Source organism: Narcine bancroftii, chromosome 7 (genome assembly GCF_036971445.1).
Source record: "Narcine bancroftii isolate sNarBan1 chromosome 7, sNarBan1.hap1, whole genome shotgun sequence".
NCBI classification, from domain to species: domain Eukaryota; kingdom Metazoa; phylum Chordata; class Chondrichthyes; order Torpediniformes; family Narcinidae; genus Narcine; species Narcine bancroftii.
This window is the reverse complement of record NC_091475.1, coordinates 200,479,767-200,623,945: the sequence shown is the minus strand read 5'-3', so window position 1 is coordinate 200,623,945 and position 144,179 is coordinate 200,479,767. Positions and strand designations below refer to the sequence as shown.

Genomic DNA, 144,179 nt, shown 5'->3' with positions numbered 1-144,179 from the left:
AAGTTAGGAATGAAATAATGTGGAAGGAACAACCAGAAAGAGATAAAAGGTTTGGTAACCCACCAATTTCTGTTGAGATAACCGGGGATTTCCACTGTCAATATTATCTTCATAGAATCAGAATGCTGCATCTTAACTATTTACCAGTTGTAAATGCTGACATTACCCCTGATGCTGGTTGGCCTCCTTTTATTTAAATTAGGATTTTATTCTTTGGCCATTACTGCCAAGGTCAGCAAAATTATTGTCTCTTCGTACAGGGGTAGTGCAATAGACAAACAGGCTGGAGAAACTCAGCAGGTCACACAACATCCACAGGAAGAAAGGGGTATCCAATGTTTCAGGCTCGGGCCCCTCATCATGTACAAGCCCAAACAAGCAGGCACCTGAACAAAAGGGTGGAAGGAGGGGGGAGGAGGAAATAAGAGGAGCGAGAAAGTGGCAGGTGGAAGAGCACAGGCGAACAGATAAATCAGTCATTTTCGTAAATGTCCTCTGGTCTCTCTCCAATGCCAGCACATCCTTCCCTTAGGTTTAGGGTCCAAAACTGTTTTTAACACTCCAGATATGATCCAAACAGTACCTTGTAAAGCCTCAGCATTACATCTTAGCCTTTGTATCCACTCAAAAAGAGTGCTAACATCACATTTACCTTCCTTACTACTGGCTTAACTACAAGTTAATATTTAGGGAATCCTGACCTTCACTTTCTGAATTATCTCCCTATTCATAAAACAGTCTACTTTATTCCTTCTACCAACGTGCATGACCATATACTTCCACACACTTGCATTCCATCTGCCTTTTGTTTGCCCATTCTCCCAACCTGTCCAAATCCCTCTGCAGACTCTCTCCTTCCTCAACACTACCCGCACCTTCACTTATTTTCATATTATCTGCAAACTAGTCCACAAGGCCGTCAATTCTGCCATCTAATTCATTTGCAAGCAGTGAATCCAATACCAGTTACCAGCAGCCAGCCAGAAAGGGTCCCTTTTATTCCCCTACTTTGCCTTCTGCCAGTCAGCCAATCTTTCTATTCAGGCAAGCACCTTTTCCTGTCAGACCATGGGCTCCAATTTCCAAGCCTCATGTGTGGCGTGAAGCAAGATTCAGTGGTAAAGATGCAGGACCTAGCTTAGAAGCAGCAGGAGAGTGTGACATCCGAGAAAGTAGTCAAAGCAGCTACGGAGCCTGCTCAGACTAGGTCTGTGACCGAGCCAGATCCCCATCAGGTAGCTTTGGATATTTTTATATATTTTAACTTTAAATGTTAAATGAGATTTGCCTGTTATGTTAACATTAAATGTGACAATTGTTGTGATTGATGGAATGAAACCGAGCTGAGCAAAATAATCTTATTGCACCATAAATCAAACCCTTCCCAGTCTCACACCCATAACCCTCTTTCCTGTCTAAGAATCTTTTGAAGGTAACTATGTGTCAGCCTTCACCACCACTCCCGGCAATGCTTTCTAGCCACCCACCACTCTCTGTGATGCCGTGATGTCTCTCCTAAACCTTCCTCGACTCACCTTCAACAGATGTTTTCTGGTTTTGGCTATTTCCACCCGAGGTAAAAGGAGCTGGTTGTCCAGCCTATCTTTGCCCCACATAATCTTGTGGGTTTTTTTGTTTGTAAATCCCAAATGGCACTGAAGCCTAGTGACTTTTTGGGGGTTGTTTCCATGTTTTTCACTGTATCAATGAACAATTTAATTCTTGAATTGGGTTACAAGCTAGGAAGGGTTTTGTGTGTGTGTGTTTTAGGTGTATATTGGCGGGCACAACTTTGAGGGTCAAAGGGCCTGTACTGTGTTCTCTTATTCTATGTTCTAGTTCATCTTGGGATGGATTATAATTAGAGATACAAAGGGTTGGGAGCAACAAGAATTGTTTCAAACACCTCCAAAGAAAATGTAACTGTGGCACCTTTAGAGAATTGAATTCTTCGAGGCTCCGAGCCGCACAGCACGGGCGTGGGATAATGAGCAGTTAAATGTTGACTGAGAGATAAATGTTGGTTGGCATGCATCTGATTTCTCATCTAGTATTAGAAATTGCTCTTGCGAGATTAATTTGTATGCACCTGAGAGACGAGATGCATAAAATTAAAATCTCACCCAGAAGATGGGTGCATTGAGGCACTTCACCAAGATGGTTGCCATGTTGCCTGTACTATGAGTGCGAGAGTTTATTGTCACGTACAATGTACCAATTGCATCAAAATGAACATCTGTAGAAAGTTAAGAAAAGAAAGTTCAGGGGATACATCAGGAATAAGTTTTTATTTTACCCGGAGAGAATGTACCTGGAATACATTGCCAAGGGAGGAGGTGGAGGGTGAAACATTAGGAGCATTTAAGAGACTCTTGGACGGGGCATATGGATGAAAGAAAAATAGAGGGTTATGAGGTAGGGAGGGTTCAGTTTTTTTTTGGTATGTGTATATAGGTCGCCACAGCATCATGGACTGAAGGATCTTCTATGTAATAGTCTATGTTCTATGTTACATCGAAACAGACCAGGCTTCTCTACCTCCTGCCTGAGAAGAACCAGGGTGGTGGGGATCCTTTTTGATGTAGGCACCTTCTTGAAGCACCACCTCTCACTGATGTCTTCAATGGATGGGAGTTTGGTGTCCATAATGGACTTGGCAGGGTTTTCTGCATCTTTCTGCATTCCTGAGCCCTTGACTGACCAAACCAGGCCTTTCCACAACCAGTCAGCATACATTCTACAGCTCACCCACACAAGTTCGACAGAGTATTTGGCAACATGCCAAATCTCTTCATGTTACTTTGAAAGATGAGGAATTTTTAGTTTATTTATATTTTTTAAATGTAGCCATACAGCGAAGTAACAGGCCCTTCTGCCCCACGAGCCCATGCCATCCAAATACTCCAATTAATCTATAAACCCCATGCATTATGGAGGGTGGGAGGAAACCGGAGTGTCTGGAGAAAACCCATGCGGACATACAATCTACAATCTACTTTTAGAGTGTAAAGCCCTCCAAAAGATAGTTGACACAGCCCAGGAATTACAGGTAACTAATAAGCTGCTAATGGCCACTAACGCTGACTTTGAAGAACAGCAGCAATCATCAAAGACCCTCACCACCCAGCACATGCTCTGATCTCGCTACTGCCATCAGGAAAGATGTAGATGCCACAAGATTCGCACCACGAATTTCAGGAACAGCTGCTACCCCTCCACTATCAGACTCCTCAATGACAAACTCAATCAGAGACTAATTTAAAGACTCTTACTTCTGCCCTTTACTGATTTTCTTTGTGTTCTCTCTGTATTGCAGACAATTTGTTATCTGTTTACAGTTCTTTGCTTACGTTTTACGCTGTGTACAGTTTATTTTTTGCACTATGAATTGGTGGTGATTCTGCCACGCCCGCAGGAAAAAGGAATCGTAGGGTTGGACGTGGACTCTGACAATAAATGTGAAATTTGAACTCCTTACAGAAAGCGTAAGATTCGAACGCAGGTCGCTGCCGTTGAAATAGTGTTGGGCTAACCATGCCATTGTTCTGCCTTCTTCACAGGTACCTTGATATATTGGCTCCAGGAGAGGTCTTCTGATATGTTGACTGTGATAGTACAGATCTATCACCAACGTACATAGTGTATATAGTTACTGTATCTAGACTGTGCTTACAGCGATTGGCTGAGAGCTAAGCCACGCCTACTGTCTGGGCCTTAAAGGGTTGTGTCCCTAGCCAGGTCGGATCATTCCGGACTGGTCGGCCACCTGTGAAGAGCTCCTGTCTTTTGCTAATAAAAGCCTTGGTTTGGATCAACAAGTCTTTGATTCTTTCGACGAGCTCTACAATTTTATTAGCAAAAAGAATTTTTTTTGAAAGGGATGGAGCGTTTAACTCGGCCAGAAAAACTTGATATCGACCCACAGTCAGCTAGAGCCTTCAAAGCCTTTAAGTTCTGGCTGCTGAACTTTGAAAACTTCCTGAGATTCATTGAGGTGGAGGAGGATAACCAGCGTCTAACAGCATTGATGTCTATGGTGTCCTTGAGAGTCTACGAGAACATCCAGGATGAGACCACTTACACCGCAGCCATAAAGGTACTGAAAGAACTGTATAATCAACCGGTGAACAGAGTACATGCCCGGCTCCTGCTTGCTTCGAGGAAGCAACAGCCCGGCGAGTCCAGCAGGGCATATTTACAAGTATTAAAGGCATGGGCAAGGACTGTAACTGTGTGGACAAAACTGCTGCCGAGATCACAAATGATCTCGTCCGGGATGCCTATGTGGCCGGGCTCTGATCGAACGAAGTGAGGCTGCGCTTGTCGAGCAAGGGGTAGAAAAACTAGAGGACGTGGCCCGGATTGCAATCACAATGGAGGATGCAGCCTTCAAGTCAAACGAGTTCTCTAGGGACTGGACCCCACGTTCTGATGTGAGTAGAGTGCCCTTCTACCCTACCACTGATGGCCTGTCGGCTGCTGCTACCCTGCCCCCTGCGAACTCAAAATGTTATTTCTGCAGGAGGGACAAGCACAGCAGGTCCCAGTGCCCAGCAAGAAAAGCCAGGTGCTAGAAGTGCCTTAAAAAGGGCCACTTTGCTGCAGTTTGTAGGTCTAAAATGACTGCCAGCAAAACACAGTGCCTCGTGTGAAGCCCAACCGCCACTATCCCATTCAAACTCTTTATTCCCCAGGCCCCGTGCCACAACAGAAGGACCAACAACACCCCAACGACCCGGGCCACCCTGCCGACAACACGACTGGGGAATTGAGTGACGGAGCAGTCGCACCCGACGAGCCCACTGGCGACACCACTCCAGCGACCCCAATCCCGGCACCCCGGCGGTCACACCGGTTGGTCAGACCCCCGACTGCTACAGTCCTTGACCTACCCCTTCCTTTCATTCTCTCCCTCGTTTTTGTTTTTTTTCCAGGGTCAGTTCTCCAAGAAGGGGTGAATGTGATAGTACAGATCTATCACCAATGTACATAGTGTATATAGTTACTGTATCTAGACTGTGCTTACAGCGATTGGCTGAGAGCTAAGCCACACCTATTGTCTGGGCCTTAAAGGGTTGTGTCCCTAGCCAGGTCGGATCATTCCGGACTGGTTGGCCACCTGTGAAGAGCTCCTGTCTTTTGCTAATAAAAGCCTTGGTTTGGATCAACAAGTCTTTGATTCTTTCGACGAGCTCTATATTGACCAAGTAAATTACACTTCAAAAGTGCTTCATGGGCTTTTCATCTCCCGGATGACATTAAAGCCAACATAAAAATGCATGATTTTCTTCAATATCACACGTCTGGAAATATGAAAGGTGAATGAAAATCAATGAACCTTTGCATAGATTAGTTGGAATGGTCTCTAAACATGGTTCTGACATCTCCAGGAATGGATCAACTCATTCGATGAAAGGAACAGAATACTTTGAGGCTCTGAAAATCTTGCATTATATTGCTCAATGAAAATTGGTATATGGCCTATTAATAGAAATGTATTAAGAGAAGTGATACTTTGTTATTGCAATAAAACCACAAAATATGTGTTCAATCCTTTATAAAGACTGAACACAATACAAGGGTTTTATGAAATTTTGCTATTTTTAAATCAAGTAAACTCCTAACAGGATTTGAACTTTGAAGCGTGCAATGGATATTATTGAAGGATATTCAAGCAATGTGCTGTTCAGAAAATGCAACACAGCGATCATGTTCAGGTACGTCATGAACTGTATGAATGGAGCAGCACTCTGGGATCGATGTGTTTGCACATCATCTGCACACCATGCTACATAATCAACAGGCAACAACAAATCTTCAGGAAGCAAGTTATTAGGAAATAAGGTCATCACTTGGTTTGAGGATTTTTTTTCAAACCGGTATCAGGTTGTTGAGCCTCTGCTACCTACCTCAATCTCGTCCAGGACCTCTAAAATATCGGGCTGCATCACTGAAACATCCTTTTTATTATACCAACTGCAACAGAGAATACTTATTTATGTCTGCATTTATATTTTATTATCTCTTTCTCTATGGCACGTTGTGGTAATTTAATTTGTACTATTGTTGTTGAGGCATATTATGCATTCATTAATATTTAAGGAAAGATTGGTTAGGTATATGGACGGGAGAGGTGTGGAGGGTTATGGGCCAAATGTAGGTCAGTGGGACTAGATTGGAGAAGATGTTTGGCATGGACTAGAAGGGCCAAACTGGCCTGTTTCTGTGCTGGTTATATGGTTATATATGGTTTATGGCTGCATCTATATGTACTTTTTAAAAATTATGTTATTTAATTTTTAAGAAAAAAATATATATACAAGAAGAAAGGCCCAATGAATGTATATACGAAATACAAAAACATTATATCCTTAAAATGCACTAATAACTTAGAAATAACCGCCCTGTACCATAGGAGAAAGGAAAAGAAACAGTGGACAGAGGGGAAGAAGAAGAAAAAAGAAAAGAGGAAAGAGCTCGTATCAACATTTAATACAATCAAAAAGGAAATAAAAATAAAAATATTAAGTTGCTAATAGGGGATGAACATCAAATATAAAATATTTAATAAATAGACTAAACTAACCAGGCATTTAAATAATTCAAATAAGGCTGCCAAGTATCTATGAACATGTTATATTCATTTCTAAGATTATAAGTCATTTTCTCCGGCAGTAGACAACTTTGCAGTTCCATATTCCAACGATCAAAATGTAAGAGGGGATCAGACTTCCATGTTACTGCTATATATTTCCTAGCTATGGCCAAAGCAATTTTTAGTGAATTTGGATTTACTTTTGGGGAAGTTAATATTCATGAGAGCCAAATTCCCAAAAAGGAACAAATGCAAATCAAGAGGGAAGTCCACTCCCATAGGCAGTGGGATAGAATGGCATCTGTACATTGTACTTGTTCAAGAATGTACATGTACAATCAAAGAAAACAGGTTTACTCTGGACCACTGTGCAGACACATAAATAATATGCAGCACATAACCATATCAGACCTTAAAGATATAATATGAAATAAAGATCTATAATTATTTTGGAATAATTTACTTGTTTCATTTATCAGAGACTCACAATTAAAGGATACCATTCATCAATCTCATAGCCTGTGGGAAGAAGCCCTTTCCCAGCCTGGTCATCCTGATTTTAATTCTCCTCCTTCCTGATGGTAATGGGTCAAAGATACTGTGTGATTAATGGAAAGGGTCATCTATAATTCTTTGAGCCATATTTAAGCAACGCTCCTGGAGAATGAGAGGAAGGAGATACCCCAGTAATCTTCTCGACTGTTTTTTTTAATCTTTCTCTGTAACAACTTCTGATCTGATACTTTGCATCTACCATAATGATGCAGTCAGACAGAAAACTCTCAATAGATGGAGACATTGATGTGTAGTGGAGAGAGGTTGACCATCGTCCTCCTGAAGTCCACAGCTATCTCCTTTGTCTTGTCCATATTGAGACTCAGGTTGCTATTCTCTCACCCTTTGACAAGCTTCCCAGCCTCCTCTCTGCAAATCAATACATCATGGTTGCCAATGGAGCCACCTGCTGTTGTATCAGCTGTAAACATGACGATTCTGTTCGAACTGAATCTGGCAGTATAATTGGGCAGCCTGTACACTAGAATAAACAATTGTTTCCATATTTACTATGAACTAAAACCTCAAGGGGTTCAAAATACTCAGCAGGTCAGATAGTATACATAAAGAGGCTACACTTGGTTGTAGAGGTTAATTCTCTTGGTATCTTATCAAAGCCAAGAAGGGAATTAGAAGCCAGTGAAGGAGAACAAAGTGCTTACTGACCCATATTCAACTGCCTTTGGAATTGTACTAGTTGTGAAGAGCCAACCCCGACTTTGTTATTAAGCTCCTGAACTTAAGTTTGAAAAACTTAACCCCACCTTGCAGAGGTTGAAATCCAGCTCCTTGTTATGTAGACCTTAACCCATTCACAACCTTGATGACTGGGAATCGCTGACCCATTTTCCCCCGGAATTTCGCTGACCAACCATTAACTTCATCGTACCTCCCATCTTCAACTTTTGCGCATCTTGCTTCTGTCTCCCTGAGATCTAATCCACAATCAGGCTCAGATTCGGCCAATTCTTCACCCAGAGAACATACTTCTTCCTATTCTTTCTCTTTCCTGCAAAAGGACATTGTTCCGAAGTGCAAACTGTTTCCTGCCCCACTGTCGCTGTTTGACATGCTAAATATTTAAGTTTTTATTTTAGATTTGTGGCATTTGCAGTATTCTGATTTTCTGTCCCACCAAGTGGTGGTTGGAAGAAAGTTCTTCATCATGGCAAATCATGATTGAATTACTGTCCACTGCTGGAGTATACATAGATATAGCAGGCCATTGGCACACAGAAAGATCTTCCAATAAAGTAAAATGGCCTACAAACATGCTGGAGATTAAAAATGGGATAAAATGCAAAGATCCCCCAGCATTACACTGTTAATTACATTGCACAACAAAAAAATCACTTCCTGAACACTTTTGGTGTATTTTATGGATTTTCTACTGCTTTATCATGAAAATCACATTAAAATAATTTATCATGTAGTTTTTTTTTCTTCGATATAATCTACTTTTGTGATTTCCTGTCATATTTCAAGTCTACTTCAAGCAGACAAAACTATGATGTGAAACATGTCATTGAACATTCATTTTCTGCATTCACACTCGGATTTCTTTCCGGCTGCTCTTGGTGAAGTCAAGGATGAACATGGTGAAAGGTTTCAACAGGACATGGCGACCATGCAAAAGCGGTTCCAAGGCAATTGGAATCCAACACTGGACACAAGAGGCATCAGATGCTGAGTACAAATGAAAATCAGCGGCAAAGCATTTTTAGGCCGGTTGAACTAATGCAATGTTTCAGCATCATGATGCGATTAAACATGGTAAATTCAATAAAAGTTAATTTAATGTCTCTCCAACTTTCTACATGATACAGCAAATCTGAAATTATCTTCGTGTTCAGCTTGAAATTGTATTTCATACTCCCCAATATATATTTTTAAATAAATCTTATCCCAGATCTAACACTGGACACAAATGTCCAGCATTGAGTCACAGAAGAGGCCAATTCAGCCCATTGTCTCCCAACAGAGTCATCCACTCTTGTCCTTTCTGCATGACACAATCAGTTGTTTATATTTCTTTCTTTATTTACATGTGTATATTGTGTACAGTTTTTGCTAACATCTGAACTCATTGGTCCCACCTTTTCCTGTTTCTGTGTAGCTTTAATCTCATGTTCTCATTGATATCTCTTTGATTCCTTTTTCCTGAACTGTGGAGTAAGTTACAGTTGCTAAATAACCTATCAGCCATTTATGGGATGTGGAAGGAAACCTGAGCACCATTGGAGACCCTGGCATCCACCAAAACGTCCACACAGGGAGCATCAGAGATCTGAATCAAGCCCAGGTCCATTGGGATGGGAATCCACTTTAATTTAAAACTTTGAGATGCAACACAGTAACAGACCCTTCTGGCCTTCAAGCCCACACCACCCAAATGCATGCATGTGTCCAATTAATCTATCAACCCTGTACATTTTGGAGGGTGGGAGGAAACCGGAGTACCCGGAGAAAGCCAAGAAGTCATGGGGGGATGTAGAAACTCCTTACAGACAGAGACAGATTTCGACCCAGTGTTATAATAACCTTTCGCTAACCATTACGTTAATTCTGCTGCCCTCTATTAGTTGTGTTAGCTTATAAACTGCCCATTCTGACCTCCCCTTGCCAAAGATCTGCTTGGGGAGTTCCAAGAAACATGATTATCTTTAATTTGACTATCCAGTGGAGAAGCACTGAGCTATTTTTGTGAACACATTTGTTACTGGGAATTAACACCTGAATGTACACCAATAACACCAATAGTCCTGAGAGTGAAGCCTGCAAAATTTAGTGGATGTAGCCCAGGCAAACCCTTCTCACTATCGTGAACATCTATGGGGAAAGTTGCCGTCAGAAACTAGTGGCAAACATCAAGCATCTACATCACCCAACACACACTCTGTTCTCGCTGCTACGATCTGGCAAGTGATATAGGTGCCACAAGACTCAGGTTCAGGAACAGAAGCTACCTCGTTTAAGGACTCTTAACTTTTGCACTTCATTGATTTTTTTTTTCCTTTCTCCGTATTGCACACTTAGTTTACATTTCTTTATTTGTTTGCATGTGTAGGTTGAGTACATTTATATTTTGGACAACTTATAAGTGGTAATTCTACCTTGCCCTCAGGAAAAAGAATCTCAGGGTTGTATGTGATATCACACATGTACTCTGACAATAAATCTGAAGTCTGCAGTAGCTTACTGGCAAAGTAATCAACAAGCAAGGTTCTAAACCACTGATCCAGAGATGTGAAATTGAATCCCATCATGGACGCTGACGAATGCAGTTTCAAGTAGTTAAATAAATCTGGAAATATAAAATGGAAAGCCAGTCTCAGCTGCATGAAACACAAAAATCTGCAGGTGCTGAGATTGCAGTAAAACGCAGAAATGCTGGAGGGGACTCAGCTCTCTCACAGCGTCCAAAGGAGGTAAAGGTAATATAACTAAAGATTCGGTCCTGGGCTCTTTGTCAAGGTAACGCCATTTTGAAACAAAAAACTTTTCATTTTAATTGATAATTCCAAGAAATAACACATAAAATAGGTGGGAAAGACCGAGGATGATAGAATTCTTGTCGAGATGCTTCCAAAGCAATGACCTGGTTCAGACGACCGGCAATCTAAACTCGCCTTTTCGTTTTCTAGGGGACATAAAGTGAGTGATTTTCACAAATCTTCTAATACCCTTTCATAGGTCAGCCAAAATAGTGACCTTCCCTTTTTGATCACAGTGTGGCACACTAATTCCCCCTTCAAAAGTGACCATTCCATTGGCTACGGTGGGGTACACTCATTCTCTTTACAGAGAGAAATCAGACAAATCGTCTATTACCACACGAGGCCACTTCAGCACAGTATCCCTTCAAAGAGCTGCTACTCCTGTATTGCTTTCTTAAAATGGCCCCTGATCAAACAGTGCATTTTGTCTTTAACATGTTGGTCACATGTTCTCTGCACCTGTGTCCCAGCACTTTCCTCTCTCTTCAGAAATCACGAATTTGAGTATACACTGTCCCCAACCTGTCAGCCCACAGTCACCAAAGTTTGCGGCTTGATTTATTCTCTTAAAGTGACACTCCCAGTCAACTGAGAATTGACCGGGTGCATAATTGACCGGGAGCACATAATACCAACAAACATCATCTTTCAGGACTGACATTTTCATCTATTTTGATTTCAGAATGACACACATGATACTACAGTGGTTAATCATCAGTATGAGGACAGTCTCCTTTAGTACCACACATCCACCTCCCCCCAACCTATATTTCCCTAATTCAGGCCCATGCCTGTTTTCTACCCATACTTTGAAGAAGGACTCAGGCCTAAAATGTTGGCTATATATCTTTATCTCCTATAGACACTTGAGACTTGCTGAGTTCCTCCAGTAATTTTGTGTTTTTACATTGACTCCTCATGCCCTTTCCACCATCTCTCACTGTGATTTTCTTTTGTATGCACAACCCTTCCCACCCATGTCTCCGTGCCCACCAGGACTTTCCCCTGTAGCTTCATGAGGTAAAACACCTCCTCCCTCACCACCATCCCAGAGCTCAAACAGCCCTTCCAGCCAGGTGAGACAAAGATTCATGTGCAACTCAACTAACCTCACCTCCTGCGCTCGGGGCTCCGGATTTGGTCTTCTCTATATCAGAGAGATCAAATGCAGACTTGGGGTTAACTTTGCAGGGGGTATCTACTCTCTGCCCTGAGCGCCTGGTTCCCTGCTTCCCATTTCCACCCTGATTTCTCTGTCCTGGGCCTCCCCACTACCAGAGTGGGGCACAGTGTAAACTAAAGGAAAAAATACCTTATATTCTGAAGGAGAAAGAAACAAGTAGTTGCAATGGGGCCAGAGAAATAAGGGAGAGCAGTGGGGCGACTACCAGAAATTGAAGAATTTGATCTCACTGCTTATATTTGTCTGTGATTCAATTTTTCTCTTCCACCACCCTTTTCTGGTATAATCTGCCAACATTTACACTCATCGGTGCTGACTGATTTTGGGAGATCATATAGCCATGCAATATAAAGACCAGTGACAATATTCATTGTCTCTAAGGAATTTTGTGAGATCCCTAGGCTGCATAAGGCACATCCATTGCTGCTATCCATTAGGATATGGATGCAGAAGCACTGTCTCCTGCAGATCACTCACTGTTTTGACCTGCTTTCCGTTATTCCTTCACCAAATTCCTTACATTGTATCCAAACAACTGAACAGCAAGACCAAGTGATGGTTCGCAGAGGTGGATCTCCAACCCCATTAATGAGCTCTCAGTGCCATCCATGCCAGCGATGGCCATGTCTCAAGAACCAGTACAATGGGGTGGCATGGTTAGTGTAGTTGTTAGTACAATGCTCTTAGAGTGCCAAACACTCTAGGTTCAAATCCAGCACTGTCTGTTAGGAGTTTGCACATTCTCCATGTGTGAGCGTGGGTTTCCTTCAGGGTGAAGCTGTTTTCTCCCACATTCTAAAGATAGAGGGGTTCATTGATCACATGGGGGTGGGGTGAGGAAAAAGGGCCTGTTACCATGCTATATCTCTAACTTAGTTTTAAAGTACAGGAAGGGTACAAGTCATGGTAATTGAATCCAAATTACTGGCTGCTTTCGTCTAAATGAAACCCAAAGACATCACGCCATTAGGCAGGAGAAAACAGTTGCACAAAATGAAATAAGGAAACCTGCCCGCAGTTACGTCTTTGAATTAATTAGCTACTTCGTGGAAAATGATTTCCACAGATATTAAGATCAAAATTTGTTAGCATTGTGGAAGTAAGGTTTCAATCTGCTCAATCTGAATTTTGTATCTCCTTTGAGTCATACAATCCAAAATAATAAATGGGTACTTAGAAATTTCCAAGCTGAAGAGGAATGCAAATTGCGTTATTGTTCTAGCTGTCAAAACCTTGTTCAAACTCCACTGGCTCTGATTCTGCAGTGCTCCCCGTGGATCTCTTAAGAGATCTTAACAGCGCGTTCAGTTTTGTGACATTCAGACAACAAATGTGCACATCACTTTGGGAGAGTTTTCCTAATTGCAGCAAACAAACCCATTTAACTTGAGTGAAATAAATGTTTAAATACCAAGCAGGCCAGGAGTTTGTGAAATGCTGTTGAAAACTCAAAAATGTAGGTTTGCATAATTACTGTACAAGTAGGGGGAAAAAAAATAATGCTTTGATCCAATGATCAAAACCATGAGAAATTACATCTGCCACTGGAAACTGACAGAGCACCGAAAGAGAAACATTGATGTTGAAACCTAAGCACGGAAAGATCTCTCGACAATCCCTTGCATTCTGACTGAGATAGCCCAGTGTCAGAAGGCAGGCTAGGTTTAAAGCTCCCTTCTATAAACCTACCTAAACGCAGGATTACCTCAAATGAACCTCTTCACACCATGAAAAGGTTCCATTCTTTTCACGTAATACTACATTTTAGAATGTGACCTGCATGAAATTCTTTAACTTTGTCTACTGTAAGGAAGACGGAGACTCACCACTTTGTCCAACACCCCTCACAGAAATGAGGCCAATGAGCCCGCGACCCCCGGTTTACAAGACCAGCGGTCTGACCACTGAGCTATCAGAGCCTCCTGTAAGGATTCTATTCCTTTCTCTCAATTTCATCAGTCTCAGTCATATCTCTTATTTACTTTAATCTTCTAAACCCCTACTAACTCGCAGGGTTACCTCAACTACACTACTTCACACCCATCTCCTGCAAGAATTCTATTTCTTTCTCTCAATTCCTCCATCTCTCTCGCGACTTTAAAACAATTTTTTGAGGTATTTGACCTAGGCATCTGCAGACTCCCTTGACCACCTTCCAGAACAGAAGTAGGAAAAGGCCATTCAAACCTGCTTTCCCTTTCAAGAACATAATGTCTGCTTCAATCTTGATTTCATCACTCCTTTCTCATTCTTTCTTCTTACCCATTAACTACTTTAAATGTTTGCTCATCTGTACCTTGAACACATTGAATGATGCTGCTTTCATAGTTCACTGAGGTGAATAATTCTAAAAATTTGCTTCCCTCTTAGAGATCAAATTCCTTCTCACTGTTGTCTGAAGTGGGCAACAGTCGTTGGAGTTTGGAAGGGTGAGGGGGAATCTGATTGAGTCACATAAAATTATAAAAGGAGTGGATACGGGAAGTTGTTTCCACTGGTAGGCAAGAGGAGAACTGAGGGATGTAGCCTCAAAATTCAAGTAATGGATTTAAGACAGAGTTGAGGAGGAATTGCTTTTCCCAGAGGGATGTGAGTCCGTGCAATTCTTTGACCGAGAAACCAGTAGAGCTTACTTCAATGGATGCATTTAAGATGGAGTGAGATAGATTTTTGCTTATGTAGCACCATCAATCAACTACATTAGACAGAGAGTTGTGATTAATAGGCTTTAAGACATCAACACATCTCACTTGTTGCTGGCCTGGTTCCAAGGCAGGTACTGAGGGAGGAGTAACAGCCTTTATAGAGATTTCCAGGAGGGAGGAGTCACAGGTTAAGGGGGGTGGGCCAGCTCATACAGTACAAACAATACCACGGCACAGTAGGGGAATTAAAGGTTAATTAAGGGAGTTAAGGGACAAAGGAGGGTAGGTGGAGCAGTTCAGCCTGATCAGGTAATTAAATAGTGGAGCAGGCTCAATGGGCCAAATGATCTCTTCCTACGATGTTATCTATGATGTTCTTATTTTTTATCCTGAAGTTATGGCCCCAAGTTCAATCTGGGAACAATCCATTCTCCATATGAACCATCAATCCGCCTTAGAGGCCCATATATTTCAATAAAACATCTTCTTCTAAATTCCAAGCTGTCCCATCTTTGATCACATGCCAAATCCTTTCATTCTCGGCACCAAGAAGAGAATTTACCCTGCATTTCATTTGTATTTGTTAATCAAAATTAGACTTTATTCAACATAAGTTATTTATAAAAAGAAAACCGTTCAAAGTCTATTCGAATATTATTGTATGATGATTTTTTTTTAAAAATTGGAGCATAATAGCTATATTTATATGAACAGATACAAATAAAAGAAAACAAACGGACAAACAAAATGTTTCCCCACCACCCCGAGATGATGGAAATTTCTCGCACATTCACAAATGAAAAATAGCAAAAAAAATCAATCAAGTAAGGTGTGAGTTCTTAATGTTTATATTAATAAGGTATGTATTACTACACTAAGCAGATAATAGGAGAAAGGGAGAACAGTATCCCTACTAATTCAGTACCCAAGGAGGTGCAAGGATGGTAATAAGGCCAAAAAAAAGCCCCATATTTTTTCATATGTTGCTTGTTTCATCCTCATACTATACAAGATTTTTTTTTTCAGGTGTACTCTAGGACATTAACTCATTTATAACCATTGCTTCTGTGAAGGAGGTAATTCAGGTTTCCAATTTTGCAGGATACATTTTCTTTTCCCAGCTGTGCCCGCAAGCAATATAAAGATTTTTTTTTTAATTTTGGTTCACATTAAGACCTTGTAGATCTCCCAAAATCCAGACCCTAGGGCGAAATGAAATTTCTGTTTTTAGAAGATCTGAGGTTATTCAAACAATGTATTTCCAAAAGTCTTCCAGCTGAGAGCAATTCTAAAGCATATGAAGTAAATCTCCATCACAAGTTTTACATCTCTGACAATTGGGCGAGAGAGGTCATGGGATATTTTGTGTAGTTTATGTGGAGTGCAGTAGGTCCTATTATAGATATTAAATTGTATTTGTCTATGATTAGTTGAGATTTATACAGTTTGAGACATTTGAAGGATATTCCACCAATCAGCAAAATTGGAACAGAATTCAAGACCTGATTCCCATTTATTTTTAATATCACACTTAGTGCAGGTCGGCAAGCTACTGTTTAAAATAGTATATATAGATGATGTCAGACTCATTGTAGTGTTCAGTGTGCTTCACTAAGCACACACTTTTCAAACAGGAATTCGTTAGAAGTCTGTCTAATCTGAAAATATTTGAATAAATCATGATTTGGTACATTGAATTTACCAGACAATTGTTGAAAATTGGCAAAGTTATCTTGGCTATATAAATCTTCAACTGTTTTTATTCCATTATTAACCTCATTTTTTTTTAATTCATTCTGCATTCAGCTGGGGGATATTGGGGTTATTCAACAGAGGTGCTTTCCAAAATAATGAGGTTTTTGTACCAAGAGCTTCTTGCCATACTGCAGAAGAATTTAGAACTATAGGGTTCTTAGTAATATTTAAGGGTGCTTTCTTAGATGTTAAAAAAGGAAGAACTTTTACGCCATCTCACTTCATTGTGCTCAGAATGCAACCAACAACTTCAAGGACAGATCTGAGCAGCAAGTAGTGCCAATTAAAATTAGGAAGATTTAATCCTCGCTTGGTGTAAGGGGCCCTGAAGGGTTAAGAATTTGACTCTGGGGACTTTCAATAAGATGATGGACGTTGATTTATTTAATTCATTAAATAGGCTTTTTGGGAATTTTAATTGGGACACATTGAAATAAATATAGAAATTTGGGGAGCACATTCATTTTAATCAAGTTCACTTTACCAATTATAGAAAATGGCATTTCCCTCCATTTCATTAGGTCTAATTTAAGCTGATTCAATAATTTGATGTAATTATCTTTGAGGATTTTATCTGGTGATTTCCTAATTTCTATGCCTAAATATTGAAATCCATTTGGACACCATTGCAAGGGTTTGACTAGGTTATTATCCTGTATATTAAAAGGCATGACTTCAATTTTTAAAAGTTTGTATATCCAGAAGCGCCACTGTATTGTTTTAATGTTGTAAAAGGGAGAGTAATGATATTTGTTATGTCCAGAGGACCCCAAAACCCAGCAGTGATAGAAATTCACCAAGACAGATGGTTACTTAAACAAAAGTTGCTTTTAATTATCTTTAAACTTAAAAACAGGGTCAAACTTTAACTTATTGCCATTAACTTAACCTAACTTAACCCCCTTCTAATTCTAAGCTTATATAATGTGCATATGTTCAGGAAAGTTCTTTGATTCACAGTCCAATCTCATTTCTCACTCCTCCATTTCTTATACTGTGCACAGGATTTAACATTTATGAATATTCACCAGACTCTGGTGAAAAGGTAAATGGTTACCACTCAGGAAGGTTGTAGTTGGTTTCAGAGAGAGAATTGTTGCTTGTTCTACACACACAAAGTGAATACTGAATTCCCACGATCAGTACTTCAGTGTCTTGATGACGAAACTTGCTCCATCATGGATAACCTCTTCTTCCAGGTCACCAGAGAGTTCCTCTTGTTTCCCTTATTTCAGGAGATACATTCCAGCCAGCCATTTCCTCTTGTATGGATCACAAGGGTTTTTCAACAGGTTGAACTCAAAACTCACAACCCATCTTCAAAATGAGGCTCTCAAGCTCCCAGCTTGTCACATTTCAGCCACTTAAAAGCCACTGCAGAACTCTCTTTCTCTCTAAAAGAGAAATCCCGTTTGGTCTTTTCTCTCTCTCTGCTTGTCAAAACCAGGACTTCTTGCAGGGCTAACCCAATCCTTGAAAGATTTTATCAGCCTGGGCTAAGATTCATTTGCACCTGCTTCTTGAAATACCGTTTAAAACAACTCATTATCTTTGAAAAGTCACTGGTGCCTCAATGTCTCACTTTCAGCAAAGCTCTTGCATTTTAAATGAGATGTCTTTTATGAAGTGTTACTTTGTTTGTGAAGTGACCTACACACTAAACCCCCACAATCTATCTCTTTTAAAGAGGTATATTTATCATATACAATATAATATAACCTGTCACATTTTGTTGGATCAGATAGGAAAACTTTAAAAATTATCAGCATAAAGGACTGATTTGTATTCGTTTGAGCGAAATTTAATGCCACCAGTAATAATAGGATTAGAACGAATAGCAATAACCAATGGCTGAATAGCTATTGAGAACAGCAGCGGAGCACTTGGGCAACCTTGGTGGATGTCTCTGGATTGCAGGAAGGCATCCAACAGGATTCCATTAGTTAGAACTTGAATTGTATATTGTTACATCATTGGTACCTTGTTGTTATTCCCTTCTCCATTTTTGCAATGCACCAAATTAAAGTCTATCATTCTTTATAAGGGGGACACCAACATACTCCAAGAGCAATCTCAACAGTCCTCGAGAAAGTTACAACAAAGCTTCCCTACTTTTTTACTCTATATTTGAAGGTGATGGTGATGAAGTATATATCATATATCTAAGCGCATTGTACATATCCTAACTTGCTGTATGGTTAGCGTAGTAGCTAGGAAAATGTTGTTTCAGTGCCAGGATTTGGGACTGGGGTTTGAATCCCACACTGTCTGTAAGGAGTTTGTACGGTCTCCCCATAGCTGCATGTGTTTCTTCTGCCACCCTTCTAAATGTACTGGGGGTTGGAGGTCTTCCTAGTGACAAATGGCGTCAAACAAGGCTGTGTTCTTGCCCCGACTCTGTTTAGTATAGTATTCTCTGCCATGCTGACAGATGCCTTCCATAACTACGAAGAAGGAATCCACGTCAGGTACAGGACTGACGGCAGGTTGTTCAACCTCGGGTGCCTGCAGGCAGTTACAAAGGTGCAGGAGACGGTCATCAGAGACATCTTGTTTGCTGATGCCTGCGAACTCAACACCAGCAAAGAGTCGAAGATGTAACATGAAATGGACTGCGTCTCACAATCCTGCGACAACTTCGGTCTCACCATCAGCACCAAAAAGACTGAAGTTATGTACCAGACTGCTCCAGGAAAGCTATACCAGGAGCCACACATCACGGTGAAGGGCCAGAACCTCCAGGCAGTTGACAACTTCACCTACCTGGGCAGTATTCTCTCTCATGCAGTGAACATAGACACTGAGGTCAACAACAGGTTTGCCAAAGCCAGTGTCGTCTTTGAGAGACTCCATGAGAACATCTGAGAGTGGAGAGGACTCAGCCTTACCACCAAGCTGAAGGTCTACTATGTAGTGGTCCTTACCACCCTCCTTTATGCCAGTGAGACCTGGACTGTCTACAGCAGACACACCAAACAGCTCAACCACTTTCACATGAGCTGTCTCCACAGGCTCCTCTGCATCAGATGGCAGGACAAAGTCCCCAATATGGAAATCTTGGAATGAGCTGGGCTCTGCAGCATGTACACCCTCCTCCTGAAAACCCAAGCCAGGAGGGCTGGACATGTGCTCAGAACGCCAGACAGCTGATTGTCTAAGAAACTGCTTTACGGAGAACTGTGTCAGGGAAAGTGCTCAGTCAGGGGGCAGAAGAAACTTTACAAAGATTGCCTCAAAGCATCCTTCAAAGGCCTGAGTGTGAACATCAGCATGTGCGAGATGCTTGCCCTCGACCGTCCAGCCTGGTGCAGCAAGCCCCACCACAGGAGCCCATGCAGCTAAAGTCAGGCACATCACTGAGGCGCAATGAATGTGTGCTGTGCACAAGGCCTAAGCAGCATCCTCTGCCATGACAGCACCCACCCACTTGTGTCCCACATGTGGGCAAGTCTTCAGGGCTCAGATTTGTCTCACCAGTCACTTCCAGACCCACAGCCACCAATCTCCCATTTGATTTTGAAGTCATGGTCATCTTCAACTATGAAGGATGAACATTCACTGGGGGTTGTAGGTCAATTGGATGTAATTGGGCACACTTGTGGGCCAAAAAGGCCTGCTACTGTGCAGAATGTCTAAACTAAAATTAAATTTTTAAAAATTAAAAATTAAAATGACCACAGTGTGCCAAGACAGAAAAAGAGATGAAGGGATATACTGTATATACTCGTATAAAAATTCATTCCATGTAAAAATCAACTCCCTATTCTTGGCCCAAAATACTGATATTTTCCTCATATCTTGTGTAAAAGTCGACCCTAGTTTTTCATCTTGGCACTGGCTGCTTGCTCACGAACTCAGGCCTTGTCCCTGGCCACCTGCCCATTGGAACTCCCATCGCCTGTTTAAATTTAAGTAGCCATTGTCTTGGTGAATTTCTGTGACCTGCTGGTTTTTGAGTCCTTAGGGCTCATAACAATTTATTAATAAATAAATCACCAAAACTCCAAAAGTTTACGATCACAAAACTCCAACTGTTTTAGTTATCAAACTCCAAATATTTCAAATCATAATGGATGAGCCCTCACTTGTTACGAACCCAACACGAAGACTATGGTTACTTAAACAAAATTGGTTTTATTTTCTTAACACAGAATAATAAGATCAATATTTAACTTATCGCTATTAAGTTACTAAACTTAACCCCATCTTAATTTTAAGTGCACACTCTCACACACACACACACACACACACACACACACACACACACACACACAAACACACACACACACACACACACACACACAAACACACACACACACACACACACTCACACACACACACACACACACACACACACACACACACACAAACACACACACACACACACACACACACAAACACACACACACACACACACACACTCACACACACACACACACACACTCACACACTGTCATTTATTGTTCATTTGTCCAAGTTCACTGGTATCAGGCTGTTTTCAGTATTGTGCATGGAATTAAACAGTCATTTCATTCAACAGGCTCTGGTGCCTTAAGTTGTTACCAGTCAGGAACATCTTTGGTGGGTGTAAAGAGTTGTTCTTTGTTCATTGGACTCGCACACTGATTTCCTTCAATCAGCAACCAAAGTGTCTTTCCAAACAAATGTGACTTCTTCCCCAGGTGACCACAAAGAGTTCTTCCCTTCCCCTATTTAAAGAGAAACACAACTACAGAGATTTTGAATAGGCTGAACCCGGAACTCAAAACCCTTCTTGAAATGGGGTCTTTAGCAGGCTTTTCACTCTGCAGCCTTTTGGTCGGTGTGGACAGGTTGGCCTGGACCGAAGGGCCCATTTCCACGCTCTATGACTCCATGACTAACAGAAGAAATCCTTTCAGTTCTTAGAGATGCAGATGCAAGTAGGAGGAATTGGGGACTGAGGAGAAATTAGAAGTGAATGAAATGCCAAATTATGTTACAGACAGCTTGTTTGACAATCACAGCATCCTCTCGCCTCTGTCTGAGATATGAACAGAGTCACAGAATACCGAAGTAGGGCCTTTGGCCTATCATGTCCGTACTGACCACCAAATATCCGCCAATACTAATCTTATTAAACAGCCCTCGGTCCATCTCTTCTATTTCTTGATGATCTACAACTCAGGGCTGACCAACCTTTATATTTTTAATTATACATTTGGACATACAGCATGATCACAGGCCATTTTGGCCCACAAGTCTGTACCGGGGTGTAGGTTAATGGGGCGGCACAGACTTGTGGGTCGAAATGGCCTGTGACCATGCTGCATGTCTAAATTAAAAATTAAAAAGTTGGCCACCCTGATCTGTGTGCTCTTATATAACCATATAACAATTACAGCATGGAAACAGGGCAATGTGGCCCTTCGAGTCCAGACTGATCCAAGTACCCTCCTCTAATCCCACTTACCAGCACTCTGCCCATATCCTTCCATCCCCCTCCCATCCATATACTTATCCAACTCTTTCTTAAATGACAAAATTGACCCTGCCTCCACCACCTTTCCCAGAAGCCAATTCCACACAGTAACCACTCTCTGAGTAAAATTCCCCCTCATTTGACTCCTAAACTTTTGCGCATCAACTCTCAACCCATGACCTCTTGCAGACACTTTTTAATTGTTCTGAGAGTACTGGCTTCAACACCTTCTCAGGTTGAGCATTCCATATCTAAACTATCTTTTGTGTGTTTTATTTCCCTTAGATCCATTCTCATCCTCTCACTCCTTGTCTTATAATCTATGTCCTCTAGTTTTAGCTGCCTCCATTATGAGGAACGGTTTCTCACTATGTCTCTCCTCATGTTGTGTACCTCTCTCAGGAACCCTCTCAACCTGAAATGCAACTGGTCTTTTCAGCATCCATCGGAGGCAAAGTGATTTTGCCAACATTTCAGGCCTGAGCCCTTCTTCACAAGGAAAAAGCAGAATTAGACAGAAGAAGGAGATCTCAGAAAGGCTCAGAATTCAAACAACAGGGGAGAAATCCTGAACAACAATGGTTGTTATTTGGATATGGTAAGAAACAAGGTAAGAATTTATTGTGTTAGTGCAAAAGGAGATGGGATGGAGAGATTGAGATAGGGAAATTTGATGGGGGAAGAGGAGGGGTGGTTTAATGGAAGCCAGCAAATTTGATATTAATGCCATCAGGTTGGAGGGAGCCAAGTCAAACGTTGAGATGTTGTTCCTACAAATTACGGGTGGTCTCACTCCAGCAGTGCATGAGACCACGGACAGACATGTCAGCAAGGGCATTGGATGGAGAAGTGAAATGGGTGGTCACTGGGAGATCCACGTTATTGCGGCAGACAGAGCTGAGGTGCTCAGAAAAGCAATCTCCCAGTCTTTATCCAGTCCCTCTGAAGTAGAGGAGACCACAACAGGAGTACAGAATGCAGCAGATGACCCCTGCAGATTCACAAGTGAAATGTTGCTTCACTTGGAAGGATTGTTTGGGGCCTTGAAAGGTGGTGAGAGAGGAGGTGTGGTTGCAAGTAGAATATCTTCTGTGGTCATAGGGATAGGTGCCAAGGGAATGATTGATGGGGACAGTGGAGTGGACGAAGGAGGAGTGGTCCCTGCGGAGGCCGAGAGGGGAATATGTGTCTAGTTGTGGTGGAAATGAAGGAGGAAGATGTGTTGGATGGGGAGAGTGATGGGGAGGTAGATGAGGACAAGAGGAATCCTGTCCTTGTTGCACGTGGGGGTGAAGGGGGCCAGGGCAGATGTGCAGGTAATGGAGGATATGTAGGTGAGTGCGAAGTTGCTGGTGGTAGAGGGAAAGTCACTTTGTTTGAAGAAGGAGAAAACTCTGATGATCTGACATGTAAATACTCATCCGGGATGCAGATGCGACAGAGATGAACGAATTGCAAGAATGGTATGGAATCCTTACAGGACGCGGGGTGAGAAGAGGTGTAGTCAAGGTAGCTGTGGGAGCTGGTGGGTTTATAGAAGATGTCTGTTGTCAGTTTGTCTCCTGAGATGGAAACAGCGAGATCGAGGAAAGGGAGAGTGTTGCTAAAGATGGTCCAAGTAAATTTGAGATTAGGGTAGAAGTTGGCAGGAAAGTGAATTAAGTCAGTGAGCTCATCATGGGTACATGAGGCAGCATCAAAGTAGCGTTGAGGATCCTTGCCTGTGTAGACTTGTAACATGGATTGCTCCATGTAACCAACAAAGTGGCAGGCATAGATGAGGCCCATGTAGGTACCCATGGCTACCCCTTTAACCTGGATAAAGTGGGATGAGTCAAAGGAAAAATTAATGAGGGCAAGGATCAGTTATGCCAGCTGGAGGAGGGTGGTGGTGGAGGGGGACTGGTTGCTTCTATTGTCCAGAAAGAAATTAAGGCTTTGAGGCCTTCAATATGGGGGATGGAGGTATATAGAGATTGGATATCCATGGTAAACATGAGGCGAATGAGTTCAGAGAACTGGAAGTTGTTGAAGTGATGGAGGGCATGAAGTGTCCCAGATGTTGCTGGGGCGGGGGGGGGGGGGGGGTTCGAGGTAAGTGGAGGCCATCTACCATGACTCCTGGCAAAGTATCCCAGGCCTCTGTGTAAAACATTTACTGCTGATGTCTCCCCTATAATTCCCTTCCTTAATCTTATACATGTGTCTTCTCGTGGTTGTTATTCCCACCCTAGAAAACAGGTATTGGCTGTCCAACCTATCTATACCTCTCATAATTTTGTAGACTTTAATCAAGTCCCGTTTCATCCTTCTACACTCCAAAGAGAAAAGTCCCAGCTTTGCCTCATAAGATTTGCCCTCCAATTCAGACAACATCCTTTTTCAAATAGCACTCTACAAAAGCTCCTGCAAAAATTCTGTGTTTTAAAGTGTTTGTGTGTGACACGTTCTAACAAACCTTTCCCAATTGATCTCCTCTGCACCACATAGTCACTACATCCGTCCTATAAAGAGGTGACCAGAACTGGACACAATACTCCAAATGAAGTCTCACAAGGGATTTAGAAATCTGAAACATGACTTCTCTACTCTTATACACAATCCCCTTATTAATAAAGCCCAGAATCCCATGGGCATTTTTTTAACTATCCTATCAATCTGAGCAACTACCTTGAGGGATGTATGGGCATGAACCTCAAGATCCCTCTGTTCATCCACACTCTTAATTAACCAACAGTTAACCCTGTACTCAACTTTTCAATTTGTCCTGCCAAAATGCATCACCTCACACTTGTCCGGATTGAACTCCATTTGCCATTTTTCTGCCCAAAACTGCATCCTGCATCCTCTTGTAACCTCTGATAACCTTCAGCTCCATCTACAATTCCCTCAACCTTCTGTATCATCTAGATCATTTATAAAAATCGCAATGGCTCCCTGTGGCAGTCCACTAGTCACTGCCCTCACCTCCTCTCCCTTCCACACTACTCTCCATCTTCCTCTTGCATGGGATGCTGCCCACCTCTTGCTAATAAAAGCCTTCAATTCCAATAACTTTAGTCTTTACGTAAATGATCGTGCATCAATATTATTAGCAAGACTTTGTTTCTTTGGAACATGTACAAATACTTGAAGCTGGACAACCTAGAGATCGACCCACGAGAACCTGGACCAGCTGACAAATTCGCTCTCTGGTGCCGCTGCTTCAATAGATTTGTCACAGCCTCTGCAGCTGTGATCCAGGACAACGAAGACGAGCTCCACCTGTTATTTTCGTACATCGTGCACTGAGTCTACTGGATGGTACGGGACTGCCAGACCTACGGAGAACCCATGGACACATTAAAAGAGCAGTGCAAGGTACAGGTGAATGAAGTCTCTGCACGGCACATACTTCACTCGCACAGCAGTGACCCGGGGCAAGATTCAATGACTTTATCAGGGCCCTACAGGAGTTTGCAAGGGACTGCAATTGCCAGGCTGTGAGTGCTGAACAGCACACCCAGTTGTTGATCAGAGATACCTGTGTAGCAGGCATCCGCTACGATTACGTGTGGCAGAGGCTACTCAAGCAGAAAAGTCTGAGCCTACCTCAAACAATCGAATTGGCAAACACTCTGTAAGTAGCCATCCACAACGCAGAATCATTCCCCAGTGAACATGCAGTTGCCTCATGGGGGACACGTGGGCCATCATCTTGGGAGACAGGATCGCAATTCCCCTCCCGACTTGAGCTGACCCCCATAGGAGTTAGTGACCACCTGAAGTGCTACTTCTGTGGGCAGGGCAAGCCTCTGAAGAAATGCTGCCCTGCCAGGATGCCGTCTGTTCCACGTGTGGCAAGAACGGATACTTTGCAAAAATCTATAAGTCAAAGCAAGCCTCCTAGCCCAGCAGAACTGCATGCAAATGGGGACCACCATCTTTAATGCAGTTCCTTCCACCACCATTTCCACGGACCTTAAATGCCATCACATGTGTGCTATGGAGATCACTGACCATGATGATGTCACTTCCATCTTCCCTATTTTCTCTTCCAGCAAATGATGACTGGGGTGCGTGTGTGCCATGGGGGCCGCCATCTCATCAGGACCACTGGAAACCAACAGAACTCCTCAGACAACGAGCTGACGCTGGCATTGGTAACCCTGGATCAACGCAGACCACACCTGCTTTCCAGCGCCATGATGGACGTCTAGGTAAATAGCCACCTCACTGCCTGCCTATTCAACAGTGGGGACACTGTGAGCTTCATTCATCCGAACACTGTTCAGCACTACTCCCTTGGGGTGCAGTCCGAGAGGGAAAGTGTCTCCCTAGCATCCCAATCCAAATTGGCCAAAGTTCGTGGCAGCTGTACTGTGATACTGACTGTCCGAGGCACGGTATACCGTGACGTCAAGCTCCTAGTACTGCCCCAGCTCTGCACACCCATCTTATTGGGGTTAGACTTTCAGTGCAACTTAAAGAGTATCACCATGGAGTACGATGGGCCCCACCCTCCCCTCATGATCTGTAACAAACAGTTTGTGGATCACCTGCCCCTCCCTCAACATGTGGCTGACCAACAGCCCCAAACCCAATCACCACAGCCTATATGTGGCCTCTCCAAGCTCCGGATCTGCTAACCTCACCCCGGACTGTAGGCCCATCACTACTAAAAGTTGACGATATAGTGCCAGAGACATGGCATTTATTAAGTCCGAGGTGAGATGCCTCCTCATCACTGGAGAGCACAAGTCATGGTCGTGAAAAGTGGGGAGAAACATCGGATGGTCATAGACTACTCTCAGACCATCAACAGTTCATCCACCTCGACACATAATGCCTAACCCGCATTTCTGACATGGTGAATCAGATTACCCATTAAAGGGTGTTCTTGACCATTGACCTTAAGTCTGCCTATCACCAGCTCCCCATTCACCCCAAGGACCGAAGGTACTCTGCTTTTGAGATGAATGGTCAACTGTACCACTTTCTGAGAGTCCCTTTTGGAGTCATGAATGGGGTTTCTGTTTTCCAAAGGGAGATGGATTGCCTGGCTATATTAGGCTGCATAATAAATGCCCTGACCCGGCACTGAACCACTTACTTTTTGTGGCAATGGGTTTACAGTCATGGATGAGGTTAGTGAATAGCAGTGGAGGGGTAAGAGTCCACACCATGCGCCATGCACCAGGGGCAATCTTCAGGTTGCTGGCTGGAAACAGTGGGGAAAGAGGCTGGGGAGCACAGTGGGTGAGTTAAGAACTGCTGGTTAAAGGCAGCATTTTTATGGTGGCATTGGAAGTCCAGTCCCAGTAACATGGCAGCGCATACCTGTGACATCACCAGGAGTTTAAAGTCTTTGTTGTCTGTGCCCCATATTGTCAGGGTCACTATGCAGAAGCTGAGGACATCAGCTGTATGGAATTTCAAGGCTAAGGAGACTTGTGACTCACTGGCCTAACAGCAAGGGAGTAGCACTACACCGTGCGAGGGTGGATGAAGCTCTCCATGTTCCTGCTATTGAACAGACAGCTCATCACATGGCCATTTAGCTGGATGTCCATCATCAATCTGGCAAGTTGGTGAGAATTACTTTGATCCAGCGTGATAAAGCCTAGTGTCGGGTCACTGTTTGTAGCTGCAGTGAAGAGTATGTGTGTTCAGTGGCAAGATGGCAGCATCCAAAATGGTGGACCCCATGACTCGCACGCAGCACTGCTGGATGTCCAAGATGGCAATGTCCAAGATGGCAGTTTCCCATGCCCTCCACATGGCGCTGCTGGGTTAGGGTGACTTGGACTTGCATTTTTTTCACATAATGTCCTTTCTTCCCGCAGTTGGAGCAAACTGCGTCTTTCACCAGGCAACGTTTCCTTGGGTGCTTGTTCAGGCCATAGAATTAGCACTTTGGGTGCTCACAGAGTACAGCAGCCATAGGTGGATTGCTGGTGGGACGTGGTGGTGGCAGTGCATCCCAAAATGGCGATGCCCAGGGCAACCATGAGGTGGCAGCGTTGTCCATTGAGTTGACTTCCATATTTTGGAGGACCACCTCTGGCATGCCTGGCAGTTCATCCACCCTCTGCAAGTTGAGCTCACCCTGCTCCAACAGTCTCTGACGGATGTAGATGGAGCTGATGCCCGTGACATATGCATCTCTAATCAGGTCCTCCGTGTTCTCCGCGGCTGTCACAGCCTTGTAGATGCAGAACCTCTGAGAGTTTCCATGGCCTGGAGATACGCAGCGCTCAATTCCCCAGGTTGCAGTCTTTGGAGCCAGGAGGTGTCTCGTGTAGATCTCTTTTTATCTTCCTCAGGTTAGGTACTGGCCTTTCAGTATATCCATCATTTTCGGGAATGACACGGCATCCCTAATCATCAGGGACTCAACTCAGAAGTGTAGTACCTGCAGCTTTTCATTCTCTGATCGAGCGATGGCAGATGATGCCTGTTAGAAAGCTTCAAAACAAGGCAGCCAGCATTTGAGGTTGTTGGAGGCTTCAGGTGACTGAGGGTCGATTTCCAACTTCTCCGGCTTCAGGATCTGCTGCATTGTCAAAAAAGTATTGTGAATAAAATTGATGCACCACCAATAACTCCAAAAGAGTGGAAGTTCTGTAGAAGTGAGAGGCTTTTATTCACCATAGAATGGAAGTGCGTCCTTGCTGGTCAACTGTCCTGAAATGGGGAGGTGGTTCTGGAACAGTCACCTTTATTCAGGAGTTTTTGGGAGAAGCCACAGGTACAATCGGCCAATGGACATACCCTGACAGTTAAATATACAGACTGTGGGTTACCTCACAGCTTCTATCCTCAAGAACCCTCACCACCCAGGACACACCCTCTTCTCACTGCTACTATGAGGAAAGAGGGACAGGAGCCTGAAGATGAACACTCAATAGTACAGTAATTGCTGTTTCCTGTCTGTCATTAGGTTTGTGAATGGACAATGAACCACAACCACGAGCCCCCTTTCTCTTCTTTTGTACCAAATCATTTATTTATTTTAAAAATGCAATTTTGGACCTGTAATGCTGGCATAGAACAATACATTTCATGACGTGTTCTTGACAATAAATCTGATTCTGATCTATTCTAATTCTTGTCCAAATTAATTTTGCACGTTGCAATTGTTTTTGTCTCCACTATCTCTTGTGGGCCAGAATTATACATGATACGACATATTGTATGTTGTCCAGCCAATGTTTTGTACAGCTGTTACACCATGTGCCAACTCTTACACTCTGTGTCTCAGCCTATGAAGGTGCCAACTATTTTCTTCACCGTCCTATCCACTTGAATTACCAATTACTGGGAACTCGCACCAGAAGGTGACACTGTACATCTACCTACTTGACATGCATGCCACTTATTCAAAATGTCCCACCAGTACGAAGATCAAATGCATCACTCTTGTCTAGATTAAATCCCATCTGCCACTTCTCCGCTCAGTTTCCAATTGATCTACACCCCTGCACATCCTTATTCATTTGTTAAAACTCCAGTAACTTTTTTTGTATTGCCAGCATATTTACATATCAGACCGTTTAAATTTTCAACAAAATGATTTCTAAGCATTTCAATCAATTAAAGTCCAGCTTTTTACAGACTTCCAGTCAGAAGGATCAAAACCATCTGCTTCTTCTCATCAAGCTAACTTTTGAATCCCACGCACTTCAACCTTCTGGATCAATTTTCCACGTGGAACCTTGTCAAAAGCCTTACTAGTCCATATATACCTCCTGCGTTCATCAACTTTCTGTGTTACCTCCTCAAAAACTTCAATTAGATTTGTGAAGCAAGATTTTCCCTGCATAAAGGTCCCTGCACTTTCCTACTGCAATTGTGAATTTGTCAACCTCCAGTCTCCTGAAACATTACTCAAGACAAGTGAGATTGCATAAAAGTATTTTAGAACTCCAGCAATCCTGTTCCTTGCTTCCCATTGTACCTTGAAATGAATCCTGGCTATTTATCATTTCCTCCTTCCTGAAATATATGTTCAAGAATATCACTCTATGCCGCCTCCAGTTCTCCATCTCTGCATATTATTCACTGGCAAAACATATGAGCAGCATTCACTTTGGACACTGCTCAGGTCCATTGGCTTCAAGTATAGAACTCACTTGGATTTCTAATCCTGCTTGCCTAGGTAATTTTGTGTCCTCCAGAATCTTTCCTGAACTCTCCAAAAAATCCTCTATAAACTTAAAAGGACTGATTTGACGCACGTTGCCGTTATATGCTTCCACATTTTTACTGTTCAAATCTTCAGTTTCCTTTATAAACACAATTGCCCAACCTTATCAATTTTGCTTCTTATCATTATCAAGATATGCCTACTCTGAATTCCTACTTCTTCTTTCTTCTTCTTTGGCTTGGCTTCGCGGACGAAGATTTAGGGAGGGGGTAAAAGTCCACGTCAGCTGCAGGCTCGATTGTGGCTGACAAGTCCGATGCGGGACAGGCAGACGCTCATTGGCAATCCCCACCTCTATCTCCTCCCACTGTTTCCATTTCTACTTTACCCACTTCTGTTCTTGTTTTTTTCTTAAATGTAGCCAGTAACTTCACCAACCTGGGATCGCTCCCTCTGCCTGCCTCACGATTATTCCCAATATCTGTCCAATAAAGGTCAAATTTCCATTATTGTCATATAGTAACTATATTTAGAAGGTAACATACATGAAAGTCTTTAACTTTTGTCTACCATAAGGCAGACAGAGAGTCACCACAAAAACCTCACAAAAACCTACAGTACCTGTTGTTCCAAGGCAGTCCCCCCTCCAAGTATTGACCAAGCCTGTGCTTGCTTAGCTTCCGAGATCAGACAATCCCAGGAGTATACTGTGGTGATACGACCACCAGCCTACTGCAGGGGGCAATTTCTACACCTGTAGGAAGACCACCTAAGGGGCTGACTCCACCTGGCCGGTGTTAGGTCTGCTTTGTTCATGAATGAGTGAGACAAACACCAGACTGAGTCGAAATCAGGGTTCTTTGTTCTTTATTACCGGATTGTAACACTTGCGACTAACCATGTTAGTCGGAGAATGCATTCTGCCGTTATCAGCAAAATGGTGATTTTTTATACCCTTGGATACGTGCTTAGAACATCATCATATCATTACTTGTCCAATGACTAAAACTGTTGCTATCCTTTCCCTGCTAGCTTCCTGCCTCTCAATCCATCAATGTCTCTCTTATCTTGTAAGTACAAGGATGCATTCACATCTTGTTACAGCCCTGTACAGGGTAACTCCTTACACATTCCCATCTCATGATGTTTTACCTTACACCGGCTGTCACTCAGCCCTGACCCGACCTGATCTGGTCCCTCCTGAGCCAGTCACATGGGAAGCCACGAAGGCATGAACTGGTGTTCAGACTTTTACTGGAATAAAGCCTGTTCAGTCTTTCGAGTTTTGTGCTTGCTTACTGCTTCCTCCGTGCACCACGTATACTGGCTACATTTAAGAGAAAAGTAAGATCACAAGTAGGGACAGAGATGAAAATAGTGGAAGCGTTTAGAGTTGGTGGCACCAATAAGTGGGAAGATGCTGATAATGTGGAAGGTTACACCAAAATAAAGTCAGGGTGCGGAGTTGGGCGGAAAAGTGGCAGATGGATTTAAATCTAGAGGAGTGTGAGGGAATGCATTTTGGAAGGTCAAGCTCAAAGGCAGAGAATATGGCAGTGTGAATGGACAGAGAGACCTTGGCATCTAAATCCATTCATCTGTCAAGGATGCTGCTCATTATGTTAGGGTGGTAAAGAAGGCAGATGATATGTTGACCATCAGTAGTCAGGAATTGAGTTTAAGCGTCATGAGGTAATGTTGCAGCTCTCTAAAACTCTGATAAGACCACTTTGGGAATATTGTTCACCTCATTACAGGAAGGATGTGGAAGCTATGGAGAGGGTGCAGAGGAGATTCACCAGGATGTTGCCTGGATTGGAGAATGTGTCTTATGAGATGAGATTAACAAACCTAGGGCTTTTCTCTTTGGATGAAAACAGACGAGAAGTGACAATGGAGGTCGACAAGATGATGAGAGGCATAGGGTACAGTGAACAGTACACTTTCCCTGAGGTGAGAGTTGCAAACATCAGAGGACATCTGACAAAGTGAAGGGAGGAATGATTAGAGAAGATATCAGAGTTTAATTCTTCACATAGAGAGATGTGTGTGTGTCTGGAATGCATTGCCAGGGGTGGTGGTGGAGGCTGCTTCTATAGGGACATTTAAAAGTCTCTTAGAAATGCACTTGGATGCAAGAACAATAGATGGTTATGGGAATGAGGTAGGGAAGGTTTAGTTTGTTGATTTGGTCTATATAGGTCATCACAACATTGTGGGCCAAAGGGCATGTAATGTTCTATGTTCTATCTTCTAACCCCATGACAGGCTTATTTTTTCATGAGTACTTTCAAAATTGACTGGATTAGTGTTCCCAAAGTGACAGAAACTTTCCTCAATTTGATCAAAAGCAAAGAGTAAATTGAAGTGGTCTCTTGGGTATAAACTATGATTAAAAATATTTTTATAAGGAACAAGAACCAGGAGGAGACTGGGAGGTCATTTTGTTGAGCACCTCAGCTCTGTCTGCCGCAATAGTGTGGGATCTTCCAGAGGCCACTGATTTCAACTACCCATCCCATTCCCTTCCTGATATGTCTGTCCACGTTCTCATGCACTGCCAGACCTCATGCAAATTGGAGGAACAACATCTCACCTTGCCTCTGGGCACCCTCCCACTGGATGGCATTAACATCAACCTCTGGTTTCCGTCAGTCACACTGCCCACCACCCCCCCCCATTTGCTCTGTCTTCTTTCCTACTTGAATGGTATGTTGGCCTTCATATCAAGAGGGTTTGAGTATAGGAACAAGGATACCTGTGTCTGTCTGTCTCTCTCCCATTTCCTCTGTCTCCTTTCACAGAGCCAAAATCAATTCTCACCTTTCCTCTTATCACATCCCATTAACACATTTTGGCTGTTGGTCTGAACTCTTTCCCTTTAACACTCCAGTCTTTATTCAGATGCCACCATATTTTTTTTGTTTATGATGTGCCTTGATGAATGGCTCAAGCTGGAAATGTCACTTGACCTCCTATTGACACTGCAAGACCAGCTGAGTTTCTCTGACACTTCAGTGTGTTTTTAAGCTTGAAATACCAATTCAGTGAGCATAAAACAAATAGATTCACTGCTGTGCAGCTTCATGGATTCGATGGTCACCCATGGTGCTGCTGGTGTGGAGTTTCCATGTACTTCCTAAAACTGCCTGGCTCTCTGGTTTCCTTTCAAATCTCAAAGGTGAGTTGGTTTGTAACTGGTTACTATAATTTACCCTAATGCAAGTGGGTGGCAGGAGCATCAAGGTGGTGCTGATCAGGAACTAGATCAATAAGACTGAAAGAGTGCGGAGAAGCTTTATTAGGATGTTGTGGGACCGCAGGAAATGAGTTGCAGGGAAAGGTTAAACAGATTATTCCCTGGAGCATAGAAGAATGAGGGGAGATTTGATGGCGGTATACAAAGTTATGAAGGGTGTAGATAGAGTAAATGCAACAAGACCTTTTCCCCACTGAGGTATGGTGAGATACAAACCAGACAACAGAGGTTAAGGAGAAAGGGGAAAGGTTTAGGGGAACACTAGGGGGAAATTTCTTCACACAGAGAATAGTGGGAGCATGAAACGAGCTGCCAGCTGAAGTGATGAATACATGCTCAATTTTCACAGTTCAGAACAATTTGAACAGGACCCTGAATGGCAGCTGTGTGGAGGGCTTTGGATTAGATGCAGACCAGTGGGACTAGGCAGAATGATAATTTAGCACCAACTAAATGGGTCTGTTTTCTGTCCTGTAATGTTCTATGTGAGAGGGCTGGATTACTGGAATATAATTTAGGGAATATATGTGATGGGGTTGCTCTGACAGCTGAAGTGGTCCAATATCCCTTGATTCCCTTACAGCAAGATAGAAACATAGAAACATAGAAGATAGGAGCAGGAGTAGGTCATTCGACCCTTCGAGCCTGCTCCGCCATTCAACGAGATCATGGCTGATCTTAAAGTTCAGTACCCCGTCCCCTCCTTCTCTCCGTAACCTTTAATACCCTTATACTGAAGAAATAGATCTAATTCCCTCTTAAATAGATTTAATGAACCTGCCTCTACTGCCCTCTGTGGCAATTAATTCCACAGATTCAACACCCTCTGGGTCAAGAAATTCCTCCTCATCTCGGTCCTAAATGGTTTGCCTATTATCCTCAAACCATGGCCCCGGGTTCTGGATTTTCCCATCCTTGGAAACATCCCATCTGCATCCATTCTGTCCAGTCCTGCCAGAATTTTATATGTCTCTATGAGATCCCCTCTCAATCTTCTAAACTCCAGCGAGTACAATCCCAACTTGCGCAATCTTTCCTCCTAAGTCATTCCTGCCATTCCAGGTATCAGCCTGGTGAATCGCCTCTGCACTCCCTCCATTGCAAGAACATCCTTCCTTAGATAAGGTGACCAAAACTGCACACAATACTCCAGGTGGGGTCTCACCAAGGCCCTGTACAGCTGCAGTAAGGTATCCTTGTTCCTATACTCAAACTCTCTTGATATGAAGGCCAACATACCATTTGCCTTTTTAACCACCTGCTGTACCTGCATGCTCGCCTTCAGAGACTGGTGTACAAGTACCCCTAGGTCTCTCTGCACTTCCCCATCTCTTAATCTATTGCCATTCAAATAGTAATCTGCCCTCCGGTTTGTATTACCCAAGTGGATAACCTCACATTTATCCACATTGTAGTGCATTTGCCATGTATCTGCCCAGTCCCTCAATTGATCCAAATCACACTGGAGCTTCCTGACCCCCTCTTCCGTGCACACAACCCCTCCTAGCTTAGTGTCATCTGCAAATTTGGAGATATTACATCCAATCCCCTCATCCAGATCATTCATGTAAATTGTGAACAGCTGGGGTCCCAGTACAGATCCCTGTGGCACCCCACTGGTCACCGCCTGCCACTCAGAAAACGAGCCATTAATCCCAATTCTCTGTCTTCTACCTGCCAGCCAGTTCTCAATCCACATCAATATCTTGCCCCCAATCCCATGAGCCTTGATTTTGGAAGCCAGTCGTTTATGCGGGACCTTATCGAAGGCCTTTTGGAAGTCCAGGTACACCACATCCACTGGCTCTCCCCCATCTATTTTACCTGTCACCATCTCGGAGAATTCCAATAGATTTGTCAAGCACGATTTACCTTTTGTAAATCCATGTTGACTCCGTCCGATCCCTTCTATGCTAGTCATATGCTCCGCTATTACATCCTTAATAATGGATTCCATCATTTTGCCCACTACTGATGTAAGGCTCACCGGCCTATAATTCCCCACTTCTCTACCCCCCTTTTTAAATAGTGGGGTAACATTAGCTACCCTCCAATCCATGGGTACTGATCCTGAGTCTATCGAGTTCTGGAAAATAATTCTTAAAGCATCTGCTATCTGAATGGCCACTTCCTGAAGTACCCTAGGATGTAGATTATCAGGCCCTTGGGATTTATCTGCCTTCAATCCCATCAATTTCCCCAAGACCATGTCCTTAGAGATACTGATTTCTTTCAGTTGCTCCCTTGCATTAGTCTCTATGTTTCCCAACATCCTTGGGAGGTTATTTGTATCCTCTCTTGTAAAAACAGAACTAAAATAAGAATTTAATTGGTCTGCCATTTCCTTATTCCCCATTATATATTCCCCTGATTCCGACTGCAAGGGACCTACTCTGGATTTCACCAATCTTTTCCTCTTGACATATTTATAAAAGCTTTTGCAGTCGCTTTTTATATTTGCCGCAAGCTTACTTTCGTAATTTATTTTTGCTCTCTTGATTAATCCCTTTGTCCTCCTTTGGTGCATCTTGAACTGCTCCCAGTCTTCGGTTGTGGTACTGTTTTTGGCCAATTGATATGCTCTCTCTTTGGACCTAATGCTGTCTCTAATTTCCCTTGTTATCCACGGTTGAGTCACCTTTTTTGGTTTATTTTTATGCCAAACCGGTATAAACGATTTTTTCAATCTCTCCATTAGATCTGTGAATGCTTTCCATTGTCTATCCACAGTCAACTCCCCCATAAACACCACCCAATCAATCTTACTCAACTCCCGTCTCATACCATCATAATTCCCTTTATTTAAATTCAATTTCATCATTCTCCATGTCGAGTGAGAATTCGATCATATTGTGATCACTCCTACCCAAAGGGCCTCGTACAACAAGATATTTGATTAGCCCCTTATCATTGCATAATACCCAATCTAAAATGGCCTACTCCCGAGTTGGTTCCTCGACATATTGGTCTAGATAACCGTCCCGTAAACGTTCAAGGAATTTCTCCTCCTCTGTATTTTTACCAATTTGACTAGTCCAATCTATATGCAAATTAAAGTCTCCCATGATGACGGCTGTTCCCTTATTGCACGCTTTTCTAGTTTCTCTTTTAATGCCTTCCCTCACCTCTACACTACTATTTGGAGGCCTATATACCACCCCCACTAACGTTTTCCACCCCTTGGTATTCCTCAGTTCTACCCATATAGATTCTGCATCTTCCGAGTTGATATCCTTTCTGTCAATCGTGTCGGTCCCTTCTCTCACCATCAATACTACCCCACCCCCTTTGCTTTCTTGCCGATCCCTCCTAAATATCGTATACTCCAGGATGTTAAGTTCCCAGGCTTGCCCACCCTGCAGCCATGTTTCTGTAATCCCAATCAAATCATATCACTTAATATCATCTGATTGTACATATACAACCAGAGGAAACAGTGTTTCTCCAGATAATGGATGATAGCACCCCATCTTATCCACATATTACCTCCTGCCTGTGGGTCTGTGCTTCTCCTCCTAACCCTCCCTCCCACCATTTATTCAGACGTCTGCCTACATTTTGTCCATACCTCAAGCCTGAAACTTTGGTGATGTATCTTTATCTTGACTCTTTGACCTGCTGAGTTTCTCCAGCATTGTGTTTTGATTATTGGCACCTAAATGATGATGCCTTGAATACCCAGAGTAACGTAGCTACTGAAGACCTCTAATGTAGGGAATTCCAAAAGTATACAAACTTCTGAATGTTCAGGTGGGGGCAGGATGTATGGTTAGTGTAGCAGTTAACACAAGACTTAGACAGTCCCAGTGACCTGGGTTCGAATCCAGTGCTGTCTGTAAGGTGCTTGTACATTCCCTCCTTGCCTATGTGGTTTCCTCCGGGTGTTCTGGTTTCCTCGTTGAACAAGGTTGGACACATGGGTGCATTTGGGCAGCTCTTGTTTCCGTGCTGTTAAAAAAAAGCAAGATGTAAGTTTCCAAAGGGAAAAACAAATCAATGGACAGATCGGCAGCATGGTTGGCATTGCAGTCAGTGCAACTTCTTTACAGCATCAGCGATCGGGACCTGGGTTCGAATCCCGTGCTGTCTGTAAGGAGTTTGTATGTTCTCCCCATGTCTGCGTGGGTTTTCCCCTGGGGCTCCGGTTTCCACCCACCCTTCAAAAACGTACAAGGGTGTAGGTTTGTATGTGTTTGGTGTTCAGTGAGGACGCAGGAGTCCAGAGCTACTAAATAACAGTAAACACAGTAAATTGCAAGTCCTGGGGACGGGAAACAGCTACTCCTCCCGAGCTCCACTCTCATTTCGGGTTTTATCAGTTGCCCTCTCGCACATGCTCACAGCGTCTGTCTTTAACAGTGTGCCATACATGTAGTGCGAGGCAGTCTGCAAGCAGTTGCCTACAGGATAATGGAGAGTAAATTGGGCGGCATGGACTCCTAGGGCCGAATTGGCCTGTTACTGAGTTGTATGCCTAAATTTAATAAAACTTTGCAGCAAAGCCTAAACATCAGTGGAGAAGAAAAGGGAAGGCAGAAGTAGCCAGGAGCTTGGAGAAAGAAGGTTAGGATGCAAACCAAAGGCAAGAAATTGAGGAATGCTGAAAGACAATTGCAGTGGAGACCCTAACCATTCATGGTAGTTATCACTGTGTTAAATATATTGTGAAAATGTATCTCTTGTAGTTATTAATTGGACTTATTAAAGGTCAGTGCAAAGGTTTACACGAACAATGTTCTACATACAGGTGGTATTAAGAAAATGATGATGATCAGAACACAAGTGAAACAATATGTTTACAGTTAGGGAGGTAATTTTGTTAATAATGCAATTACAGGGCCATGATACCAGACCCAATGTGCAAGAGGCCGACAGAAAGAGGAGGTCAAAATCATTGAATAGAACTCAGAATGTTTTGCAGTCAAGAAAATTAAAAGACCAATTAAGTTTATGTGATTTTAAATTAATAAGTAAGTAATTAGATAATTGTATAATTTAATTTATCTACATAATTAACATAAGGTAGTTTTGTGTGGGTAGATGGTCAATAGTTTGTCTGAGTTTATTATTTTTAAGTGCTTATAAGTGCACATGAAACTTTAAGAATCGTACACCTCATGGTATCATAAGATCACAAAATATAGCAGCAGAAGTAGGCCAATCAGCCCAGCGAGTCTGCTTTGCCATTCTATCATGAGCTGATCCATCGTCGCATTCAACCCCACTCCCTGGCCTTTTCCCTGTAACCCTTGATGCCTTGACTAATGAAATACCTCTCAAAATCTCTGCCTTAAATACTCCCAACGACCTCGCTTCCACAACCGCCTGTGACAGCACGTTACGCAGCCTCGCAACCCTCTGATGAAAGAACTTTATCCGTGTCTCTGTTTTAAATTGATGTCTTTTTATCCTGAGGTTGTGCCCTCTTTTCCTAGAGTTCCCCACCATGGGAAACAACCTTGCCACATCTTGATATGTCAGTTTTCATTTTTGAAGTGCCTGCCTTTGGTAAATAATATTCCATAAATAAGTTTAAATCTGACACAATTGTGGTAGGGCAGATCTCCAATAATGACAAGATAGTATAATGAAGGAGATGGAGAATATTTTGGGAAGGGTTCAGGACAAAGATCTTTCTCTCTCAATGTCAGCAAGTGAAGGAACTGGCCATCGCCTTTAGGAAGCAGGATGACCCTATTTGTGATAGATGCATCGTTTGAGCTCAGGCCATCACAGAAATGATCATCCCTCCATCGACTCGATCTTCACCTCCTGCTGCCTCGGAAAGCAGCCAACATATTAAAGGACCCTTCCCACACTGATTACACTCCCTTCTTCCCCATCTCTGCTTGAAAATACCCATATCCAGATTCGAAGACGCTGTTATCAGATGCAGGAAGACATAAGCAAAAGATAATTCCCTTGAACTGTTTTTACCTGTAGTTTTTTTTTCTGCAATGATTTGGCTTTGTAAAATAATGGTGTATTATTTATTTGATTGTTTGATCATGTGCTATTTTTGTACCACCTGCTGAATGAGTTGATTTGACTGGATTGAATGCAGAACAAAGCTTTTTACTATATCTTAAGACATGTTACAACAAACAATTCAATTCAAACCAATTTAAGTGTAGACATACCAATGCCTTGTGTATTTTTATCATGAAGTCCCAATTTTTACATTCAGTAGCCCTCTCTGTGATGCGCTATCAAGCAGAAAAGCAGACACAAAACATAAAATTTGTTTAACAGGCTTTATTCCACATAAACTTCCACAGAGCTGGCTGTGAGAGCAGCTGTGCTGGCTCTGAGACTGACCTCGAGGGGCCGGATCTAGCTTATATTCCGGACGGTGATTAGCAGCCGACCGGGTTGGGCTTGGTCCATTCAGGTCGGCTGATTGACAGCCGGCCAGGTGTTGTCTTGTCCTCCAGTGCTCTTCTGCAGGTACACAGGTTGCCCTCTGCAGTAGGCTAGTGGTGTATCTCCACCCTCTACATGAAGATAAATGTGCCAAACACCTTCTTAACCACTCTGTCCCACAGTTTCAGGTAACAAGACACCTCTACCCTTTGGTCTCTGTATTTGTCCAGACTTTTGTCCTCGATACGAGCTCAATGTAAGCAAGCATGCCCCATGTTACCACTCCATTAGACTGTTAGAACCAAAATCTTGAACACAGTGGATTCATTGAGTTTTATTGTGCTTGGAATTAAAAAAGGCAGAACGGCTATGATCTAGTTAAAAAAATAATGTCCTTCATATGGTATCTCCCATGCCCTTTTAGAATATCCTCAAGTATATTGTAATCACCCAGTCTGTGAAATACTTCGAAGTAAAATTATTGTTGTAATGCAGTTTGCATTTAGAGATTCCCCATTCGGCATTGTGATATTTACCAATGAATCTGCTGTTGAAGATCTTGGTTGAGAACTAAATATTGGCTGTAACACCAAAGGCAACTCCATTGATAAATAGCATCACAGGATCTCCTACGCCCACACCCCCTTCCCTTCAGAGAATAGACAAAATATTGGTTCAAAGTCTCATTCCAAGTACAGCACAGCTCACAGAAGTCTAAGCTCAGATATTTACACTGACAGCTCCATATTGGACCCAGAGGCAAGGATACCACCAAGTGAGCTACACCTGATACTTAGCTGAGTGGAAGAATGGTTTGAAGTCCTTCACGTTTGACACACTTCATCCTAAGTGCGTGCCTCTGACAGTTTGCATTAAAATCTTCACGAGATCAAGCTGATCTTTATTCTTGGGCACAAGTGTCTGAGCACATCGAGCCCAAGGCTAAGGATTTAATCTTTATCAAGATAGATCTTGCCATCTTAGTTGCTTGTGGAACATGAACAGAGAGTTGACTGTTCAGTTGCACTGAAAACATCTATCTAATATAGCATTAAACAAGGGTTTAAATGGCTATATAAATACAGATTATAATACAAATATGTTAAATGATGTAAAATTGCAGTAATTCATCAAATGATTTACCTCCCGGGGCAACTTAAATTAAAGTCATGATGGAATTATTTCCTTACAATGGTTTCGATATTGTGTTCCAGATGTTCCCTGTTACCATAAAAGCATTCAGTTGAATTCTCCAGTAATGACGACTGGAGGTGATTTAGGTCTGATCATTTGCTTGGCTGTTTGTTCCCAAGACATTGGTTGCGTTTATATAAAGTGCACAATAAGAAATGTCCGGGAGAAATTTGCAAAGCGAAGGCTGTAATGCAATCAAGGTTTGGAGGTGATGTCCCAGGCTGACAGATCTGAGGCTTTGGTGATTTATTGGGACTGTCTGAGCCCTGAGATTGAACTGCGACCTTTAACTTGTTCCGAAGGTAGCTGCTATTTTACAAAGAGACACGCATATATTTTAATACATTACGTGCCAACACTTGGAGTCAGATGGCGAGTGGGGAGAGAGAACAGAAAGTTAAGATCATTGTTAGAATGAAGGTGTTTGGGAATCAGAGTCAGATCTTCAGCAAACAAAATCGAATTCTTGTTACACCCATTCTGTAATCTTTATTTCCCCATTTAGCAAGAGAAAAATTGACCTTTCTTGATTTATTCAGTCATAGGTAGCAATTTCTTATAAAACTGTATTCTTAATTCACATTGCTAATGCATGAATCATCCCCTCCATCAACTCCACTTACATCTCCCACTGCCTAGAAAACCAGCCAACATACTGAAGGATTCATCACACCCAGGGCAAATTCTCTTCCCCCTCCTTCCTGCAGAATGAAATTTTTTGGAGTGTAAGTGGGAGATGGAGTGGCGTATTAAAAGCATTGGTGCAGGTCCACAGCTCCCTGAAAGTAATTGAGAGGGTGGTACAGAAGTCATGCGGCATGCTTGCCTTCATCTGTTGGGCATTAAGCGTAAATGTTTGCAAGCCATTTAGCCAACCTGTAAAATATTGATTGGACCAGATCTGGATTGTTGTGTGCAGTTCTGGATGTCACACAACAGGAAGATTGTGAAGGCTTTGGAGAGGATGCAAAAAGATTATTCGCCAGGACATGCCCGGATTTAAGAGGCTGGACAAACTTGGTTGGTTTTTATCCCCTGAGCATCATTGACTGAGAGGAGGGGTGCAGTGCTGCTAGAGCCCACCGGAACACCACTCTACCACCTCATGGGGCGGCTCTGACACCACCTGGTCACCATTTTTGGCGAGCTCAGGCACCTAAAAAGTTAGCACTGTACCCCTGCTGAGGAGTGACCTCGGAGAAGTAGAGAGAAGGCGGAGCTTTTATTGCAGGGTGGAAATGTCAAATACTAAAGGGAACAGTTTTAAGTTGAGAGGGGAAAGTTTGATGAGATGTGTGAGGCAACATTTTACATGGAGAGGTGGGGGCCTGAAATGTGCTTCTGAGGATGATAGTAGAAGCAGGCACAACAACAATGTTTAAGAATCATTTAGACTCAGAACAGGATGGGAAAAGAAGAATACAGATAGACCCTGACTTACGATAGTCCAACTTATGAATTTTCGAAGTAACAATGTCAGAATTCGTACTTTGGATTTTGACTTCTGAAGTTTATCCCCACTCGGGATGTGTTGCACACTCCTCTTGCTTGACTTTGGGCGATGGCAGCATCACATAAGAATAATGTACAGCATATTCTCTCTCACGATAATGACTCATCCACGCTACTTTCACGCTCCTCTCCCCAGCCGCCTGTACATCCAACATTTAATTACAAAGAATGGTAATGTAAGGTGGGGTGGGGGGGGGAGGAGGGGGGTTGACTTGCGATATTTTCGACTTACGATGGGAGTCCCGAACCAAGTCCCATTGTAAGTCGAGATCTATCAGTACAAAAATTGAAATATAAATAATAGATTCAGGAGGCACCTATTGGTCGATGAAATTCACCAGGTGCCTTTGATGCACAGCCTCGAGTCATCTGAGATAAAGAATATTTAAAGGTGAAAGCATCAAACCCAGGATGAAGTTTGCGGTCTACTAGCCCTCTGTACAATGACAGATTATCAAACACTGGAGGGGCCATGCTTACAAAACCCTCCAAATCCAGGGCAAGTAAACCAAAAACAGTTTCCCATCCCAGATCAGCCTCCCCAGTATTGTGGTCTTAAAAAGATTTAGTCAGCTCCAATGGGGAGTCTCACAACAGACTCCAGAAACAGTCATTTTTCAGTCATCTCTGTCACAGCAGGAACGTACCAGGAAGACAAAGGAAATAATCCATGATCTTCTTAAAGTTTCCTTGGAAAGTTGTAAAAGTTCACAACACATGGAGAAGGAGGATTTGGATTGCCATTGAAAGCCTCAAAACGTTTCAGAGATGACCCATGGAAGCAGATGGGTGACATGATCTCCCAGATCACCCCCCCAGGGAGTCGTGTTGGCTTAGTGTTACAGGGTGCTGGATGAAATCTAACTCTGGTGGAGCCAAGGGTCTGTTTCTGGGCAGTATCACCCAGAATGGGTGCAGGTCACATGTTGGCCTCATCAGCTGCCTCAAAGAACTTGAGTGGAAAATTTACATTTAGAATTTTTAGATATATAGCAGAGTAAGGAGGCCATTTCACCCCACAAGTCCGTGCTGCCCAATTTACATCAAATTAATCTACACCCCCCCAGTAAGTTTCAAATGGTGGGAGGAAACTCGAGCCTCCAGGGAAAACGCACACAGACACAGGGAGAATGGAGAAACCTCTTACAGACAGCATGAGATTCGAACCCCTGCCTGATCCCTGGTGTTGTAAAGACATTGCGCTAACCACAATGCGCACCATGTCGCCACAAGCAAGACATCCATGATCCAAAAAAAGAGAGAATGAAGATCATTAATCTAACCATCATTAGGGCGGTATAGTGAGCATAGCGGTTAGTGCAATGGTGTTACAGCGTCAATGACTGCTGTTCGAATCCAGCGCTGTCTGTTCTCCCCATGTCTGTGTGGGTTTCCTCTGGGTGGTCCGGTTTCCTCCCACTCTTCAAAACCTACTCAGGTTATGGTCAACTGGGCGACATGGGCTCATGGGCTGAAAGGGCCAGTTATTGTGCTGTATGTCTAAAAAAAATTCCATTGTTGCAGTGAAACCATATAACCATATAACCACTTACAGCACAGAACAGGCCAGTTCGGCCCTACTAGTCCATGCCATAACAAATCCCCACCCTCCTAGACCCACTGACCAGCACCCGGTCCATACCCCTCTAGTCCCCTCCTATCCATGTAACGATCCAGTCTTTCCTTAAATGTAACCAATGATCCCGCCTCGACCACGTCTGCCGGAAGCTCATTCCACATCCCCACCACCCTCTGCGTAAAGAAATTTCCCCTCATGTTCCCCTTATAATTTTCCCCCTTCAATCTTAAACCATGTCCTCTAGTTTAAATCTCCCCCTTTCTTAATTGAAAAAGCCTATCCACATTTACCCTGTCTGTCCCTTTTAAAATCTTAAACACCTCTATCAAGTCCCCTCTCAATCTTCTACGCTCCAGAGAAAAAAACCCCAGTCTGCACAACCTTTCCCTGTAACTCAGACCCTGAAATCCTGTCAACATTCTCATGAACCTTCTCAAAAATATTCTCACCTGAACAGATCTAAAGATAGGATTTTTTTTTTAATGGAAGACGTGACACAAAACCCTGGTTAAGAAATATAAGAGACAAGCATGCTGAGTGAAAAAATGACTTTTGCTAATACAATGCATATTGAAAATTCTTACTTTGCAATAATTCTGATGGACCTGATAAGATGAGCACCTGACTGGTAAATGCTGTCTTTTCTCAGCTTATCTCCTTCTACTGTGCACTTCTTGGAAAGTAATCTGAAGTAAATCTCCAAAACTGGTTGAAATTATATCTTTCAAATGTGACGTTACCCAACTGGCAAACCTGGGTGCAATATCTGTAAAAAATATAAGGACTCAAGATATAAAATGAGAAATGGAAGCCTCTCAGACCTGCTTCATGAAGATCGTGGCTGATCCAGAATGCAAAGTCCACCTTCCTGTCTGTTCACTGATCTGAATAATAAACTATTAACCAGTTCATCAAGACATTGTCTGGATAACAAACTAGTTCAATCGAGACATTGCTTGCTCTGGAGCGTTTCAGTTAAGAGGACAGATTGGAGAGGCAGGGTCTGTTTTCTCGGGAGTGGAGGAGGATGAGAAAGGGACATGATCAAGGTATATAAGAGTTGCCAGAGTACATACACGACATCACATACAATCATGAGATTCCTTTTTTCCTGCGGGGATGGCAGAATTGCTACTAATTAGCTGAGCAAAAACTAAACTGCACACAGTGTGAACATGTAAACAAACAAACAGATAACAAACTGACTTCAATACAGGGAGAGCAAAGAAAATCAATAAAGTGCTCAAGTAAGAGACCTTAAATTAATCTCCGATTGAGTTTGTTGTTGAGGGGCCTGATGGTAGAGGGGTAGCAGCATTTCCTGAATCTGATGGTGTGAGTCTTTTTACACCTACAACCACTTTCCTTTTTTTAATTTTTAAAAAAGATTTTCACACTGTGAACCAAATTAATCAAAATGCACACAAACATTTCCCTCTTGAATATACACAGTGGTATTTTCTCCCCCTTCCCCCCTCCCTTCCCTCCCCCCTTCCCAACCCCCTCCAAACCCATTAAACGTTCAACATATACAATACAATAAACCCATTAAACAATGTCATCACACAATGAAAATAAACAAGAAAATTGTGTCATCTACTTTTACACACTGGGTCAGTTCATTTCATCTTCTCGTTCTATCATTTTAGGGGGTGGAGGTCCACGGTAGGCCCTCTCTGTTGTGTTCCATGTAGGGTTCCCAAATTTGTTTAAGTAATGTGACTTTATTTTTTAAATTATATGTTATTTTTTCCAATGGAATATATTTATTCATTTCCATGTACCATTGCTGTACTCTCAGGCTCTCTTCTGATTTCCAAGTTGACATTATACATTTTTTTGCTACTGCTAAGGCTATCATAATTAATCTTTTTTGCACTTCATCCAGTTTGAGGCCTAATTCTTTACTTCTTATATTACTAAGAAGAAAGATCTCTGGATTTTTTGGTATGTTGCTTTTTGTGATTTTATTTAATACCTGATTGAGATCTTCCCAAAACTTTTTCACTTTCTCACATGCCCAAATTGCATGTACTGTTGTTCCCGTTTCCTTCTTACAGCGAAAACATCTGTCTGATACTGTTGGATCCCATTTATTTAACTTCTGGGGCGTGATATATAGCCTGTGTAACCAATTATATTGTATCATACGTAACCTCATGTTTATTGTATTTCTCATAGTTCCGGAGCATAGCTTTTCCCATGTTTCATTCTTTATCTTTATGTATAGATCTTGTTCCCACTTTTGTTTGGGTTTACAGCTTATTTCCTCGTTCTACTTTTCTTGCAGTTTGATGTACATGTTTGTTATAAATCTTTTAATTATCATTGTGTCTGTAATCACATATTCAAAGCTGCTTCCTTCTGGTAATCTCAGTCTGCTTCCCAATTTATCCTTTCAGTAGGTTTTCAGTTGGTGGTATGCAAACATTGTACCGTGAGTTATTCCATATTTGTACTTCATTTGTTCAAATGTTAATAAATTATTTCCCAAAAAACAATTTTCTATTCTTTTAATTCCTTTTCTCTCCCAAAATATAATAATTGGATTAAAGCATTATATAAGGGCAAAAGTAAATGGATTTACTTCAAACCAATTTAAATTAAGCAGGTCAACTAGAAGGGATGTCCATTATCTCCCTCACTGTTTGCTTGAGCAATAGAACCATTGGCAGAACTGATAAGAACAGAAAAGAAAATAAAAGGGATAAATATAAAAGAGAAGGAATATAAAATCAATCTATTTGCAGATGATGTCATAGTATACTTAGCAGAACCAGAATTATCAATAAAAGAATTACATAAGAAATTGAAGAAATATGGAGAAATATCAAGGTACAAGATCAACGCAAATAAAAGTGAAGCAATGCCAATAAATAATGCGGATTTCAGAAAGTTTAGAAAAGAATCACCATTTAAATGGCAAACACAAGCAATCCGATACCTAGGTATTAGACTAGATAATAATCTAGGCCATCTATACAAATTAAATTATCAGCCATTAATGAAGAAATTACAAGATGACTTAGAACATTGGAAAGATTTACCACTAACATTGATAGGGAGGGTAAATTGCATTAAAATGATTATCTTCCCAAGGATACAATACCTATTTCAATCGTTACCAATTCCCTTAACAGAGAAATTCTTCAATGAACTAAAGAGAATAATAAGGAAATTCTTATGGAAAGGGGGGAAACTGAGGATAGCGCTAGATAAATTAACAGAATGGTACAAACAAGGTGGTTTCCAGTTACCAAACTAAAAATTATTATAGAGCAGCACAATTAAGATATTTATCAGATTTTTATCAAACAAGGGAAAAACCCAGATTGGACCAAGATAGAGCTAGATAAAATAGGGGAGAAGGTACCAGAACATATACTTTATAAGTGGGATGAAAAACTGGTGCAATATAGAAGTTCACCAGTACTGCACCATCTGCTCAACACTTGGAAGAAGATTCACATTGAAAGGAAAAAAAAAACAAATGACCAACTACCAAAATTATTATTGAAGCAAAATCAACTAATCCGTTTCACAATAGATAACCTACACCACTTTCCTGATGGCAGCAGTGAGAACAGAGCCTTTGCTGGGTGGTGTGGGTCTTTGATTGCTGCTGCCCTCTGATGGCAGTGTTCCCTGCAGATAATAGTGGAGAGGATTTTACCTGTGATGGCTGAGGAGTCAATGGTTATATTTAAAGTAGAGGTTAGTAGGTTCTGATACAGGAGTATCAGAGCTAGCGCCACCAGGTTAAGAAACAGCTTCTTCCTACGGGCATTAAGAACTCTAAACGACCAAAGGAAATGTTCAATCTAATCATCCAAGACTTTCAAATTTACAAAACTATATTTATGAATACTAGTCTGGATTATGTATTGTTTGCTGTATGTGTGTTACGTCTGGTTGTGTGTCTGAGTGTTTTGCACTGAGGACCAGAGAACGCTGTTTTGTTGGGTTGTACTTGTGCAATCAAATGTCAATAAACTTCACTTGACTTCTTGATTTGTTAGGGCATCAAACGTGATGGGGAGAAGGGAGTTGAAAGAAAAAATACATTAGCTACAATTTGAATGGTGGAACAGGCTCAGTGGGCCAAATGGCCTAATTCTGCTCCAACAACATAGTTGCATTATTCTTCTCACCTCCAATGTAAGCCCAGCCTTTATCACTATTACTTTGTTAATTTTAATCCTCATAAAAATAACATTTCATATTTTAGATCAGAGGTCAACTACAAAAGCGATTGATGGTAGAATTTATTTCTATGAAAGACTTGGAAAAAAAAAGACAAATTGGCTTTATGCTTTCTAAAGCATTGTAGGGTTTTTTTAATGACAGAAACTGCAGCTAATAAATAAATAAAAACGGGTGGTGAGATGATAAAGAAACAGTTTCTTACAGCAGGAAGCACATTCAGGAAACAATGATTTGCATCACTTTATAAAGGCTCACTGGCATCAGATGGGTTTAGTGTCAAAGCCACAAGAGAAAGCAAATCAATGAGTCAAACAAATAGGTAAAGGGGAAGTGGGAAGCACTGAGTTCATGAAGCATCCTGATTGACAGAAATGGACTTAATACTTGCTTGCAATGTGATCACCATTGTCATTGTGCAGCACGTTGGCAGTTCTCCCACCAGGGAAGGTGAGTATGAGAAGAATAAGATAAGAATGGAGTGGCACAGTTGGTGAGGCGGTTACCGCAATGCTGTGACAGCGATCGGGACTGGGGTTTGTACGTTCTACCCATGTCTGTGTGGGTTTTCTTTAAGGGTCACCAAACAAAATGTACTGGCGGTTATAGGTCATTGGGGTGAAATTGGGCAGGCATGGGCTTGTGGGCCAAAAGGGCTTGTTACCATGTTGTATGTCTACATTTTATCTAAATAAAATAATTTAAATGAAGTTAAGACTATTGGTTTTAGTTCCATTGGTTAGGGTTTGATATCAATGGGAGATTGACTGGCCAATAGCCCTATGATTGGTCAATTAAGCGTTCTCCCAACAGAGGACAGGGCAGCACTCTCTCCATACTTCATTGTTGGTGAAGGGACACAAGTCTCTTCAGACTAAATTGGCAGCAATTGCATTGTGACAACGGATGTTATAGGGTTCAAGTCTCATTTCTGGCATGACAACTATGGCCTGGAATTTAGTGAACAAGTTCTGCGCCTGCTGCAGGTGCCGACTTTTGGAAGAGACGACTTCGAATTCTCATGCCAATTATTTTGGTTATCTCTGAGAACACACCCACTATTTACACCTCAATTACACAGGGTATCCAGTCGTTTTCATATTGGTGGTTGCAGAAGCACAAATTCAGAAAGATATTTAAATGATGGTTACATTAAAATACTTTCATAATATATACTGGAGAGCTCATCGTTCCCTTTGCTCATAATATCAGCTACTAATATCAGACTGGATATTATTCCATTAGGAATTGTGGTCTGTGGCCAACTGTTCTTGAAATGTGTTTTGTTGAAGGGCCTAAATCTGGGTTCGTACTCAAAATATCTTCTGATTGTCTTTAAGTTCCATTGATTAATAAAAATAGTTTGCTTATTTTTGCTCACGAGATGCCAAGTCAAACTGTCTCTAGAAATGACATGGAGCAGTGGTCAAAAATGTCCTTCATGTAAGCTGGATCAGTTTACATGAGGTAAGTTTTAGTAATTGAGTGATGATGTTTCAGGATGTCATGTGATTATTGTGGTGGTATGAGGTATTACACCATTGTAATAACTGTATGTACTGGCCTGGACTGCCCCATCCTTCTCTCTGTCCCCTCCCAGGAGATTCCCTAATAAAGGTCCCGACCCAAGATCTTGACCCCAGATCACTTATTGCTCGGATCCAGGCTCGATGGTCTTTTTTAAAAAAACAATTATTTCTAACACTGTGAATCATATCAACCAAAATATGTAAAAACTTTTCTCATTAAGTATACACAGTGACATTTTTCCGCTTTTATGCCCCTTCCCTTCCTCCCCCCTTCCCACCCCTCCTCCAAAACCAATAATTATTCAACATATACAATACAATAAACCCATAAAACAACGTCTTCACACAAGGGAAAAACAAACAAGAAAAATGCATCACCTACTTTTACACACTAAATCTAATTGCTTTGTCTTCTTATCATTTTGGGGGATGGAGCTCTTTCTGTTATGTTCCATGTATGGTTCCCAATTTTTTTCAAACAATGTACCTTTATTTTTTCTAATGGAATATATTTATTCATTTCCATGTACAATTGCTGTATTCTCATGCTAACTTCCATTTTCCAAGTTGACATTATACATTGTTTTGCTACTGCTAAGGCTATTATAATTAATCTTTTTTGTGCTTTATCCACTTTGAGGCTTAATTCTTTACTTGTATGTTCCTTAAAAGAAAGATCTCTGGATTTTTTGGTATGTTGCTTTTTGTGATTTTATTTAACATCTGATTTAGTTCTTCCCAAAGCGTATTCACTTTCTCACATGCCCAAATTGCATGTACTCTTGTTCCCGTTTCCTTCTTACAGCGAAAACATCTATCTGATAATGTTGAATCCCATTCTTTTAATTTTTGAGGAGTGATACATACCCTGTGTAACCAATTATACTGTATCATACGTAACCTTGTGTTTATTGTATTCTTCACAGTTCCAGAACATAATTTTTCCCATGTTTCATTCTTTATATTTAAGTCTTTTTCCCACCTTTGTTTGGATTTATAGCTTATTTCATCATTTTCCTTACCTTGCAGCTTAATGTACATATTTGTTCTAAATCTTTTAATTATCATTGCATCTGTAATCACATATTCAAAGCTGTACCTTGTGAGCTCTTCCCCCAACTCATAATAATGTTGTTCAGATCACTTAACAAATGCTCAAACTGATAAGTTTGGCAATTTAAAGCTGAAGAGGCATCTCGGACTATTAATGCCATTAAAATGAATTCAACAATTACCTATAAGCCTCAAGAAATTAATGATCAGTTTTATTTATTCTATCAAAAATTATATACTTCTGAGGGGAAGCAGGATAATGGTTCTATTGAATCTTATTTATCTAAATTAAGGTTACCAGTATTAGATGAGAAAAATATTCAGGAATTGGAATCTCCATTTACAGATTTTGAAGTCAAGGAAGCTATACAGGAAATGCAAAATGGAAAGTCTCCAGGGGATGATGGGTTTACTGTGGAATTTTATAAATATTTTTGTGATGATTTATCTAATGTATTTGGAGATGTGTTAAAACAAGTTACTGACAAACAGAAGTTGCCAGAATCTTGTTCAATTGCTTTAATAACTTATTCCAAAAAAAGATAGCGATCCATTAAAAGTGTTTTCATATAGACCTATTTCTTTATAAATGTAGATTATAAAATTATAGCCAAAGTATTAGCTAATAGACTTGCTACATACTTACCTAAGTTGATACATATTGATCTAACAGGGTTTATTAAGAACAGAAATGTATCAAATAATATTCTTCAATTAATTACTTTGGTCAATGCATATCTAAAGCAGCCTAACCATTCTGCACTAGATGCAGAAAAGGCTTTTGATAGGGTTGAGTGGGATTTTTTTATTTAAGGTGTTAGAAAAGTTCAAATTCAGCCATTTTTTATTGGTTGGGTTAAAGCTCTATATATGAACCTGATTGCTAGGGTGGTGACAAATGGTCAGATTTCTTTACCATTTAGGGCAACCACAACTCTCCTTTCCATTTGGTTTGCAATCTTGCTCACAAGCATCAACTGATTTCGCAGTGATGGTTATTCTCTCCCCCCCAGCTCCCCCAAAAAACATTTTTTAAAATACATATAACAAAGCTCTCGCTTTTTCCCCATCTTCCTTCCTTCCCTTCCCTTCTATATAACAAAGCTCTCTCTTTTTTCCACTTCTTCCTTCCTTCCCTTCCCTTCTCTTTTCTATCTTCAGTTCTTTACATATACATTATTTTACTTTATATTATTACATCTTTATATATACTTTATTGCCAGTCTTCTTTCTTGTTACATCTCTTCATCTCTTCTTCTGTCCTGCAAATGTTCTGCGGATACTTGTGCTTTCTCCAGATTCAAGAACAGCCTGTTTTGTTCCCCAGGTATAAATACTTTAAGTACGGCTGGATATCTTAACATGAATTTGTAATGTTTCTTCCATAAAATCATTTTTGCTGTATTAAATTCCTTCCTCTTCTTTAAAAGTTCAAAACTTATGTCTGGGTAAAAAAATATTTTTTGTACCTTATATTCCAAAGGCTTATTATCTTCTCTTTATTCCTTGCCCACTCCTGTATACTTTCTCTTGTCGTATATCTTAAAAAATTTTACTAAGATGGATCTTGGTTTTTGATGTGTCTGTGGTTTTGGAGCTAATGCTCTGTGTGCCCTTTCTATTTCCATTTCTTCATGCAATTAATTCATTCCCAAAACCTTCGGGATCCATCCTTTTATAAATTCCTTCATGTCTGTGCCTTCTTCACCCTCCTTCAGGTCCACTATTTTTATGTTGTTTCGCCTACTATAATTTTCCAACAGATCAATTTTCTGAGATAACAACTCTTGAGTCTCTTTAACTTTTTTGTCACTTCCTTCCAATTTTTCTCTTAAATCATTTACTTCCATTTCTACAGCTATTTCCCATTCCTCCACACTCTCTACTCTTTTCCCTATTTCTGTCATGACCAGTTTTAAACTTTGCATTTTATCTTCCGCTCTTTTCATTTTTCTTTTAATTGCACTAATTTCTAATGATGACCATTCTTTTAATGCTCTCTGTTTTTCTTCAAAAATGGCTTTATCTATATTCTGTCCATCTGTTTGACCTATCTCTCTGTGAAGATCTTGGTCTTCTTCCTCCTCTTCTGTATCTGTATCTGTGTTTGTGTCTTCTGCTTCTCTTTTTTGTGTCTGTGTCTCTTCTGCTCTTTTTGATGAATTAATTCTATGTTTTGTTGGGCCTCCTCTTGCTGGTCCTCTTGCTGTTGGGTCTCTGGTCACAGTCCGTTTGTCTGTTGGGCCTTCTGCTGTTGATCACCTTGTCGTCAGTCACCTTGCTGCCGTTCTACCTTTTCCACCTCCTCGATCCTTTCCTTGGCGTAATTTTGTTCCTCCAGCTGAGCACCCCAATGCCGGCCATCCCTCAGCTGGTCACATTGTAGCTGTCTGCTCCTCGGCTGAGCCCCCCTCCCGCCGGTGTTCATTTTATCCTTTGATTGTGCACTGCACATGCACGACTCCTCATGCATGCACAGTTGTACACTTTTGTTTGGCTCCGAGAGCCATTTTTACAGTCCACCGTTCGGGAAGTCGCAACTTCGCAGGGCACTCACCAACCTCGGAGATTGGCTGCTCTTCCCCACCGTAGCTCCCTGCTCCTGCGTGCAGCTAAGGCCTTCTTCTTTCTTCTCTGGTGATTTTCCTCCTTTTTTTCCATTGTTCTGACTTTCTCTGTAACTTTATCTTCTATTTCTTGAGTTTTATATTTGTTGAGCTCTGTCTTTTCCAAACTTTTTTTCTTTTTCTGGAGAGGATTGCTTCAACCCGACCAGCCAGTACTCCATCACGTGACTCCTCGCTTGATGCTCTCTGAGCCCTGGATATAGTTTAAACTAATAAAAGCCTTTTGACTCCAATCTACTGCCTCATGGAGTCACTTGATGGCCCATCAATTATATTGTTGAAAGACTTTGGAAATGTAGTTACTAATAAAAGAAATATCTGCAAATTGTACACTTCTACAATTAGAACTAAATAAATGGATGCATGGCTGCTGTTCTTGAGGAGTGGGAAAGGAAAGATAGCTGCCAAAAAGAGAAGGGACAGACTCTAATTCAAGTAGTCATGGGACACAGATTCCCATGGGTCAGTGTGGATGTTCTACTTTTTCAAGGGGTCTTTAAGAATGTCCTTGTAGTGCCAACAGCAATGGATAGAATTTGAGGTGCAGTTCTTCATACAGAGTGGCCTATCCATTGGAGGCACTTGCTGTGATCAAAGAGTCAAATCTCAGGATGGTGGTCTGGGAGAGGGCATTGATATCAGTTCACTTTTCCTGCCCAATGGATTTAGAAGAATTTGCCAAAACAACACGGGTGATATCTCTTTTCTATTTGGAGATACCTACCAAACACAGCATGAGTACAATAATGACTGCTGCACTCCAATCCATAAGCTTAGGAGGCCTTTCCACATCTTGCTCAGTTGTCCGCAAGGCTGCCTGCACTGTGTCCCTAAATGTGATGCTGAATATTGAAATCAATATCTGGCTGACAGGTGGGTCCTGGGTGATTCACAATAAGTAAAGTCTAGGCATGAACTTTGATTATTATTGTGCAATGGAACAGAATTGTGGAGAAACCTTGTCTTGCAGATATTTGCTTTCAATAAGTAATCAAAAACTGGCTTAGCCTTACCTGTGCACATATGCAAACATTTTTTGTGTGCTGTAGTTTGAAGCGTAAAGTTGAAGCGGTCTTGTTTTTAGAGTGGAATCACTAAACATTAAACAGTTTAACATTCCACTGGAAAGACATTTTTGAACTGAGTTGCAATACTATACTTTGGAATATTGAGAATGGTGTTTGCACAACCTTGTTTCATCTCATTCTGCAATGGGATGGAAAATGGCATGGACCCATTGGGTAGGATCACAGAGTGAGGGGACCTCATTGGGTAGGATCACAGAGAGAGGGGACCCCATTTAATAGAATCACAGAGTGATATGATCCTATTGGGTAGGATCACACTGAGGTGGACCCTTTGGGGAGGATTGCATTGAGATGGATCCACTGGGAGAGCAGAAGGCATGTAATCAGATAGCAACCACGGAGTGGTCATGGATTTCTGAGACCATGTGAATTCAAGAAGGTTTCTCCATACACTTTCTCAGTTGTTGGAGTTGAAGGCTTCCTTGCTACAGCAATTGCCAGATACAGCGTTTGGTGCTATTGTCTAGTTTTTGTATCCTCTTAAATCTCTTTCCATAACATAGCTCAGAGTAGAATACCAGTTTTGCGAGTCGTTAGCCTTGAGGCCAATGTAGCTGCTTTTCTATTCTGTGGTCCTGGCAGAGCATGCTCGATTCTGGCATATTCTCCAGTGGCAGAGGGGTCCATCCGCTGAATTGTTGATCTAGTGGCATGCGTTCAAATCTCATAGTGGTAACTGGAAAATTCTAACTTTATTAATTGAAAAACTTTGGAATAAAGTACAATGAATTGTCAAAAAGCACAAAGGTTCCTGATAGAATAGGGCATCGACCATTGTTATCTGTTCTATCTATGATTCAGGACCACCACCAACTGAAAGAACATTCAGTTTTCTCCATATGTCTCACTGCATATATATGTATAGGTTGCTTTAATTAGTCATGTAACCTGAACAAAACTGGGGAGTTGATAACAGAATGACATTATTTCTTAATCATTGATGTTCAGATACAATAGAAGTGTTTAAGACTGACACTTGATGACACAGAGGATAGGCAGGTGTGTATCATGTACATGCAATGTTCAGTGTCAACAGCGTAGGCTGAATGACCTGTTACTCCTGTGTTCTCTGTTCTTAATGAACCTCTCCCAACAAGAATGATCATATCAAATCACACCGATGAAATTTACTTTGCTCTCTAAAATGATCCTTTCTGTTAAGAAGGAAACAATGTTTTTTTTAAAAATATATCAGACAATGACATTCCCACCCTTCAAAACATACTGGGGATTGTCGGTCAATAGTCTGAAATTGGGTGGTACAGGATCGCGGGCCAAAAGGGCCTGTCACTGTGCTGCATGTCTAAATTTAAAAAAATAAAAATGTAAAAATTTAAAATTTTAAACTCATGATTGAATTCAAACAAAATATATTTCGTGAAAGAAAGCCATATTTCAATAAGTTTCCAAGATGGAAACTTAAGGTAGAAACTTGGATAATGGTAAAAGTCCTGCAAAGATTTGATTGCAGGGGTAAAATGACAGGAAAAGTTAGTGCATAAAACAAATAAGTCGCTGACAAACACTGTGAGTTTCCACTCACAAAACAAACTACTTTCCCAGCCAACTTTAGATCTAATTTGTCAACTCATCTTGGATTCCATGGGTTCTTGCCTTTTAAACCAATCTCCCTGATGGAATCTTCCAAGGGACTTCACTTAAATCACTGCAGAAGACATCAACCACATTACCATCATGTCTATCCTAAGCTACCTCTTTGAAATAGTCTTTAAAAATTTGTCAGTGAGGAGCTTTCAATAGCAAAGCCCTACTGACTACTTTTGATAATCCCTGCCTTGACAAGAGAAGATCTAACCTCTCTCAGAAGATTTTCCATTCCTCTGGTGTTAGACTCACCTGTGTAAATTACCTGACCTATCTTTCATTATTCTTTCATTTTCATTAGGATGTTGGTACTGTGTGAACATGTCTGACCGTAATAATTGGTAGTTCTCTAATATCAAGATGATATACCTAAATCTCCCTACTTAATTATGTGCGTGGGAGGGAGTGGGAGGGTGTAGATTTTTCAGGCTTCTGAAGCTAGGAAAGAAGTGGGTGGTACGATTATCGTAGGTGGGCGGCAAAGCTAGTGTCGCCGTTAGCACAACGCTAGCAACCTGGGTTCCAATCTGACGCTGTCCGCAAGGAGTTTGTACATTCTCCCTGTGTCTGTGTGGGTTTCTTCCAGGTGCTCCAGTTTCCTCCCACCCTTCAAGACGTATCTGGGATTATTTGTCAATAGGCTGAAATTGGGTGGTATGGGATCGCAGGTCTATTCTCATGCTGAATATCTACATTTTTAAAAATAAAAATGTAAAAATTTTACATTTTAAAATTTTAAACTTAAAATAATTAAATTTTAAAATTAAAATAAGAAAAAAAAATTTAAATTTAATATTTAAAATTTAAAAATGTAAGAAAGAAATACCAGGACAAAAGAAGGTCTTTCTCTGTTCCTCAGCCTTTTGTCTGTTCTCTCTATCAAATTGCCTTCCTTTGTCATGCTTAATAACCCTGCCTAACAAAGTTGTTTTGAGGATTTTGGAGGATGCTTGCTGCAGCTATTTCCCATCATTTGAGTAAAGAAATACTAAAGAGTAGGTTGGCATTGAAGTCTCTGGTATTATAGTGGAACGCAACTACAATCAGTTGCATGTCTTTCTTTTAATATGAAACTGTCACATTCACAAAGTTTCGTGCAAGGCACCTTTCGAGAATGTTCACTTACTATGCTCCCAATCGTCAAGATACAAAGGCTTTGAGAGTATGAGCATGAAAGAATTTTCATTCTGTGCTTAACTCTTAGGAAATGTGTGGGGTGCAGAGATGTGATTGATGGCTTTATCAAACCAAATGCCTCTTATTCTTAGATAAGCTAAATCATTAAGGGGTCAAACGACATAGAATCAGACCAAATGTATCTACACAGTGTGACTACAGCTTAAACCTTTATCTTAATTTTGTGGCTTTGAGCCTCCATATGCAGCCTAAATTTGTCACCTAACGGAAATACAATCAAGAGAGTGACATTCATGCCTCTTTCTGCAGATAGCAGAAAAATGGATGGAGCTGTGGATCGTGAGGGACAATGCCAAAGATCACACAGCTAGATATAGATCAGTTGGGTATATGAGGTCAATGAAATTTAATCCATACAAATGTGAGGTGTTGCACTTTGGAAAGTTAAATGTAATAACAATCTTTTCTTTGGCTTGGCTTCGTGGATGAAGATTTATGGAGGGGGTAAATGTCCACGTCAGCTGCAGGCTCGATTGTGGCTGAAAAGTCCGATGCGGGACAGGCAGACACGGTTGCAGCGGTTGCAGGGGAAAATTGGTTGGTTGGGGTTGGGTGTTGGGTTTTTCCTCCTTTGTCTTTTGTCAGTGAGGTGGGCTCTGCGGTCTTCTTCAAAGGATTGACAGTAAGACCCCCTGGTATCCAGCATCTCTGGGGATTGATAGATGAAGGTATAAGTGAATTTTTCGGTTGCTTGAGATTTCATGTTGTGTAGTTGGCGAACTAAAGGCAATTTTAAACTTTTGTATTTTTTACCTATTTATTTTCCACAATTTTTTGCTGGTTGCGGTGATTTTACTGTCGTAAATTGCAGAACACTTTGTAGCAATCACGCGTCCACAGCTTTCTGAAAGTGGCAGCACCAGTCAATAAGGAAGTAAAGAATATGAACAGAAATGAGCCAGTATTCCCTCTATGCTGTTCTGTGTATGGTCACTGTTAATGTGGTACATCCTCTTGACTAGGTTTAAATGTTCATCTGCTTTATCACTGAGCAGTGAACAATGTCCATCTGGGACTACTGTGACCCTGAGGTGGTGCTCTTTAACTTTAACATTCACCTTGAGTTTACTTGTACCTTTTGCGTTGATGCCCTGTTCAGTGTATACTTAGAGCAGTACAGGAATTACATGAATGTATGGCTTTATCTTCATTGCCCAGATGTCACGTTCACAGATCAAATTGACCTTTGCCCCTGTGTATAACCTGAAAGGAATATTTATACCATTTGTATGCAGTGACACAGTCCATTTTTCTTATCTTGCTCAACACTGTTCACTTCTTGCACCACCATGCCCATGAAAAGTGTATCGCTGAGAGCAGTTTCTTCTATAATGTCTACGTTTCCTCCTATACTTTGACTTCTGTTTAGTTTCCTTTTGGAAAAACATTGTGTGTGTCTAGATACTGTCGCTATGACCATGCCTTCATTTTCACTGGCTTTTACACTATCACCTAATTTTTTGCATGCTTCAGAGCTAATTCACTGGTGTGCCATATCTTCATAGCTCCAGCTAAGTTAAGCTCTGTCTTTTTCAGTAACGTGTCTCTCTCTTTCTTATCAATAACCCTGAACACAATTTGATCACGGATCATTGAATCTTGCAGCATGTTCTTGCTTTTAGTTTTAACTCTGTTAAAAAAAAAGTATCAAAGCTCTCTGCCTGCAGCTGGACGACCAAGCAAAACATGTACCTCTTGAAGATTTCATTTTTCTTTGGTGAACAGTATTCATCAAACAAATCGATAACCTTGTCGAATTTTCTCTGGTCTTCAACGTCAGCAAAAACAAATGTGATGAAAACCTCTAGAGCTTGAGGTCCTGCCACGGTAAGTAAAAGTGCAATCATTTGTGTTACTGGTTTGCTATCGATTCCAATCGCTTGCAGGTAAAGCATAAACTGTTGTGTATAAGTCCACCCCGCTGTCCATTATGACACCCACATCATGATGTCATCCCTCCCTATATATCTGTATGTCAGTAGCCATGTTAGTCTGATGGTATTAAAGGATGAGAAAGCATCACGTCTCTGAGTCCTAATTGTGTAAGTGCAGACACAGCAGTGGCAATGAGGAACAAAATGAAACTTACGCATGCTCCATGCACCAAAGGGGGGAAGGAAGCAAAAGGATAAAGGTAAAAAGTGACTACCTAATGAGCTCTGCAAGTTCCCGCCAAAATATCAAAGTGAAAGCACGCCAAGATGGCAGAGGGAAAGTTCAGAGAATTAAACGAAGGAGATGAAAGTTGGGGTAATTACGTAAAATAGTTTAACCACTACTGCATAGCCCATAATATTAATGAAGCCCCAGTAAACCCAAAACTTGCCCTATTCTTCAATATAATGGTCAGCAAAGCATTCGATCTCCTTAAAACTTTGCTGTCCCCAGAGGAACCAGGGAAGAAAACCTACATTGAGTTATGCACAATACTGGGGAACCACTTGAGCCCCAGACTACCAGTTATGGCAGAAAGGCAACGATTCTATGAAAGGAAACAAATGCCAGGGAGGCAGTAAGTGAATACCTGGCAGCGTTGAGTAAACTGTCCAAGCACTGTCACTTTGATCAGTTTCTGAACCAAGCACATCGAGACAGATGGGTGATGGGATTGGCAGATTGCCAAGCAAAGTCTAAATGGTTATCCAGAATTTGAGCTCATACCAGAAGACCTGAAAGTTAATATCACACATCACTGCGAACAATCAGTTGAAGAAGGATGTTTACTTTGGGGTACCCGTACAATTATCCCACCCAAATGGCAAATCATCACATTGTCAGAGCTGCACCATAACTATCCAGGAACCGTATGAATGAAAGCACTGGCCTGGATACATGTTGGGTGGCCATCAATAGACAGAGACATTGAAACGACAATGAGGGAATGCAAAATATGTCAGTCAATGCAGCCAAAAATGTTGCAGGCCAAGGCCAACACTTGGAAATGGCCTTCCAGAACCTGGCATCACATTCACATAGACTTCACAGGACCATTCATGGGAGAGACTTTCCTTATAGCAGTGGACGCACATTCCACATGGCCAGTAGTTTCACATATGAAAAATAACAAAACCAATTCTACAATTGAACAGCTATGGGCCATGTTTGTCACATACAGATTATCTCATGAATGGGTCAGAGACAATGGACCCCAGTTTACATCAGAACCTTTCAAGAAATTTATATGCACCAACAATAACAGACATATTTGTCTGCACCCTATCACCCAAATACTAATGGTGGGGGGGGGGGGGGGGCAGGGGAAAGCGGGACAGAACATTCGAAAAGGTGATGAAAACCAAAAAAACTCCTAAACGCCTCCTGGACTCTCAGAATTTCAGATTTCCTATTGGGGTAAAGAAATACACTGCATTCTACCACAAAACGTACCCTGCAGAATTGATGTTAGGCAGCCACCTGTGGATGAGACTATCCACAGTTCATCCTGATCTAGACCTCCATTTAGAAAGATCCACATTGTCACAAACTTTACCTAGAACATTGGAGGTGGGCAAGAGAGTACTGGCACAAGATTACAGACAATACAAAGACCCATGGGTGGTAGGGGTGATCTTACAAATGCAGAGCCCCTGCTCATACTCTGTTTTAGTGGGAGACAGACTGTGGCAATGACACATTGACCAATTGCAGCCATTGTCTGACACTAAAGTCCATGAACTACCTCAAGGCCTGGAGGAGATAGAACCAGACCTGCCATGGCCAATTCCTTGGGCTTAGTGAAAGAGGGGTGGAGACAGATAGCCCAGTAACTGTGACAAGCAGCGCAGCATGTAGAACCCTGGAGGCCAAAGAAGGCCAGCAATTGCCGTCAACCTGAATATTGGTAGGTCCCACCCAGAACAGCCCTAAGCAAATACTGGTCCAGCATGCCACGCGGAGGTGGTCCAAGAGAGAAAGAAGACCACCCAAGCACTTTAAGAACTATGTTCCAAAAATATTTATTGTTCCTTTCTGTATTATAATCACTCATTATTTGTACTCTAATTCGCACTACTGCTCATGGGCCCAATATTGTAATTGTCGTTAGAGAGGGCCTTCTTTTTTTTCTTTGGCTTGGCTTCACGGACGAAGATTTATGGAGGGGTAATGTCCACATCAGCTGCAGGCTCGTTTGTGGCTGACAAGTCCGATGCGGGTCAGGCAGACACAGTTGCAGCGGTTGCAAGGGAAAATTGGTTGGTTGGGGTTGGGTGTTAGGTTTTTCCTCCTTTGTCTTTTGACAGTGAGGTGGGATCTGCGGTCTTCTTCAAAGGAGGTTGCTGCCTGCCGAACTGTGAGGTGCCAAGATGCACGGTTTGAGGCGATATCAGCCCACTGGCGATGGTCAATGTGGCAGGCACCAAGAGATTTCTTTAGGCAGTCCTTGTACCTCTTCTTTGGTGCACCTCTGTCTCAGTGTCCAGTGGAGAGCTCGCCATATAACACGATCTTGGGAAGGCGATGGTCCTCCATTCTGGAGATGTGACCTACCCAGCGCAGTTGGATCTTCAGCAGCGTGGATTCGATGCTGTCGGCCTCTGCCATCTCGAGTACTTCGATGTTGGAACTGAAGTCGCTCCAATGAATGTTGAGGATAGAGCGGAGACAACGCTGGTGGAAGCATTCTAGGAGCCATAGGTGATGCTGGTAAAGGACCCATGATTCGGAGTGTGAGTATGACAACGGCTCTGTATACGCTAATCTTTGTGAGGTTTTTCAGTTGGTTGTTTTTCCAGACTCTTTTGTGTAGTCTTCCAAAGGCGCTATTTGCCTTGGCGAGTCTGTTGTCTATCTCGTTGTCGATCCTTGCATCCAATGAAATGGTGCAGCCAAGATAGGTAAACTGGTTGACCGTTTTGAGTTTTGTGTGCCCAATGGAGATGTGGAGGGGCTGGTAGTCATGGTGGGGAGCTGGCTGATGGAAGTCCTCAGTTTTCTTCAGGCTGACTTCCAGGCCAAACATTTTGGCAGTTTCCGCAAAACAGGACGTCAAGCGCTGAAGAGCTGGCTCTGAATGGACAACTAAAGCGGCATCGTCTGCAAAGATTAGTTCACGGACAAGTTGCTCTTGTGTCTTGGTGTAAGCTTGCAGGCACCTCAGATTGAAGAGACTGCCATCCATGCGGTACCGGATGTAAACAGCATCTTCATTATTGAGGTCTTTCATGGCTTGTTTCAGCATCATGCTGAAGAAGATTGAAAAGAGGGTTGGTGCGAGAACGCAGCCTTGCTTCATGCCATTGTTAATGGAGAAGGGTTCAGAGAGCTCATATCCGACCACCGGCTGGTTCACTGCAAGCTCAACCTTCACTTCAAGCCAAAGTCCAGGAACAGTAAAGCCCCCAGAAAGAGGTTCAATGTTGGAAACTTGCAGTCAGATGAAGTGAGAGGAAACTTCCAGACAAAGCTCAAAGCAAAGCTCGAGAATGCAATCTGCCTCACGGACTCGTCCCCTGAAGCCCTCTGGGATCAGCTGAAGACTGCCATACTGCAATCCACTGAAGAGGTACTGGGCTTCTCCTCCAGGAAAAACAAGGACTGGTTCGACGAAAACAACCAGGAAATCCAGGAGCTGCTGGCAAAGAAGTGAGCTGCCCACCAGGCTCACCTTGAAAAGCTGTCCTGGCCAGAGAAGAAACGAGCCTTCCGTCGCGCATGCAGCCATCTTCAGCGGAAACTCCGGGAGATCCAAAATGAGTGGTGGATTAGCCTCGCCAAACGAACCCAGCTCAGCGCGGACACTGGCGACTTCAGGAGTTTTTACGAGGCTCTAAAGGCTGTGCACGGCCCCTCACCCCAAGTCAAAAGCCCGCTGCGCAGCTCAGACGGCAAAGTCCTCCTCAGTGACAAGATCTCCATCCTCAACCGATGGTCAGAACACTTCCAATCTCTTTTCAGTGCCAACCGCTCAGTCCAAGAATCCGCCCTGCTCTAGCTCCCTCAACAGCCCCTAAGGCTAGAGCTGGATGAGATCCTCACCCGGGAAGAGACATATAAGGCAATTGAACAACTGAAAAGTGGCAAAGCAGCAGGTATGGATGGAATCCCCCCGAGAGGTCTGGAAGGCTGGCAACAAAACTCTGCATGCCAAACTGCATGAGTTTTTCAAGCTCTGCTGGGACCAAGGAAAACTGCCTCAAGACCTTCGGAATGCCATCATCATCACCCTGTACAAAAACAAAGGCGAGAAATCAGACTGCTCAAACTACAGGGGAATCACGCTGCTCTCCATTGCAAGCAAAATCTTCACTAAGACTCTCCGAAATAGAATAATACCTAGTGTCGCCAAAAATATTCTCCCAGAATCACAGTACGACTTTTGCGACAACAGAGGAACTACTGACATGGTCTTTACCCTCAGACAGCTCCAAGAAAAGTGCAGAGAACAAAACAAAGGACTCTACATCACCTTCGTTGACCTCACCAAAGCCTTCGACACCGTGAGCAGGAAAGGGCTTTGGCAAATACTAGAGCGCCTCGGATGCCCCCCAAAGTTCCTCAACATTGTTATGAAACAGAGAGGTCCTATTCAACATTTATTACTCGGGGGGAAGAGTAATACGAGCCACCATGCTGTCCATCCACCCCTCCATTAGTCTGATGGTATTAAAGGATAAGAAAGCACCACATCTGAGTCCTAATTGTGTAAGTGCATATAACATAAACCTTTGCTTAAACAGCCTCCACTCGTGGTTGATATTTCCAGTTCAACTTACAGTATTAAGATTTTTTAAACTCTCCAAAGTTTCCCTGCTGAAATTGAGTGTTACTCACAATGCACACCGTGGGTTTTTTTTTCTTCTTTCACTCCTGTGAACTGCAGAACTTGCCTGTTTCTTCCACTCCTGGTATCATGTGATGTTTCTTCTATTACAATAATGAAATTTGAGTTGTTTCAAAACCAACTAAGCAACCAGCACTAGAAATAGAACACACACATGCAAACCTCATGGGAAGGCATCCATCCTGAATCTTCTTTGGCTTGGCTTCGCGGACGAAGATTTATGGACAGGGTAAAAAGTCCACGTCAGCTGCAGGCTCGTTTGTGGCTGACAAGTCCGATGCGGGACAGGCAGACACGGTTGCAGCGGTTGCAGGGGAAAATTGGTTGGTTGGGGTTGGGTGTTGGGTTTTTCCTCCTTTGCCTTTTGTCAGTGAGGTGGATGCAACAACATTCCCAAGATGCCACATTCTCCAGAAGCTACACACTCTGTCTCTAACTCCTCCTAGTTGTAGTACTATACCTTCTACGTTAAAAAAATATCTTGTGATCTTGTAAGAAATGATAAACCTGCTGCAAATTTCTTCAGACTAAGAGGAATGGTACATGTGGGATTGACAACTCCTCTAATTTTGAAACATTATCAGACAATAACTGCTGATACCCAGCTTAACTGCAAATGTATTGTGAAACTCTGGTAGTGTGAAATAATACCCAACAGGTGCTTTTAATTTCTTGCTGTGATGCAGTCCACATTGTGATAGTACAGATCTATCACCAATGTATATAGTGTATATAGTTACAGTATCTAGACTGTGCTTACAGCGATTGGCTGAGAGCTAAGCCACGCCTACTGTCTGGGCCTTAAAGGATTGTGTCCCTAGCCAGGTCGGATCATTCCGCACTGGTCGGCCACCTGTGAAGAGCTCCTGTCTTTTGCTAATAAAAGCCTTGGTTTGGATCAACAAGTCTTTGGTTCTTTCGACGAGCTCTACACACATAAAGGCTGCTTGCTTAACTCATGAGGTATGATCTTGATAATTCAGAGGAACACGGCAGTCACTTCACTTAATGCCTGGTTGGTATTCTAAGTTGCAAAACTGTGATGCTTCCTTGATGAAGGGAATGATGAAATGTTGGGTGTGTTGCTATTTAAAGTACACTTTTTGACCAATTGAACTTCCCTAGCATCGTGTTTGAGAAAAATCTTTTCAAACCAATTTTCTTTTTTTAATTTATTTTTTATTTTTCACACTATGAACCATATTGACCAAAATACACATAAACCTTTCCCTCTTGAATATTCACAGTGTCATTTTCTCCCGTTTTCCCCCCTCCCTTCCCTCCCTCCTTCCCACCCCCCTCCCCACCCACTAAACGTTCAGCATATACAATACAATAAACCCATTAAACAATGTCATCACACAATGAAAATAAACAAGAAAAATGCGTCATCTACTTTTACACACTGGGTCAGTTCATTTCGTCTTCTTCTCCTTCTGTCATTTTAGGGAGGCGGAGGTCCACGGTAGGTCCTCTCTGTCATGCTCCATGTACGGTTCCCAAATTTGTTCGAATAGTGTGACGTTATTTCTTAAATTATATGTTATTTTTTCCAATGGAATACATTTATTAATTTCTATGTACCATTGCTTTATTCTCAGGTTATCTTCTGATTTCCAGGTTTAGATAAAATAGGGGAGAATGTACCTGAACATATACTATATAAGTGGGATGAAAAGCTGGTGCAACAGGGGAATTCACCAGTACTGCACCATCTGCTTAACATTTGTTAGAAGATTCACGTAGAAAGGAAAAAAAACAAATTATCAACTACTAAAATTAATATTAACGCAAAATCAACTAATCCCTTTCACAATAGATAACCTTTCCTTTAGAGAATGGGAGAGAAAAGGGATCAAAAGAATAGAAAATTGCTTTTTGGGAAATAAATTATTATCTTTTGAACAAATGAAGTACAAATATGATATAACTTACAGTACAATGTTTGCATACCACCAACTGAAAACCTACTTGAAGGACAAATTGGGAAGCAGGCTGAGATTACCAGAAGGAAGCAGTTTTGAATATGTGATTACAGACACAATGATAATTAAAAGATATATAACAAACATGTACATCAAGCTGCAAGAGAAAGAGAACGAGGAAATAAGCTGTAAACCCAAACAAAAGTGGGAACAAGATCTATACATAAAGATAAAGAATGAAACATGGGAAAAGCTATGCTCCAGAACTATGAGAAATACAATAAACACGAGGTTACGCATGATACAATATAATTGGTTACACAGGCTATACATCACACCCCAAAAGTTAAATAAATGGGACCCAACAGTATCAGACAGATGTTTTCGCTGTAAGAAGGAAACACGACCAACAGCACATGCAATTTGGGCATGTGAGAAAGTGGAAAAGTTTTGGGAAGATCTAAACCAGATATTAAATAAAATCACAAAAAGCAATATACCAAAAAATCCAGAAATCTTTCTTCTAAGTAATATAAGAAGTAAAGAATTAGGCCTCGATTTGGATGGAGCACAAAAAAGATTTATTATGATAGCCTTAAGCTGTAACAAACCAATTTTCTTGAAACAATTGTAAGAAGAAATGAGGATTTAATGAGCTTTGGTTTTGTTAAATTATGTTTGGTTTGTTTACCTGTAAGGTTTAACACTATATTAATATTGGCAGGCAAAGCCGTGGCTGGAGGTCCAATGGAATGTATCTATCACAACAAGGAGTATGTAAACTGCACATGGAAGGCAACTGAAGAGGCAGCTCATGGTGTTAGTGACCGGTTTTATTACTGGTATGTAGTGGTTTTGCACAAAATTTAATATTGTCTGTTACTGAGAGAGAAAGTACTATAAACATCTCCTAGCTGACCATCAGTCTTCCATTTTATGCTAATCCCCATACACACAAGCACAAATAGACTGTTCAGCCATTGAAACTGTTCCACCATTCAAATCATGGCTGATGTTTTTTTTCCCTCTATACCCCTATTCTCCTGTCTTCTCCCCTTTCAACCTCTGCTACAAACATACCCCATCACTTTTAAACCACATCTAAAGTGTACTTCGGACATTGATTTATATAATTGTTTTGTGAGGTATAACTGATGCAGGAAATTGTACTGGACCAGCATGTATCTGGCATTGACAATTCCTGTCATGTTATTCAGACATAGGTCTTCCCACCGATGTTCATTAATTGTTGTACCCAAGTCTGACTCCCCATCTTTCCCCTGACCGGTGTAATCCCAGCTTTGGGCCCTCACTTTGAAATAAGAAATACAGCCTAAAAATAAACAAACACATTCCCCTGTCGAATTAGAATCTCCATGGCACTATACTCTGGTGGAGTCATTGTTGGTCCTAATTTGTCTCTTTTTAAAAAAAGAGAAGCAGAATAATGTTCTATTGGATAATCCAAATTTGATCCTCAATTAGTCGAATGATATTAACTGCCCTTGATCTAAACAATCCTTGATATACCAGATCCCTTTCTGGTACCAGGTGTCCAGGATCTTCTTACCCAGCATCATAGGAATTAAATTGTTTTGGGTTAAAGGAATACTGGGAGACAACCCTACCTTTGATCCAATACATCAATGTATTTTTTTGGCCATGTCTGGCATACATGTATTAATGTTTCATTTGGAAATTAATTTGGTGTTCCATTCATAGATAAACTCTCCTACTATCCCTGTCACGCAATCCAATTTGTGCCCAGGAAGTGGGCCCCTTTCCTCAAACCGTGAAGTGATCTATCTCACCTGGGATGTCCAATTATATTTCTTGATATCTGATAGTTTTACACTCCCTAATTTATATTCCCATGTTAACATTTCCATGGAGACTCCAACCACCTTCCCACTCCACAAAAAGTTTCTGACACGTCCATTGAGCATCTTGAAAAATGGAATGGGCAGTGTTGCAGTCTTGGCATCAGCTTCCTCCTTGAACAATTTAATCTGCCCACTAATGTTATGGGCAGAGCTCTTGATCTAACCAAGTCCTCCTCAATCTTCCGGAGCAAAGAGAGATCATTTAATTTATATATTGCATAAATCTTTGCCCACTCTTATTCCCAGATAGTTGTGAGCATGCTCGGTTCTCGGAGCTTGCTCAATGTGTTCAGGTGTTAAAGTGCCAGTCAGAGCATGCACGGTAAGGTATGATGCGAAGGGAAGTTCATTACAGTATTAAATATGGAGCCGTAGAGAAGGGGGAGTGAAAAGCCCTTAACTCTAGTTGAAAGTTAACACTGATGTTACTCTGTATTCACAGAGCGTCAGTTCAGATGTTATTTATGAATATTTCATATCAACATTAAAAGTAATTTCAAGTTTCTTTTGAAATAAAGAATTAAAATACATCTGGACTTGTATTGAAACTAATTGGAAACATGTCCCTAGTAGGTATTTCACTTCAAGCGACTATTTATTGGATTGAAGTCGCTATAAATATAACAATATTGCACATAAACAGTATAACCATATAACATGTAACAATATAACTTCTATACAACCCAATAATCCATTTTAATCACCCCCAATCATTGTTATTCCAAGGGTATCCTCTCTTTAGAATAATCCATTGCCTCCTTAGCATTGTTGAATTTTTTTTATCCCCTGGTCTTTTCAAGGTGGAAGGATGAAGGAGGGTGTACTCTATCCCCTTTTGTTTCAAAGCACTTTTGACTGTATCAAATCCTTTCCTGAGACTAACAAGTGCCACACTAACATCAGGGGGGAAAAGGGCACCCTATTTTCCCCACTATCAGACCTCCCCTCTCCATCGTTCCCGCTGCCGCCACCCCGTCCTGATAGTGAAGGAGCTTGTCCAGGACCAAGTGGGGTTCTTTACCTGGAGCCAAGCGGAGGGTTGGAGATTGGTGGGGCCTCTCAATTTCTAAATTACCAATCTTATTCCCTCCCAGCACCTCTGGAGTCCATTATTTTAAAAAAGAAACCCACTGGGTATTCTCTGTTTTTCCCCCCACCCCAGATCCTCCTTCACCCCTATCTCATTTATATTATTCTATTATAATTTTCCAAAATGTCCATCTTATCCCAAATTCTTTTTTTCATCCTCACCCATTTCCCACTCACTCTCTCTCCACTCCATACTCTCCTCTAATCTTTCCATTCTGTCCTGCACCACAAAAACTATTGTGGTCAGCCTCTCCATTCTTTAATTTTGTTCATCCCTCCCTTCAGTTTTTTTTAATTTGCAGAATGGCAACCAATAATCTTGGTTAGTTGGCCTCACCACCCACCCCCTCCCCCACCACATCATAATCCTCCCTCTCCACCTTTATAACCTGTCAATCTGTCTTTTCTGTTTCTCCTCCTTCTCCCTTTCCTCCTTTGTGCCTTCCTCCTCTTCTTCTGACTCTCTCTGGCTGGAGCTACCTACATCCTCTTGCCTCTTCTTTCTATCAATCAGTCTTCTGGGCCTGACGTCTCTCTCTGATGCCTCCTTGCCATTACTCTCCACCCTCCTACCAGCTAAGCTCCTGTATGATCCCAGAGTCTCCTCTGGTGCATTTGCTGTTCTGTTGCAGCATCCACCTCTGTGCCATCTGCTCCCGTGAGGGGGTCGCTGTCCTCGCCGCCTCTCCACACCTGGATCACTGCCACCACCCTCAGGTTTCTCAACGATTGCCTGATGATTCGTTCTGGGCTTTCTTTGTCTCCTCTTTGCTTTCAGGTGAGTTTTTGTCCTTCTGTGCGGGGTCAACATCTTCTCCCTCTATCATCTCAGCCGACAGTTGTGCGGACACAATGTCTTGTCCTGCAACCATCTCGGCTGAGGCTTTCCTTCAGTTTTCTCGCAGGTCAGCCCTTCCCCGACTGTCTTTGCTCTTCTCTCCAGGTGAGCTTTCCTCCCAACAGGGGCTCCACAGCTTAGATGTCAATGCCACTACTGCCCTCAGCCTTTGTACTGGTCCGAAGTCAACTTCTTCTCCTCCACTTTACACTTTCTCCTTTCTTTAACCTCTCTACCATCGATTACTTTATTTCCCATTATTTGACTTGTCTTTGCTTTCTTTTCCCTATCTTATTAACTTTCCAGGGGATCTACCTATTTTTTCTTGTTCACAATGTAAAGGAACAGAAGTTGGCCACTTGCCCATTGAGTCTGTTCCATGACTCTGTCCAAAGCTGAACTATACTCACTATAGTTCCAATTGCCAGCCTTTTCCCAATGTCCCCTGATGCCCCGACCAATTAGATAATTATCAGTCTTTTGCTTTAACTCTCCTAGTGATCGGGCCTCCACCGTTGTATGCGGCAGTGAGTTCCACAAATCCACGACCCTCTGACTTAAAAGTTCTTCCTCATCTCTGTTTTAAATGGATAACTTCTAATTTTAAGACTGTGCCCCCTTGATTCACCCACCAAGGGAAACATCTCATCTACATCCACTCTGTCAAAACGTTTCAAAATTCAATATGTTTCTGAGATCATTCCTGTATACTCCAATGAATACAGTCCAAGAGCTGCCAAACATTCCTCACACATTAGCCCTTGTATTCCGGCAATCATCCTAGTAAATCTGCTCTGCACCCTCTTCAACATCACATCCTTTCTAAGACTGGGGGCCCAAAACTGCACACAGTACTCCAAATGCCCCATACAGCCTCAACAACTCCTTTTTACCCTTGAACACAATTCCTCTTGAAATGGATGGCAACATAACATTCACTTTCCTTACTACCAATCCAACCTGGTCATTGTATCCAACCTGTTCTTTATATCTTTTCAGGTAGGGAGCTCTGGACTTTCACTACCACCTCTGATGTTTGCAAACTTACTGACCCATCCCTCCAATATTTTGTCCAAGAACAGAACCTGGTTGAACACCACGAGCAGCTGACCTTGAGGCAGAAGATACTCCTCCTACTGCTTTCTTTGGGCAATGCTTTATTTATGTTCCTCCTTCCAATGAGAAGATTTTTCTTTATTCACTTCATCAATCCCACCTCATAATTTTGAACAGTTTTGTCAAATCTCTCCTTACCTGCATCAGAATGACCTTGATTTCTCCAAGCGTGAAACTCCTCCCATCTGCCAGAGAAACTCTGTTTCTCTCCCTACCCTACAGATGAGGGCTGAGCATTTCCAATATTCCCTCTTTTGCTTGTGCATTTGAAATTTCTTCCAGATGCTCTTCTAGTCAAACACCTCAGCATCTTGGTAGGCAACATAGAACAGAACAAAGCATGAATAGGCACATTATCCCACTAAGATCTGTGCAGAAAGTTATGCCAAATTAAAACAAAATCTTTCTACATAAATTCCATATTCTGCATACCCCGCATATTCATGCATCCATCTACAAAGCCTCTTAAATGCTGTTATTGTGTTTTCTTCCATATTCGAGGCAATAATGTAAAATTATAATAGATAGGAGTAAAATAAGGCCATTCAGCCCATTGAGCCTGTGGTGCTATTCCATCATGACTAATTGACTATCCTTTTCAACCCCATTCTCCAGTCTTCTCCCCATAATCCTTTATTTCCTCCCTCTATCTTATGACTTCACCTCCACAGCTATTCACAGCAATGAATTCCAAGACTCATCACCCTCTTGTTAGGGACATTTCTCCTCATCCCCATCCTTAAGGAATGGTTTTATATTCTGAGGCTGTGCCCCCTGGTGCAGATTTTCCCACCATAGGAAACATGTCCATATCCTCTCTCTCTGCAATTCTTTCAGTACTCAATAGGTTGTGGCTGCCCTCTCACTATGTGCACTAACCGGCTCCCAAAGTGACAGTTGCACATCAGCAAAGAGACCAGCTTGCAAGATGGCACAGGGTTTCCCTCACTGAGGAGAGAAAGCCCGCATGGGAAGAACCCTCTTTATTGGCCAGTGAAGTCACTTCCGCTGGCAACAGCAAAAATGGAAGTGCGTATAAAGTCAAGCCCACACGCCCAAATAAAGCATTCTTGAGTACGATTCTAAATGTGCAAATTTCAGTACAATGACAGCATATCATTACAAGGTTTCAATTAGATCCCCCTCTGCCCCCCATTCTTCTAAACTCCAGTGAGTATAATCCTGGAGCTACTTCCTGTGTAAAATAACTCGCACATTCCCTTTAAATTTAAATATTTGTCCTCCAATATTTTGCCTTTTTCCACTCTGACTAAAATACTCTCTCCAGGTACCAATTCCAAAGCCCCTACGTCGTTCCTTTTACTTGGACAAGACCAAATATTTCTAACTTTTTTCCATGACCTGAAGGCAATAGAAAATGAATGTGTAAAGTTGTTGGCAAGTACAATTATCTACTTGTGTAAATGTTCACACAGGTTTGCGAAAATGATGCACAAAAGTTGGTGCCGGGTGACTGAAGGGAAGCAAAGATGTAAATTGAAACGCAGAAACACAAGAGCTAAATGGATGTGTTTATACATAAACGCCTCAAACAATGTGATCGCAAAGCCAATGAATTGCTACAAACTACAGGACCAAGGTATGTGGAACACACCTATCCTATATGTTACATAATCTCTTTATTAATGGGTCTCGAATATCCTTATTTTGTCTTTATTTTTCATGACACAGCCTCTATGACTTCCTTGGGCAGAGAATGCCACAGATTCATGTGAAACACAAAAGTCTGCAGATGCTGTGATTGTCATCAAAACACAAAAATGCTGGAGGAACTCGGCCGGTCTTGCAGCGTCAATTGGAAGTAAAGAGGTATCACCAATGTTTCCGTCCTGAGCCCTTCTACCTTGAGCTAAGGGCTCTGGCCCAAATCATCACTAATATATCTTTACCTGCTCTGGATCCTGCAAGACCAGCTGAAATCCTCCACCATTGCATTGTCCACAGGATCACTAATCACTTGGAGAAACTCTTCCTCTTCACCTTTGCCCTAAATCTACTCCCCTGAATCTTGACACTATGTACCCCAGTTGCGCAGGAAGGTTTCAAACCAACAGATGCTGAACAGCCAATTATGAACGGAGTCGAGCAGGACAAGTGGATGGTGCCATTGCCTGCAAATGGAACAGATAATCCTTTCAAGCGGGACCCAGGGCAAAGGACAATTTGATCTGTGAGCATGACATCAGGACAATGAAGATAAAGCCACACATCAATCCAAATTCTGTTCAGCTCAAGGCCTACAATGGACAGTACATTGATACAAAAGGTACAAGTAGACTCGAGGAGAAAGTTAAAGGTAAAGAGCACTGCCTCCTGTTTGTAGTAGTCCCAGATGGTTATGACTCACTCTTTCACACTGGTGAGTACATGTGAATTACAAGGCAATTTACCTGGTGACTTACCTAGTAATTATGCAGTACAGGTACACAATCCTTTATCCGGACATCTAAAATCTGGAAAGCTCAAAAAAACTGGCATTTTTTTCCTGGTGCTGGTACAGCGGAGGGGGAGAGAGAGAGAGAGAGAGAGAGAGAGAGAGAGAGAGCGAGAGCGAGAGAGAGAGAGAGAGAGAGAGAGAGAGAGAGAGAGAGAGAGAGAGAGAGAGAGTGAAGTGGCTCGTGCAATGTTTTTCACCTAATTGGATGCATCCCAGGACTTCCGGCAATGAAAACTACATACAGATAGCACAAAATATTGTAATGGGGTCACTATGGTTATAGATTGAGGTATTATGGGTTATAGCTCAAGGTTGAAAGAAGACTTGTACTTGAGCTATGGTGGCCTGAGATGTTTACTAAAAAAGGCCAGTGACTGCCACTGTCATTAACCATTTGCTTAAGTACACTGCCAACCCCTGTGCTGGAGGCGTCTACTGTGAGGACGGTCAGGGCTTCTGTCCTTGGATGCACAAGGAGGGTGGCTTTAGTTAGGGCATCTTTGGTTGGTTGGAAAGCCTCAGTTGCCTCCTGTGTCCATTGAATGTCTTTACTGGGCCCTACCATGAGGGGAAATAGCAGATTCGTGACGCGGGCTGCTACAGATATGAAGCGATGATAAAAATTGACCACACTTGCAAACTCTTGTAGCCTCTTCATGGTCGTTGGTCTGGAGAAGGAACGCTTAGTGTCTATTTTGTTGGATAATGGCCTGGCTCCATGTTGGCCAGTGTGATGGTCCAATCTAACACTTGGATGGATTGATGGTTAAACCAAACTCACAGCTGGAGAACAATGGTCTTAAGTGAGCAGCGTGCTCGGTGCAGGTGTGGCTAGTTATTAAAATCCCATTGAGGTAGACGAAGGTGAATTTCAGATCCCAGCCCACTGCATCCATCAACCTCTGGAAAGTCTGAGCCGTGTTTTTCAGCCCGAATGGCATGCAGAGGAATTTGAACAATCCAAAGGGGGTTAGGTTGGCAGTTTTGGGAATGTCATCAGGGTGGATTGGGATCTGATGAAGTCCACCTTAGAGAATATCCATGCATTTTGCAGATTAGCGGTGAAGTCCTGGATTATGGGGCACGGGATACTGGTCAGGTGTAGTGGCCTCATTTAGGCAGCGGTAGTCTCCACACAGCATCCAACCTCCCGCTGCCTGAGGTACCATATGGAGGGGGAAGGCCCATAGACTATAGGAGTGCCATGCAATACCGAGTTCCTCCATCTTTTAAAACTCTTCTCTTGCCAGGTTGAGTTTCTTGGGGGAAGCGCCATGCCCTGGTGTAGAATAATTTGGTGTCTCACCCAGGTGTTTGGGTTCCGCCGAGTGGAAGTCGGGCGTAGTGATGGATGGGAATTCCACTAAGACCCAAGCAAATTCATTGTCGGCAGTACTCGCCGAGTGTACATGGGGTTAGTAAGTTCAGTGCCCTTGTGTCTGAAATATCCGGGTGTGTACTCGAAATACATGGAACCCAAGCTGGAACTTATGCATTCACCCATCCAGTTTCTTCTAACCCTCTATTCCTGTTATTTTAGTTTCCTTATTTAGCTCTCTTTTAAAAGTATTGATCTTATTCTGCTTAAGCTTTCAGCCATTCCCAGAGTGGAGAAGTCATGGCTTTATCCTCTAATTGATTTATTGATTATCCTCAACTTTTTTCGTTCCACTCTCACACTCCACTTTAGGTAGTCTCTATGCCATCAGTGCTCTGTGATTAGTAAGGGATTGCGTAAGGTGGCATTTGAGTGGGAAGGGAAGGTGGAGACTCACTGCTCGAGATCCAATTGTTACTAAAATATTTTACTTGAGAAAAATTGTTGTTGGCCAATTTCCTTTGGAGTTATGAAACCGTGCAGGTACCGAGTGAAATAGGGATGATTAAAACAGTGGTTTTCAAACTTTTTTTTTCTACCCACATACTCTTACTGATCACAAAGAATCTATGGCATAAGGAATCCTTAAAGTGGTGTGCGAGTGGAAAGAAAAAGGTTGAGAACCACTGAATTAGCAGTTCCCGCTTACTGTTGTATATTTCATGATATATACCTGACTAACGTAATATTCTTTTTTATCACACTGCTACACAGGACCACAGCGACTGATGCTCAGTGAAAGGAGTCAGTTTTATTTAGACTGCCTATTTCCTGATGACAAATATCTGGACTGCTCATGGGATCAAGGCAAAGATGCAAGGGAAGATGTACGTTACATCATTCGTTATGTGTAAGTTTTCTTCAAGGTCAGTTTGCCTCAAGGTCACAAAAGGGGTGGGTCATGTGAATAATGTGATACACTTTGTATGTCGGAAGGATGCTGCCACTCCCCCGACATACAAAGAGCACACACCCCTTTCCTGTCTGCTGCATCCACCCTCCCTCATCTTCCCGTGCTCTGTCAACTTATTAAAAGGCTGAAGCCAAATACAACATGGCAGCCACTTGAGGCCAGCTCTCGCGGGAGGTTGGCCACCCCTGCAATAGGTGTTATTTTCTATAGCTTTTGAATGCAAAAGTTCAATCGACCTTCCCGACCCCCCCCCCCTAACCGGGTGTTTTTTATTGACCCCTCCCATTCAACCCCCAGGCATTTATTGACCCTTTGGCTAGTTCCATCAACCCCCAGGGGTCGATATTGACCACTTTGGAGACCCTTGCACTAAACCAAAGCTTTCATGGCTCCCTTAGGTGAGTATAAAGATCCCATGATGCTATTCAGAAGAGAGGATTGTAGTTCTCTTGGTTGCCTTGGCAAATATTTACCTTTTAACTCAATATGAACAGAACTGGTATCCAATTCATTGATTCCTGTGGGATCAAGCTGGGCATTCATTGACCCATGCTTATCCTATCTGCAACTACTTTTCAGGACCATTTCATGACATCCAATTTAACAGTTAATTTAATAAGTATATTGTGGTCAGTGTGCTGTGCAGCGAGCAAATCAAAAACCAGACGGAAGCTTTGAGCGAGCTGAACCAACCAATTGACTTTACTGGAACTCTCTGAGAGCCTATCAGCACCACTCCCATGATCCTTTGCAGCTCCCCACTGGGACCATTGTGACGTCAGCCCAGTGCAAGCCTGAACCTCTGTGAGCTGGTTCGCTTGCGGATCAGTGCAGCCCGCTACAATATTATGCTTCTCACGTTTTATTGACGGCTCTATAATAGTGTTAAGCTCACAGGCTGAGGAGCTGCAAGTATATGCCTGCAGATTTTAAATCAAGTTGAACACTGTTGTGAAGTGTACATTGGAACAGTAACAGGAATCCCTCCTTCACTTTAAGTCCAGATTATATGGACTATTCAATCCTCCCTTTCCTGCAGGTTCTCTGAAAACATGTGCGTGAAGCAATGCAAACATTATTTACAGGATGGAAATGGTAATGTTGGCTGCCATTTGACCGTTGACAATGAGATTGCCAAAATCAAATACTTGTTTGCCTCTGTTCTGGACAATAACAACGTAACACGAATAAGTCCTCAGAGGTTCCTGCTTCACGATCAAGGTAGGCTGGAATTTCTAATTACTCAGTCTATAACCGTAACATCATTACTGGACAGTACATTATTACTTGTCAAGTTTTTCTCTCATGTTTAATTTGTTCAGGGGATTACACTGATGTGAAGAAGGAGAGAGGGATTGGGTACCCACTTAAAAATGCTGCAGACATCCTGTTCAAATAGACATACTTGTTCAAATAGACTTCACAGAATGGAATATCATTTTCTAACCCAAAACTTGGTTTGCATTTATCTTCCTATTTTTATATTTGACAAAAACAAGAGGCACACATCAGCCTAAAACGTCAAATTGATTGGACCAAAAACCAAGCTAGGCAGATCTGGCAGCACACATGGAAGAACATAAACAATCAATGAAATCCTGCTTGAGGACTCAGGTTTCTCCAGCAGAGAGACATAAAAGCTGTAGATGCTGGAATCTTGAGCAGCCAAAGTGTTGCTGGAAGAACTCAGCAGGCCAGAGAGCATCCAGGGGTAGAAATGGTCAATGTGTGGCGGCTCACCACAAAGCAGGCGAATTGGCCGCACGTGTAAGCCACGTGGCAGGGCAGCCAGCCAAAATGGCGCCGTTGGGGGGGGTTTCCCTTCCTTCCAGCTCAGGGCTCAGAAACCTGCGCTGGGGGACCACGTGACGCCCGGATGACATCAGCGCCCTCCAGCGCGGTTCTCAGCCAGGTCCGGGCTGGGAATACAAGTCCAGCCCAGCAGTCTGCTCACTGAGCTCAACCAGTTTTGTTGTGTGTGTTATTGCAGGAGCAGGTGTAGCCACCACTATAAGGGCCTGTGCCCTTCATCAACATTCCTTCAGCTGCTTTAGATTCCAACATTTTGCCATCTCTCTTGTGTTAACATGATTATTAGGTTTTAATTTAATTTAGTCATGCAGTGCGGTAACAGGCCCTTGCGTCCCACATGGCCGTGTCGCCCAATTACACCCAATTGACCGACAACTCCCAATATATTTGGAAGGGTGGGAAGAAGCCGGAGCACCTGGAGGAAACCCACATGGACACAGAGAGCGTACAAACTCCTTACAGACAGTGCCGGATTCAAACCCCTGGTCACTAGCGCTATAAAAGAGTTATGCGAGCAGCCTCACTAACCATGCCACCAAACCATACTGCAGTGGTGATCCTGTTCTGAAATTCAGGCAAAGTCAATGCTTTTGTGAATAGAAAATTGTGTTTGACAAATTTATTGGAGTTCCTTGAAGAAGTCAGTTGTGCTATAGATAAAGGGGGCCCAGTGTTGGAGTTAGATTTTAAGAACATTTTGATGAAGTATTATCTGTTTTAATTTCAGATTCCCAGAACCTGCAGTTGTTGAGTTTTTTTTAAACTTTATTACAAAAGTTAAAACTCACAATATATAGGGAAAAGCATGGCTCCAAGATTGATTGGCCATTAGGAAAATGATCAAGGATGCTTTGTTCAGCGCAAAGCATTGCGCAATCAAGAGTAAAGTAAGAAAACAAAGTATTTCCCCTTCCCATTTCATTCTCAATAAAGGGTCTTGACCATTTTTCCCAGATCTGCAGAGCCCCTCCAGCTTCTCATTGCTTTAGACTAGAATACGATATGTAAAGCAGCAATGATTCTAATCAGCTCACTGATGGAGGAGTTTTGAGCGGCCAAATTGTCGAACTCCTTCTCCTAAATCATATTTAGTTGAATTCAATTAAATAAATTTTACACGTAGAGTGAAACAATTTATTGGCTTCATAACGTAAAAGGGAAGGAGGGGAAATATCTATCACTGGCCTTCAGTTGAAGTTCATTATCATCCAATTGTACATGCAACCTGACGAAACAGCGTTCTCTGGTCCTCGGTGCAAAAACACGCAGTCACCAATCCAAACTAACAATATGTATGCAATATACATACATAAAAATAAAAAAATATTGTTAAATAAATTGTCGAGTCTTGAACGAGCAGATCATTTCAGTCGTTCAGCATTCTCACTGCTTGTGGGAAGACGTTGCTTCTCAGCCTGCTGGTGCTATCGCTGATACTCCTGAATCCCTTTTGTGATGGGATTAACTGAAAGATGCTATGTTCAGCGTGGCCTCCACAATTTTGCCCGCCCTCTTCAGATAATGATCCGGGTAGATCGTGTCGATGGGTGGGAGGGAGACCCCAGTGATCTGCTGCTCTTATGGAAGTATGGATTGAAATTGGATCCAATGCTGGACAGAAACCACTCAGCCAGGACTCACTCAATAGAGTTCCTGAATAAAGTTTTCTTGATGAATTGTATGATTGATTGTTGAATATATTTAAAATGATAAATAAAATATTACAAAAAAAACAGAATGAATGGAGTGTTTTGCAGTCTTCAGGCTAAGTTAGGCAAAAAATTAAAAATGGAGAATAAGTCTATGACAAGTCAGATAGTTCTCTTTTACAAGGTATAAACTGTGTTCTACACTGGAATCCTGAGCCACATTTTGCCCGACCTGGAGTATTGCGTCCAGTTCTGGTCTCCAATTTTGAGGAAGGACATACTAGCTTTAGAGGGTGTGCAGCGCAGATTTACAAGGTTAGTTCCAGGGATGGCGGGGTTGACATATGCTGAAAGGCTAGAAAAACTGGACTTGTATCCGATGGAGTTTAGGAGGATGAGGGGGGACATGATTGAGGTATACAAAATCATCAGGGGGATAGACAAGGTGAAGTCTGATTACTTGTTCCAAATGATGGGGGAGACGAGGACTAGAGGGCATAGTTTAAGAATACAGGGTAGGCCCTTTAGGACGGAGATGAGAAAACGTTTTTATACCCAGAGAAGTGTGAATCTGTGGAATGCTCTGCCACAGAGGGTGGTAGAGGCAGATTCGCTGATTATGTTCAAAAGAGAGTTAGATAAGACTCGAGTGGGCAAAGGAGTTAAGAGTTATGGGGATAAGGCTGGAAAGGGGTACTGATGGTAGTGATCAGCCATGATCTGTAAAATGGCGGTGCTGGCTCGATGGGCCAAAGGGCCTACTCCAGCTCCTATTGTCTATTGTCTATTGTCTATAAAAACTCTTAATTTTGTACCGTATCTTATTATCTCAGTGAAAATGAATCCACCACAAAATCTGGCAGCTAAACTTATCGGAAAAGAGGATCTTTTGTTAAATTGGAGTATGGGAAGTCACAACTCAAAACTTTTTCAGTATCAGATCGAATACAAAAGTAATTTGGATTTGGAGTGGCAGGTATGTATCATTCAGCTCCATGCAGTGAGAGCTGGTGCAGCAGCCTAGAGCAAGTTGACAAGTTCAAATCACTGCATTACTCGTCACGGTCACCTTCTCCAGCTCTAAATCTCTCAGGAAGTTTGTTATCTTACGATTATTTTAAATCCCTATCTCCATCAATCCATTATTAGCAGAATGGAATTATTGCTGTAATGTCTCTGTGACTACAAATCTCTCTTGCCTTCCGCTCCTTCTGACTCAATTCTGTGCCAATATCTATGATCTCTTGTGAAATTTAGTCTGATAACACAACCTGGGAGGACCTTAACTTTTTTTTAACATTTTACAATTATTTAAAATGTTTTAATTTAGCCATACAGTACGGTTACAGGTCATTTCAGCCCAAGACTCTGTGCTACTCAATTTACATCCCATTAACCTACACCCCCAGTACATTCTTGAATGTTGGGAGGAAACCTCAGACTCCAGAGAAAAACCCATAGAGATACAGAGAGAATGTACAAACTACTTACAGACAGCATGGGATTCGAGCGCTGTCCTGATCGCTGGCACCGTAAAGGCAACGCCAACCTTGCCGCCCTTGTTTTTATTTAGCCATGTTAGAAGTACAAAAATATTTACTTATTATTGGATAAAAAATTGTTTTAGAAACTCAATGAATCAAGCAGCATCGATGAAAAACAATAGCAAATACTGTCAAGACAGAATCACACGATTATCAAAATTAATTTCAGGAGTAAGAATAATGGACATATAAAGTGGTACAAAGTCTTTTGAATAAAGGACGATGTTTTAAGATACTTTTAAACCTATCACATTTTAATTCAACCTGAACAAAATTTATTCTAAATCAGGGAAATTTAATATGATTCATAAAATCCATGAGAGATGAGGAAATATGGCTTAATTTCCCCTGGTTAATGTATTTGCATAAAGCTCCTTTGTGCATTGCTTTAAGATTTAAAATAAAATGAATTCCCATCCTAAAGTGTGTTTAAGAAGTGACTGGCCCTTAACACCCTCAGCATTGCATGTAATACTTTGGAGAGGCAGCAGAAGATTGCATACAAAAGACTACCAGGGCAAAGTCCAAAAGAATCAATTAGTTTGGAAAGTGTAAAAAAGTCTGTTGAAATTCAGCCCTTGCAGTCAAAAGGAATTGAATGTCCTCTTGCTACGCTAAAGCCTTTGGGCTTCAAAACACTCTCCCTGCTATGTTCACCTCTAGAAACAACAGGGTTATTTTTTAAGCAATAGGATATAAAATAGGTCATTTTGATGCAGCCAATCTCTTCTGATTTCCATTTCCAAATGGAAGTGAAATTTGGAAGAGATATTTAATTGACAGTGACCTCTTTTGACTGTACCATCAATTCTAAAGGGAATAGAAACAAAGCTTTGGCTTAGTGCCTGCACATAACACAATAGAAAACTTTCTGATTTATTCTCTGAAGCTCCAGGAGTTACCAGGAGTTTGGGAACTTATAAAATTGCCATGTAATCATGAAAGAATGGTGGAGAAATGAAGTTGGACAAACAGTGTATTTTATGTAGCAAAGATAAAAATACGTAACAAACGTCTTGAGCTCCATCAAGGTATAAAAACACTTTCATATCTTGATGAAGCTCAAGACGTTTGTTATGTATTTTTTATCTTTGCTACATTAAAAACACTGTTTGACCAGCTGAGTTTCTCCATCAATGTGTTTTTACAATCCAATCATAAATTTTGGCAGGCAAGCACAGGCACTTCTATTATCTTTTGACCATTTATATCATCACATCGTTTGAAAATCCTCTGATCATTACTCTCCACTTATATTCTGTGATCTTGTGTTTCTCTTCGGAGAATTCAAGTCAAGTTTATTGGCAACCGACGGCACAATCACCACCAGAAAACACAGCGTTCTCCAGTCCTCGGTACAAAGCACACAGACACACATCCAGACATAGCACACCTACAGGCAACAATACATATTCAAGGCAAGTATCATATGTAGAAATTCTGGAAAAAGTGAGTGGATGTCATCTGATTTGCACATTGCCTGCCAAAGATGCATGGTCCAATAAACTTTTGTGGGTCACAGTCAAGGTGGGAGCAATTTTGCACTATCCTTTTCCTGGGAGGCTTCAAGAACTGCTTCAGTGGTCCTCTTTCTGCCAACTTCCCACAGAGGTCATTGTGATAACTGTAAAGGTGAACCCATTGGTTACCATGCTGGGGATGACACCCCTGATAAAGGTTAGATCGACTGAGCTACCTTCCCACAGACTTGGTAACCTGCAATACATGCAATGGCATGTATTTTTGTGACCATTACTACATAGGATATTACAGCGCAGCACAGGCCCTTTGACCCACAATGTTATGGTGACATAGGTAAACCTACTCAACAACAATCTTACCCTTCCCTACCTCACACCCATAACCCTCTCTTTTTTTCTTTACAACCATATCCCTGCCTAAAAGCCTTTTGAATCCCCCTATTGTTTCAGCCTCCACCACAATCCCCAGAAATGCATTCCAGGCACTTTCTATGTGGGGAAAAAAAACTTAATTCTGACATCTCTCCAAAATTTTCCTCCCCTCACCTTAAACAGATATTCTCTAGTATTTTCAGTTGTCCCTCCTGGAAAAGGGTGTTGGCTGTCCACCCTATCTAAGCCCATCTTAATCTTATATAACCTCTCTTCTCTCACCTTTCATCCAAAGAGAAAGGTCTTACCTTTGTCAATGTTGCTTCAAAAGAAATGTTCTCCAATCCCAACCAACATCCTGGTAAATTCCTCTGCACCCCACCATTCTCCTCCACACTACAATGTTAAATTTTGGTTGCAAATATTGCCTAGAAAAAGTTGTTCACAGGAGTGAACTACAACGATCTCCAGCAGTGCCCCTGCATTCCCTTCTGCCATCATGGGTTGTGATTAAACATCATCTATCAAAAACTTGTTCACAGAGCAGATGGGGTCTGGTTCCTGTAAAATACCCAAGTCTCAGTGATTTCAGAGCTATCGGTCAACCACGTTAGACAGAGAGTTGTGATTAATAGGCTTTAATCACTTTAAGACATCAGCACATCTCACTTGTTGCTGGTACTAAGAGAGGAGTTTGGGCATAACTACCTTTATGGGGATTTCTGTGGGGGAGGAGTCACAGGTGGACTCATATACCAGCTCATATGGTATATACCTACGTACCTACAGACTAATAGCTATACAGTGGTTGCACCACAATGTTAAAATTATCTCTATTGAATGTGACAACCTATTCACTTTCAACATTGTTCTTTGCAGAGAAAATTGATCACTTACGTGCCATTTACCCTGTCAAATATTGATCCAGCAAAGTGCTATTTCTTTCGTCTAAGATGTAATGTCCGTGCCAATATTGCACAGACTAGCCACTGGAGTGATTGGGGACCCACGCTGATTTGGAAAGGAAAGACTAGAATAGGTACTGAATTTTGTTTTCTGATCTTGATACTCCACCAAGAAATGAACAGTAAATTGTCTTCTGAACCTTTAATAATACATGTGGGAACTGTACGTTTAAGTCAGAAATCCACCATTGCAAGCTGCAATCTAGATTTGACAATATTTGAAAATGCAATGAACTGTTATGAGTTGTTACCTCAAGGCTGCTGGAATCGAAGGACGCACAAATGAAGTTTAACACAAAGTGAATGGAAAGGGTTATGTTTTGGTAGGGTGCAGAAGAGAAGCAAGAGAACACAATTCTTAATTGTTGAGGGAGGTAATATGTACATAAATTGTTGGGTGCATCAAAGACAATTGGGAAAGTGCAGGATTTATAAAAGGATCTAAAGTGGACAAGAGGGATGAAGTTACACAAGTTGAAACCAGTTATTTGGCCACAACAGGAGTATTGGATCCAATTCTGGGCACTGCACTCAAGAACTTGCAGAAGAGGAAGAATGGGTTTCCTAGAATGATCACAAGGAAGAATTTCTTTAATGAACAAGATCATGTGAGAAGCTGTGATTGTTCTCTTGGGAAATGGGGAGGTCAGAACATAGAACAATGAAGAGCATAGCACAGGAACCATATCCACTAATCCATTTCTCTCTATTCCCTGCATTTTCACATATCTTGAAGCCTCTTAAATACTACTATTGAGTGCCTCCTTCCATGACGATCCCTGCCAGCTCATTCCTGATACCTATCACACAGTATGTAATCAGGTGACTTGCATTGCACACCCTGCGATGCCTAATGAAAGTAGTATGCCTCTTAAGTTACTTGGGAGACTTCTTAAATAACTTAGAGATTCAAGATTTCATTACCAGAAAATACTCACTCATACCTTCCAACATATAAGGAAACTGTTCACACACTCATATACATCCGCCACATAGTGGTGCACTACGGGTACTATAGTGAGAAGGGTGTACACTTACACGATTACAAAATCGTTCGCATTATCCCAACTATATAAAACAGAAAGTTTTATTCAACTGCATCACAAGTTCCTTACTTTTATACTCAATGCTCCTTTGAGGAGATCAGGGGAAAGTATTTAAAATTATGAGACCAGAATGAAGGGGCAGAAACTCAAGATTTTAAGGAGTAGATTTAAGATGGAGATGAGGACGAACTTCTTCTCCCAAAGAGTAGTGAATCTGTGGAATTCTCTATCATAGTAGAGGCTGCCTCATTGGATGTATTTAAGGTAGAATTGGATAGATTTTTACATGTGGGGGAAATTAAGGGTTATGGAGACAGGCAGGTAAGTGGAGCTGGGTCCACAGCAGATCTGCCATGATCTATTGAATGCTGGAGCAGGCTCGCCAGACAGATAGCTGACTCCTGTTCTTATCTTCTTTGTTTTTATGAAATGTTGATAAGAAATAAAAATACATAGATGAAGGATCAAGAAGAGGAAGGTTGAAAGAGATTGGAAAACAAAATGAAAAATGGGAGGAGAAATGAGATTGGCCTTCTGCTGTATGTGGTGGAACTCTGCCTCTGTGATCTGCGTTTAATCTGCAGACTCAGAATTGGATTGTCCGGAGAAGGCAGAAGGGTGGATGGGTTCATATTCTGCATGGTTGTCTCTTACCCCTGGTTTTCTGTCGGGATCTGTTCTGGAACCCCTCCTCTTTGCGATTTTTATAAATGATCTGGATGAGGAACTAGGTTAATAAGTTTGTGGAGGGCAAACCTGGTAGTGTTGTGGATGTTCTGGAAGGTCACCAGAGGTCATAGAGGGACATTGATAGGATGGAGAAATGGGGTGAGAAATGGCAGATGGAGTTTAACCCAGAAGATTGTAGTTTATTTTGATAGGTAGAACTTGAAGGCAGGATGCAATGTTAATGGGAGGTCTGTGAGTAGTATAGTTGAACTTTGGAGTTCATGCCCATAGGATACTCAAAGCTGCTGCACAGGTTGAAAGTATTGTAAAGATGCCATATGGTGCGTTGGCCTTCAAAAACCATGGGGTCGGGTCCAATGCAACAATAGACCTTAGTTAGACCCTCTTGGAATATTGTGTGCATTTCTGGTTACCTCATCGCAGGAAGTTTGAGGATAGTACAGAGAGGGTGCAGAGGAATTTACAAGGATGCTGCCTAGATTGGTGAGCATGCCTTATGAGGAGAGGTTAAGTGAACTTGGTTTTTTGTCCATGGAGCAATGGGGGATAAGAGGTGACCTAACAGAAGTGTACAAGATGATGTGAGGTAGATGACAAGAGGCTTGTTCTTCCCCCAGGGCTAAAGTGGCTGAAACAAAGGGTTATTGTTTTAAAGAGCTTGAGAGTAAATACTGGGTGACGTGTAATGTTGTTAAGGAATAGGAAAATTATCATTTTATGCCAAGGAAAAAAATAATTGCTGCAGGAGTGAAGATGAAATGTCTCACCCTAAAACATTGTTCCTCTATTTCCCTCCACAGATGCTCCCTTACCAGCTGAGCACCTCCACGAACATGATGTAATCTCCAGTTTCTGGCATTTGCAGTCTTTATTATTTTATTGCATCATGTTTCCAATCAGGAATTGAGGGATACAACATAGGAATAGGCCCACAAACCTATGCTGCCCAAATACCATGTGACCAATTAACCTACTAACCACGTATGTGTTTGGAATTTGGGAGGAAACCCATGCAGACACAGGGGGAGCATGCAAACTCCTCACACACGGCGCAGGGTTCAAACCCAGGTTGCTGGGCCTGCAATAGTGAGGTGCTAATGACTGCACAAACTGTGCTGCCTGAAACACAGTAGCAGATATGATAGTTGGAGCAAATAGCGAGTTTCAAAAGGGATCAATACTTGATATATTTCAGGTGGGGAAGAGATTTGAACTGATAGGATTACTTATTCAGGCACCTGTGGCATTACAGCCATTCAGAATATGGAAATTCGTCCTCTCAAAAGTCACAAATTGCAACCCAAACATTTGAAATATAAAATAAAATTCACTCTCACACATCTAGTGTGTAAACAAGTAAATCAATCAATTCAATTTTTCAACTGCCACTTTTCAACGCATGTTCAAATGATGCACATTCCTGTTGGTTAATAATGAGACACAGACGGAGGAACTCAGCAGGTCTCACAGCATGCAAAGAAGGTAAAGATACTTTACCAACGTTTTGGGCCTTAGCCCTTTTTCAAGGTACAAATAAAAATCAGTGAAACATAGAAGTTTGAAGATGCTGTGATTGAGGTAAAAGCACAGAAATGCTGGAGGATCTCAGCCGGTCTCGCAGCATCCATAAGAGGTGTACTGACAATAACCACACCAGCAGTGCGAGTATAAGACAGCTTTAATAAACTAATATGGACACTAACAGGTCTTGTCTCTCTGCAAGATGAACCTGGAAGGCTAGACTCTAGCTCTGAACTGCTTTATAGACAAGGTCACCGGGACGACCCCTGGTGGTCTAGTGGTGTAATTACATCTCACCAGAAGAGGTATAGGGCCTGAGCCCTTCCGAGACCTGCTGAGGGAAGTCCGATGGAAGATTAAAGGCCCCAGTCTGGAGAGGTTGGCCTGAAGTTTTACAAAGTTAGATTGCTGAATGATGACCACTTAATGCCATTTTTCACTTTCTCCCCTCAGACTCGTGTCCCCTACCTGAGATAAAGGCACTTTTTCTGGTTTCATTACTTGGAGCAATTCCGGTGTTTGCCGTATTCGTGTGTGTACTTTTTAAAGTGAAGAGGTGAGTGAAGGCCTTCTCGGCAGGAAGCTAAAACCTGGCGATGATGTCAGTAGCAGTGCAACACCCAACAAGATTTTCAGGCCTAATGATCAGATTAAAAAAGGTTTACTCACCGTGGAACCAGCTTTTGTAATACTGATGATAGGCTCTATCAATAACTCCAAAGCCACAGGGCGAGGAACGATAGGCTTTGGAGTAATTGATAGAGCCTATCAATTTATTACACTTTAGACTTGTAACTGGCCCAATTCCATGTGCTCGACTGAGGACCAGGAGAGGAAGGTCGTCCTTTATTCCGGGGTCACAAGGGGAGGAGTTACCAGGGAGCAAGTCACCGGTGGGGAATGGGCCAGCTAGCCATTGGCAGTTACATATTCTTATTACCACAAATGATAACACTAATCATTTTATTATCACATGCGTGTGCGTGTCCACTGAAATTCTTATTTGCTGTGGCCGAACAAGTACTTCGCACAAAAAAAGACTATTAATAGAACTAAAAAGTGACGATATAGATAAAATATAGATAATAAATTTTCTCAGTCATCCGCGTGTATAAATAATCACTTTGGAATATTGCAGGCAATACTTTTATGGAGTTAGAGCAGTTAATGATGAGTGTGACAAGGGGAGGTTCAAGAGCCCGATAGCAATTGGGAAAAATAATGTTCTTGAACCTAGAAGTGCTGGAATTATTGATGATGATGAACGCTGTCTGCTTAGAACAGAGACACATAGGAATTTCTTCAGCCAGGGAGTGGCAAATCTGAAGGATTTGTTGCAACAGGTGACTATGGTGGGCTGGTAAGTCACTAGTTGTATTGAAGGTGGAGATCAATCAGCTTTTGACTATCCAGGGCATCAAAGATTATGGAGAGAAGGTTGGGCAGTGGCGCTGAGTGGCAAAATGGATCAGGTCAATATGAAATGGGAGAGCAAACTTGATGGAATGAATAACTTATTTCTGCTGTCTCATGGTCTTCAGGTCTGAACAGAGTTTAGAGTTTTACAGGCCAGTAAAGGGCTCTTTGGCCCCACAGGTCTGGGTAGTGTTATTTAGAGAGGCATTCAGCAAATAGTTATTTCTAAGATGATGTTTGCTCCCCCTCTCACTCCCAGTTCATCCTGCACTCCACTGTCCCTGAGGTATAAACTTCTCCTCACATCTCTAAATATGGTGACACATCTAAGCCAGCCTTCCAGTGCCCAATGGTCCAGACCTGGTTTTCCTCTTCACAAAAGGTAACTCCCAGACAACATGAGGACCCAACAAAATGACACTGGAGGAAGCAGAAGTGGCTTTGTTCGCCAACATCTACTCAGGCTTCACTGGGGACCACACTTGGTCTGCACCTCGAGGGAACACAATCCACATAGTGGATCTCACTCATATCCATGATATCTTAGAGTTTCAGAGTTACATCAGCCCACCAAACCAACACTTTCCCCCACCTATTCAGTTTGTAGCCTGCTATGCTGTCTTGGAATTTCAAAGCTCGACTGGATTCTTCTGACTGGAAGAGATGGTGGAGGCAATCTCTTCCATACACCAACCATGCTCAGTGTGAAAATAAAATTCCCCCCTCCCTGAATACCCTCTTCCATTCCTCCTTAAACCTATGAACTCTTGTCTTGGGCACTTCAACCATGTGAAAAGGGATTCAGACATCCAGCTTCTCGAAAGCTTCAAGTCAAGTTCATTGGTCTCTCAGTGGAATTTGCACCACCCTGACTATCAGTGTTCTAGCATCAATACTAATCATGCCGACAGCTGCAATAAGTGCCACGTGCCACTGCTCCATTAGGGAGGCTACTGAGACACAGTGTTCCACAATGCCAATGCCAGTCTGCACAGCTGATGGATATTTTCCCCCATGTTGGTCTTTCCCAGAATTCAGGACTTCCTAACCTTCTCACATCTTGACACAGTGACCTCTTCCTGGCCAAGCTTTGCAAAGAATTCCTGGTTGTAAATGTTGGGAGCTCGGATGTCCCTCCTGACCACATCTTCTGCAGATGATGTGATCTCAAAGGGCTTCTCCATGTACCTTGGAGCGCACCCATTCTTCTCCAGAATAATTTCTACCACCATCACAGGAAAATTAGGCAAATGAAGCAGAAATAATGATTGGAAAAAGCCATTGCACCCATTGAGCCTGTTTCACCACTCAGTATAATCATAGCTGCTCATCTACCACAGTAAACTAATGCCACACACTCCCAATAACTTCATCAATAACTAGATGTCCCTATCTTAAATATATGTAGAAACCTGACCTGCATTGCCTTAGGTCATGGAGAATTCCTCAGACTTACCACACCACTGAATGAACCTATCTCTCTTCATAATAATATAAATGTCCAAAAATCCAGATTGCTTGAGGATTTAGTCAGCCCAGATTTTCAGATTTTCTGTATTTTTGGCCAGGACATCTGTGGTGCTTATGCAATGCATGCACACAATACGCGCACACAATGCATGCATGCATGCATTTAATGCGCACATACCCGCACACAAACCCCAAACGTGGTTTTGAGAAGTCTGGATTCTTGGGTGGACTGAATTTCAGCCAAGAATTTTTGAGAAGTTCAGATTCTCGAGTGGTCTGGATTTCTCGCATCTGGATTTTTGGACTTTTACTATATTCCTAAGTGTCTTTGTCTATCTCCTAAGACTGGGACCTCTGGTGGTAGCACCACCCTCTTCCTAATCCAAACCAACTCAGGAGATTATAATTGTCCCTGCCTCCAGTCTATTGAGCCCTGATTGAAATTGAGACATCTTCACATTAGCCAACCATCCAGAAGTTGTATGAATGCTAGTGGTGTTGTATGCTTCTGGCTTTAAACAATGGCCTTTGAAATTGTAACTGTATGTCTCAGTCATGGCGGTTGTGAGATGTTCAACCTGCAAATCCTACTGCTTGGAAACTGTGTGGTATTCCAATAGTTCAACCGGCGATACAGTTACTTAAGTGGTGTGATTGAACCTCACAATTCTTTTAGAGCATTATTGAACAGCATTACGGACACTTGCACCTGGGAGAGAGCAAATTCCAGGGAAATTTTTTCTTTTAAAAATCCATTGCTTTTCAAAATATTCCTGGGAGAAAATCAAAATACCATATAACAATTACAGTATGGAAACCAGCCATCTCAGCCCTTCTCGTCTGCACCGAACCAAGTACACTCCTCTAGTCCCACCTCCCTTTACCTTGCCCATAACCCCCCATTCCCCTCCCATCCATATATCTATCCAATTTTTCATTAAATGACAAAATGGACCCTGCAGCCAATACTTTTCCCGGAAGCTCATTCCATACAGTCACCATTCTCTGTGAAGAAGTTCCCCCTCATACATAAAATTTTGGAATGGTAAAGTTCTTTTGTTTTGGCCATTCATTCGTACACTTCATTGCAAATGCCATTTTCTGTTCTAATTGTTCCTGAATCGAATTGGGAAGGTAGTTCAAATACATTATCTTTGGGTGCAATGGGTGCAATGGCTTTTTCCAATCATTATTTCTTGGAGGCACACAGATGCCAGAGCAGCTAAGGATGGCACATCTTCAAGGACATCAGTGAGGTGAATGGGTTTTAGCAACAATCCGGTAAACATCAAGACTAAACACTAGGTTTTCATGTAATTATCTATGTTAAAATCTGCACCCCCCCCCCCACCCCCGCCACCCCATCACTGTTCCCTGAGAAGAAACAGAATTTAACTGCTGAATCAATTATCCTGGTTTCTGACTGCTAATCCATTGACTTTATTTATTTTTAACGAAACAAAATGGAAGAAGCTGATTCCAGCCCATGAAATCTCTGCCACCCAATTAACCTATATACATTTTTAGAGGGTCGGAGGAAACTGGAGAACCCGGTGAAAATCCTTAAAGGTCACGGGGAGAAAGTACTCAAAATCCTTACAGCCAGATTCGAACCTGGATCACTGGTGCTGTCATAGTGTTGCACTAATCGCTGTGCTAACTGTGAAACCCATACGGTCTCTACACTACCAGCCCATATCATCAAAGCTTAGATTTCGTAAAAGCTAAAATTTCCAGGCATTTTGCAGCAGGACTCGTTTCTTCATCGGGGAAGAAACCTTTCTCAGGGTTGAATATCACTTGCTTTCACTCCAGTTTTGTGTTCTGTGGTGACTGATGAGGCCAAAGTGTGGACCACAGACTCTTCCACAGATGAACGTAAGCATGCCTCAGCCTGTGAGTAACTGACACCAACACCAAGAGTTCCAGATTAAGTCATGCCTATGCCAAAATCATGAAAGCTATTTCAGTGACGTGCTGGTGAACGTCAGTGATAATCCCCACCAATCCGGAGCAGTTCAATTCTTTTTGTGAGTCCTAGATTGTTAAGGCAACCGGTTATACATCTGACACATGAGCCCAATAAACCTTGAATTGTGGGTTTGACCAAAAACCACGTTTCCTGTTTTGTTATTAAAATGCAGAATGTCATGCGGTATTCTACAGACAAATGTACTCTTTTGTTAAATAACAGCTACATTATGTTATAATTGACACTAGACAATTATTTTTTAAAAAAGGTTTGCTTCCTGAAATAAAATTGGGGACGACGAAAGATAATTTCAGATTTGTTGTGTCACTTAAGGTTGGAGAAACATTAAATTGACTTTAGCATCTTTAATCGCATCATGACGCTGACACGTTGCGTTAGTTCAACTGACTTAAAATGCTTTGCTGTTGATTTTCGTTTGTACTCAGCATCTGATGCCCCTCATGTCAGTGCCTATCGATAGTTGGCCACCATTGAAGGATTCCAGTTGCCCTGATACTGCTTTTCCTTGGTTGCAATGTCCTGGTGAAATCTTTCAGCATTGTTTGTCACTGACAGCACCGAGGTCAGCAGGGAAGAAGTCCAAGTGTGAATGCAGAAAATGAATTTTTACCACATGGACTTCAATACTTGAAGTAAGATATGACGGGAAATCACAAAAATAGATCATGTTAAAGTGATTTTTGTGATCAGTAGCCCAAGATTCATATGCACCCAAAAGTGTTCAGGATGCAAAATCTTTGTTGTCCAATGTAGGTAAAAGTTCTCGCTTGGTCTGTATCACCTGTTGAATGGCAGTTTTTGGCCTGGCACTGCAGTAAGCTTGAATCTGAGGTGCCACAGAAATGAATAGAAGGTACATGTCCAAAGTTAGATGATCTTGTTTTTATCCTGATGTTGATCCACTATGTGACAAATGTAAAAGTTTTGAGGCCTCTCTTTTATGTGTCGGGAGTGTTCAGACCTACAAGAATATTGGGAACAATTCTTTAAAACTCTATCATAGATTCTTTGGATTAAATTAGAACCTTGTCCTTTTATTGCCTTGCTTGGTTCTTCTCTAGAAGAGAGGATTTCCTTGAATTCAACTCAAAAAAGAATAGTAGCTTTTACTTCACTGACAGCCAGACGAGCAATTTTGAGCACCGGCTCGTATGCAATAGTTACAGGATGTTATGTCCTGCTTGAGTTTGGAGAACATCAGATCTAATGTTAAAGATATCAAGGTTGAATTTGACAAGATATGAGGTCCACTCATGGACTATGGTTACTGAGGCAGGATTCCTCTGGGGCTTTCTATTCGATGTGCGAGAGTTGATGCGCGAGTCTTCACCATTTATTTGCTGGTGACCATGTTCTGCGGGAGGGGTGAGATTAGTATGTTTTTTTTTCTTTTGTTCTTATTTTTGTTTATTCTACAACTAGAAGAAATTGGTCTATTTAGATAATTACAATGTATATCTCAATACTAGAATATGAGGTGAAATTCTCAAGGATTCACTTTTTTCAAGAATTATAAAAGACAATGTGTAAATGATATGTGATTCATATCCTGTATTGCATTATAAAAAGGCTATTTAATTAATATTGAAACAATATATACTTGTAAAACTTTTCACTTTCAAATTAATAAAAATCTTTTTAAAAAGAAAGAAATGAATAGAAGGATTTCACAGACAGCCACCGCCTTTTACTTAGCGGGGGAGAGCAATCACTAGGGGTTATCGATGCAAAGTGAATGGAGGAAAGTTTAGGGAAGAATTCAGGGGTATGTTTTTTTTTACACAGATGGTTGTAGTTGCCTGGAATGGATTGCCAGGGTGTGGTGGTGGAGGCTGGACAATAGGGGCAATTAAGAGACTTAGAAAGAAAACCATACCAGGTTAAGAGGTAGGAGGGTTTAGATATATTTGGTATGAATATATAGGTACGAATCAAGGCCCAAAGGCTCTGTGTTGTGTTCTGTTCTATGTTGTATGATTGTCATACTCCCAGATAACCTCCTTTCCTTGACAAATTTTATTGAACTTAAAGAAATGGGAGCAGGTCATGTAGCTTTCTCCTGGCTGACCTGGCTGTGGATTCAGCTCCATTTACCTATCCATTCTCCATAACCACGATGTGTGACAATTCTGTTCATCTGTATCTGAAGAACATTTATTGAGGCAGTCTCTACTCTTTCATTGGGCAGAGGTTCACAGATTTGCTGCTCTCTGGGAAAAGCAGCTCCTCCTCATCTCAATCATGAATATATTCCTCTGAATCTTGCAGCTATGTTCTCTAGTTCTTGCCTCCCCTGCCAGTGGAAACAACCTGCTTCTTTTCATATTATCATAATTCTTTCTGTCTACATGCAAAACCTTTTACTGTAACGAACACACAACTTATTGGAGGAACTCAATGGGCCGAGTAGCATCTGAGAAAGAATTGTCGATGTTTCAGGCAGGAACCCTTCATCAGGACCCTCCGAAACGCTGACAATTCTTTTTCTCTGAATGATGCTGCTTGACTCACCGAGTTCCTTCAGATTGTGTAGCTCCAGATTCCTGCCTGTTATGACACCCCCTTATTCACAACATGATGCCCCATCACTCTAAGGGACTATTTCACACAGGAAGGATTGGAGCTAATTTGCACACAGAAAGCTCACACACATATCATTCAGATAAAGACTAATTACCATATATACCCAAGTGTTTAGACCAATTTTTAATGTTAAATTTATGGGGTCAACTATTACCTGGATAATACTTTTGACCATGGTAAGTACCTGCATCAATCAAGGCATCAGGAGTTCTGATTGGCGACTGGCCCCCCAGGACTGGTGGTAAGTCTGCAGTCAAAGTGTTGGGAGCTCCGATGGGCAAGCGGTCATCGGGACTGGGTGCTATGTCCACATTTGAGGAGACAGGAGCTCGGATGGGTGGCCGGGCAGGTGTGGTCTAGGTGAGGATCCGCATTTGGTTGTCAGAAGCTCCGATAGTTGGGCGACTGAAGCCAAAAAATAAGGGGGTTGAATTTTACACACAATATATGGGAAATTACAGATTTTTGGACCAAATATAGGTGGGGGCGGGGATCGACTTTTACATGGTATCGACTTTTACACAATTATATACGGTAAACTTTTTAAAACACAAAAACTGAAAAGGTCACTGAGTGGCTCGGTTGGCATAGCGGCTAGCAGCGCCAGCGATTGGGACTGTGGTTCAAATCCTAAGATATATGTATGTTCTCCTCATGTCTGTGTGGATTTTCCCCGGGGGCTCTAGTTTCCTCCCACCATTCAGAATATATCGGGGGGGGGGGGGGTGTAGGTTAATTAGGTGTAAATTGGGTGGCATGGACTCATGGCTGAAATGGCCTGTTGCCGTGCCGTATGTCTAAATTTTTTTTAATTTAAAACATTTTTTTTTAAATTAAATCTTTCCTGTTCTTTTTTAAGGTAATGAAACAAAATCTTTCCTATCATTCTGAGAGGACAAAAAGAACCTTAGCTTTGCTTTTCATCTGAAGGCTGGTATCTTGGAGAATACGATATCTTCTCAGAACTGAAGTGACTCAAACCTTCCAAGAGAGACAAACTTAAAAACTTCAGAACCAGAGTTTAATGAATCAATAATTTCCTAATTTTTCTCTTTTTCTTCTTGATTGAGGATTGAGTACTTGACACCCTCCAAGCATTTTTCAAAAATAATGTCCATAGTTTTTGAAAAATGATACTTGGTACTTTCTCTATTCTAATTCCAGCTTCTATCATTGCCTAACCAGCTGACCTTTTAACATTTCTAGCTTTAACCCTATTCCCTGTGTTTATTTTCCTTCTCTTTATCTCTTTTGTTTATCTTTTTTTTCCTCATGCCATTTCTTAGAGTATCGTAGAGTTAAACACCGCATAAGCACTGACCATCAACCATTGTTCGACACCAAACCTAAACCCATGCAGTAACTCAACTCGGACAGCATCAGAAATCAGGATTGAACCCAGTTCTCTGGGAATGTGAAGCAACTGCTTCTCTTTCTGCCCATATTTTAACATACTTTACATTACAAAAACGTTGGACCTATTTTAAAATTATATCTTGCTTAAAATTCTTACTCAGGGCTGCTCAGTCAGCATGGCGGTAAGTTGTTACAGCACCAGAGGCTTGTGTTCGAATCCGGCACTGCCTCCCCACATCTGTGAATTTCCTCCCACTCTTAAAAAAAATGTATTGTGGTCAATTAGGGGTAATTGGGCAGTGCAGCCTCTTGGGCTGAAAAGGACCGTGCTACGTGTCTAATTTTAAAAAAAAATCCACAGTATATTTGGAGAGATAATATGGACAAAACCTTGTACTATGTTTTCTTCTCAAAGGTGGTTCCTCAATAGTAGCTCTTCCATAGGACTGATAGAGTTAATGGGTGAGAATGGGCCTTAGAGTCAGAGGGTCATAAACAGGACCTTTAGCCTGCCGTATACTTGACAATAATTAAGTTCCAATTGAACAAATCCCATTTTCCAGCACTCGACCTTTTCACGTCATGGTGTTTCAAGATCTAATGTAAATATAACAGCACAGTCCTACCCTTTCACCTCATGATGTTGTGCCCATCTACTTAAACCCTCAATTTAATTTTTCCCTGCCTCTCTCTCCCATAACCCTTCATTTTTCTTACATCCATGTGCCTATCCAAAATCCTATTGTATAAGCTTCCACCAGCACCCCTGGCAATGCATCCCAGGCCCTCACTACTCTTTGAGTAAAAAACTTCCCCTGAACTTTCCTCCCCTCATCTTAAACAAATGTCCTCTGGTCATTTCTATTGTCACCAAAGGAAAAAGGTGCTGTCTGTCCGCCCCATTGAAACCCCTCTCAATCTTACAATACCCTGTTAACTCCTCCTTTGTCACTCCAAAAAAGAAAAGCCCTGGGCCAGGGGTGGCCAACCTTTTAATATTTAATTTTTAATTTCGACATACAGCACATTTGCAGGCCATTATGATCTATGAGGTGTAGGTTAATTGGGCGGCATGGACTTGTGGGCCAAAATGGCCTGTTACCTTGCTCTGTGTCGAAATTAAAAATTAAAAGGTCGGCCACCCCTGCTTAGCCCTTCTTTATTGTGAGAGTCTCTGCCTCCAGCAGCCACTCATGCAAACCCAACCTATATTTCAATCACCTTCTGAGTAAGAAAACAATCTTTCTCAAATCTGTTCTTAAGCTTCGAATCTCCAATTTAAAACCCCACTGAGCCATAAGTGACAATATAACATAACATAACAATTACAGCAGTACCTTAATACCACTTCAAGAGAGCAGGAATAAAAGGCAAACACTACGTTATGAAAACATGATGTCGTTTATGTACAATGGAATGAAAAGAGACAAGTGGGGAAGAGGTGGATTCAGAAATGATTGCTGGATTAATGAAGTACAAAAACTCTTTTTGAGGCTGGTTGCCAATAGGCTAATCATGCAATATCTCCTTTGCATTTTGATATTACAAGGAAAACAAAACATCTTCATATAATAAAACTACCACTTTAACGGTCTCCTAACAACTAGGCTGTTGTTCTCAACTTGCATGTCATTGAGTATTAAAGCCACATACATATGAACTATTATTTAAAAAAAGTTAGATGGAAAATATATAACATAACATAACATAACAATTACAGCACGGAAACAGGCCATTAGGCCCTTCTAGTCCGCACCGAACCAAACACCCCTTTCTAGTCCCACCTCCCTGCACAATGCCCATAACCCTCCATCTTCTTCTCATCCATAGACCTGTCCAACCTTTTCTTAAATAATACAATTGACTCCGCCGCCACTATTTCTCCCGGAAGCTCATTCCACACGGCTACCACTCTCTGAGTAAAGAAGTTCCCCCTCATGTTACCTCTAAACCTCTGCCCCTTAATTTTTAACTCATGTCCTCTTGTTTTAATCTTTCCTCCTCTTAACGGAAATAGTCTATCCACATCCATTCTGTCTATCCCTTTCATAATCTTAAATACTTCTGTCAAATCCCCTCTCAACCTTCTATAAGTGCTGCATTATTGTATTGGAATGAACACAATTATTTACTTCTCTCTCTTGTTTATCTTCTTTTTTATGTGGCAGTAGTACCATAAGCCTTTGAAAGTGGACTGACCGTATTTATCTCTTTAGGTTGAGAGCGCTAGCTTTCCCAGGAATACCAGATCCAAAACGGATATTCGTGGACCTCTTTGATGACCACAATGGAAATTTCCAGGTAAAATGTGATCCATAAAAAATGTTTTAAATATATTTTTTATATCCAAACATCTCCTCTGCTGTCAGGACCCCGGACTGAGTGTGGTATTATTGAAGCTCAGTTTTAGAGCGATTCCTACTAATGTGGACTTTTTTGTTGACAGTCCACGTCACTGGATAGCCCAGCAAAGGACTCGGATGTTAATGTTTGGAGCAAGAGCAGCTTAATCATTTCTCTTTCATTTTAATTATCTAAATGCCCACACTGAGTCTTATTTCAGATTATAGCAGAGACATTGGGCCTTCAACCCTGAGTGTATGCTGGAGAATATTCTTCCCATTCCACTCATCTCAAGTTTTTCTGATCCCCGACTCACATATTCACCAAGGTTAAAAGCAATTGAAGTTTTAGCTTCAAAAGCATCTTAAGATAGGCAGTTCTACTCTCAGTAAAGAAGATTGAGTCATCCCTCATTGGATTTACTAATGGGCAGCATAATGGGGATCACACCCAGCGCTGCCAATAAGGAGGTTGTACATTCTCCCTATGTCTGCGTGGATTTCCTTTGGGTGCTTTGATTTCCTCCCACCGTTCCAAAACATAGCAGGTGTAAGTCATTTGGCCAAAAGCCCTGTTCACCATGCTGTATATTCAAATGAAAATTTAAATTTAAATTGTCCTGTATCATAAAGTGACAAAGACATGGCTGAAGATTTTTTTTGTAAAATCCCAATTGATCTATCACACAATTATTCAGTGATATTTGGAGCAGTGAAGAAGCAATGAATATAATCCATGATCTTGGCTTTTTACCTTATCTTAATGCACCTAACGAACTGTGAATATGCTTTAATAAATAATGTCTCAAAAATCCTTCTACTTCCCAAAGGAATGGATTGATGTTGCTAAAGATCTAAATGTGGACTGTCAATCAAATTGTGTTCCAGTTGAATGTCAAATTGAAGAGGAAACAGTTATGGTGAAAGCAGACCTTGAAGAATCTCCAGCAGACATGAGTGGAAGCATTAAACTAGTCCCAGAGAGCACGGATGAAAATAATAAAATTTACGTAGAGGATGCGCCAACTTCTGAGATGGTAGTTCAGACTCCTGCCCTTATTGACATGTCCAAGGTTATTATGGATGGAAACATGTACATTCGACTATGAAATGTAAGCTAAAGAATACATTTTACAGAGGACATTGGATGTCATTAACAAGCAGAAGGGAATTCTGAAATCAACATTAATGGTTTCATTTCTCAAACTGAAGCTTCCAAATATATTTGCATCTAGTTGCCTCATCATTAAAGAAAGGAGACCGCTGTTCTTTGTACAACCTCTAGGGTGCATGCTGTTCTTGCGCTCGTTACTGAGCGATATTGGTGTCGGAGGTAAGTATTTTAATCAGAGAGGGGTGGGTGCTTGGAATGCATTGCTGGTAGTGGTGGTAGATGCTGGTACGATAGGGACATTCAAAAGACTCTCAGACATGTACATGGATGTAAGAAAAATAGAAAAAAAATTACACCCTGCAAGTTGCAAATCATGACCGTCTGAATAGTCATTCAGCACAGAAACAAGCTGACAATGTGTACACCAACCATCAGACACAGTTTTTTTTAAAGTTCAACCATGTCAATGTGGTCTTGGGTAAATGAGAGACAATTTGGTTGGAGCTTACAAAATCCTCACTGGGCTCAATGTGAATTCCCTCTGGTTAAAGGATGATCCATTAGAGGGGCTCAAAGTTTCAGGCAAAAGATAGCCATTTATTTAGGATTTCAGATAAGCAGAGATTTCTTCAGGAGATAAATCTTTGGAGGTTTATTCACTCTTCATCCAATCAAAGATGAATGGATCTCTTGATCTATTGGATATGGTCATAGTTCAGGTGGTGTTAAATTAGAAGGTCACCCAAAACATTAATGAATAGCTCAAAATGCTAAAAAAAAACCTTTTACCATGTCTGATCTGTGCATGGTTACACCAGATTAATGAATCAAGAACGTCGCTCATCACCACCCTCAGAACATTTGGGGATGGGCCGTCAATATTTTGCTCTGCCAGTCACCGCACAAAAATTAAAACATATCTACAATATGCTTCAGTTCTCCCTCCTCTAATCTTGAAAATATTATCATGCGAAGGAACAGATCCAACAAAATTAGCTTTTGCTGAAGGCATTTCTCACATTCATCATTCATCATTAATTAGAAGAGGTGTTGTGTATCTATGGCTCAAGTCCTACTTAACATCTGGCAGGCACAATTTATCGTGTGGCTCAGTCTGCACATCTGGGCGAATGGCAAATTACATGCCTTATAGGAGTCAGGAGACTCATTTCCTGCTTAATGTGTAGTATTCCTGTGGTTATCTTGGCTGGAATCAGTGTGGGCGGCTTAAACGAGTTAGGAAGGTAGATATCAGGTTTCTCTTGTGCATCTTCACATTTGGAAATTTTGCAGCTTGCGATATTAATATATTCCACAGCAGTCTTGAAACACCGCCCAAAGAACACATTGCTCCAGTATTATGGAACATCAGGAGCAGGAGTCAGCCATCTGCCATTCTATAAGATCATGTCTGATCTGGTCATGGACTCGGCTCCACTGACACGCCTGTTCCCTATCACCCTTAATTTCCCCACTCTGTAAAACTCTATCAAGCTGTGTCGTAAATATATTTAATGATGCAACCTCCACTGGTTCCTTAGGCAGAGATTTATTCCACAGATTCACTACTCTCTGGGTAAATCAGTTCCTTCTAATTTCTGTCTTAAATCTATTCCCCTGAATCGTGAGGTCATGTCTTGTCGTCGTAGTCTTTCTTATCAATGCATACAGCTTTTCTGCTTCTGTCTTGTCTATCTGGAATACAGCAAGTGCAGTCCCATAAGGTAATCCTCTGGAATCAACATGGTGAACCTCCTCTGCATTGCCTCCAAAGCCAGTATATACTTTCTCAAGGAAGGAGACCAAAACTGCATGCAGCACTCCAGGTGTGGCCTCATCAGTACCCTCTCAGTTGCAGCAAAACTTCCTGGCTCTTAAGACCAATCCCTCTGGTAAATTCCATTTGCCTTCTTAATGACCTTTTACACTCGCCAGCCAACCTTCTGTGATTCTTGCATGAGCACTCCCAAGTCCCTCTGCACAGCAACATGCTGCAATATATATCCTTGCATAGGCAGACCTGGAAAATTGAAACATGGAAACACAGAAGATAGAAGCAGAGTAGGTCATTCGACCCTTTGAGCCTGCTCCGCCATTCAACGAGATCATGGCTGATCTTAAAGTTCAGTACCCTGTCCCGCCTTCTCTCTGTAACCTTTAATACCCTTATACTAAAGAAATAGATCTAATTCCCTCTTAAATAGATTTAATGAACCTGCCTCTACTGCACTCTGTGGCAATGAATTCCACAGATTCACCACCCTCTGGGTCAAGAAATTCCTCCTCATCTCGGTCCTAAATGGTTTGCCTATTATCCTCAAACCATGGCCCCGGGTTCTGGATTTTCCCATTGTTGGAAACATCCCATCTGCATCCATTCTGTCCAGTCCTGCCAGAATCTTATATGTCTCTATGAGATCCCCTCTCAATCTTCTAAACTCCAGCGAGTACAATCCCAATTTGCACAATCTTTCCTCATAAGTCATTCCTGCCATTCCAGGAATCAGCCTGGTGAATCGCCTCTGCACTCCCTCCATTGCAAGAACATCCTTCCTTAGATAAGGTAACCAAAACTGCACTCAATACTCCAGGTGGGGTCTCACCAAGGCCCTGTACAACTGCAGTAAGGTATTCTTGTTCCTATACTCAAATTCTCTTGATATGAAGGCCAACATACCATTTGCCTTTTTAAACGCCTGCTGTACCTGCATGCTCGCCTTCAGAGACTGGTGTACAAGTACCCCTAGATCTCTCTGCACTTCCCCATCTCTTAATCTATTGCCATTCAAATAGTAATCTGCCCTCCGGTTTGTATTACCAAAGTGGATAACCTCACATTTATCCACATTGTAGTGCATTTGCCATGTATCTGTCCAGTCCCTCAATTTATCCAAATCAAACTGGAGTTTCCTGACCCCCTCTTCCGTGCACACAACCCCTCCTAGCTTAGTATCATCTGCAAATTTGGAGATATTACATCCAATCCCCTCATCCAGATCATTAATGTAAATTATGAACAGCTGGGGTCCCAGTACAGATCCCTGGTCACCGCCTGCCACTCAGAAAATGAGCCATTTATCCCAACTCTCTGTCTTCTCCCTGCCAGCCAGTTCTCAATCCACATCAATACCTTGCCCCCAATCCCATGAGCCTTGATTTTGGAAGCCAGTCGTTTATGCGGGACCTTATCGAAGGCCTTTTGGAAGTCCAGGTACACTACATCCACTGGCTCTCCCCCATCTATTTTACCTGTCACCATCTCAAAGAATTCCAATAGATTTGTCAAGCACGATTTACCTTTTGTAAATCCATGTTGACTCCGTCCAATCCCTTCTCTGCTAGTCAAATGCTCCGCTATTACATCCTTAATAATGGATTCCATCATTTTTCCCACTACTGATGTAAGGCTCACCGGCCTATAATTCCCCACTTTTTCTCTACCCCCCTTTTTAAATAGTGGGGTAACATTAGCTACCCTTCAATCCATGGGTACTGATCCCGAGTCTATCGAGTTCTGGAAAATAATTCTTAAAGCATCTGCTATCTGAATGGCCACTTCCTTAAGTACCCTAGGATGTAGATTATCAAACCCTTGGGATTTATCTGCCTTCAATCCCATCAATTTCCCCAAGACCATGTCCTTAGAGATACTGATTTCTTTCAGTTCCTCCCTTGCATTAGTCTAGTGGCTGTGCAACTTCAAGTCCTAAGTAGCTTTTCCAGAATATAAATTCAATAAATAATTAGGACCTGCATCTGAAAAATACTAATCGGAAAATACAAAGCAGGTAGATTATTATTCCTAAACCTATTCTCCTTCACTAATGTTTCACACCTGTGAGAGTGAGTGGCGGAAGTGTAGGTGAGATGTCAGAGGAACTTTATTTTACACCTGGAATGTATGGGTGGTGGAGCTGGGGACTGGTCCAAGAGGGTCATTTAATGGACTCTTTGATAGGCACGTGGATATGAGATTAAAAAAATATAGGGTTATGTGTGTGAGATGGGGATGGACTAAATTATTGTAGAGTAGGTTTACAGAGGTCAGCACAACCTCGTGGGCTGAAGGGCCAGTATTGGGCTGTACGTTCTATGTTCCAGCACATTATCTTCACCCTGGAGAGCCTACAATCCAATGGCATGAAGTTTGGGTTTTCCAATTTTAAGTAGGTGCAATCCCAATCTGGTGTCACTGTCTCCATCTGTCCTGTACTTGGTCCTGTTCTCACTTTTCTCTCAAAACTCCCCGCCCTTTAGGTGCATTCCTCACCTGTCTCTCCACCTCTTCTACCTTCAATGGTCCAGTATCCTATCATCTCCTGTACTGTCCCCAGCTTTATCCCTATCGCCCAGTAGCACTCACATCTACTGTGATATGAAATGTTTTGAGAAATTGGTCATGATCAGAATTAACTCGTACCTAAGTAAAGATATGGAGCCATTCCAATTCACCTACCATCACAATCACTCGACAGCAAATTCAATATCACTGGCTCTACACTCAACTCTGGATGTACATCAGGCCGCTCTACATGGACTATAGCTCAGCTATCAACACCATCATACCCTCGGTGGTGGTCAACGAGCTCCAAAATGATGTAAAAACACACTAATGGGAAAGACAGCAGATCAGCAATGGCTGGAGTTTATGTGCAAAACGAGGAAAGTGCAGGAAATTGTAATGGAAAAATGAGATGATTGTGGCTGACAAGGAAAGTTAAAGCTAAAGTAGAACCAAATGAGAGGGTGTAGTGCACGCTACAGCAGAGAATGGAAGGTCAGCACACACTCGATGTGGTTATAGTCAAGACTGCCTTATTGCTCTCCCTGCCCTTGTTTATATAGGCCCAGTTTTCTGCTGCTGGGCCCGGTTTACCTGCCATTGCCAGCGGAAGTGACATCAATGGCATTCCGGCCACTGATTGGTTGGCATTCCCGCCACGTGGGCTGTTGGCTGGGAAGAAAGGCAATTAGCCTGTGTGGGCTTTGTGAGATCGCTGTGTTCATCCACCTTTTCATGCAACAGGTCACCTCCAGGGTAACGAGCTGCTACAAGGGCATACAAGGAAACAAAAATAAGTGGGAAGATAGAGGACTGGGAAACTTTTAAAGACTTGGAGGAGACAACTAAGAAATTGATTGGTAAAGAAAAGATGAATCATGAAAGGAGGTTAGCAAGTAATAATCAAAAAGGATACTAAAAGCTTTTTTAAATATATAAAAAGAGTGACCAAAGTCATCAAAGGACCACGAGAAAATTATGCTGGAGAAATTGTTATGGGATTCAAGGGGATGGCAGTGGAACTGAATGAATATTTTGGATTAGTCTTCACTATGGAAGACATTATTTGCATACAGGACTCTCATGGTTCTTGGAGGAGAAGTGAATGCAGACATTCATGAGAGAGAAGATATTTGGAAAACTAAATTGTCTAATTGCAGGTAAGTCTCCCAGACCAGATGGAATGCACCCTCAGATTGCAAAGGAGGTAGCTGTAGAGATTGTGGAAGCATTGGTAATAATCGTCCAGGAGCCAATGGAGTTTGGCATGGTTCTGGTGAACTGGTGGATCGTGAATGTCACTCCGCTGTCTAAGAAGGGAGTGAAGCAGCAGAAAGAAAATTATAGAACTATTAGCCTGATGTTGGTGGTTGGGCAACTGTTGGAGTTAATTGTCAAGGATGAGGTTATGGGATACCTGGAGGTGCATGAAATGATAGTGCCAAGTCATCATGGTTTCCTTAAAAGAAATCATCACAAGATCATTAGATCACAAGATAAAGGATCAGGAATAGGCCATTTGGCCAATCGAGTCTGCTCCGCAAATCCACCCTGAGCTAAAACATTTTCCCATCTACTTCCAATTTCCAGCCTTGTCTCCACATCCCTTGATACCCTGGCCAATTAGAAACCTATCAATCTCCCCCTTAAACTCCCCCAATTATCCTGTCTCCACAGCTGTGTGGTTCCACAAAAATCCTCAAATCCACAACCCTCTGGCTAAAGAAATTTCTCCTCCTCTGTTTCTTCTCATTCTAAGACTGAGTCCTATTGGCCTGGATTCACCCACTAAGGGAAACATCTTATTCACATCTACTCCATCCAATCCCTTCAACATTCAAAATGTCTCTATGAGATCCCCTCTCATTTTTCTATACTCCAATGAATACAGCCCAAGAACCACTAAATGTTCCTCATATGTTAGCCCTTGCATTTTAGGAATCATCCTGGTAAATCTTCTCTGTCCTCTTTCCAACAATTTTACATCCCTTATCAGATAAGGGGCCCAAATCTGCACACACTACTCCAAATGAGGTCTCATCAGTGCCCCATAGAGCTTCATCAAGACCTCTTCTACACTATTCCCCTTGAAATGAAGGCCAAACATAGCATTCACTTTCTTTACTGCCGATCCAACCTGGTGGTTAATCTTTAGGTTATGCTGCACGAAGAAGTCCCTTTGAACTTCCGAATTTTGAATTTTCTCCCCATCCAAATAATTATCTGCTTGTTTAGTTCCTCTTTCAAAATGTATAACTGTACATTTCTCAACATTGTATCTCATCTGCCATTTCTTTCCCCACTCTCCTAAGCTGACAAAGTCTCTCTGCAACCTTTCAGTTTCTTCAACACTTCCTACTCCACCATCTATCTTGATGTCATCTGCAAACTTGGTCACAAAACCATTCAATCCATAATCTAAATCATCAATATACATTGTAAAAAGAAGCGGCCCCAACATTAATCCCTGCAGAACACCACTAGTAACTGGCAACCAATCAGAACAGGATCCCTTTATTCCCTCCCTTTGCTTTCTGCCTGTTAGCCAAGGCTCCACCCAATCTAATATCTTTCTTGCAGTCAGCTCAGGATTAGAATGGCAGGGCAGACTTGATGAACCAATGGCCTACTTCTGCTTCTATATCTTTTGATCTTGTCATTTTGTGATCTCGTTAAAAGATGAGTCTTTCTTTCCCCCTCTGGCACTTGCTCCTTGACTTCCTCATCGGAAGATCACAGTCAGTACAAATCATGTCTGACAAAACTATTGCAAAGTTTTGAAGAGATCACAAGGAGCATTAACAAGGGACGTACAGTGGACATTGTGTATTTGGAACTTCAAAATACCTTCGACAAGGAGCCACACGTAAGGCTGCTAAACAAGATGAGAGCCCATGGAATTACAGGAAGGATACTCGTATGGCTAGAGCATTGGCTGGTCGGCAGGAAACAGAGGATAGGAATAAACTACCGGTTACTAGTGGTGTCCTGCAGGGGTCGGTGTTGGGGCGACATCTGTTTAGGTTGCATATAAATTATTTGGATTATGGAATAGATGGCATTGAGTCTACATTTTCAGATTATACCAAAAATGGTGGTTGGGGAGGAGGTGCTGAGGATATCAAAAGGCTACAGAGAGACTTGGATAGATTAGGAGAATGGACAAAGAGGTCACAGATGAAATGCAATGTTGGAAAGTGTATGGTCATGACTTTGGTTGAAGAAATAGATGGGCAGACTATTAATTAGATGGGGAGAAAATTCAAAATTCCACAATTCAAAGGGACTTGGGAGTCCTCATGTAGGATATCCTAAATGTTGACCTCTAGGTTAAGTCAGTGGCAAAGAAGGCAAATGCAATGGTGGCATTCATTTCTAGATGGATAGCATACAAGAGCAGGGATATAATGTTGAGACTCTATTAAGCACTGGTGCGACCTTACTTGGAATACTGTGTATAATTTTGGGTGCTGTACTTGAGAAATAATTGCTGGTTTGGGAGAGGGTTCAGAGAAGATTTACTAGAATGATATTAGCAATGAAAGTTAGTATACGAGGAATGATTGCCGGCTCTTGTGGAAGGTACAGAAGGATTGGGGTGGGGGGGGGGGGGGGGTTGCAGTTGAGAACCTCAGAGGCATTTCAAATGCTGAAAGGCCTGAACAGAGCAGATGTGGCAAGGATGGTTCCCATGGTAGGGGATTTTAGGACAAGAAGGCATAACTTCAGGATAAAAGGGTGTCACTTTGAAATCAGAGATGTGGAAAAATTTCTTTAGTCAGAGGGTCGTGAGTCTTTGGAATTTATGGCCATAGGTGGCTTTGGAAGTGTGAAATATAAAGTGTTCACAATCACTACTCTGGAGACAAAGTCTTGGAGAACAGGTTCAGCTTTATTTCAAGTCTGCAGAGTCGGGTGTCCCTTATCTGGAGACACGCCGAGGTTCAGAATCATCACTCTTTTGTACAGTCCCACGCTCAACATCACGCCACCTTCATTTAACTTCTTTCAATCAGAATCCCAATACATTACAACGTTCTCCTTTTCCCTTTCATCAATACAGATATCACTCAGTTGCTCCCTCTTCATACATCACATGTTATGTTAATTAGTTCATTCCCTCCTTAGGGGCATCTAAGTTAATATTCATGTCTCTATTAAGCAAGTGCAGTACTAGCTTAGACTACCTTAGGTCACTGTACCAGATCCTTGCATCCTTGGGGTTCCTGATAAGAAGAGGCCTACTAGCTAGTATTGTCTGTTTTCAAGCTCTCATCTACATTCTTTGCATTCCATCCCTTTTCACAGAATGGTGCGAGTTTAGTGCGAGTTTAATCATCTTCAACCATATTTCACAGAAGTGAGGTTGTTTGATGTATTTAAGGCAGAGTGTGACGGGTATTTATTAGTTAGGGCTTCAAGGGTTACAGGGAGAAAGCCGGTAGTGGGGCTGAGTAGGTGAATGCATCAACTCAAAATTAAAATGACAGAGCAGACTCAATGGGCCAAAGGGTTCACTTCCACTTCTGCATCTTGTGATCTTGTGATTTTTTTCATCTTGTTAAAACATGGGTCTTTGCACCCGTCTCTTCAACTTGCTCCTTGACTTCCTCATTAGAATATCACAGTCAGTACAAATCGGAAAAAAATATCCCTTCCTCACTGAGAATTAACACAGGCACACCTCAAGGATGCTTGATTACCCCACTCCTCTACTCCCACTGCACCCATGACTGCGAGCCCAGGCACAATTTGAATGCCATCCACAAACTTGTTTTTTTTTTTTGTTTTTTTTTAATTTTTATTTTTCACGCCATAAATCACATTAGCCATGATATACACTTTTTCTTTTTCACACATATACAGTGACTTTTTCTCCCCCCCCCTCCCTCCTCCCAAGCCACCCCCCCACCCCCCCCCATTCATTTTAGGTATACAATCTAGGTTGCATTAAACCAGTCAGACAATGTTGTCATTCAACAAAAATACACCAGAAATTCTACTGAGTCCATTCTTTTCTTTCCTTCTCCTTCCATCAACTTAGGTAATGTTTGTCCCCGGTAGGTTTCCACAAACTTGTTGACGACACCACAGTTATCAGCATAAACACAGATGGCAAAGAAGAAGTGTACAGATGGGAGGTAGATCAACTAGTTGAGTAGTGTCAGAACAACAGCCTTGCACTCAACATTAGCAAAACTAAGACACTTATTGTGTACTTGTGACGATGCACTATCACTGACTCAAAAAGATTCAAATTGTGCAAACTGATAGGGTTTTATTGTATATAAAACCATATAACAGTATGGAAACAGGCCATATTGGCCCCTCTAGTCTGCACCGATTTAAGTGAACTCCACTAGTCCCACCTACCCACTCCCTGCCCATAATCCTCCAACCCCCTCACATCCATGTACTCATTCAACCTTTTCTTAAATTACAAAATTGACCCTACAGCAACCAACTCTTCCGGGAGGTCATTCCATTCTCCGAGTTAAGAATCTTCCTCTTATGTTACCTATAAAGTTTTTCCCCCTAACCTTATAACCCCTCATTCCAATCTCACCTACCTTCAAGGGGAAGAGCCTATTCACATCTACTCTATCTACCTCCCTCATAATTTTATATACATCTATCAAATTCCCCCTCAACCGTCTATACTCCAATATTCAGTCTAATCAATTTTTCTTTGTATTCTAGATACTGCAATCCAAGCAACATTTGAGTAAATCTTCTCTGCACCCTCTCTACCTTATTGATATCCTTCCTATAATTTGGGGACCAGAACTGCACACAATATTCCAAATTTGGTCTCACCAATGCCTTGAACATCATCTCCCAGCTCCTATATTCTATACTTTGATTTATAAAGGCCAGCATACCAAAAGCCGCCTTCACCACCCTATCCACATGAGAGCCCACTTTCAACAACGATGAACCGTTATTCCAAGATCTCTCTGTTCTTCTGCATTCCTCAATGCCCTCTCCTTCACTGCATATGTCCTGTTTTGACTATTCTTCCCAAAATGAAGCACATCACATTTATCTACATTAAACTCCATCTGCCATCTTTCAGCCCACTCTTCTAAGCAGTCCAAATCCTTCTGCAGTCCCCAAAAGCCATCTTCACTATCCACAACTCCCCCTATTTTTGTATCATCTGCATATCTACTAACCCAATTTACTACTCCGTAATCCAAATCATTAATGTAAATGACAAACAACAATGGACCCAACACCAATCCCTGAGGCACACCGCTCATCACCAGCCTTCATCCTGACAGACAGTTATCCACCATGACTCTCTGGCATCTACCCTCTAGCCACTGAACCAATCTGACTATCTCAACATTAATCCGTAGCACCTGAACCTTCCTCACCAACCTTCCGTGTGGAACTTTATCAAAGGTCTTACTGAAATCCATATAGATTACATCTACTGCTCTGCCCTCATCAACTTTCCTAGTCACCGCCTCAAATAATTCAACAAGATTTGTCAAACATGAACTTCCCCTCACAAACCCATGTTGGGTGTTCCTAATCATTCCTTGCCTCTCTAGATACTTATACATATTATCTCTAAGAATACTTTCCATTAGTTTATCAACCACTGACGTCAAACGTACTAGCTTATAATTCCCAGGCCTACACCTGGAGCCTTTTTAAACAGAGGAACTTAGTTTGCAACATGCCAATTCCAGTGCACCACTCCTCCTTCCAGTGACTGTTGAAAACTCACTGTCAGATCCTCCACTATTTCCTCCCTGACTTCCCTCAAAGTCCTGGGAAAATCCCATCAGGACCTGAAGACTTATCCACCATTATATGCCTTAAAAGTTCCAATACCCCCTCTTTCTTAATCCCTATGTTTTCCATAAGTACCCCTTTTACCTCACTTATCCTACACAATTCTATATCCTTCTCCCTAGTGAATACCAACGAGAAGAACATTCAATATCTCCTCCATCTCATTCAGTTCCGCAAACAGTTGTATGCTTTAATTCTCTAAGGGACCAATTTTATCCTTCACTCTCCTTTTGCTATTTGCATATTTGTAAAAACCCTTCAGATTTACTTCACCCTGTTTGCTATAGCCACCTTGTACCTTCTTTTCATTTTCCTACTTTCCTTTTTAAGCTTCTTTTTACAATCCATGTATTTTCCAAGCATCTCATCCATACCTTGCTTCCTGTATTTAATGTAGGCCTCCCTTTCATCTCAAACCAACTTTCTAATCTCCCTTGAAAACCACGTCTCTCTCAAACTTTTGGCCCTGCCTTTTATCTTATCAGGAACATAAAGATTCTGCACCCTCAAAATCCCACCTTTAAAGACCAATTCTCTTCTATCTCCTTCCCGTAAAACAAATCAGCCCAAACCACTCCCTGCAAATCCCTTCTCATTTCATCAAATCTAGCTTTCCCCCATTCAAAAACCTTCATTGGATCAAACCTATCCCTTTCCATAATTATGTTGAATCTAATGGTACCATGATCACTGGATCCGAAGTGCTCCCCAACACACACCTCAGTCACCTGGCCTATCTCATTCCCCAACAGTAGATCCAACAGTGCCCCTTCTCTTGTGGGTACCTCAACGATTTGCTGCAAAAAGCTATCCTGCACACATTTTACAAATTCTAATCCATCCAGCCCCTTCAACAGAAAGTTTTTCACAATCTACATTAGGAAAATTAAAGCCCCTCACTAACACAACTCTGTGCTTATTACAAATCTCAGCTTTTCCTTACACATTTAGTCCTCTATTTCTCACTTCCCACTAGGTTGTCTATAATAGACCCCTATAATTGTAACCTCTCCTTTTCCATTTTTTAATTCCACCCACACCACCTCCCTTGACGAGCCCTCCAATCTACCTCGCATCAGTACTGCTGTAATATTTTCCCTGACAGGAAACGCCACACCCCCCCTCCCCCTTTACTCCTCCAGTTCTATCACACCTAAAGCAGAAAATCCTGGAACAAAAGCATGTCCCTGCTGCTCGTCTGTGCTGCACTGGGGAGAGGGATGTGGAACAGGCACCTTTATTCAGGAGTCTGTGGGAGGGGCCACAGGTACAATCGGCCAATGGCGTGTCCACATTCACCCCTTGTTTTTTTTGAAAATAGTCCAGAGGGATGAGGTAATGATCATACAGTTACAAATTCAGTCTTTCAGATGGTTTGGTTTATCACTGTGGACTGTTGTAATACTGCCTGTGATTGCGATGCAGTGGTGGGGTCCTGGGCAGTCTGGGGGGTCTGTGTGCAATTGTCAGCATTGGGCTGGTGGGTATGTGGCGACGTGTCTGGCATGTCCTCTGATGGGGGTGAAACAAAGTGCCATTGCCCTGGTGCATCATGGGGGCGTGGAGTGATCAGTGGCGTGGAGATCCCGGATGGAGATAGTGTTCTCATGCCTATCAGGGTACACCATGTAGGCGTATTGGGCGTTGGCAGGGATGAGGTGGATTCTTTCAACCAGAGGGTTAGACTTATGGCTCCTCATATTTTTCCAAAGTAGGACCCGGCCCTGGGGACATCAGCCACACCAGCAGCATGGTCCCTGTCGCATATTTCCTGGGAAAGGAAAACATCTGTTCATGTGTTATGTCATTCGTGGCAGTTTATAAGAGAAACCTCTTGCCAGCGGGAGACTGGAAGGCCCTTAGATGGCAGGGCAATGGGGATGGTCTTCCATTTTCCCTTTCTACCTGCCCATTCCCCAGTGTAGCTGATGGTCCTGATCGTGGAAATGCCTCTGGCCAGCAGGTACTGGCACAGCTTGTTGGTCATAAGCAGGACTCCCAGCCGCTATGAATATAGCCGGGGAAGCCGAATAGAGTGAAAAGGCTCAGGGCCTTGATGACTCTACCAGCTGTCATGTCAGAGCAGGGGATGGCAATAGGAAAATGGGAATATTCTTCCATACCACTGAGGAAGTACATATTGCAGTCTGTAGAGGGCAAGGGACCTTTGAAGCCGACATTCAGGTGTTCATAGGGGCGGGTGGCCTTTATCAACTGGGCCCTGTGTTAGGTCTGCTTTGTTCATGAATGAGTGAGACAAACACCAGGCTGAGTCGAAATCAGGGTTCTTTGTTCTTTATTACCGGATTGTAACACTTGCAACTAACCATGTTAGTCGGAGAATGCATTCTGCCGTTATCAGCAAAATGGTGATTTTTTATACCCTTGGATATGTGCTTAGAACATCATCATATCATTACTTGTCCAATGACTAAAACTGTTGCTATCCTTTCCCTGCTAGCTTCCTGCCTCTCAATCCATCAATGTCTCTCTTATCTTGTAAGTACAAGGATGCATTCACATCTTGTTACAGCCCTGTACATTCCCATCTCATGATGTTTTACCTAACAGGAGTACAAGGACACCTCCCCTTCTTGTTACTGCCCTGTACAGGGTAACTCCCTACACATTCCCATCTCATGATGTTTTACCTTACACCTGTCTTGCCAGTAAAATTGTGGCTTGCACGCATTGCAGACCTGGCAGTTTTTAGCCATTGACCTGATCTCTTCAATGGAGTAGAGCAGGTTGTGGGCTTTGACAAAGTGGAAGAACCTGGTTTATCTAAGGTGGCATAGATCATTGTGAAGGGTTCGTAAGCGGTCAATCTGCGCACTGGCACCGGTCCCATGGAATCAGGTGTCTCATTGAGTTTTCCGGGCTGGTACAAGATTTCGTAAATGTAGGTGGACATTTTAATTCTCCCCCTCGACATCTTGTCATTCTTGATTTTACCACACTGCTGATTATAGAACATGAATGGAAATCCATGTTGGTCAGTTAGCAGAATAAATCACTTACCAGCCAGGTAGTGTCTCTAGTGCCACACTACGTCGACAAAGGCTCAAAGGAGGAGTATTGAATTTTGGGGCTCTGGAGTGTACGGGAAAAGAAAGCAGTTTGTCTGCCTTCCTGGTTAAGAGTAAATGCCAGAATGAAGTCTGATGTATTGCTTTCCACCTGGAATGGGATGGATTCATCCACAGCATGCATTATGGCCTTGGTAATATCTGCCTTGATGCAGCTAAAGGCTGCATGGGCCTCTGGCATCAGAGGGAAAGAAGTGAATTTGACAAGGGTGTAGGCCTTGTCTGCATAGTTAGGACACACTGGGCATAGTAAGAGAAAAATCCCAAGCACCTTTTCAGGGCCTTAAGGCTGTGGGGGAGGGTAAGTTCCTGGAGGAAACATATGTGGTCAGGGTCTGGACCAATGACTCCTTTCTCAATGACACAGCCAAGGATGGCAACGCGGGTTGTGCAAAATATGCACTTGGCCTTATTGTAAATGAGATTGAGAAGGTTGGTAGTTCTGAGGAATTCTTGAAGGTTGGCGTCATGGTCCTGTGGGTTGTGGTCACAGATGATGACATTATCAAGATACAGGAATGTGGCCTGCAGCTCGTACGATCCACCATGTGGTCCATCTCCTGCTGGAAGACTGAGTCTGCATTGGTGATGCCGAAGGGGGCCCACAGGAAATGTGGTAGATGCAGCCATCTGCATCAAACCCAGTGTATTGGCGGTCCTCTGGGTGGATAGGGATCTAATGATATGCGGATTTCAGGTCGATGGTAGAGAAGACCCGATACTGTGCAATTTAGTTCATTATACTGGATATATGGGAAGGGGGTACACGTCTAGTTGTGTGTACCCATTAATGGTCTGACTGTAATCGATGACCTTTCTGATCTTCTCCCCATTCATCGCTACCACCATGGGCTGGTGCTAGCCTCAATGATCTGCTCATTAAGTATCTGCTGCTTCTCTGCTTAAATAAAGGCCCTGACCCCAGCACTGTACCATCTACTTCTGGTGGTGACAGGTTTACAGTTGGGGGTGAGATTGGTGAACAACGGTGGAGGAGTGTGGAGAGCCCACAGATAAGCCATGATAAGCCATTGGGTTTCTGGCTGTGTGCAATGGGAGGAGGCTGAAGGGTAGGTGGAGTGTAGTGTGCGATTTGAGAACTGCTGGTTACAGAGAGTGAGGGGTCGATGGGGCCCATCGAACTCCATCGTCACGCTTTTAAGATGACATTGAAAATCAAGTCCCAGTAGCATGGCAGTGGAGAGCTGTGGCATCACTAAAGGTTTAAAATCTTTATAGTCTGTGTCCCACCTGGTCAGAGTCTCTACGCAGTAGCCACAAACATCTGCCGTATGTGACTTTGAGACCAAGGGCACCTTTTGGTTTATTAGCATTACCACAAGGGAGTAGCGCTGCGTCATATCGGGATGAATGATGCTCTCCCTGCTCCCACAGGCAACTCGTCACGTAGCCATTTACCTGAATATCCATCATTGACCTGGCGAGCTGATGCAGGTTGTCCTGGTCTACTGTGATGGAGGCCAGTGCCGGAGTGTTGCTTGTCGTTGCGGCGGAGAGATCACACGCTGATCCGTAAGATGGCAGTGTCCAAGATGGCGGCCCACATACGGCGCTTCTGAGTCCCGAGGATGGGGCCCAAGATGGTGCCCCCCCACGAGGAAGGTGAGATGAGTCACCTAAAGTCGCTTTGACGTTGTATAAATTACTGTGTGCAAGCAGTTTGCTTTGTTGAATTGCTCATTGGAAAAATAATGGGTTTTCATTCCAAATTGATCATCAGATGTAAAAAAGTCAGTTTCACACTCTTGCTTCATTTCCCCTTTATCTAAACCACATCTAATTTACCTGAAACATCATGATTACATATTTGATATGGATAAGGATGCATTGATAAAGATTTGTTGCAATCAGGAACTCAGAACATCATCTGAGTTTACATCTATAAGAGCACATTAAAATTATTATGTTTCCAAGCTATTCAATTCATCTGCTCCATTACACCCATGGTGGTAAATGTCCACAATGGAGAAATCTGTTCTGATTCCAAGGATACTAATAGTATATGATGTGTTAAATTCCCTCCAATTTATCCTTTATTTTTAGTTCTGTGGACATTACCGGCAAGCTGACACTGATCATTCCTAATTAGCCCTGAAAGAATACATTGTTTGACCTAGAGTCAGTGGTTCTCAACCTTTTTTGATCTGAGGTCCGCCTGGCTTCTGGCCTAACATGCCGTGGCCCACTACAGTGGCAATGACTGAGCAACATTTTCAAGTCAAAGGCAGCTCTGTCAGAAACACATTTTCATCTACTTTAAAGTATTTTTTTAAATATTTTTAAAGATCCAGAATGGGGAAGGATGGCAGATTTCCTCCCCCTCAAGGATGTGGTTTTCAAACAATCTGCTAGGTCTGTGGTTACCATTGCTTGCTATTTGTTTTTATTTAAGAGAAGCTTCATGTTACCTAATTTAAGCTCCCATCTACATGATGGGATTTGAACTCATGTTTCAGGATCACTTGCCGTGCCATGAAAGCTGCTGGTCAAACAACTTTACAATGTTGTTGTACTCCTTCAATGCCCCAAGTACATCCAACTGCCCAGTTCATTGGCTGAAGTTGACATTAGCTCAACACTAAACCAATTGAATACGCTCCACACTCCAATAGAATGTGCCAGGATTTCTACCACTAACCTGCCCTCCAGGGATATCTTACAGTAGCAATTAACAGACCAAGCCACATGTCCTTATCATGTGGCTGCATGATTAGCACAAAACTATTACAGCTCCGGTGACTCGGGTTCTAATCCAGTGCTGTCTGTAAGGAGTTTGTACGTCCTCCCTGTGGGTTTTCTCTGGGTGCTCCAGCTTCTTTCCATCCTTCAAAAATCAAATCAGGGGTCGTAGATTTATTGGGTGTAATTGTGCAGCACAGGCTTGTGGGCCAGAAGGGACTGTTACTGTGCTGTGTGTCTAAATTAAACCAGAAAACCTGAAACAAAAATGTGTGGTCTCGAGAGAACCTGCAAACTCCACAGAAGCAACACCAGGTAGAGCTGTGAGGCATTAGCTCTATAAACTACTGTGACAGAGTATATAGATATGTTTTTGGGAGATAAATTGGGAAAGGTTTGTTAGAGTAGGTCACATACGAACACTTTAAAACAGATCTTATTTGAAATACTGTAGCTCTGCCCCATGCAAGACATATTAGCTACACAGCATTTGCAAGAGCTCTGAAGAGTGCTCAAGAGACTTCACTAATGGATTGTTATTTATAAAAGGCAACAGATGAAAGAGCTTGTTGGAGCTGCCTTCTGTCTGGAAGAGAGATTGCTGTTCTCAGAGGGTCATGTGGTTTTGCAAGCAGAGAGTAAAACAGGCTTTCACTCAGGGAGAGAGAGAGAGAGAGAGAGAGAGAGATCATTGTACAGTGTTACAGCCAGCAGAAGTAGCTGGGACTGGAACAGGACAAGCTGGCAAGCCCATTTGGAAGACGGTCTGGTCAAAGCACGTGTGGTTCATGCAAGAGGAGAGGACTGGATGTGTCTAATGCTTCACTTGGAATAAAAGAAACAAAAAGTAAATCTGAGGTGACCTGAAAGAAAGAGGTTATCATCTGGAGAACCCTGAAGGGGCAAGTTTCGTCAGCAAGACACTGGAGTGGCTGATGGAAGTACATCAGTTGTGAATGTCCTGGAACAACAAATGTCTCTCTGAAAAGCGTCAAGGACTTTTCTGAACTTACACACACATTACATATACGTGCGCTTAGAATTAGAAGGGGGTTAAGTTAAGTTAAGTAAGTTAATAGAGATAAGTTAAAGTTAAAGATAAGTTAAACATTTTCATGTTTAAAGATAATTAAAGCAACTCTTGTTTAAGAAACCAATTGTCTTGATGAATATCTATTGCTGCTGGGTTTATGGGCTGAGCTTGTAACACTACACCACTGTGCTGATTTTAAACCCCTGATTTTATCCAGCAGACAATCACAGCAACCTGCATTTAGTGTTTTTAATACTGTATTGGAAATGTAGGCGCAGGTAAGCAGCCTTCTGCACTATAACGGATTCTGGAGTTAATTCTTAATTTTCGTGCTACTGCATGGTAATAGGCCTTTTCAGCCCATGCCACCCAAATACACTGATTAACTGACAAACCCTGTACATCTTTGGAAGGTGGGAGGAAACAAGAGCACCTGGGGGAACCCCACATAGGCAAGGGGAGAACGTACAAACTCCTTACAGATAGCGCTGGATTCGAACTGGGGTCATTGGAGTTACAATAGCTTTGCACCAATCACTACCCTCATCATGCACCCTCTACGCCAACCGTGCTGAAACCAGGTATGAAAATGGAGTTCATATTGAATGGCCAGGCCTGAAATATTGGTTACCCTTTACTTTCTATGGCCGCTAAGTGACCCCCTAAGTTTCTCCAGCATTATTGTGTAGTTCCTTTTTCCTCAGCATCTGGCAGACTCTCTTGTTTAATCTTTTATTGAATGGCAGAGGTAGCTCAATAAAAGTTTGCCTTTTTCCTGCTTCTATTTTTTTTCCATTGTTATCTCCTAAACACATGGTTTTCCATTGTAAACTGGACTACTTGGACGGATTCTGGAGTTAATTTTTACTTGAAAGATGTGCTGGAATAAAAGACATTTAAAAATATCCCTGTCCACACAAACGATTATGAGCCACACAAACTTCAATGTGTATTGAAGTGTTTGTCATAATGACAGGAACTACAACGGAGACTTTTATTCTCCCAAGGCCTAAGGATGGGACGCAAACATTGAAAACAGTTGTTGAGTCTTTTGTGAATCTCAATCATGAATCGGAAGTCAGTTTTAAGACATTGCTGGGAAATTGGGGTGTTCCCACACACTCTCTCCAGTTGATGGCCAGCATGCAACAATTCCAATTAAACACATTCTATGACAAAGAGGGTGGAACAATTGGATTTGCTGTTGGCCCCAGCAATAGCTGGATGAAAGTCTGAGGGATCTGCATTCATGGGACAGATATGGAGAGGGTTAGAATCTTCGGATTCCTGGAATTCCATATGTCAGAAGACCTCTCCTGGAGCCAACCTATCATTGCCAATGAAGAATAAGGCACACCAATGCTTCTACTTCCTAAGAGACTGAGGAGATTTGGCATGTCAGTGAAACCATTCTCACACATTCACAGGTGCACTGTGGAACGTTTACTGACTGGTTGCATTATAGCCTGGTTTGGGAATTCAAATGACCAGGAATGCAAAGGGCTCTGGAAGTTAACTTCGCTAGGTCAGATCATGGGCCCTGACTGCACATCCGTTCGAGCCATCTATGAGTGAGGCTGTCTCAGGAAGGCAGCGAACATCATAAAGGAGTGCCATCACCTCTTTTCACCACTTTATTCAGGTGGAAGGTACAACTCCTCTAGGTTCAAGAATAGTTTATTTCCAACAGCGATTAGTGCCTTTAACCTCCTCCTCTAACACTGACCAGGGTCTGCTCCAACACCACAAAAGATCTGCCTGCGCAATTGCAAGAATAATGGTGAATATTTGTTACAAGTCTATCTTTTGCACTTATTGTCTCTTTTTAATTTAATTAAGTATGCCCATTGCAGTTGTTTCTCCTTACAAAGCAGGTGTGTTGTACAATATCTACTCATTATCATTGCCTATTTATTTTCTCATGATGTTGTGTTTTCCGAAGCACACTTGTGGTTCATTTTCCAATAAGAAAACAGTCAGAATTGATTTAAATATTTCAACAGATATTTCAATAATTTGTTGCTAATTTTCCTATGGGGAGGATTAATAAATATAAAGGGCTCAAATCAATATGGGATAAACTTGTGTCGTTTGCATATTCTAAATGCACAATATTGTAGAACCTCACATACAGAATTTAGTTCCAGTGAGGTCAGTTGAACCAGATTTTAGACCTCCACGAACAGTCTGCTACATTCAGAAGTGATTATTTTCTATCCCATTATTTATCTCTGAGAAGAATTTCCTGGTAATGCATTTGCTGAGAAAGCAGTGTTTCCAATTTGGTTGTGTGCCAAAGATGGAGTTGGGCAGAAATTGTCCATGGTGGTAGACTGATTGTGGAGGAAAGCAGAGTGGAAATGTGTAATTGCATGGTTCCAGATGTAGAAGCAGAAATGAAAATTAGTCTGAATTGGGAGCTCACTGACCTCATGAACTTGGGCTTCAATCTGGCCTAAATAATTTTGGGCATGGTCAGAACTTGTGGAGGTAACTCACACTCCCGTCTCATGGAACAACTCCCAATCAATTGTTGGCTTTAGGTAAGCATGTGTGGGACAGTTGGCTATAGCTGGGGCCAACAGCAAATCCAATTGTTCCACCCTCCTTGTCATAGAATACGTGTTTAATTGGAATTGTTGCATGCCGGCCATCAACTGGAGAGAATGTGTGGGAACACCCCAATTTCCCAGCAATGTCTTAAAACTGACTTCCGATTCATGATTGAGATTCATAAAAGACTCAACAATTGTTTTCAATGGTTGCCTCCCATCCTTAGGCCTTGGGAGAGTAAAAGTCCCCGTTGTAGTTCCTGTCATTATAACAAACACTTCAATACACATTGAAGTTTGCGTGGCTCATAATCGTGTGTGTGGACAGGGATATTTTTAAATGTATTTTATTCCAGCACATCTTTCAAAAGTTAAACATGATTGTTTTCTCTCCTCAGCAGACGAGGGCAGTGAATGAGTACATAAATCCACACTAGAATTATTTTTTTAATATTCTTTGTTGCCAAATGGATGTGCTCTTCGAGCATTCAATATTCACACAGAGTTCTACTCAAAATTGAAGGCAGATGGAGACTGACACAAACTCAATCAAAGAAGTTCCACATCTAAAGCATCAGTGGCAATTCAATTAGCCACCAAAATGTGCCATCTTACCTCAATGGAAGGATGCTGCCCCGCCTACTCATGGTTGTGTGACATCATGTTGTATTTGAAAATGGAAAAGATTCATTATTCACTTAATAAATCAGACATTATGGGGGTCATTTATGACTCAATATTTTACTTTAGACTTTGATTTCAATGCGATTAAACTCGGATTGAAGCACTGGGGCACATTTTTAGCCACTGCATCGATGTAGGTGGACCAGGACAAGTCCGTGGAGATATTTACTCCAAGGAACTTATAGCTATCAACTGTCTCCACCTTATCACCATTAATGCAGATTAATAAGATGGGAGTTGCTGATCATGAGGTGATGCCGTCGAAGAGAATGAGCAAGTTCAAGGTGAGGAAACTAAAGAATCTACAACAGAACAATCAATAGGTCTGGATTTTTTTCTACCTTCGTTTTTCTTTTAATATAAATCATCTGGCAACACAGTTAGGCAGGGGTTTTCACATTTTCCTCTCGTTATTTTCCTTTTTCTTTTCTTTCTACTTTTTGAAATTAGTGTTTTTTAAATATACCATTTGGAATATGAATTATGGATATGATTTCAAATTTATGTATGTTCTTTTTTTAAATTTTTTTAATTTTTCACACTATAAACCATATTGATCAAGATACATACATTTTCCTTCTTGAATATATACAGTGTCGTTTTCTCCCCCCTTCCCTCCTCCCCTCCCTCCCTCCCTACCTCCCCTCCCATTTATTTAAAGTTCAGAAAATAAGATACATTAAACGCGTCAAACAACGTTGTCACTCCACAAAAATAAACAAGAAATTCCACTGAGTCAATTCTTTTCATTCTCTCCTCCTTCTGTCATTTTAGGTGGTAGATGTCCCCGGTAGGTTTTCTCTATTATGTTTCACATATGGCTCCCATATTTGTTCAAATGTTGTAATGTTAAGAACTAGATAAAATAGGGGAGAAGATACCTGAACATATATTATATAAATGGGATGAAAAATTGGTACAACGTAGGAATTCTCCAGTATTGCATCATCTGCTCAACATTTGGAAGAAGATTCATGTAGAAAGGAATAAAACAAATTACCAACTACCAAAACTAATACTGACGCAAAATCAGCTAATCCCTTTTACAATAGATTTATGTATGTTCTTGATAGTAAATGTTTTATTAAGTTTGTGTAACTCATTTTATTGAGTTTTATTTATTGCATAAGTTCTTTATTAAAATCAATAGAAATATTTTAAAAAGGAAAACATTCTATCAACAGGTTTAAGTGTGTTTTGTTGCCATGTGCTCGGTTCTAGTGATTAATAAAGCTGGATGTTCAAATCCCTTTCCTTCTGCTGTGATCCAGACCTATTGATTGTTCTGTTGTAGATTCTTTAGTTTCCTCACCTTGAACTTGCTCATTCTCTTCAACGGCATCACCTCATGATCAGCAACTCCCATCTTATTAATCTGCATTAATGGTAATGAGGTGGAGACAGTTGATAGCTATAAGTTCCTTGGAGTAAATATCTCCACGGACTTGTCCTGGTCCACCTACATCGATGCAGTGGCTAAAAATGTGACCCAGTGCTTCTTCTGCTTTAGAAACTGAACAACATTTTGCATGTCACCTCAACAACTTCTACAGGTGTATCACTGTCAGGGCGCTTCACTGCTTAGCATGTGAAATGTTTCACCCAAGACTGCAAGAGGGCTGCGAACGTTAGTAGACGCAAGGCCATCCACTTTGGTAGGAAAGATAGAAGAGCAAATTATTATTTAAATGGTGAAAAACTGCAGCATGTTGGAGAGCAGAAGGATTTGGGAGAACTTGTGCATGAATCGCAAAATGTTGGGCTGCAGGTACAACAGGTTATTAAGAAGGAAAATGGAATGTTGTCTGCGAGAAGAATTGAATTTAAGAGCAGGGAGGTCATGCTGCAACTGTACAAGATTCAGCTGAGGCCGTTCCTGGAGTACTGTGTGGGATTCTTGTCTCCATATTTGAGGAAGGAGATACTGGCCTTGGAGGCATTTCAGAGTCGGTTCACCAGGATGATCCCGGAGATGAGGGGGTTGACCTATGAGGAGAGACTAAATCACCTGGGATTATATTCATTCGAATTCAGAAGAACGAGAGATCTTATAGAAACATATAAAATTGTGAAATGGATAGATAAGATAAATGCAGGAAAATTGTTTTCACTGAGGAGATTGTTTAGGGTGAGGAGGTTGTGGAGGTTGAGGAGTTTCTGGAGGGTGTTGTTTGTGGAGAGTGAGAAGGTTGTGGAGGGTGAGGAGTTTGTGGAGGATGAGGAGTTTGTGCAAGTTGACAAGATTGTTTAGGCTGAGTATTTTGTGGAGTTTAAGGAGGTTGTAGAGGTTGAGGAATGTGAGGAGGGTGTGGAGAATGATGTCATTGTGCAGGTTGAGGAGGTTGTGGAGGGTGAGGAGTTTGAGGAGTGTGAGAAGGATGTGGAGGTTGAGGAACATGTTGAGGGTATGGAGGTTGTGGAGGGTGAGGAATTTGTGGGGGGTAAAGAGATTGTGGAGGGAGAGGAGTTTGTGGAGGGTGAGGAGGTTGAAAAGGTTGAGAAGTTTGTTTAGGGTGAGGTGTTTGTGGAGGATGAGGAGATTTTGGAGGTTGAGGAGATTGTTTAGGGTGAGGAGGTTGTGGACATTGAGGAGTTTGTGGAGGGTGAGGAGTTTGTGGATGGTGAGAAGGTTGTGGCGGGTGAGGAGTTTGTGCAGGTTGAGGAGGTTGTGTAGTCTGAGGAGGCTGTGGTGGTTGAGGTGCTTGAGGAAGCTGTAGAGGTTGTGAAAAGTGAGGAGGATATGGAGGGTGATGTCATTGTGCAGGTTGAGGAGGTTGTGGAGGTTGAGGAGGTTGTGGAGGGTGAGGAGGTTGAAAAGGTTGAGAAGTTTGTTTAGGGTGAGGTGTTTGGAGGGTGAGGGGATTTTGGAGGTTGAGGAGATTGTTTAGGGTGAGGAGGTTGTGGAGGTTGAGGTGTTTGTGGAGGGGGAGGAGTTTGTGGAGGGTGAGGTGTTTGTGGATGTTGAGGTCTTTGGGGAAGTTGTGGAGGTTGTGGAGGTTGAAGTGTTTGAGGATGGTGAGGAGTTTGTGGAGGGTGAGGAGGTTGTGGTAGTTGATGAGTTTGTGGAGGGTGAGGAGTTTGTGGAGGGTGAGGAAGTTGTGGAGGTTGATGATTTTGTGCAGTTTGATGTGTTTGTGGAGGGTGAGGAGGTTGTGGAGGGTGAGGAGGTTGTGGAGGGTGTGGAGGTTGTGTAGGTTGAGGACATTGAAGATGTTGTGGAGGTTGAGGATTTTGTGGAAGGTGAGGATTTTGTGGAGACTGAGGGGGTTGTGAAGGATGAGGAGTTTGTGGAGGGTGAGGAGGTTGTGGTAGTTGATGAGTTTGTGGTTGGTGAGGAGTTTGTGGTTGGTGAGGAGTTTGTGGAGGGTGAGGAGTTTGTGGAGTGTGAGGTGTTTGTGGAGTGTGAGGTGTTTGTGGAGGGTGAGGAAGTTGTGGAGGGTGTGGAGGTTGAGAAGGTTAAGGAAGTTGAAGATGTTGTGGAGCTTGAGTATTTTATGGAGAGTGAGGAGGTTGAGGAGATAGAAGAGTTTGAGGAGTTTGAAGATATGGAGGGTGATGACATTGAGGAGGGTGAGGAGTTTGTGGAGGGTAAAGAAGTTATTGAGGTTGATGAGTTTGTTTAGTGTGATGAGGTAGTGGAGTGTGAGGATGGTGGGGATGATGAGGAGGTAGTGGAGGGTGAGGATGTTGTTGAAGGTGAGGAGGTTATGGAGGCTGAGGAGGTTGAGGAGGGTGAGGGTTTGTGGAGCATGAGTTGTTTGAGGACGGTGTGGTGGGTGAGGAAGTTGTGGTGTTTGAGGATATTGTGGAGGGTGAGGAATTTGTGGAGAGTGAGGATCTTGTGGAGGATCTGGTGGATGGGATGGTGAGTAGTTTCTGGAGGGTGAGGAGTTTGAGGAGGATGAGGTTGGGGATGTTGTGGAGGGTTAGGAGGTTGGGAACCTGAGAGTGGTATATTCATCTTTGATAGGTAGAGACATACGTAAGCCTCCCTGTACCAATGTGTCAGGTCATTGTGCTGAGATTTAAGCTGAGAAATGTGTTTTGAAGAGGATTTGTTGCAGAGGGAGGTGTTTTTAAGAATGTCCATTAAATTGATTCTTGAAATGAAAGGGAAAGATTTTGTGGAGAATTTGACCTGTGAGTGTTTAATTTAAAAAAAAATTTAGACATACAGCACGGTAATAGCCAGGCCCTTCCGGCCCAGAAGCACACTCTGCCAAAATGCCCCAATTAACCTACAATACCTGTATGTTTTGAAGAGTGGAGCAACTCATGCAGATCGGGGAGAATGTTTAAACTCCTTACAGACAACGTTGGATTCGAACCCAGGTTGTGGGCACTATAACCGTGTTACGCTAACCATGTGGCCCAAACACTAATCTATGTTTATCTGAGTTTAGAGTGACGAACAGGATCTAAAAAATTATGAAAGGAATCAAAGGAGCTTGTTTCTTCTGGCAGGTGAAACTACAAATAAGGGCCATAGTCTGAAGATTCAGGGTAGTATATTTAAGACAAGATTCAAGATTCAATTTATTGTCATTCTAATACCACCGTGTCTGTAAGGCAGACAGATTCGCCATCGGAAAAAATTGCCTGAAGCGCCTCTTACGATCAGAGAAAGAAAAGCAAAAGAGAGTCCCCCCCAGAGTCACTGAGTTTCTGTAGATTCTCCTGCAGCATCCGCCGCTGCACAGAGTCCAGTCCAAATAATTGGCGTCCCAAGCCCCAGATCTGAAGCTCAGGAACACTTCAGCGCATTCCGATTCCGATTCTGATACCTGGTACCCCTTCAGCCAGTTTTGAGCCAATCTTCAGCAGTTTGCAGCCCGGAATGAGTCCCCAACAGCAGTCCACAGCCTCCGTGGGTACCTCACCTCGCATCACCAGCAGCCTGCCACATGCGTGGGCCTTTCAGCTGCCGAACCCTTCACTTGTCCGCTGCCATGGTCACCGTTCCAAGGGTCACCTGCTTCTGCTTCCCCTTCTCAGAGAGGGGCTGGTCTCCCTGTTTTCTGGTGCCCAGCACCAGTCCTCCACTCAGTCCCATGGAGTCCGCCACCCCGTGTGGCTACTGTCGATCAGTGGTGCCGCCATCTTGGGCGCAGATCCCGGGGTTGCAGGATTTTAAATAAAACTACTGTCAGCTCCTTTAACGGACCGTTCAAAGCCTGTGTGGAGTGGATGGCAGTTGACTGGGCAGTTGGACCCCACTGGCCCATTGTATCTCTGCTCCTCATTCCCTTCAGGTCTGCACCAGAGGCAGCGCTGCCATTTCTGACAGAGATGACGAGGAACTGCTTCTCCCTGAGAGTAGAGGATCTGTGAAATTCTCTGCCCAAAAACATAATAGAGTCTGCTTCACTGACTACATTAAGAGAGTTAGGTAGATTTATGAATAGGAAAGGGATTAAGGGTTATGGGGAACAGGTGGGTCAGTGGAGGTGAATCTCTGGCCAGATCAACCATGATCTTATTGAATGGCAAAGCAGGTTTGATGGGCCAGATGGATGAGTCCTGCTCCTCTTTCTTGCCAAAAAGGATCAAAAGGTATGGGGGGGGGGGAGATGTAGGGGTAGGGGGGAATGTGGGAACAGGAGACTGGAGTGGATGATCATCCACAACTGTGTTCAACAGATGAGATGAATGGCCTATTCCTGCTCATTTTTTGCGTGTCTATGGAAAAGCACTTGGCCACACTTGGAGGCTAAAAATGAAGCTCCCTAGTTGTTCGCTGATCTGGGCTTCGAACGTTACTGGTCATCCCAAGTGCCCTGTGAAAATCAACACGTGGCAGAGAACAGCACTGCGCAATCATTGAATAGTTATGGCTGGCCATTTGTTCTATCGTTACAGGGTTGCTACCGGCATATTACAATCCAATCCATAATCCGCCCTTTCCCCACCACAAACCTGTTCATCTTCCAGCCATTTTTGCAGTTATAAACTTTACATCAGGTGAAATGTTATATTAAAGAAAGGCCCCTTGAAAATCAAACTGGAAATAAATGTTTCCTGAAATGAGTTATTTGCTGGCCCCAACTAATGCGCTCTTTGGAACAGATGACATTTTTTTCTTGTCTTGATTAAAAGTGTACCATTTTATTTTTGTGCTTTGTAAGAGTTGAAACATCTTTAATGGATTAGTCCTGGCATGTGCTATTTGATTTACTCCTTGGTCAGCTGTTTCTGTAATTGCTTTATTGTTACAGGGAAGCAGAAAGCACAACTCAATGTAAAATGGAAAGTTATGGGGTGCAGAAGCCTCTTTTACTTTACACTGCCTGAGCAGAGTTTTGCTAATTGTATGTTAATAAATGTCTGTGAACCTTTACTACTGATGTAATGTGCATATTATAGACTACATTGGATTATGTTCCATTTTCTAAGAGAAAAAAAATATCCAATTCTCTATCTGGATTAGGTTGTCTGTATAAATATTTTGGTTGGTTCAACCACCATTGTGGGCTATTTAGTCATGACCACCTGATTTCTTCTTCTGAATAATGCAGAATGAAAATTGATCCCTTGTGATATGTGCTAAATGCATGATGTCAAAGCTCTCTTCTGGTTTCACTGTTCCAGTGAAAAGTAATATCTATTTTTTTTTAAATTGTTGACATGGAAGGAAGTCTTTCAGCCAATCGTCTCCAATTTCACCAACGTTACACCAATTCTACTTCTTAGGCCTCGGTCTAGAATCCTATGGGCTCTTGCCTCTTCGAGAACCTATCCAGGAGCTTTTTGTTTGAATATTTTAATTTAGAGTTTTCACACATGTAGTATATAAACCAATGGTCCTCAGCCTTTCTTTTCCCACACACATCCCACTTTAAGCAATCCCTATGCCATCGGTGCTCTGCGGTTAGTAAGGGATTGCTTAAGGTGGGACATGAGTGGGAAGGGCAGATTGAGAAGCACAGCTCTAGACCCAATTGTTACTGAAATATATTGCTTGGGAAAAATCGTCAATGGCCCTTTTCCTTTGGAGTATTGAAACCGTGCACATAACGAGTCAATTAGGTACGATTAAAACAGTGGTTTTCATACTTTTTCTTTCCACCCACATGCCACCTTAAGCAATCCCTTACTAATCACAGAACACTGGTAGCATAGGGATTACTTAAAGTGGTATGTGAGTGGAAAGAAAAAGGTTTAGTACCAATTAATTCTGTCTACAAAAAATGTTACACCACCCCCCCTTAAAACTAAAACCCTCCGTAACACCAACCCCAAAATAAAAAGCAATCATTTCTTACACATGTTAAATATTATGCAATAACATATTGAAAAAAAAGAAAAAAGAAAGAAAAAGACTATTGGATTGTACTATAATAGGCCATAGAACACTAAAAACTTAACCACCAAGGAGCTATCTACATCATCTGGTGAGGTCATGGAAATCACTGAGTGGAAGAGACAAAATTAGCCCACAGTACCTGCCTTATGTCTATATGGGCTCCATATCTGTAAGTATGTCTCAAATTGTAAGTAATTTTTTTTCCAATGGAATAGACTTGAATTTCCACATGTAGTCTGCCGACACTGTTACGAGCCCAGAGGACCCCAAAACCCAGCAGCAATAGATATTCACCAAGACAAATAGTTACTTAAACAAAAGTTCCTTTTAATTATCTTTAAACATGAAAATAGAATCAAACTTTAGCTTATCACTAACTTACTTAACCTAACTTAACCCCCTTCTAATTCTAAGTGCACATGTATGTAATGTGTGTGGAAGTTCAGAAAAGTTCTTTGGTTCACAGTCCAATCTCACTTCTCATTCCTCCAAGGCAATTCTTGTACTGTGCACAGCATTTAACATGTATAATGTTCACCGGGCTTTGGTGCTCAAAAGGTAAATGGTTACCACTCAGGAAGGTTCTTGTCGGTTTTCAAGGAGAGATTTGTTTTTCCAGGACATCCACAACTGATGTACTTCCATCAGTCACCTCAGTGTCTTGCTGACGAAACTTGCCCTATCAAGGTTCTCCAGATGATAACCTCTTTCTTTCAGGTCACCACAGAGTTACATTTTGTTTCTCTTATTCCAAGTGAAACATTAGACAGCCAGTCCTCTCCGCTTGCATGAACCACAAGGCCGTCTTGCCAGCTTGTCCTGTTCCAGTCCCAGCTACTTCTGCTGGCTGTAACACTGTACAAGTGATCTGTGTGTGTGTGTGTATGTGTGTGTGTGTGTGTGTGTGTGTGTGTGTGTGTGTGTGTGTGTCTGTGTGTCTGTGTGTGCGTGTGTGTGTGTGTGTCTGTTTCTCTCTGACTCTCTCTGCTTGCAAAACCACATGACCCTCTTAGAACAGCAAGCTCTCTTCCAGACAGCAGTGGTTCCGGCATGCTCTTTCATCTGTTGTCTTTGGTAAACAACAATCCATTAGTACTCTAACAAACTTTTCCCAATTTATCTCCCAAAAACATCTCTATATACTCTATATACTCTGTCACAATACCCACAGACGTGAGTCCCAGGAGCTATTTTTTAAATGTAAGAGTTTCTCTCTTTATTGATAGAGTTTATTATCATATGCATTGTACAATGCACATAATGCACTGAAATTCTTGCTTAACAGCAGCTGAATAGATACAAAAACAACTAAAAATCAATCTCATTCTAAATAGTTCATTGAATTACAAAAAAACCCAATAAATACACTAAAATAGGTAGATTGTAGTGTACATACAACAATGAGGGTGGAAGGAAAAAGAGAAGTTGAAATCGAAGACTGCTTTATTGCATTGCAGCTCTGCTTAGATGGGCCCCTGGCGCTGACATCAGGGGCCCGTGTCATCGGAGCACCGACCTCAGATTAGCTGGCTTTCCTGGCAGAGTTCCTCATCTTCCCACCGTTTCGGAGGTCACCTGGGACCACAGATGGTAACACCCCCAGGTCTGTGCAGTCGTCACGTTCACCGGCCATTTTGTGGGCCAGTTTGCATCTCTGTGCGCGGGCTGCTACAAGATAATGAATATTCACAGTTAACCTAGTGCAACAGTCCATTGGTGGTGTCTGATTAGAGCAACAAGGTGATAGTAAATCATGAAAATCTGTAGACCCCGTGGTTGAAGTAAAAACACAAAATGCTGGAGAAGCTCAGCAGGTCAAACAGTGACCTTTAGCAGGTCAAACAGTGACCATTATGTAGCAAAGGTAAAGATACTGTGACAGAGTATTTAGAGGTGGTTTGGGAGGAATTATTAGAGCAGCTTGCACACACATATTTTAAAACACAGAATATTTTCAGTTACTTTTGCAGAGTACGTTTTGATGGATGCAACAAAGTATGGGCATCAACTTGCCTGGGAGAGCATATGATCTTTGCAGGCAGAAGAGAACTGTTTTGCTCTCAGAGAGGGAGGGTGTAAAACAGAGAGAGAGAGGAGACAGAAATCATTTCCAGAAGGACAAACCTGGCAAACTTTGGAAGGCTGCCAGGTGGCGTGAAAGGTGACCTGAAAGAAAGAGGATCATCTGGAGAACCCTGAAGAGGGCAAGTTTCGTCAGCATGACTGATTGAGAAGGAATTAGTTGTGGATGTCCTGGAAGAGGAATCTCTCTCTGAAAACCAGCAAGAGCCCTCCTGAGTGGTAACCATTTGCCTGTTAAGCAAAAATACTGGTGAACTTTGTTAATGCTAACTTCTGTGCACAGTACAAGAATGGCCTGCAACCAGTGGGATTGGTCTGTGATCCAAAGAACTTTACATTACACACACCTGCACTTTGTGTTAGAGGGAGGATTGAGTAGTTAGGTAGGTTAAGTAGGTAGGTTAAGTAATAAGTTAGAGTTTAATTCTGTTTTCTTGTTCAAATATAAAACCCTGTGTGATGGTGCATATCCATTTCTGCTGGTTTTTGGGGTCCTCTGGGCTCCGTAACAATACATAACCAATATTTCAGGCTTAAGCCCTTCATCAAGGAATGAGGAAATGCTAGCAAGCGTCTGAACAAAAGAATAGGTGGTGGGGGCTGGCAAAGGCAGGAGATGATGGGTGGAGAAAGAAGGGAGAGGCAGCAGCAATGAAGGGGAGGATTTGTGAAGGGAAAGGGAAGGAGAACTTCAAAGACAGGAAAGAAGGAGGGAGAAAGAAAAGGTTTGGTAGAAAGCAGAAAAGTCAATGTTAATGCTATCTGGCTGGAGAGTGCCCAGACGGAAAATAAGGTGTGAGATTTCAGACTTCATTCCAAATGGAAACTGAGGTTCAAGATAGTCATTGGGAAGTAAGTGCTCTTGAAGGAGAAGGTGCGGGTCTTCTGTACCTTCTGACTGAGAGTGGCAGTGAGAAGAGTTGTGACTCAGGTGATAGGAGACAGCAGGGTTAGTTGTGGTGCTCTCTCGGCATGATGCAACCCAACAAAGATGAGATGTTGTGGAGTTTTTTTTTCCTCTCTCTCTCTGTGAAGCACTGAGCATTTTCCCCAATCATATAAGGACCAGGAAGGTCAGGAAGGTGGAATAGAAGTGATATTTCCTCTCCTGCAAGAGCAAAGACAAGAGCAAAGGCAAGAGCAAAGGCAAGAGCAAAGGCAAGAGCAAAGGCAAGAGCTCCAGGAACTAAACGAATTCAAGAAGCCACTTTACAGTCACTTTGAAGGGCATCTTCTTCACCGAGGGTGGCAGGTGCATGGAGTGAGCTGCCAGAGGGAGGGGTAGAAGTGGGAACAATTGTAACATTTAAACAGGTACATGGACAGGAAAGGTTGAGAGGGATATGGGCCAAATGCAGGCAAGTGGGACTAACTTGGTGTGCATGGACAAGTGGGGTGGCGGAAAGCGCAATATCTTTACAGCGGTCTGAATCACGCACCATCTGTAAGGCGTTTATATGTTTTCTACGTGTCTGCGTGTGTTTTCACTGGGGCTCTGGTTTCCTCCCACCGTTTAAAACATACTAGAGGCGTAGTTTAAATTGGGTGGCACGGACTTGTGGGCCAAAATGCTGGTTCTGATCCTCCTGTGTCTCTTCCCCGACAGGGGCAGCTGAAAGATGCTGTATGTAGGGTGAAGGGGTCCTCAATAATTTCTCTCCCCCCCCTTCAAACAATGACGCAGGAAGATCATATCGATCCAGTGATCCTCTCTGCCACTCTTACGGTCCTGTGGCTTGATCTCCAATCTATTTTTCTGTAGCAACCACACCACACTGTTATGCAGCTGGCCAGGACGTTCTTGATAAAACTCCTGTAAGAAGGTTGACAAAATGATGGATGGTATCTTGCCCGCTTCAGTCTTCTTAGGAAGTGCAGTCGCTGTTGCGCCTTCCTGACAAGTGAGGAATTGAGTGTCTGCCTGTCAAATAGTGCCTCCTGAGGTGCACAGCCTCCACTATAGCCTGTGCCTTCTTCTTGATGGCCGAGTGGCTAGGTTCGGGTGCCTGGAGGGGCCTGCCTGCTTGGTTCAGCGTGGCAGCTAGGCCAAAATCAAAGGCATTAGTTTTCCATTTGGAAAGGGAGGGATTCATCACTGGTATGCATTGCCGCCTTGGCATTCTCATCCTTAATGCCCTCGAAGGCCTTCTGGGACTCTGCCGATGGGGGAAATGTGGTGGTTTCGACCAGGGGGGTGGGCCTAGTCCACATTATTGGGGACCCCATTGGGCATAGTACGAGAAGAACCCCAGGCACCTTTTCAAGGCTTTGAGATTTTAGGAGTTCCAGAAGGGGGCTCATGCACTTGGGATTGGGGCATTAAAAGCATGCTCCACCAGTTACAGGATCAGAGGCGGGCCAGCCTGTACAGTGTATTGAGGTCACATCCTGCACTGCTGTGTTCCACCACAGAAGGCCTATGGGATGCTGGGCTTCATAAATAAGGGGATTGAGTTCAAGAGTCAAGATGTCATGTTGGAACTCTACAAATCTCTGGTGAGACCACACTTACAGGACTGTGTTCAATTTGGTCACCTCATTATAGGAAGGATGTGGAGCAGGTGCAGAGGAGATTTATCACTAGAAAACAAGTCTCATGAGGCAAGGTTAGCACAGCTGGGACTTTCCTCTTTGGAGTGAAGAGGGATGAGAGGAGACTAATGGAGGTCTACAAGATCATGAGAAGCATAGATAGGCTGGACAGCCATCTCCTTTGTTCCCAGGGCAGAAATAGCAAACACCAAAGGGCATAGATACAAAATGAAGGGAGGGAAATTTAGTGGAGACATCAGGGTTAAGTTTGTTTTGCAGAGAGTTGAGGGTGCCTGGAATGCCTTGTCAGGCATGGTGGTGGAGGCTGGAACATTAGATGCATTTAAGACACTCTTAGAGAGGCACATGGATGGAAGAAGAATAGAGACTTGTAGGGTAGGGAGTGTTTAGAACATTTTTTAAGGAATATATAGGTCAGCACAACATCAAGGATCAAAGGGTCTGTACTGTGCTGTCATGTTCAATGTTCTGTATGTTCACATTGATCAATGAAATGAAGGGGCACAATCCAAGATAATGATAAGCTGCAAATCAGTTGAATCAGGGAAATTGTTTAAAGGACTAAGTGGTCTCATCCTGTCCCTCTATCACTCTGCCTTTCAGCACCCTCTTTACTGATGGGTATCCTGTGGCTTCTGTAAAACTTTTCAAATACTCTGGACAGGTTATTGTGAGCAGTTGTGGGCCTCATATCTCAGGAAGGATGTGTTGGCATTGGAGAGGGTCCAAAAGAGTAAAAGGGTTTTCATATGAGGAGCGTTTGATAGCTCTGGGATTGTACTCGATGGAGTTTAGAAGAATAATGGTGGAGTGGGGGGAGGGGGGGAATCTTATTGAAACCTATCAATTACTGAAATGCCTGGATAGAGAGGATGTGTAGAGGATGATTGCTATGGTAGTGGAGTGTGGGACCAGACAGCGTAGCCTCAGAGTACAAAAATGTCACTTTGGAACAGAGATGAGGAGGAATTCCTTGGTGAATTTGTGGAACTTGTGGATTTATTGCTGTGGACAGCTGTGGAGGCCAAGTCAGTGGGAATATTTAAGGAAGGGAATCAAGGATTATTCCAATTTATTGTGAGAATGCTTATGCGACATCACATACAACCCTGAGATTACATTTTCCTGCGCGTGCTGCAGAATTCCCACTAACTGGTTGTGCAAAAAAAAACTGTACCCAGTGTAAACATGTAAAGAAACAAAGAGCTGTAAACATATAATAAATGTAAACAAATTGACTGTGAAATGCAGAGAGAACAAAAAGAAAATCAATGAAGTGCACAAGAGTCCTTAAATGAGTCTCTGATTGAGTTTGTTCCTGATGATCCTGATGGTTGAGGTGTAGCAGCTCTTCCTGAAACTGGAGTATAGAGGTACAGGAGTATCAGACTCTGAACCACCAGGCTGAGAAACAACATCTCCTCACGGGCAGTGAGACTGCTGAATGACTGAAATAAATTGCTCCAACAAACCCTCCGAGGGTCTACTATTTATTAATGAATAGTTATTTATGTACATAGACAAATCCGTGTGCATCGCTTGTCTGACGTGTCTGGTTGTTTGTTTGCATGCTGTTACACTGAGGACCAGAGAATGCTGTTTTATCAGGTTAATAAACTTGAATTTGAATGGTCTCAAAAATTTGGAAGATGACGTTCAATGTAAGCAAATGTGAGGTTATCCATTTTGGGGGCAATAATAGGAAAGCTGAGTATTATTTAAATGGAGACAAGGTAGGGAGTGGGGAGGAGCAAATGGTTCTGGGAGTACTTGTTCACCAGTCACTGAAGACTAGCATGCAGGTTCAGAAAGCTGTGAAGAAGGCTAATAGCATGTTGGCTTTCATAAAGAGGGGATTGGAGTATAGGAACAGAGACGCCCTTCTGCAGTTGTACAGGGCCCTGGTGAGTATTGCGTCCAGTTCTGGTCTCCAATTTTGAGGAAGGACATACTAGCTATAGAGGGTGTGCAGCGCAGATTTACAGTTCCAGGGATGGCGGGGTTGACATATGCTGAAAGGCTAGAAAAACTGGACTTGTATCCGATGGAGTTTAGAAGGATGAGGGGGGACATGATTGAGGTATACAAAATCATCAGGGGGATAGACAGGGTGAAGTCGGATTACTTGTTCCCAATGATGGGGGAGACGAGGACTAGAGGGCATAGTTTAAGAATGCAGGGTAGGCCCTTTAGGACGGAGATGAGAAAACAGTTTTTTACCCAGAGAAGTGTGAATCTGTGGAATGCTCTGTCACAGAGGGTGGTAGAGCCAGATTCGCTGATTATGTTCAAAAGAGAGTTAGATAAGACTCTAGTGGGCAAAGGAGTTAAGGGTTATGGGGATAAGGCTGGAAAGGGGTACTGATGGTAGTGATCAGCCATGATCTGTAAAATGGCAGTGCTGGCTCGACGGGCCGAAGGGCCTACTCCAGCTCCTATTGTCCATTGTCTATTGTCTATTGTCACAGTTGTAACATGATATCTCTGCTCCTGTACTCAATGCCCTACACTCTGTCTATTTTTAACAATGCAAAGATATAGAAGGCACCATTCAATAAGGTTAGCCCAGGAATGCGATCTCAGATCAGAGGAATCGGTCTTGCTCGTGAAATGATGATGGGAAAGAGAATGCCCACAGGTAGGGAGAGCCAAAACTTGTCAGTGAACTGGTGGCTCCATCTGCTGATAGAGTGTAGGATGCAAGAGGGAACAGTGGGAGGGAGGTCAGATATCACCATTTCCATTTGGGGGAGTCTTCCAAGGAGAGGCAACAATGGCAAATGTGGGTGTGGAGACAAAACGTGTGATAAGATGCACACTTCCTCATGTCAGAAAGCTGCCACCACACCCAGCCCACAAGTTAATGAGCAAAAAATGGTCTGTGGCTCAAGTAAGTAAAAGGAAGGGTGATTTGAGGTGACTGATACTCAAGGGTCAAGCTTCAAGACTTATTGATATGTAATAGTACAGAACAAGTAATATTACATAAAATTGCATTCTGCCTACCATAAGGCAAAGACTAACCATTGATGTTGCCTGGCGCCACTTACAGTAAAATAAAGCAAAAGAGCGGCCCTACAGAGTCACCGAGTGCCTGTGGATTTGCCTCAAGCGCTCCCACAGTTTCTACAACCACACAGACTTCCGTTCAGTCCATCAGCAACCCGTGCTCCAAATCCAAAGCTCCGACACGATCAGAAAGCCTTCAATGGCCGAGGTTTTCCTTGCCCTCAGCACCCTCTTGAATCCCAGGTCTGATTCCTACTTCCCATGAGCCAGTCTCCAGCAGCCCATAAGTTCCCTGACCGCCTGCAGCCTGTCTGGGTCTCTCCGCCGCTGAGCCCCTCACTGGTCTGATGCTGTGGTCACCACCCTGTGGGGTCATCCCCTCTGTTTCTCCTTCTCAATGGAGTGGGGGGGGGGGTATGGTTCTTCCTGTTCTTGGTGCCCTGCACTGATCCGTTGCTCTCCCGGAGTCTCCAGCTCCGCGTGGTCGTTGCCGAGCATAGGCATAACTATCTTGGGCATCGAGCCCAGGGTTGCATAATTTTACTTACAAACATTATTGGCTCATTAAATCTTCTTCTTTGGCTTGGCTTCGCGGACGAAGATTTATGGAGGGGGTAAAAGTCCACGTCAGCTGCAGGCTCGTTTGTGGCTGACAAATAGGCTGTTTAAAACATGTAGGAGCCGCTTGCTTTACTGCAAATAAAACCTCTCATGACTGGAAGGAGAACAAACGCTTTTATTAGCTTATAACTATGGGTAGGGTCTCACAGAAGTCTTCAGAAGGGTTCTGGGTTTAGGTGGGAAACCAAGGATATATGTGAGGAGATGGGAGCAGAGTTGGGAGGCAGGGCCAGCCATTAGCACAACACTCTACCATGAATTCCAGTTAACTGCATTCACCCCTTCCTGTAGAATTTAGGGTCTGTGAATGAAGACAGAGAACATGGGTTCAGAAAAAAAGTCAAAAAATATACGGTTATTTACAAATTTACAGTTTAAGTTGTCCGGGGATCTGGAGATCCTGGTGGACCACCTTAGCACTGGGAGGTCTTGGACTCCTTGCAGCTCCTGGTCCCCTTACAAGGGAGGAGAGGCAGGCTGGGTCTCTGACTCAGCAGTGGAGGTGAGGGGGGTGCACTTTCCTCCTGAACTGGATCCCCCGAGGCCATGACTGGGGGTGGCAAGAATGAGCTCCATGGCTTGCAGGGCACTTGAGGCAATGGATCCTTTGTTCCGGCAGGTGCCAGGTCCCTGACGGAGACTGTCCTCCCTGCCATCTGGCTACTCCATACGTGGGATCGGTGTGGGCTGTTTCACCCTTTCCACCAGGAGGTTGGTCTTGCTTCTCCTCACGTGCTTCCTGAGAAGGATTGGACCAGGGTGGTGAGCCAGGTTTGGAGTGTAGTTCACAATGCCAACCTTTTTTCAAATTTGAATAGGAATTCACGAAGAGTAGCATTGGTCGCAGTACATAGTAGCAACCAGATGGACTGGAGCACCATAGGGAGGACTTGCTGCCAGCACGTGTCTGGAAGGTCTTTTGACTTCAGGGCCAGTGTGACAGCCTTCCAGACTGTAGTGTTCTCCTTTTCAATCTGCCCATTTCCATGGTGTTGTAGTTTGTAGTCCTGCTGGATGCGATGCCCCTCGCCAGCAGGTACTGACATCGCTCATCACTCATAAAGGATGAGCCCTGGTCGCTATGAATATAGCTGGGATTCCCGGACAGGGTGAAAATGGAATCTAGGGCCTTTATGACTGACGAAGTGGACGTGTCTGGACATCGTATGGAGAACGGGAAGTGGGAGTACTCATCACTGATAAAAAGGAAGAAAGTGTTCCCATTCGTGAAGGGGAGGTCCCTTAAAATTGAAGGCCTGGATGATTTGATCAGGTGCGCCTTTGTGATGCAGTAGAAGTGCAGTGTGCAATGCGCACACACCTGGCCAGACCTCATATTTCCCTGACGACTTCCATGGAGTAGGGCAGATTGCATGCCTTGACAAAATGAGCCATGTGGGTGACCCCTGGATGGCAGAGCTCATTATGCAGAGACCGCAGTTGGCCAATGAGTGCAGAGGCACAGCTTCCTCTGGATAAGGCATCTGGAGGGTCATTAAGGGCTCCTGGTCAAGAGGCGATGTCATAATTGTAGGTGGAGAGTTCGATTCTCCACCGAGCAATCTTGTCTTTTTTGATTTTGCCCCTCTCGTCATTTTTGATTTTTCCCCTCTCGTCATTATTAAACAAGAATGTGACCGAGCACTGGTCAGTGAGGAGTGTAAATTTCCTACCAGTCAGGTAGTGTCTCCAGTGCCTCATGGTTTCTACAATGCCTTGATCCTCCTTTTCAACAGATGGATTCCGGAGCTCAAGGCCATGTAATGTCTGAGAAAAAAATGCAACCCCTGCTTGCCTGGTTGAGGGTAGTGGCCAAGGCTATGTCTGAAGGGTCACTTTTCATTTGAAAAGGTACATTCTCATCCACTGTATGCATGGCAGCTTTCGCAATGTGATCCCAGAGATAGTTAAAAGCCATTTGGGCTTCAGCCAAGAGGGATAAATTAGTCGCTTTTAAGAGGGGTTGAATTTTATCAGTGTATTGAGGGAACCACTGGGTATAATATGAGAAAACCCCCCAGGCATCTCCTCAAAGCCTTTATGGTCTTGGGAATGGAGAGCTCTAACAGGGGGCGCATCCTATCGGGATCGGGGCCAATTATGTCATTCCTCACCACGTAGCCACGGATAGCCAGACGTTTAGTCATGAACATGCACTTATTAGAGTTATAAGTGAGATTCAGGGCTTTTGCTGCACGAAGAAAACTGGAGGTTGGTGTCATGGTCTTCCAAGGTATGGCCACAGATGGTGACGTTATCAAGGTAGGGGAAGGTAGCCTTCAACCCATACTCATCCATCATTCTGTCCATCTGCCCCTGGAAGATAGAAACCCCATTAATGATACTGAAAGGGACCCTTCAAAATTGATAGAGACGACCATTAGCCTCAAATGCCATATATGGATGGTCCTCAGAACAGATTGACAGCTGGTGCTAAGCAGTTTTCAGGTCGATGGTCGAATAGACCCGATATCACTCAACATGTCTGAAATTCGAGGAAGGGGGTGTGCGTCCAGGAGCGTATACCGATTAATAGTTTATCTATAGTCAATTACTAGGCTGGACTTGTTTTCCCCTTTGACCACCACCACTTGCGCCCTCCACAGGCTGGTGCTAGGTTCGATGATACCTTCATCAAGCAGACGTCGCATTTCAGACTTTATGAAATCTCGGTCTGCTGCGCTGTACCTCCTGCTCTTGGTAGCAATAGATTTGCAGTCTGAGGACAGATTCAGGAAGAGAGGTGGTGGGGGCTGCATGTGGGTTCTGATTTTAGAGGCCCTCCATTCCAAACCATTGCGGTGGGAGGGGACCAAAATACTCCAAGGACAAGGTTTTAAGGTGACACATGAAGCCCAGACCCAATAACACTGGTGCACACAATTCATCAAGTATATACAGGTGAATCTTACAGAATTCTCCACTCTCAAAAAACAGATATACTATACAATGTTGAATGTGCATAGAATATGAATGAGATGCAAGGAATATGTGAGAATTGGAAGGATACATTTTTAGGTTGTGTTCCTGCACAGTCCGTGAGTCTATGAAGCTTTCATAGAAACATAAAAACATAGAAGATAGGAGCAGGAGTAGGTCATTCGACCCTTCGACCCTGCTCTTAAAGTTCAGTACCCCATCAATTTGGCATTTAATGAAATGTCCTTTTACTTTCACAGTCACTATGGAGTTGCTGAGCTGGTGAAATCTGTCCTGATCTAGATCCATCGAGGCTAGGTCCCCAGAGACTCCTCACTTGAGTGGCCCCCACCATCCTGCGTGGCCCTGTGTGGTTAAGATGTCGTCAACCTTGTGGTGCAGCAAGATGGCCGCTCCCCTTCCTCCTTCTGATGATGGCACCGAGTATGAATTTATGCTGCGACAAGATGGCCGCCGAGCCTTTTCACGCCATTTCCTCACTGCCACCCTCTGTTGGCATGTAGAGCAATAATTGGGTTAGGGTGAATTCAGGGCAGACAGCTTGGGGCTGGAATTGGATCTGGGAGCAGTACAGGCCATGGCCTTCTCCAGGCTTCCCCTCACGTGGCAAACCCTCACCCAATGACCTTTCTTGGTACAGCTGGAACACACTGAGTCTTTAGCAGGGTAACGAGATTGGAGATGCTGGTTCTTGCTGCAGAAAAAGCCCTCCCTAGGATGCGAAGCGGGAGCCATTAGGGCTGGGGTAGTGGGAGCAGCTGGTCCTTGGAAGGGATCACCTGGGTGGGCAAGCTCGCTGGCTTTGAGGTCATCATTCTCAAGCTTGGCCTGTTCAATGTGGCCAACCAGGTCCTTCTTACCCGACTCGAGTAGGCACTGCCTCATGTACCTTGAGCGGACACCCACAACTAGAGTGTCCCTGATCTGTTCTTCTTCACAAATGCGGCTTTGAGCCGCTTCATACCTGCACTTCTTGGCAAGCGTCCACAGATCCAGCAGATAGTCATCGATCGTCACTCCTAACCATTGGTGATGTAGAGTGAGTCAGTGGCCCGCTAGGACCTCGTTTTGCGACTTCAGGTACCAAGCCTTCAAAGCCTCGATGGCAGCGTCATATGTGGTGCAGTCCGATGACTGCGTACCCTTTCGTTCCTACCCTCGAAACGAGTGCGGACCTCCTGAGTTCATCAGTGTGAAAGACATCTCTGGCCGCATTCAGGTAGGCCTGGAAACATTCTAGCCAGAACGTGAACTCCTCAACCACATCGGGCACAGAGGGTCTATCGGCAGCAGACCAGGCTTGAGTGGAACTTACATCATTTAGGGAATAAGCTAATAAAATTGTAACATGAATAAAAGCTCTCATGACTGGAGGGAGGACACATGCTTTTATTAGCTTATAACTATGGGTAGGGTTTCACAGTGGTCTCCAGAAGGGTTCTGGGTGTAGGCAGGAAACCAGGGTTATATTTGAGCAGATGGGGGCAGAGCCAGTAGGTGGTGTCAGCCATCAGCTCAACAGCCTACCAGTGAATCCTATCACTGCACTGGGGTTATGACCATGCGGTTGAACCCTTCGGAGCAGGGCTATGTCTCCACACGCCCAAGTCCACGTGCCATTACAGCAGCATCATTTTTATAGTGAGGAATTGTCAGCTGTCACTCGCAGTGTGACACAGTGCAGAATCAGGCCCTCCAACCCACCAAGTCTGTGCCAACCATCAAATACCCAACAGTGTTGATCCCATTTTCCCATCAATATTTCCCGTGGAAATCTGGACGATAGGTTCCAAACTGAAAGGTCAACCATTCTTTTTTCTCCTTCTAAGGCAGATCTTCCTGCTGCATTCCTCTAGCAGACTGTTTGCCACATCAGCACCCTCCTACGCATCCCTCTTCCTTTCGCACCCCCAGGTTCTGCTGCTCACCTATACCCCGGGGAAAACTGAAGATTGCCCAATAACTTGTGGGACGTGAGAGGACACTGGAGCACTTGTAGGCAACGAGTGACACAGTCCCAGGGAGATGGTGCAACTCTTTGCAGAGAGCAGCGGAGGCCGGCATTGAACCTGAGAGGCCGCAGATCTATTAGAAATGTTATTATAGGTTTGTGAAATTCAGTGGTCAGAGACAACAATCACCCTGGAAACATTTTGCCTGGTTTCAGTTCTGGGTAGGAAGAGTTGAGACATTCATTGCCCACATTTTGATGATACCTTGATGAAGGGCTCAAACCAGAAACGTTAGATATGTATCTTTATCTTTGTGATTTAAAGTCCACTGTTTGACCTGCTGAGTTTCTCCAGCACTGTGTTCTTACTTCAGTCACAGGGTCTGTAGACTTTTGTGGTTTACTCCCATTCATTTGGATGGGGTTGTGGTCTCTGTGAATGAAGTAAATAAAGGTGTGACTTTTAAAACATTTCTATTTAATAATACTTGGAACTTTTTAAATCTATTACAGGTGTATTATAGTTTTTAACTAATTCTGACTAACAGAGCCACTCAAAAATAATTGAAAGACTTTTAACAACCATAACCTGACCAACACTTTTGGATGATTATAGATCGGTCCTCAGTGGGAATGTCTCGTGCTGCGGGATGGAATGATCTTGGTGCATCTAATCCATCGGCATGCGGGTTAAGGACCATAGTCCTCAGTCCGTCAGCTGCTGGATATTTGAGAGGCTTTACCAGTGGAGAGGCTCGTCAAACATCACTCCAGATGTGAGTGGCAATGTGGCTGTCTAATATTGTGGTAGTACAGATTCTATCACCAATGTGTATATGTACAGATTGTAGTGTAGGAGGACTGTGATTGGCTGAGACCATAGCCACACCTACTGGCAGGTCTTAAAGGATTGCTCCTAGCCAAACCAGGTCATTCTGGACTGGTCGACCTACTTGTGATATGCTCCAGTCTTTTAGTTAATAAAAGCCTTGGTTTGGATCAACAAGTCTTTGGTTCTTTTGACGCGCTCTACAATTATAAAGTTTTAAAAAAGGCATGTGTAGCCAGTGGGTCTGCTCCTTCACTACCTGGCCCAGAGCTTTGATGTACATTGAGCAAGAGTAAAAGCACATGGTGGGATAGAGAAGTTACAGGTACACCCAGAACCTCAGCAGCCGAGGCGCAACAAACTGCTGGAAATCTGAAAAGAAAGAGAGAGAGAGAGATAGGAGAAAGAGAGAGTGGAGAGAGAGACAGACAGACAGACAGAGAGAGGGAAAGAGCGAGGAGATATAGATAGAAATAGAGAGAAACAGTGAGGGGAGAGAAACATAGGAGTAAGAGAGAGATAGGAGAAAGAGAGAGAGTGAAGGAAGAGAGAGAGAAAAAGAAGCAAAGGAGAGAGGGAGTGAGAAGAGAGAGTGAGAAAGAGAGAGACAGACAGAGAGAGGTGTAGAGTGAGGAAAGAAGAAAAATAGAGAGGGGATAGAGAGAGAGGAAGATTCTGGATTTCCAATATCTGCAGTTCTTCCTTTTATTGGATTTGCACAGGTGGACCAGAAGATGTAAAGGTGGCAGAATTCCCACCGTGGAGGGCATTCATGAACTGGAGGGCTTTTCAAACAATCCAGCAAGATTGTGGTTGTTGATGCAGGATCTTACTTTTTATTTTCTTAAAGTTTGAGATTTATTTAACTTCTTGAATTTAAATTCCTCTGCTGCTATGGTGTGATTCAAAATGCTGGTCTGTCAGAATATTCTGAAAGTGTGATTGCTGGCAGACAAACTTAACCACCACACTAACCATTGCCTTGACAAACCTTAACTGCCAGCACTGGCCACAGATGTTGAGCTGATGCACAGCTGTACTCTGAACATCATTATTGTCAGAGGTTGAAACACTTCTAAGTTTAGAAAGCTGACATAAACCAGGCAAGTCATTCCTGGGGAATTGTGGTAAACATGTTAATTGGAAGGAATATTTCCTTTGGTCAGTGTATTAGCCGTCTTGTAAAAACAGTGGGATGTTTTCCTGTCTGCTTTATTTCTCACAAACTGTAAAAGTGTCAAAAGGAACAGGTTTATAATTTCATGAGAGAAGAACTTCCTTCTTTGTTAAAAACAGCCTAGAATATCAGCATTGCTTTATAGAAGAACAGAGTTGTAAAATGAAGACAGGTGACTTTTTTGGCAGCAAAATAAATCTTTAATTCCCCAACAATTCCCCAGTACACTCTCTCTCTCTCTCTCTCTCTCTCTCTCTCTCTCTCTCTCTCTCTCTCTCTCTCTCTCTCTGTCTCTCTCTGTCTCTCTCTCTCTCTCTCTCTCTCTCTCTCTAACCCTCCAGTATTTTCCTGTGATTCTTACCCATATTGAAGATCACTTCATCTGTGAATGGCAAGGAAGATAAGCAGGATTAGGTCATAGAGCCCCATTGTGTATGCTCCACCATTCAATAAAACTCTCATCATCCACTTCCTGTCCAATCCCCACTTTCCTTGGTTCCCTTGTAGTCCAATAATGTTATGGTCTTGATTTTGTATGTATTTAGTGAATGAACACCTACAAACCTCAAAGACACCCAACCACTGAATGATGAAAGCTTACCTCATCTTTGTCCTGAAGGATCGAGCAGGTACCCAAAACAACTGAAATAAATTACAGTGATTTGAAATTAGCTGCAGGTAAGGCTTTCCCCAAGGTTCCACACAGCAGGACTGATACAGGGTCTTGACCTAAATCATTGATTATGCCTTTTGCAGGCACACATGCTGAGTTCTGTCAGCAATCTTGTTTCTGTTACAGGACAGATATGATTGCCTTGGAGAGGGTGCGACGAAAACATTACCAGAAATGGAAAATCATATCTATGTTGAAAAATTAAATTAGGCAGGATTGTTTTCGTTAAAGAAGATGAGGTGTACAAAAATTATACTGTGTCAAGATAAGGGTGACATGATTAGTGTAGCGGTTAGCACAACATTATTTCAGTGCCAGCGATCCTCGTTCGACCATGGAGTTTGCGTGCTCTCCCCGTGTCTATGTGGGCTTCCTCCGGGTGCTCCGGTTTCCTCCCACATTCCAAAGATGTATGAGGTTAGTAAATTACTTGGTCACATGTGTGCATTTGGGCAGGACATGTTACCGCACCGCATCTCCAAAATAAATTAAACTAAATTCATTTAATACTGGACAAAATTACTTACTGCTCTATCAAATGCTTTTTATTCATTCCATCATTCTGCTCTGATTTCATGAAGCAAAGCCCACTGAGGCCCAGGAGATGGCAGCAGAACTTTCTGAATCTCTGTCAATTGTGCAGAACGTTTCACAAAGTGCTCAGCAAGAAAAATGCCCGCCCTACCTCTTCATAATGAAAATCTGTCCGTCCTCTGTTAATAATTTTACCTCACTATTTGTTTCATGTCTGAAGCTTAATTTCTCAATGTCAATCCATGGACCACTGTTTCCGTCTCTAAAGACAAGAGTCATCTCCAATTTAAAACATTTTGCAATTATCCAAACTGGCGATGAGCTCCCATTTCCAATTTAAAGAAGCATTAGACCTGCTTATTGCGTAAAAATAACACACAAGGAAAATGGCTCGGGGCAAAAATCATAAGGGCCTGTTTAAAGGCGTCACCTAGCGATGAACTCAACACTTTTATAGTGCCAGCGACTGCCGGGATCGAATCCGGCATTGTTTGCAAGGAGTTTGCGTGCTCTCCCCGTGTCTATGTGGGTTTCCTCTGGGTGCTCTGGTTTCCTCCCACATTCCAAAGACGTACGGGGTCATTGGGTTAATTGGAC

At 42.5% G+C, this 144,179-nt stretch overlaps 1 protein-coding gene and 1 long non-coding RNA gene across 3 annotated transcripts; both read left to right on the top strand.

Annotated features, from left to right (window-relative positions):
* Positions 1 to 48,226: 48,226 nt before the first annotated feature.
* Positions 48,227 to 99,023, top strand: LOC138740154 (cytokine receptor common subunit gamma-like). Of its 2 annotated transcripts, none has more exons than XM_069892547.1 (10): positions 48,227 to 48,379; positions 66,459 to 66,576; positions 72,097 to 72,260; positions 75,211 to 75,346; positions 76,449 to 76,630; positions 79,704 to 79,846; positions 83,147 to 83,306; positions 86,943 to 87,045; positions 97,524 to 97,608; positions 98,480 to 99,023. In XM_069892547.1, the coding sequence occupies exons 1-10, from the start codon at positions 48,304 to 48,306 to the stop codon at positions 98,756 to 98,758; spliced, it is 1,446 nt and encodes a 481-aa protein (XP_069748648.1). In that variant the 5' UTR covers positions 48,227 to 48,303; the 3' UTR covers positions 98,759 to 99,023. The 2 variants fall into 2 exon arrangements, with proteins under 2 accessions (XP_069748648.1, XP_069748649.1); XM_069892548.1 differs by having other exon boundaries at positions 98,538 to 98,663.
* A 43,864-nt stretch (positions 99,024 to 142,887) lies between these two features.
* Positions 142,888 to 143,281, top strand: LOC138740153 (uncharacterized). Its single transcript, XR_011342708.1, has 2 exons — positions 142,888 to 143,053; positions 143,175 to 143,281. It is a non-coding gene; the product is annotated as an uncharacterized lncRNA (long non-coding RNA).
* The last annotated feature ends 898 nt before the right edge of the window (positions 143,282 to 144,179 follow it).

What these genes read in the sequence shown, in the direction of transcription:
- LOC138740154 (XM_069892547.1), top strand. Translation starts at nt 48,304, where the DNA reads ATGGACTTAATACTTGCTTGCAATGTGATCACCATTGTCATTGTGCAG. An exon ending in CAGTTCTCCCACCAGGGAAG is followed by an intron (nt 48,380 to 66,458) that starts GTGAGTATGAGA and finishes TAATATTGGCAG; the next exon opens with GCAAAGCCGTGGCTGGAGGT. An exon ending in ATTTGGATTTGGAGTGGCAG is followed by an intron (nt 79,847 to 83,146) that starts GTATGTATCATT and finishes TGTTCTTTGCAG; the next exon opens with AGAAAATTGATCACTTACGT.